At 47.4% G+C, this 144,179-nt stretch overlaps 1 protein-coding gene across 1 annotated transcript; it reads left to right on the forward strand.

The window, feature by feature from the left end:
• Positions 1-19,853: 19,853 nt before the first annotated feature.
• On the forward strand, positions 19,854-87,009 carry ALX1 (ALX homeobox 1). Its single transcript, XM_078597248.1, has 6 exons — positions 19,854-20,073; positions 39,843-39,925; positions 40,118-40,342; positions 51,560-51,688; positions 86,569-86,796; positions 86,911-87,009. Exons 1-6 carry the CDS (start codon positions 19,854-19,856, stop codon positions 87,007-87,009), a joined length of 984 nt encoding a protein of 327 aa, XP_078453374.1.
• Positions 87,010-144,179: the final 57,170 nt, after the last annotated feature.

The raw sequence follows: 144,179 nt of genomic DNA on the forward strand, positions 1-144,179 counted from the left end.
CAGCCACAGAGTCAACCGCTCACCCAGCCACAGAGTCACCCACTCACCCAGCCACAGAGTCGACCACTCACCCAGCCACAGAGTCGACCACTCACCCAGCCACAGAGTCACCCACTCACCCAGCCACAGAGTTAACCACTCACCCAGCCACAGAGTCGACCAGTCACCCAGCCACAGAGTCACCCACTCACTCAACCACAGAGTCAACCACTCACCCAGCCACAGAGTAAACTACTCACCCAGCCACAGAGTCAACCACTCACCCAGCCAAAGCGTCAACCACTCACCCAGCCACAGAGTCAACCACTCACCCAGCCACAGAGTCAACCACTCACCCAGCCACAGAGTCAACCACTCACCCAGCCACAGAGTCAACCACTCACCCAGCCACAGAGTCAACCACTCACCCAGCCACAGAGTCAACCACTCACCCAGCCAAAGCGTCAACCACTCACCCAGCCACAGAGTCAACCGCTCACCCAGCCACAGATTCACCCACTCACCCAGCCACAGAGTCAACCACTCACCCAGCCACAGAGTCAACCACTCACCCAGCCACAGAGTCAACCACTCACCCAGCCACAGAGTCAACCACTCACCCAGCCACATAGTCAACCACTCACCCAGCCACAGAGTCGACCACTCACCCAGCCACAGAGTCAACCACTCACCCAGCCACAGAGTCAACCACTCACCCAGCCACATAGTCAACCACTCACCCAGCCACAGAGTCGACCACTCACCCAGCCACAGAGTCACCCACTCACCCAGCCACAGAGTCAACCACTCACCCAGCCAAAGAGTCACCCACTCACCCAGCCAAAGCGTCAACCGCTCACCCAGCCACAGAGTCAACCACTCACCCAGCCAAAGAGTCACCCACTCACCCAGCCACAGAGTCACCCACTCACCCAGCCACAGAGTCAACCACTCACCCAGCCAAAGAGTCACCCACTCACCCAGCCACAGAGTCAACCACTCACCCAGCCACAGAGTCAACCACTCACCCAGCCAAAGAGTCACCCACTCACCCAGCCACAGAGTCAACCACTCACCTTCCAAAGCGTCAACCACTCACCCAGCCAAAGAGTCACCCACTCACCCAGCCACAGAGTCACCCACTCACCCAGCCACAGAGTCAACCACTCACCCAGCCAAAGCGTCAACCACTCACCCAGCCACAGAGTCAACCACTCACCCAGCCACAGAGTCAACCACTCACCCAGCCAAAGAGTCACCCACTCACCCAGCCAAAGCGTCAACCGCTCACCCAGCCACAGAGTCAACCACTCACCCAGCCACAGAGTCAACCACTCACCCAGCCACAGAGTCAACCAGTCACCCAGCCACAGAGTCGACCAGTCACCCAGCCACAGAGTCGACCACTCACCCAGACACAGAGTCAACCAGTCACCCAGCCACAGAGTCGACCAGTCACCCAGCCACAGAGTCAACCACTCACCCAGCCACAGAGTCAACCAGTCACCCAGCCACAGAGTCACCCACTCACCCAGCCACAGAGTCGACCACTCACCCAGCCACAGAGTCAACCACTCACCCAGCCACAGAGTCAACCAGTCACCCAGCCACAGAGTCACCCACTCACCCAGCCAAAGCGTCAATCGCTCACCCAGCCACAGAGTCAACCACTCACCCAGCCACAGAGTCAACCAGTCACCCAGCCACAGAGTCGACCAGTCACCCAGCCACAGAGTCGACCACTCACCCAGACACAGAGTCAACCAGTCACCCAGCCACATAGTCACCCACTCACCCAGCCATAGAGTCACCCACTCACCCAGCCACAGAGTCACCCACTCACCCAGCCAAAGAGTCAACCGCTCACCCAGCCACAGAGTCGACCAGTCACCCAGACACAGAGTCGACCAGTCACCCAGACACAGAGTGCGTGTGAGTGTCGTGTGTGTCGGTGGATGAATGTTTTCCTACTTGAGTTCGATCCCTGGCCACAACATAGTGCATCAGTGGTATCTACACATTTCTTGTGACCCTCCTCTAAGTAGACTCAGCCTTGAAAAGAAAATAATTCCTGGCGTAGTGTGTAAGCATCAGCACTGCAGGGACAAAGGCGGCTAGGCAATGTTCTGATTAGTGCCGACTCTTACCTTCCTGCGTTATTCGTCGGTCTTATTAGTCGGAGTCCGCGAACACCACATACCCCTGTGGTACAAATATATCGATACTCTACTGTGTTTGTAAAATATGTTGATGGATAATTTCACAGTCATCACCGGATAGAACGTGGATCATCGTCCCCAGCACCTTCAATTCACACGGTTGTCTACGTACGGTGCGAAAGAAGTACACCGTACATACGGAGAGACCATACGTAGGCTAATTACACGTTTAAAGGAAAGCACGTGTGCTTGGGCATCACACCTCATGGCTGGAAGGGATAATAATAATCATGACGACGGGGGCAGGTGGCCGATGGTTAATTATGTTAACGTCGTTGCAGCCAGAGAACGTAACACGTACGAGAGCACGTCCACCGGGGAGATGGAGCGATTAGATCGACTCGTGTGTGCAGGTGGCGAGGTGGATCGTTACACGTCGCAGGATCGTGAGAAGCGGTGCCTTGGGGAGGCTCTTCATACAGCAGTGGCTGATGATGATGATGTGGCCCCCACGAGTTGCGATGCACTGGCTCCGTCATCGTCATAATCATCATCTTGTCGTCATCGACGTCCCAAGTCGTTCACATTGACCTGGAACAACTCTTTGCCTCCCTCACTCGCCTCCCTCACTCGCCTCCCTCACTCGCCTCCCTCACTCGCCTCCCTCACTCGCCTCCCTCACTCGCCTCCCTCACTCGCCTCCCTCACTCGCCTCCCTCACTCGCCTCCCTCACTCGCCTCCCTCACTCGCCTCCCTCACTCGCCTCCCTCACTCGCCTCCCTCACTCGCATGACCGCCGAGAAGAAATAACACGATACATGAGCACATTCTACACCTCCACGTGGATAATAAAACATATTTCCTCCGCGACCCAAAGGCCTCCCCGACTTCTCTGGAAGGGCATCATCTCAGCAGCATCGATTCAAGTGCAAGAAAACCCCGGGGCCGGCTTTGACGCGCAAATGTCTCATCAGCAGCAGGGATCGGCCTTGGTCTGAATCAGTGGCCGGTGAACTGTGCCGATCCTATTGGCAAGGGCCAAACGACAAATTACATAACTCGGCACAATATCGAGCGTCGCAGTGGGCAATATGCTTCTCCGCAAGTGATGAATGATCTTACTGGGGGAACGTGCGGATGGCATTGGGGACCACGTCTAGTGAGTGTGGGGTCCCCCCCCCCATTAATGCCTTTTATTTTCCTCCGTATGCATCTGCATGTATGAATGTTGAACTTATTTCGCACTCTACGTTGTCAAACGTGCTCATCGGAGGTGCGGGGGGAAGGACAATAAACCAAACACAGAAAGTCAGTTCTAGAGAAATGAGTTTTCAATCTAGATGATTTAAAAGCGCATTGCTCCAGTGGCTTCTCAATGTCGCAAATGAAGAGCGTTCCAGACGGCCGCAGAAGCGCATCGTGTTCGATGGCAAAGCCAAAAACCGCCGCTGCTGCTGCGAAGATTGCCAGAGTTGACGATATCGCGTGGACAAGGATGACCTGAATCAAAAAATTACTCACGACAGTGGCAGAGTGGAGTTATCGCTGTGAGCGTCGGGTAAATGTTGCTTGGTCAGAAAACCACCTTGAAAAACGTAAACACGAGAATCCGCGTTTTGTTACTATTCCTATGCAGGCCACAGGCATTGAGGCTGTCACCCTTGATGGTAAAGATGGAATCGTTGCTTTTGAAATCTGCGTAAGTCAAAATATTGTTTGTATGTGAACATCAAATTTTGTTGGTAAACAAAAGTGACACTCATCTTCTTGGTTCTTTCGGTAAAGTCACGTAGAAGGGAAATTATAAAATAATAAAAAGAAACATAATAAAATAATTCTCCCGACGTTTCGGCCACAACGCAAGCAGCCGTCCTCAGGTGAAGAACAGGTCTGTCGAGAAGACAGCGTCTGAATGAAACACCCCAGGCTGTCTTCCCGACAGACCTGTTCTTCACCTGAGGACGGCTGCTTGCGTTGTGGCCGAAACGTCGTGATAATTATTTTAGTATGTTTCATTTTTATTATTTTATTATTTCCCTTCTACGTGACTTTACCGAAAGAACCAAGAAGACGAATCCCTGCAGTCACGAAAGCTTTAAATCGAAATGTGGCACTGTACAGTTATTACTATTTCATTGCTCACACACACTGGTTTCATGAACGTTTGATTTTTGTACTTTGCGATATGCGAATTGTATGTTGCCTAGACATGTTCGCTTTGTTTAAATGAGGAAACACCCCCTCCCTCCTCCTTTGCCCGAAACGTCGCCCATTATATGTTGCTGATTTAGAGGCCACGCTGTTATTGCCGAATGTTGTTGTTTTTTAATGTTGCTAAATGTTCTTGTTGTTCTTGTTGTTTTTGAATCTCGTTGAATTTTGTTTTTTTATTATTGTTGAATGTTTTTGTTATGTTAATTCTGTTGAATGTTGTTGTTTTTGAATGTCGTCGAATGTTGTCTGTGTTTGTGCACCACGCAAAGCACCGCACTGTTGCCTCGCTGCTCTTCCTTCTGTCCGACTCATTTGTTTAGCCCCTCTCCTTTGCGTTGTTTCTCGATTTGTTGTTGTTGTTGTCCAATTCGCTCAATGAACCTCCGTTGCACGTTATGCAGCAGCAGCGCGTGTGTTTTTCGCACATACTTTGCAATGAATTGCTCATGAACCGATTCGCACGCGCGCGTTTCTATGCTAAATAATCGATATTAATCGATACATCGATGGACTTTTACATGAGTATTGTTCATCATACACGTGTTATTGATTGTGTGTGTGTGGAGCGGTGGTGTAGCGGTTAGCGCGCTGCGCTAGGAACCCCAGTTCGATTCCCGCTCGCGGCCAACCCCACAGTGACGATTATCTAAACCGGTCCGGGCCTCCCCTAGGTCGACTCGGACTCAAACGAGTACCCGGTGTGGTGTGTAAACATCGCAGTATCGGTACGCGTTCAAACACGGTGCGATAACCGCTGCCCCACCACTCCTCCCAGTATTTATAATTGTGATATCCACTAACAAACAGTCGTATATGAAATCCCATTTTCTCATACTGTGCAAAACAACATTTTCCCATTCAACGTTAGTAATACTTTCGTTACAAATTACGATCACAGCACGGGTTATCATGACTGTATTGCTGTTATTTAAAATATGTTAAGATTTGTGCAGGTACCGTAAGTATATATGTATTCATGTGACTATGTCTGTACATGTATCGTGTTTATGTGTATCGGGCTATAGATGGATAGTGGGGAGCGGCAGCGCAGTGGTTAGTGCACTGCGCTACGAACTCGGCGACCCGAGTTCGATTCCCGCTCCACGCGACGACGATGATTCGTCCCTCACATATCTGGACCGGTTCCTGAGCTTCCCCAACGTCAACCGAGCATCGTCGCGGTGTGTAAACATGAACATTGGGGAGACAAAGGCGACAGGGCGTGGTTTTTACCCCCTCGTGTACCGCTCTGGTCTTCGTAGGTGATCGCTAACAGCACTTGCCCCAAGAACGGTGGCTCTTTATATTTGCGCATAAATGCAGTGTACAGCTCACCTAATTTTGTGGGTATCACAATACAATTTGAAAACAGAATCTCCACCAAAGAGGAGTGTATGTGGATCATAAACATCGCTATTCATTAACAACAACAACAACAAAACTAATACTTGCGAAATGGAGAGATGCACGCTTGGAATGACATCGTTTAAGTGGAACGCACGGATTAGAAAACGTACCCATGCCCATAACATCACTCAAACTGTTAAGTAAGTCCATGATAGATGTTTTTTGTGTTAGATCATATAAATATAGATGGGTCGTGTAATGTATTTTAGATCGAAACAGGAGGATTTCTCCATAAATCTGGCTGTCGCCTGAGGATGCTCGTGGCAATTACTGGCGAAACGTCGTACTCGATTTTTAAATCTTGTGGGTTTACTCTCCAACACACCGGTGTGCTGTACTGGTAACGAATTGGCCACGTTCTGTTCACGTGACAAACCTTTACTAAGCGACCGCGTCGGGTGGTGGCGTCGGTTCTCACGACACATTTACACATTTACGAGATCACGGATGACACTGGTCGCGGAAGCCCCACGTGTTAAGCCGTGACGGTTGTGCGAGTGCCGCTTGGAGAGAAGGCGGCGTCGTCGCTGGATCTGGATGCCCGCCGATGGTGAACGATATCGGCGGAGTGGCAGCCGACGAGTCGAAAGGCGTCCGAGACGTTCGCCCCATCGACACAGAGGGAGCCATGAAATCAGCCCGCGCTGGATCATTACCTAGCGGGATCGATGGCAGGATCGATTTACGCAGCGTCACATTGCAGGACCGTGAGAGATGGGGGGGACGGCTTGGGGAGGCCCTTCATGCAGCAGTGAATTGAACATGGCTGATGATGATAATGACTGCGGTACGCGGGCACTGCGCTCATCCAGCAGTGAATTGAACATGGCTGATGATGATGAGGATGGTCTCTGCAGTACGTAAGCACTGTGCGTGTAGCTTGCTCTACAATACGACATGTGCATGAGTGTTCGCATGTTGAACTTCTTTCGCACCGTACGTATCCAACCGTGTTAATCGCAGGTGGCGGGCGAAGGATAGCAAACTAAACAATAAAAAAATAAGAGCAGCGTTGTCACGCGCTTCGCGTGGGCGGAACGGGCTGCGGTGTCCGTGACATCGTGGCAATGTTTGCGATGCTGTCGGCGTGTGGTGTGCCGACTTGGGCAGCGGCAGGTTCTGGGCACGGTCTTCGTGGCTTTGCGGGCAATGAACCTGAGCGTACACGCATGCCCCCCCCCACCCGTGACTGACCGAGAGGTCAACACTGCTGGAAAGAAAAGTGGTCCGTGAGAGTGGAGGAAACATTTTTGATTTAAAATTTTCGTGACTGCATTGAATTCGTATTCTTTGGTGCTTTCGGTAAAGTCACGTAGATAGAATTTTTTTAAATTAATGAAATAAAAAAACACGACGTTTCAATCACAACACGAGCGATCCAAAAACGTTGATTATGAATTATATTCTATACCTACGTGACTTTACCGAAAGAACCAACGAGCAGTGGTGACGACACTTGCGAGCTTCGTTTGTGTTTGAAACGTTGGACAGTTTGCGGCGCGCTCGATCGCGGATGATTCGACTTAAGCCCGACTTTGCCGCCTTCTGCGCGAAGTTGTTCAACCGTTTTCTGCAAGTCGATCGAATCCCTCGGCTGCCGGTTTGCAGTCAGCGAAATCGAGATCACGAAATACGTACCATCGCTTGACATTTATGTTTTTGCCTACATTCCAGTGATCTAATGCGGAGCAGAGGGTGTGCAGAGTGATTTCAGACGAGTGAACTGGACAACAACGGAGAGCGGTCGAGCAGGACAGTTTTAGAATCAGTGCAAGATTGCCCGACGTGCCGTACGGAGATCATCGACGCTGACACTGATAAGTAACAGAAATAACAACTGGAGCGCGCCCAAGAATCACTTTCATGCAAAGCAGGCACGGCACGTCGATATAACGTAAGATGGTATGGTCGATGGACGAGACTGGTGACGGAGTGACAGCCAAAGGAAGATGAAGCGATGGGATCAGGCCACGTGCAGGGGCACCACGGTGGCTAGGAGATATTAACTGGCTCGCCTCGTGATCCATGAGGGTCGCGGGGTTTGATCCCGACCCTGACGCCTGTTGTACATCTGGGGTTTGCGCGTCTCTCTCTCTCTCTCCCAGTTCGCCGCGTCGATTCTTCTCGGGGTCCCTCTGGGGTTTTTTTCCCCACCGCATTTAGAATCGCGCGTTTAAGAGTATTTTTGGAATGCTTTACGAATCCACGTGATGAACCATTTCGTTGAGCTATCGTTTGTGGCCAGGTCGTTTCTGACAAAGAGAGAGCTCAGTGCGCTTTACCTGGTAAAAATAATATAAAAAAAAAGTAGGAGTACGATGGATCGTGGGATCACGAGGTGGAAACGGCGGCGTGGGGTCGTCGTCATCCAGCAGTGGACGGACCATGTCCGATAGCTCAACGAAATGGTTCATCACCACAAGACGCTCACATTCGCTGTACGCGCGCGGATCTGTTCCGTGTTACGAACGCATGTTGACACCGGTTGTCGCGGGTTTTTATTTATTTATTTGAGAGTCCGCTGAGACCGTGCGTGTGTCCCTCTTGCGAAGTAGACCTGGGAAAAGTAGACGGGAATAACGAGTCGCGATCACGGTCCTTGTGATGGTATTGTTGTGGACAGGGCCACCATGCTGCGATATCGTCGGACACAACACGTGGTGACTGTTGCCGTGACCTTCACGCGACGATTCCTCCACCCACGTTGAGGCCTCCGTGTTCACAGACTCACACTTGCGTCTCATCCACCACACGGTGTGCAGCCACCACCATCACCACACTGCAGGTCACAACAACACTCACCACCCATACATCCACTCACTCATCCACCCAATAACTTACTCACCACTCACTCGTTACACTGCAAGTCACAACAGCACTCACCCAACCATACATCCACTCACTTATCCACCAAATAACTTACTCACCACTCACTCGTTACACTGCAGGTCACAACAGCACTCACCCACCCATGCATCCACTCACTCATCCACCAAATAACTTACTCACCACTCACTCATTGCACTGCAGGTCACAACAACACGCTCACCCAACCATACACGTAGCCACCCACCCACTCACTCACTCATCCACCCACTCACTCATTCACCACACTGCAGGTCACAGCAATACACTCACCCACTCACTCACCCACCCAGTCACCCAATCACTCAACGACTCACTCACGCACTCACTCACCCACTCACTCACTCACTCACCCACTCACCCACTCACCCACTCACTCACTCACCCACTCACTCACTCACTGACGCACCCACCCACTCGCTCACCCACTAACTCACTCACGCACTCACGCACTCACCCACCCACTCACACTATCACCCACTCACACAATCACCCACTCACTCACTCACACAATCACCCACTCACTCACCCACTGACGCACTCACCCACTCACACAATCATCCACTCACACAATCACCCACTCACCCAACCACTCACCCAACCACTCACCCACCCACTCACACAATCACCCACTCGCTCACCACACTGCTCCTTCCCTCGTCGCGCTGCTCGAGCTTGGACTTCCATCCCCTTCGTGGTCACTTTCGCAAGTTCTCAGAGCCAGCCTCGCTCCCATTCAAGAAGCGTGTGAACTGTTGCATAGTTTGTTAAGAGATTGTTGCAGCTGTAACCGTGCTGTTTGTTACAACTTGTCGCTCGGCGTTTGGACGCAGGAAAGTTTTGGCGCTGCACTCGGCAACCGTGGTTTTTGTATTTAGTTTTACAAGAACACGCATTTTAACAGCGGCGTGCCAACAACTAATGAACCACGTAGCGCTGATCTTTATTTTCACCTGCATAGCGTAAACTCGCGTGCACTGCGTTTGTTTGTAGAGATGATGCAGCACCCGCGATCACAGCACGGCTGGCTGCGTGGTGTGCGAAATAAGTGCGGCATGCTGACAACGATCGTGAAACACAGCGCGAATAGAAGCGGCAAACTGGAATCGTTATTTTTTTAAAGGATTTGTTATTGGTGTCCGCATCATCACCATCATCACCACCACCACCACCAAGATCATTCCACTGCTGGATAGAACCGTCCCCAAGATACCGATGACTCTCACGACCCTGCGAAGCAGCGAGATTTCGCATTCGTGAGCTTAGATGTTTTTTTTTAAACCTGCCATTCACGTCTGCCAAATGGTGACTTACTCTGAGAACCCTAAATCCAATTGCGGAGGCAGAAGCAATAAAGGGGACGATGATTCGACAGTTCTGAGCGTCATGAAACTAAAGTGTATCACTATCACATCAACTCAATTCGCCATAGTCTCAAACGCCCTCCGACCCCTTCCATCTCGCGCAACCCGATCTAACGCTTCACGCTAGATCCGTGCAATGGATGGAAAATCCGTACGAGAGGACACATTTGCTCTTTTTTTTCCTGGATGTTTCTGTTGCCTGTAGTCACTTTAAGATGTTTTCTTGTTCATGTTTTTTTTTGTTTGCGGTTGCGCCCGAGTCCAGAGCCGCATGGCTCACAGGGTTATTACCTAATAAATGCAACTGAAATGAAACTGAAACCGTCAACCGAGAGAAAATGGAGCGGCTCGTGTGCGTCTGGCGGCGTGGATTGTTGTTCAGCATCGTCGTGAGATGTGGCGACGGCTTGGAGGGGGGGGGAGGCTGCTGATGAGTGTCCGTGAGTGTTGGGCGGGTAGCGCGCTTCGCTATGAACCCGGCGACCCGAGTTCGATTCCCCGCTTACGGCCAACACCCAGTAACGATTATCTGAACCGGTCCGGGGCCTCCCCTAGGTCGACTCAGCCTGAAATGAGTACCTGGTGCGGTGTGTAAACATCGCCACTGGGGAGATACAGGCGGTCGGGCGTGGTGCTGGCCACCCACCCCCTCGTGTGCCGTGCCGGCCTTCATAGGTGCTCGCTAACAGCACTTGACCCTACAGTCTGTTAAGGCTACACGGGGGATCTTTGTCTTTGTGTTGGGGAGAGGTGGTGCAGCGGGTAGCGCGCTGCAAACCCGGCGACCCCGAGTTCGTTCCCGCTCACGGCCAACACCAGTGACGATTATCCTAACCGGTCATGGGCCTCCCCTAAGTTGACTCAGCCTCAAATGAGTACCTGGTGTGGTGTGTAAACGTCACCACTGGGGAGATAAAGGCGGCTGGGCGTGGTGTTAGCCACCCACCCCCTCGTGTGCCGTGCCGGCCTTCATATGTGCTCGCAAACAGCACTTGCCCCAACAGTCTGGTCAGGCTATACGGGGGATCTTTGTTGGGGAGAGGTGGTGCAGCGGTTAGCGCGCTGGGCTGCGAACCCGGCCATCCCACTCCAAATCCCGCTCACGGCCAACACCAGTGACGATTGTTTAAATCGGTCCTTGGTCTTCCCTAGGTCGACTCAGCCTCAAAATAAGCACCTTGGTGTTATGTGTAAACATTGCCACTAGGGAGACAAAGGCGGCCGGGCGTGGTGCTAGTCACTCACCCCCTCCCATTCCATGCCGGCCTTAATAGGTGCTCGCTAACAGCACTTCTCACCTACAGTCTATAAACCCGACTCAGTCTGAGTGCATGTGATTATTCGTTGCTGTATGCAGAATTATGTTTTTATAACTACCCTATTCCCCAGATTATAAGACGCTCCGGATAGTAAGACGCACGCCAAAATGTGATGCCCGATGTCAATAAAGTGTTACAAATTCAGTCTTACACACACACACACACACCGGAATTTAAGACGCACCCATCCCACGTTGGCTTTAACATCGAGGGGGTCAAAAAGTGCGTCTGAAAATCTGGTAAATACGGTAGGCCAAAACATATTTGTTAACATCACGCCGAATATGATGCACCTCATAGCAAATAGTGATAACATAAAATAGTCAATATGCTTAGTGATTCTAAATGCGCTCTTAAACTTATTTTCACGATACAGTGCGCGGTTATCATCATTTTAGAGGCTGCCCGAAGTAGCGGAACTCGCGACAGCTGTGTGCGTAACGTTCGCACGTGTCGCTCACGTGGGTTGTTTGACCATACTTCCCCACCCTGGTTCGTGCAGATCCGTGAATTAGGGTGGGGGGTTCACTATCACTCGCCACTGGTGTGGGCCACGGCGTAGCCCGCAAACCACTCTGCCACCGCTCTCTCCCGGTCACGAATTATCGTTACTATCCACTTATACTATACGCTGTACAGATTGCCATCTTCAAAATCATGAAACGTGTAAAGCGTCGATGACATCGAACGTATTAGCACAAATATTACGAACATTGTCGCGACTTTCCAATACTGTTCGTCACGTGCAGCGGGCCGCCAATCAACATCACAAGAAGAGACGCGTGTTTTTACTTCTTCTTAGAATTCGGTATGAATATAAAAAAACCGTCGACATTTCAAGAGGCGCGAACGAGGTCCTCGAAGAAGCCGCACGCGGCTCCCCCTGTTCATATGGATATACTGGCATCCATGGCCCCGACATAGGAATGTGGAATTCCTCACTGCTCGCTTGCGTAGCCAATGCAGAAGGTCGAGCAGCTGCGGTTGACTGCCGGTTGCGAGAAGAAGTCCAACGTGCAGACGTCGCGCAACAGACACGCTCGTTTTGACTTGCAGTGTCGAACCCGGCGACAGCATCATCCTCAGGGGGTTCGGACACAGAACCGCGCGCTACGTGTGTATGTTGAACTTCCTTCGCACCGTACGTTGCCAAACATCCTAATCGGATGTGCGGGGGGAAGGACAGCAAACGAAACACAAAAAAATGAGTTTTCAATCGGTGCATGATCTCAGCTGGAGCTGTCCTCCAGAACGTGGTTTCGCCACCCAGCTACACATCCATATACGGTGGTACGATAATATGTGCTGATTGGTATTGTTGTATTCTAGTGGTAGTGCCTTACGCCTAGAATCTCTATGCTCCAAGTCCAGCCTAGGAGGCAGCGTTCCGCCAAAATATCGAGTGAGAAATTAAGTCCTCTCTATACATTTACCAATCGTTATCGATGCTTTAAGATTCATATAAATGTACAATCAACATAATAGAATTAATGTCTTTCCTTCGGTTAATAAAGTAATACAAGCATTGATTACCCCTTCGTCTGAGACACGTTCTCACATCCCTTCCCATTCACAGTCACTAACCAATATTGTATATAGAATACTTTGTGTAAGTATATATATAAATATAAAGAATGAACGATCAGCGAACCCGAGCCAGTTACACAGTCACCGCCACTCTGTGCCTCCCGTTACTCTGAGCAGAATCCGCTCCGTCACGGGGCCATGCGAATTAAAATAATGCGCACGTCAACTAAAGCGAGGACAAAGCTCCACGTCTCATCAGAAACAACGCACGTGGATGTTGAACTTCTTTCGCGCCGTACGAATCGGGAGGAGCGGGCGTAGGAGGCGATGCTTACCTCGGCGCACTGCTCCGAACCGGTTCGTGGACATTCCACATTCCCATGACGGTCCCCAGTCACGCCGGAGTGACAAACGACGACTCCGTGGGCTTCACACAAATGGGACACCCCCCCCCCCGTTTTATCCTCCTCAAAAGGGATCGAGGGACCTGCTCGCGATTTGGAATCGTAAACGTCCGATTCTAATTATGATCGCACGGCGCTATCACCACTGGGGTCATGCTCAGTCCACTGCTGGGTGAAGGTCTCCCCAACGCAGCGTCGGTCGTGAGGGTTGCTTGGTCATACCTCACCGCGCTGGTCCACTCGCGCTGGTGCAGAGGCCGCACCAGCGCCAGTGTGGCAATCGCTCCACCCACACCGAAATTAGCCGTCGCTGGGGATCGAACTCAGGGTGGCTTTGGGTTCATCGCGCAGTGCACTAACCACTGCGCCACCACTTCAACTCATAGCGCTGAGATACCACGCTCACGGTCGCAGCCACGCAATCTCTGACGGGGCCCAGCTCGGTGTAAGATCGTGTGAGAGACGTTGTCGCTCCTGCTGTTGTGGTGGTCTGTGGCTGTACTCACAATGCACATTGATAACGCAAAACACACAACGAGAGGAGCTTCGCATTAGCAAGATGCACGCACCGACATACTCATCTCTTCGACAACCTCGGGCACTGACCAGCTTGGTGAAGTATGGCGAAATGACTCACCCCCCCCCCCGCCCCCGAAGCCTTCATCCAGCAGTGGCTTTGATAAAAGGGCAGGCCACGTGCATTCAAGGCCGACTGGCGTGCCGGTGCAGCGCACGTGTGGCCGTGATGCGTGGCTTGTCGAGCGGTGGACACTGCGTAGAAGTCGGCTTCCGCAGCATCGGAATGCTGATTTAGACTGGAGGTGGAATCCGATGAGCCATGAAGCTCTTTTATTCCACAAATGTCCAGTAGGGGCACGGAGTCAGAAAGTTCGGACAACGAACAGTCGAAAAAAAAACCGAAAGGAGTGCAACGTGTAGGAAAGCTAAGCAAGGCACAATTAATGAAAATAAATAAATAAAAGTATCGTATAGAAGTACAAATTGCGTAAGTACATAAAATCCCGTCGATTTTTCCAACACTAAATACAAGCGATGGCAAAGCAGCAAAAGAACAAGTCGCAGACCACAGCAAGACAACACACAGCACCTCCATAAAACTGCACATTCAAATAGAACTATCGTTACACAGGGTAAGGATCAAAGTTACGAATCACATTTGCAAATGTGGTTGTATCCAGCACTCACGCTTGAGAAGCCTTTCCAGCTCACTACTGTGTACATGACTCGTTATTACCAGCGTTGCAATGCACACACACATATATATTTATCTGTGTTTGATTTTATTTGGTACATATATGTTGAGAGCAAATACATTTGTAAACAAAAAATAAGAATACATCTTAATATTGCCTGAAAAGAACAATTATATAATAGGCGACGTTTCGGGTAATGGCCCTTCTTCATAGCACCATTGGGCTACCGATATCACTCACATTTCACGGATATTTAAGACCAGAGTGTTCTTGACGAATGTTGTTGGGTGTTCGTTGTGTCTGCGTGCAACAACGCCAACCCAGCGCTACCACCAAATAAGTTGTGAAAACGTTGACCGCTAAGCCGACCGTGAGTGTCTGAGTTGTAAACGAAGGCTAGACACACAGTCCTTCGTCTAGACATCGTCTTTGTATAACCCTGGCGACGTAACGAGTGCTCCACGGCACTGTAAGCGAACACATATTAATGCCTGCGCGTGGCACGAGAAAGGGGTGTGATCAACACCACGCCCGGCCGCCTTTGTCTCCCTAGTGGCGATATTCACATCTCACCAGGTACTCATTTGAGGCTGAAACGACTTAGGGGAGGCCCGGGACCGGTTCAGAAAATTGTCACTGGGCGTTGGTCGTGAGCGCGAATCGAACCCGGGTGGCCAGGTCCATAGCGCAGCGCACAGACCGCTGTACTACCGCGAAATCAGTTTCAAGTACATAGATAAACACACATACATGCACACAATCATACACGTGTGCCAAAAACACAATAACAAGCACACACATATATATATAGAAAAACAAAAATCCCCAGTATAGCCATAACAGACTGTTGGGGCAAGTGTTGTTAGCGAGCACCTATGAAGGCCGGCACGGCGCACAAGGGGGTGGGTGGCCAACACCACGCCCGGCCGCCTTTGTCTCCCTAGTGGCGATGTTTACACATCACACCAAAGTGCTCAAATTGAGGCTGAGGTTCATAGAGCAGCGCGCTAAGCGCTCCACTACCGCTCCCCATATACATATACACGCAAGCACATACACACGGACATTATAGTGACATGCACATGGGGCTACGAACACATTCCCACAATAGTTATGGAAACGTGCACGCACATACGTAGATTAGCACGTACAAAGACAAATACATCCCGTATAGCCTCCGTAAACTGTTGGGGCCAAGTGCTGTTAGCGAACCCCTGTGAAGGCTCATATATAGAGGCATACGCCCAGACAAAGATGTCCCGTATATCCTCGATACAATGTCCAGGTCAAGTGATGTTAGTGAGCACCTATGAAGGCCAACGCAGTACAGATGGGCGTGAGTGGTGTTTCGAGAACCACGTCCGGCCGTCTTTGTGTCACCAGTGCTGATGTTGATTATACACTCGCACTAAAGTTGCACCCATTTAAGGCTGAGTCGACCGAGACGAGGTCCAGTACCAGTTAGAATAGTCGCCGCTATACATGTAGAGAAAGGACAAATACACACACATTGTTACACATCCGCTAACATCAAATGTTGTATTACCATTAAAATAATGACATGATACGATGATTATATCGGAAGTGTTACGAATGAATCTATCGTGGATAGAATAAAATGTTTATTTCGTCCAAGTGTATGTGTACAAATGTCTATTGACATCCCTAATGTACACAAAGATCCCCCGTGTAGCCTTAACAGACTGTTGGGGCAAGTGCCGTTAGCAAGCACCTATGAAGGCCGGAATGGCACACGAGGGGGTGGGTGGCCAACACCACGCCCGGCCGCCTTTGTCTCCCCAGTGGCGATGTCTACACACCGCACTAGGTACTAATTTGAGGCTGAGTCGACCTAGGGGAGGGCCCATGACTGGTTCGGATAATCGTCCCCGTTGTTGGCCGTGAGCGGAAATCGAACTCGGATTGACGTAATACAAGTGCACGCCTTTCAAAGCAATGGACATAGATCGAGACTTGCAACGTACTCGTCTCAATTAATTAACACAAAATGAAACGAAGTCGATGTATTTAATTTATAATTACATTCATGTTTATGTACACACGCGTGTAAATTGCAGTGTACATAACACACAACGCAATTCACAAACGCATTTAAATTCTCTATTCATTGCATAATGACAATTGTTTTCGGGCACCTGGCTGTGAACGGTACCGCTCCCGGCCGCCTTTGTCTCCCCGGGGCTAATGTTCACGCGGCTTGCACAAGGACAACTATGTAATGCCGAGTAGAGCTATGGGAGACGCGAGCGCAGATTCGGGTATCAATGGGTAGTGGTGAAATCATGGACCATCATGCGGTTGTGTAAACAAAGATCCCCCGTGTAGCCTGAACAGACTGTTGGGGCAAGTCCTGTTTGCGAGCACCTATGAAGGTCGACACAACACACGAAGGGGTGGGTTGGCCAGCACCACGCCCGGCCGCCTTTGTCTCCCTAGTGGCGATATTTATACAGGTACTCATTTGAGGCTGAGTCGACCTAGGGGAGGCCCATGACCGGTTCAGATAATCGCCACTGGTGTTTGCCGTGAGCGGGGATCGAACTAGGGTCGCCGGGTTCGTAGCGCTGCGCGATAACCACTACACCACCGCTCCCCGCACGAGCACATACACACGTACATACATACATACACGTACGCACACGCATAACTTATGATACATTACATTCATATACAAAGACAAAGATCCCCGTGTAGCCTTAACAGACTGTTGGGGCAAGTGCTGTGAACGAGCACCTAGGAAGGGCGGCACGGCACACCACGGGGGTGGGTGCCCAGCAGCACGCCCGGCCGCCTTTGTCTCTCTAGCGGCGATGTTTACACACCGCACCAGGTACCCATTCGCGGCTGAGTCGACCTAGACACAGACGCACACACTCGCACGCCATCGCACACGCGTACGAGGTACGTAATACAAGTATCACATGCAAATATTACAATCATTCACGGAGACACACACGCACGGCGAGCCATAGCTTCACACGGATGCGCCAATTGGTGTTGATGCTGCTGCGTTGGGGCGTAGTGCACAAGCACCGTTAACAAACTTTAAAACTGCGTGGACTTCAACGGGAAAAAAAATATATATATATGGGCAATCGCGCTTGTTTATAACAACATTAAAGGAGAGACCGGAACGATAGAGAGCCCGGTGAGAATTATTGTTGAAAAAAAAATATCTCTTTTTTAAAGTTGCTCATTGCAAAAACACGTTTTAAACATGTAATTATCGCATAATCGCTGTGGCCTTCTCTATTGATGTGCTATGATGAAGGGACACTGCCGGAAAACGTCGCCTATTAGATATTGTTTTCCTTGAAGACCACACGATAGTGTTATTCAGAAGTGCCCTGCGTTTATTACACAGCGCTTGTACACCCCTTGGAATGTAATTACACGCGCGCAAACATGTACAATCCGTGCATAATGCGCGCATGTTACATGCAGACATTACGTGCATACACAGACGAACATACATGTGTCTACGTGCACGCACACACTCATGTTGGCGATCACAAAACAAAGATCCCCCATGTAGCCTTCAAAACAAGTACTGTTAGCGAGCACCCAGAGGGTGGGTGTACAACGCCTCGGCCGGCAGCCTTTGTTTTCGCTGATGTTGGATGCAGCGTGCCAGGCACTCATTTAAGGCTGGGTCGACTTAGGCGAGACCCGGGGACCGGTTCAAGGATTTGCTGTCACCGTTTGTTGGTCGCGAGCGGGAGTTGAACTCGACGCTTCTGTGCGCGCGAGTGCCCAAGACACGCGCGCACGCACCAAGACAAAGACAAAGATCCCCCGTGTAGCCTCAGAAGACTGTTGGGGCAAGCGCCGTTAGCGACCGCCTATGGATGGCGTGCGCGGCACACGAGGTTGTGGGTGGCCATCGTAACAACACCGCGACAAAGACGACCTGTTCAGACAATCGTCTCTGGTGGTGGCCGCGAACGGAAATCGAACTCGGGTCACCGGGTTCGTGGTGCAGTGCGCTCGCCACTGAACTCGCGCTGCTCGACACGCTCGCATAGACGCACGGGTCGACGGCGAGGTACCGTACGTAGATCGCAGATCTTCCCTTTGCCACCACCAGCAACCCGAGACAAAGATCACCCGTATAGCCTCAGCAGATTATAGGGCAAGTGCTGTTAGCGAGCATCTGTGAAGGCCGGCGCGGCACACGATGCGATGTTTACACGTCGCACCAGGTACTCATTTGAGGCTGAGTCGACCTAGGGGAGGCCCAGTACCGGTTCAGATAATCGTCACTGACGTTGGCCGTAGGCGGGAATCGAACTCGGGTCGCCAGGTTCGCAGCGCAGTGCGCTAACTACTGCACTCCCGCTCCCCACCAGCACTAGCAAAACAAAAGATCCCCCCTATAGCCTTAACAGACTGTTGGGCAAGTGCTGTTAGCGAGCACCTATAAAGACCGGCACGGCACACGAGGGGGTGGGTGGCCAACAACACGCCCGGCCGCCTTTATCTCCCCAGTGGCGATGTTTACACATCGCACCATGTACTCATTTGAGGCTGAGTCGACCTAGGGGAGGCCCAGTACCGGTTCAGATAATCGTCACTGGGTGTTGGTAGCCGTGAGCGAGAATCGAACCCGGGTCGCCAGGTTCGTAGCGCAGTGCGCTAACCGCAACGCCACCGCTCCCCACACACATACATACACATACATACACACATACACACACACACATCTATTCATTGCCTTCGGAAATGATCTCGCTCTAACGGACCAAGTCACAGAGCAACTCATGCCCCTCCCTCTCCACCCCCCCTCCTCTCCCACCACCCCCTCCCTCCTCTCCTCCCCTCTCCTTCCAGATCGTCTCGCTCTAACTCACAGTGCCCTTCATGCCCCCCCTCCCTCCTATCCATTCCTCTCTCCTCCCCTATCTCCTTTCTCCTCCTCTCCTCCCAGCTCCGCCTCTCGTAGGCCCCCCACCACCCTCTTCCCTGCATCTCCCCACTCGCGACATCCCGCTGCTCGGGTCAGTGTGGAACCCCCCGTTATTTAGGAGGCGAGGGTTTCCTCGGCACTCGACTGGCGCGCACACACACACACACTTACTCGCGAACACATACACGCACACGCACATTATAACCCCGTACAGTCCTTCACCAACAGACTGTTGGGATGCAAGCACTGTTAGCGAGCATCTGTTAAGAGCCGGCACTGCGCAACGCGGAGGTGGTAGTGATTAGCAGCACACACGCGCATCTTACACATAGACCCCCGTACGTCCATAGGCGTACACAGCGGCCAGCGCGCATTTTACACACACAGACAGGCACGCGTGCTATTGCAAGCGCTGTATGTAGCAGTGGTGGTAGTTTCTGGTGGTAGCAGTGGCGCATTGGAACATGCCGACCATGGAAGGCACAGAGTTTGGATTTTCTCTCCAGGGGCGTCGCGCCCCAGCCACGCGCGAATGCTGCTTCCCCGAGGGTCTCTACGCGAAACTCACCGTTCCTGTGGCCGGGAGAACGTACGTTGAGGACATGCTGCCCGGCTACCCGGCTCTACAGCAGCCAAGCTACGCGCCAATCCCTGAGCCCAACTGCAGCAACAACGGCGGCGGAGGGGGTGGAGGTAGCGGAGGTGCAGAGGACAATTGCAAGCAACAGCAGCAGCAGCAGCAACAACAACAACAGCAGCAGCAGCAAGGCAGCTGTGCTTACGGTTCTGGACTGCATTGTGACAGGAGCCGGGAACAGAAGCCTGGGTTGTCCGTGTTGGACGGTGAGTGGGTGGGTGAGTGAGTGAGCGAGTAGGTGAGCGAGTGGATGGGTAAGTAGGTAGGTGAGTGAGCGGATAAATAAGTGGGTGGGCGATGGGATTGCTTGTGTGAGTAAACAAGTGAGTGTGTGGGTGGGAGAATGAATGGGTGAGTGAGTGAGCGAGTGGATGATTGAACGGGTGCGTAAAAAAGTGAGTGCGTAGAGTAGGATAGTGAGTGGATAAATGGATGAATGGGCGAGCGAGTGGGTGCTTGAATTGCCGAGTAGTAAAGTAAGTCGGTGAGTGGGTGAACACATGAGTGAGTGTTGCTGTATGTCGATGAGCGACAGAGAGGGTGAGTGAGGGGGATGCGTGGGTGAGTGAGTGGGTGAGTGGATACGTGAGTGGGTGAGTGAGTGGTGGGTGAGTGAGTGGTGGGTGAGTGGATACGTTGGGTGGGTGGGTGAGTGAGCAGATGAATAAGCGGGCTGGCGAGTGGATGATTGAATGAGTGCGGACAAAAGGTGAGTGCATGAGTGGTGGGGTCGGGAGTGTGTGAATTGGTAAACGGGTGGGTGACTGAATAGTCGAGGAGACGTGTAAATCGGTGAGTGGGTGACCGAGTGAGTGTTTCAGTATGTAGATGAGACAATGGGTGGGTGACTGTAAGTATTGATGGCGCTGTATTGCATATTTTCGGCAAATTAGTAATGGTTTTATCGGGCCTGAATGGATGATAGGCTAAGAATTCAACAATTTCTGTTTTTTAACATAGCTGAGAAATTATATTTCAGAATACCTGCTGGTACTTGTTATTAACCCCGATTAAAACCAACAATATTCCTCGCCCAATCTACCATCACCGACCAGCAAATCCGACTCACCGTTCCTAGTATATAATACTTAATACCTCTACACATCTGTGGTTCCTGAAGAAGGCCAGTCGGCCGAAACGTTGATTTCTTCCTTTATTCCTTGTGACAGTCAAGCGAACCTACGTAATAATTTAACTCCTTAACCATAATGTTTAAACAATATTGCATAACTTAAATTGTATCAGTTAACAAAACGCTATCTGTGGCTGCGTGGCCGAACCGTCTAGTTTATATATTCCCCATTTTGTGAGATAATTACGTTACTTTACTGTGTTATGTATATACATATGTGTGCGTGCGTCCAGCGTGTGCGTGTTTAGAGATGTTGAAATTTTTCGCACCGTACACAGTCAACTGTGCTAATCGGACGTGTGTTTTACGTTTCGAGGGTATGTGCTGCATTATTAAAATAAATTAGATCATTAATAAGCCCTATCCAACACGCTTTTTGAGTAGCTATCACGCTGGCTGTAATTATATCTACACGATGGAAATTTTCATGAAAAATTTCATGAAAATTTTCATGAAAAATTTCATGAAAATTAGCCTGAAATTGTGATGCTGTTTGTACGCGAATATCCATTACGTGTTTCTAAAATTGCCCTCTGTGCTGTAGCTATACAGTCTATATATACTGCACTGATGCGTGCACGTTAACAGGTCTCCGTTATCAAATAGCAGAATTTACTCCAGGTATTCGAAACGTGTATTTGTGTTGTGTTTTTACTCGAATAAGTTTTGTCACTTAGTTTAAAGATGTGTTTCTGTAGCGGTCCACTTGCGGCGTCATGTGCTGCGATTTACACTTTGTTTTATGATGTGCCATGAAGAAGGGTCTTCTCCCGAAACGTCACCGATTATATATATAATTTTTTGCTTGTTGTATTTTGTGCTTGTGCACCATTGTCAATGCAGTATCATAAAATTAGTTGTTATATATGTAAAAATAAATAACAAATAATTTATAAAGATAAGTTCTGCTTTATGCACACGAAACACGCGTGTGTTGATTTTTTATTGTATTTAATTTAATTTAATCTGTGACGTGTATGTCATTCGTAATCTATTTTAGACAAATTTCTTTAAACGCATATTTAAATCAGACACACACAGACGCATAATTCATCGACATCAGAATTCTTACAATCACTATCAATGTATTTATTTCACTGGAAACCCTTCAATGGCTTACGGGTTCCCCCGGATAATAAGACGCGCTCTGGGAAATAAGACGCACCTCAATAAATAAAGTTATACAATCTGGTCACGGACACTCACAATCACACACGCCTACCGGATTATAAGACGCACGTGAGCTTTTGCTTTTAAACACAAAGCGCGTCTTATAATCCGGATGATATTATATATCATGATATTATATATCATCCGGATTATAAGACGCGTCCGCCTTTGTCTCCCTAGTGGCGATGTTGTTACACATCGCACCAGGTACTCGTTTGAGGCTGAGCCGACCTAGAGGACGAGGTCCAGGACCGGTTCAGATAATCGTCACTGGTGTTGACCGTGAGCAGGAATTGAACTCGGGTCGCCGGGTTCGTAGCGCAGCGCGCTAACCACTACACTACCGCTCCCCAAACACACACACATATATATGCACATATAATACATGTGTATTGCTATAAAATTACGCGTGCAAGCTTTCTATGTTCAAATAGCACAGATTCAACTGCGATGACTTTAAACAGACTGGAGCAGTGAGTGCTGTTCGTGAGCACCTATTTAATATGTTGTTGCATACTGCACATTTGTACGCACACTGCATCTACGTGTATATATAATACACGTACATTCTATTGCCTATATATGTGTATGCACATCTACACGCTACGTGGCTGTCGATATATATTAGTATTTGTTTACAAGTGTGGTTACTACACTCCAGTCGACCAACTTTATCTTGACTCCTACTCGTTACGAATCCCAATAGAATGCCAATCGGTTAAATAAAGGACATTTATTGCAAAGGGCGTATACATATACACAGGTATATATGCCAGAATATAGAAACCTATGTATACAAATATATATATATAAATGGGCAGAAATAAAATAACAGCTAAAGAGTAATTACCACGATGACATAATACACAGCAAAACAAGATAAATAATATATGCAGCTCATCATCTCTACAGGGTCGCTAAAATAATTACCATATTTTTTCCGCGGGGGGTGGGGGGGAGAGAAAATGCAGTGGCCACATGGAGATAATGTCCCACGCGCCGCCCCAACTGCTCGCTCAAGCCTCGACTGCTTGAAGCGCGATCCATTTAAAGACACCCCACCAAACGAACGGCTGTTACATTGTACGGAGACAACAACGCGCTGCGTGTGTGTGCGCGTATCTTGCAATCAACGCCTTCCACGCGCGCGTTGACCCACGCCGATCTTCGCGGACGGAGTCCAGCGACGCAGCGCTCGTCTCTCCGGCAGAGTCGATGGACCTAAAGCGCCTCCAACTCCAAGTCGGTGGTGGAGCGGTGGGGTATCTGTGAACGGATCGCGCTGCACAATTGCAACGTGCTCAACTAGACGCGCGCGCGAGAGAGAGACTTTGACTTTGAAACAACTTTTATTGCCGCCAGCAGCAACAGCACTGGAGGCGATTCCGATATGAAATACACAAAGTCACCAGCAAACTAATAATCGCTATAAATCCACGCGCTGTGGCGCTAAATGCAGCGCGCACAACACGAAAGGAAAGTCACATGGTGGTGGTGGCGGCGGTCATCGCGCACGCCACGGTGACGAGCGAGCGCCTTCGTAGGTGAACCGAGAGAGAGAGAGGTGGTGATGTTGTAGAAGGTTCACACGCGACGGCATTTAGACCTTCTACAACAACGCCATGGTTTCGTGGTGGAAGGCGGATTTCAGCGTGAATAACGAGATAACAACAACAGCAGCAGCGGCAGCAGCGGCGAGACAAATAGGCAGCAGCAATTGTACACGCCCGAAAGTAAGACGTCCCAACGTACGGGGAGACGGAGCGATTCTCGGTGAGAGATCGTGACGGCTTGGGGGGAGGCCTTCATCCAGCAGTGGAATTATCGTGGCGGATGATGATTATTGTCGTAGGGTCACACATCCATGAATTTATTTTATTTCGCCAGTTAACAAACACGGATGAATGCTGTTACAACTGACCACATATATGCCATGTGCAGTTATTCGATACGGGTGTTTACATGAGGATTGTATAAAAAGTAACCTTTATACTTAAGTTGTGGTAAAATGTAAAATTTGCATTTTTTTTTATAGGACAAACATGAGGATAATGCATGTACCATTTCCGAGTGCAAAATACACGGTAAAGTGTGTCTCTCCGTGTCTGTGTGTCTGTATTCGTGTCTGTGTGTTCATGTGTCTTTGTGTGTGTGTCTCTGTGTCTGTGTGTCTTTGTGTGTGTCTCTGTGGCTGTATTCGTGTCTGTGTGTCCGTGTGTGTCTCTGTGTTGGTGTGTCTCCGTGTCTCTGTGTCTCCCAGTTGTCTGTTCATTCTGACCTGGTGCCGTGGCGGCTTTTATAGGTGCTCGCTAACAGCACTTGCCCCAGTAATCGTTTAAGGATATACGGTGGATCTTTGGCTATGTGTCTGTACATGACAGCATATGTACACACATATGCAATGTACAGAATAAGTATATATAGGCACAGGACTTCATTTATCACTCGCTATGTTGCGGGACGCTGCTTGACTGGCTTGGATTTGGGCTTTTTTAGCGTAAGGCACTTCCACTAGAGTACGGCTATCCATCATAATTCTACATCATTGTGCCCGATAGTGCTACAATACTATGCCACACCGTAGTGTCGTGGGAGTAGAGTGAGGCGAGATGGATGTGATGTGTTAAAATAATAGCTTCCGACTGAAATTAAGCATCGTTGTGTGTAAACACAGCACCAGGCCATGGGAAGTTGTCAAACAAAAGTTGCGCTGATTGTGGATCGCGAGTGCGAAATCACGTCTTCCGATACTGTTATGCGTACAACAATTTAAACTATGTTTTTTTTTATTTTACCAGGTAAGGCCCACTGAGCTATATAGCTCGTATTCAGAAGCGACCTGGCCACAAATGATAGCTCAACGAAGTGGGTTATCATGCGGATTTTTTTTTATAGCAGCCAAATACTTTCAATAACGCGTGTTTCTAAATGTGGAGGGGGGAAAAAAAACCGGGAGACCCGGAGAAAAATCCACGCGACCACCGGAGGAGAGACATACAAACTCCAAATATACAGCAGCAGGCGTCAGGGTCGGGATCGAATCCACAACCTCCTGTATACCAGGCGAGGTAGTTAACATCTGTGGCGCCCTATCTCCCTGCCTGACACTCCGATGAATACAACACATTCGTCACGTAATCTCCATGTAATGTTAGTATAATATTCATCGCAATCGTTAATTGTGTGCATGTAGGCTGCAGTTAGCGCTGCGCTCTATGCGAGTTCGATTTCCGATCACGGCTTTAACATCGTTAGTGGCGAGCGATAACTCAACCGGTTGTGATTCGGTACGACAGGGTGTCGGGTGGACATTTAAGACTGAGCTGACCAAGGAAGGTCCAGGGGTAGGTTCAGATATAACTTGAAACGAATGTTCGTCCGTGGCCGTGCAGAAATCGAACCCAAGTTTGCCAGGATCGTAGCAGGTTACGAACCACCGTTCCACGACTCCAACAGACGAAGACAAAGATGCTCCCGTTTAGACGTTACAAACATTTTGGGCAGGCACTGTTAGCGAGCACCTATGAAGAGACAGAGATTCCCCCATGTAGCCTTAACATACTTTCGGAGTAAGTGCTGTTAGCGAGCACCTGTGAAGACCGGTACGAGCACACACACACACACACGCACTCACATTTGCACAGACGTACACAACCACACGTATACTGGAGGCCCAGGACGGGTTCATTTATCACTTGTAAAAGATGTTCGTCATGGGAATCGAACTCAGGTGGCCTGGTTTGTAGCGTAATGCGTTAACTACTTAATCACTACTTTCCATACGTAGATATACGTACATTACAAACAAACGCAAACACATACATACACAAACAAACACCGATCATTAATCAACTATTCCCGCATACACTGGTAACAATAGATGCGGCTACAGTGTAGATTGCTCATTGCTAAAATCAGTGCTTACTTTCATCCTGAATACTGCTGAACGCTGTCACGGGAAATGCTTGTGGCATCCAATAACATCAATCTCGCCTCATTTGTCAATCAATCCATCTAAAACATGTTTTCAACCAATTTATAGGATTACAGGAATATAGGTTACGATTTGTATGATCATTATGGATAGCCTGCGCTTGTACTCTCGTGCAAGTACCTTCCGCCGACAACCCCTGCTGCAATCAGCCCTTCCGGAAAAATATGTATGGGGAAAGCCTCATCGGAGTATCAAGATTAATGTTCAGAGGATGGTCCTTGCGTCGGCAAGTGTGGACACTCAATTCTCCGAGTGTTTTGGCAATGTAAGCAGATCGAATCCACGCTTCAGAAACGGCCCCAAAATACCTCGCTCACCGCCCCTGCAGAGGGCCCCCTCGTGATCGCGTGGGGAGCGGTGGCGCAGCGATTAGGGCACTGCGCTACTGCTCCATGCGACCCGCCCGAGTTCGATACCGGCTCACGGCCAACATCGGTGAAGGATATCTGAACGGGTGATGGGCTGACTGTGGTGTTGGCCTACATCGCCTCCGTCGTGCGCCATTTCGGCCTTCATAGATGCTCATAACAGCACTTGTCCCCAACAGTCTGTTAAGTCAACACGGGGGATTTGTGTGCTGAGTGAAAGATGGAAGGGGGGGGGCAGGAGATGCGGGGTAGGCGACCTTCGTTACGAATGAGCCCGAGCAGCCAGGCACCGACGACGCAACTCTCCCCGTCAGTAACTCAGCCTCCGATATGTCAACCAACACTCACGCCTTGTGTACAACGATGACTCATCTCAGCGCATTCGTCAATAACGCTGTGGACTTAAAGTGAAAAACAAATAGGCGACGTTTCGGGCAATGGTCTTTCTACAGGAAATGGGCCTTCTTCGACAAATAATTTGTACAATGTTGTTTGCGTCTTTCGGTAAAGTCATGTAGATAGGTTCAAATTAATTAAAATAAGATAAACAAAACTGTAGAAGTGCAGGGATAATGGAAACACGAAAACATTCATAGCTCGGGTCAAGCGTAGCAACGTGCGTTTTTATGCATTCATTTTAATTTGTGATAATTGTAACAGCTCTCGTCTTGGCGCTACACGCCATGGGCTGTGCGTTCCAAGCTAAAGAACGCGACTATGGCCAGATGTTAACTCGCTCGCCTGGTATGCAGGTGGTCGTGGGTCCGATCCCGACCCTGATGCCTGCGTATTTGGAGTTTGCGTCTCTCTCTCTCCCCGTGGTTTTTCCCTCCACGTTTACAAATAACGCGCGTTCACAGCATTTGGCTTCTCGACGTTCCCGCGTGACAAGTCACTTCGCGGGGCTATCATCGTGATGGCTGTGAGGTCGCTCCTGAAAGAAGAGCTATTAAGCTCAAGTGGACCTTACCCGGTAAAAATAAATATATATAGAGTTTAGTTTTAAATAGTTTCGCTTTTTTGGAAGCGTGCGAGTTGACGCTCAATGTGGTGATGCTGCTCCTGCGTCGGCAGTGGTGCAGAAGCACATTTAACACGACAATCTCTATACGAACTTTCGCACGATGGTCCATTTATGCGCTTTAAATCAGGGTCATTGTCTTAAACGTCGCCTATATATATTTTATTCTTTGGGTCTTTCGGTAAAGCCACGTAGATAGAAAAAGAAAAAAATATCATGAAATTTCGATCGCAAAATCGTCATCAGATGAAACAAATATATATATGTTTTTACTTTCAAAGCCACAGCGATATTGATAAATGTAAGTCCACTGTATTCATCCGCCGTCAGGTGAAGCCACACAGCCAGACGCTTCAATGTAGGGCCCATCACGACAACGCAGAGCTATCGAGGCGTGCTTGACCGTGACTTCAGCGTCTTCCTTCTGCTTCTCGTGATTGACGCTTTACACTTGTCACAGAACCCGGGACACGGCGCCTTGGTGCCGAGTCTACACAATACGGCCTGCGTGTTCATTGAGTTGCATCTTCCCTTGAGCTTAACGATCGGGGGGTGGGGGGGGTCCACCGATGTCAACAGAATGAGGAAGGTCCGCGGACAAAAACGTGATGCGTACATGTTCGTCTGCGTTCAACAGCGTGAGCTGTTTGTCCAGGAAAGCGTCGATGAATCTCGAGGCTTTTCTGCCGACTGGTGCTGATGTTGTGACGCTGTTTGGCGAAGCTTCTTTACATTCAAGGCGAATTAATGCTTCGTGGGGGAGGAAATTGCAGTACCCGCAGAACACCCACCCACACTCGTGGGCGTGCGATGGTGTATATGGGTGTGTTGAACTTCTTTCGCACCCTACGTCGCCAACCGCGCTAATCGAAGGTGCGGGCAAGGGCAACAAACTAAACACCAGAAGCAGTTCTAAAGAAATTGGTTTTCAGTCTCGATTTAAATGTCCATATCTCTCCGGTGGCTTTCTGATGTGGGAAGGAAGAGCGCGTTCCAGACGGCTGCGGAAGCGCATTTGAAAGCGCGCGATGCGGTGGCCGTCTTTGTTCGATGGCCAGCCAAAGTGTTCTGGGGGGGGGGGGGCTGAAAAGGTTCAATAATCCCCAAGTGATCCACCAACCCTGGTCTCCAGAGGCCCCGAGCCGCAGGCGCGCGCTGCTTCTGAGCCGCGTGGGAGTTTGCCGGCCACTCGCCCAGTGTCTGCCAAATCACGACGTGGGTCTCCGTAGAAGCTGTCGTGTTTGTGAATCTGTAGAATTCCACGATCTCTGTTTATATCCGACACGATACCGCGAGGTACGATCCTCCAACTATATATATACACAATCAGTATCTCTTGCGCTGAAAGAGGCCCATTGCCTGAAACGTTAGCGGCCTATGATATGTGTGTTATGTATTGCAACGCAGTGTTCATCTTCTTGGTTCTTTCGGTAAAGTCACGTAGAAGGGAAATAATAAAATAATAAAAATTAAACATAATAAAATACAATTCTCACGACGTTTCGGCCACAACGCAAGCAGCCGTCCTCAGGTGAAGCAGGTCTGTCTTTCCGACAGACCTGCTTGCGTTGTGGCCGAAACGTCGTGAGAATTGTATTATTATGTTTCATTTTTATTATTTTATTATTTCCCTTCTACGTGACTTTACCGAAAGAACCAAGAAGATGAATCCCTGCAGTCACGAAAGCTTTAAATCGAAATTCAACGCAGTGTTGTTGATGAAGGGTGGATGTTGTTATGATTGTACACCATTGCCGATGCAAGGTTATTCATATTAAATTATTATTGTTATTTTTGCAAGCGAAGTAGACTTCGTGACAATAATTGTAATGACCAAAAATGTTGATACTACCTAGACTGGCAAGACGCAAAGCTTGTTATAAGGACCTTATGCATAGCAACTTAGCCGATCATTCCTCAAAGTTAGACAAAACTAGTTCATATTTGTGGTAAATCGGCAGTTGTCTTCTTATATTGCGACGCGATAGGAATGCGGAATTTCCACCACTGGCTCGGCCTCAGTGCCAGTCGAGCATGTTGCGTGCATATATATATTTGACAATTATTTTCCAGTGTGTGTTTACAAGTGTGATAAAGGATTAAGAACAGGCTTGTTCAAATCACGCATAAATGTGTGTGTATGTGTGGAGCGGTCGTGTCGCCGTTAGCGCGCAGCGCCACGAAACCAGCAACCCTGGTTCGATTCCCGCTGAGGGCCAACACCAGTGACGATGACGTGAATTGTTCCTGGGTCTCCCCTAGGAAGACAAAGGTGGCCGGGCGTGGTGCTGGTCACCCACTCCCTCGTGTGCAGTACCATAGCAGCACTTGCCCGAAAAGTCGGCTCAGGCTATACGGGGAATCTTTGTCTTTATATATTCGTACACGGCATGACTAATGTGTTGTTATTACGAGTATTATTCTCTATGGAGACGCGTTCACATTTTCAGAAGTCACAGCGGCTATAGAGCAATACGCGTATTGCCCGTGCAGACGAATGCACGCGTAAAGTTGGTCATCATAGACCGGGGACACGTTAACCTATGTATATGTCGATTTTGTGCGTGCATTCTGATCAAATTAATTTCTTTGGACGACACGAAGCGAAAGCGATTAACAGCGTTTAGAGAACACGCTGCGAATACTGTTTGTGCCCCTTTACAATTTAAGATGCGATACGCATTTAACGTCTTAATTAGCGAACACTATTCGCTGCACGTTGCTCTTCGTGTGGCTGCTGTAGACGTGACGGTCGGGTCAGAAGATTGCATCGGGAGTAGCGGGGTGGAGTGAATCGCTGTGGTGGTGCTGGTGGTGATCATAACGATGCCTCCTCCTCCCTCGTGTTTGTGAATCGGGCATTGAAGTCTCCGCAAATTAATCAAATTAAACGCTCCGTGATTCTCTTTCTGGGTAACCGCAGTCTCGTCGCACGTTGGCCGCAGCGTTTTCAACGTTTAATATCTACATCGATTAACTCTATTAAGCGCTAGAATAGAGAGGGTTTAATTTCAGCACGGCACACCGCATCCAGTGATACATCTCTGGCTATGGACGTGGAGACTTGTCACGTGCTTAATCCGGTCTAACAGCGAGCAGGAAAAAATATGAAGTGAGAAACGAAGTGCTGCTATGTTGACTAGTCAAATTAGATCAATCGTAAAAAATAATACAATCGATACGCAGACAATATCTGTCTCTCCACATGAAAATATAAAGTAGATGTTTTTTTTTAACACAACGAGCCCCACAGCCTACTGGGAGTGCATCATTTCAGCAGCATTGATTCAGGACAAGCAAACTCGGGACCGGTTTTGACGTTCTGCGTCTCATCAGCAGAGCAATGCCTTGCTTTCAACAATGCTGGTAAACTGCCCTGCGGTATAGGCAAGATCTCTCAGGAAGATACAGGTACAAGTTCAGCGCAGAGTGATCTAACACATACCAACAAGGCAAATGACGGATTGTAAAATGTAACACAGTCCGTTTAATTTGAACATTACATGCATTATAAAAGCGTAAATATTGCCAAGGCATTGTACATCTCAATAAAACATTTTATAGCCATTGCAAATTAGTATTTTATATAGCGGAATATGCCATAGCATTTACAGCACAGATAGAACACGCGTGGGTCTAGCTCTGTGAAAGTTCACGGTTCAGTCCTCTGACTTCCATCGCCGCATCGGCTCCAAGCCGGGCAAATATTCCATTCCACACCGTATTACAAGATAAACGCAGCGTACAACTTCAAACACATAATTTAATGTAGTTATATTTTTGAGTCGCGTTTAATTCACACCGGGAGCTGTACTACACTGGTCTTGCGATCCAGAGGTCGACGGGTCCATTCGATCTCCTGGCGTGGCAGTAAAAACAATGACGCAAGCTTGCATGCGAATCCGGATTCATGGATTTAATATAAATTATGTTACACGAGTCCGCGCAACGATTGCCGCACTATGTATATATTACACAAAGACAAAGATCCCCCGTATAGCCCTTATAGACTGTTGGGGCAAGTGCTGATTGCGAGCACCGATGAAGGCCGGGAAGGCACACGAGGGGGTTGGTGGGCCGGCACCACCACACGCCCGGCCGCCTTTGTCTCGCGAGTGGCGATCGCGCTTAGCACCGTTGGCTACGTACGGTGCGGAAGAAGTTCATCGCACGCACACGTTTACACGTCGCAGCGGGTACTCATTTCAAACTATTTCCACGCGCACCGAATCGCGAGAATCCATGCGTGCCGCGTTACTGAATGTCCCATAACGCCAACGCGAATGCTATCGGGAGGTCTGCTTGTTTGGCTTTATTCCAAGCCGCTGGGATGAGCCGTTGAACACTAATTAATTCGCTTAAGCAATTTAGCTATCGCTTGGCCACAGAGATCACAAGTTGCCGAATTAAGTAGCTACGACGTTACGACCGGTGCTTCATTTCGGCCGGAATAGTGCGGAACGCTGCTGCGGGAATTATGTCGGAAGCCATCCAGGATCCACCACATCCATCTCGCTCGATGTTGTTCTGGTGGCAAAAAAAAAAAACTTTCATAAACATTATGGATAAACATTATACCTTGTATCCTAGTGGGAGTGCCTTATGCCGATAATGTCTTACTCCAAACGAGCCTAGCAGCGTTCCGAAAAAAATGGAGTGGGAAATTAAGACCTGGATATGCGGATTATGTTATACGAGTCGACAAAACCATTGCTTGTCTACGCCATATTTGCAATTACACAAAGACAAAGATCCCCTGTATAGCCTTAATGGACTGTTGGGGCAAGTGGTGTTCGTGAGGACCATTGAAGGCCGGCACGGCACACGAGGAGGTCGATGGCCAGCATCACGCCCGGCCGCCTTTGTTTCCCCAGTGGCGATGTTTACGCATCGCACCAGGTACTCATTTGAGGCTGAGTTGACCTAGGGGAGTCCCAGGTCCGATTCAGATAATCGTCGCTGGTGTTGGCCGTGAGTGGGAATCGAAACTCGGGTCGCCGGGTTCGTAGCGCAGCGCGCTTACCGCAGCACTACCGCTCACTCACACGTACACACACATGCACACACACACATACACACACACTTACACATACATGCACACGCACGTACACACAAACGCACACATGCACGTACACACACGTACACACACGTATACACGCACGTACACCCACACGTACACACACACGTACACACATGCACACATGCACGTACACACACACGCACGTACACACACGTACACACGCACGCACACACACATGCACACAATTCGTTGCAAAGAAATATGGCACTGACGTCAGTAGAGTGGAATGAAAATCTCAAATGACGAGCGATATATAAATATATCTCAATATATATATCTCGAGATTGTTATGGTGGCATGCAGGGATAAACGAGTTACGTATCTGTGTACCGACAAGATTAGATACTGCATATGGATATATTAATTAATCAAAACAAACTAAAAAAAATCGTCAATAACTGCATAAAAATAAAACATAATCATCGCCGTTTTTGGCAATGACCCTTCTTCATGGCACACAAAGACACTGGAGAGATAAAGTGAGCAAGTGTTGGCGATTGCACTGATGATAATAAAAATGTAGAAATGTTTTCTAATCATCAGTTTTGAAACACGCGTATGAATAGCTTAGCTTATAATTATCTAGTGGGTAACGGATACACCATTCAATCATGAAAGCGGATTACTCACTTTTATTGAAAAGAAAATTATAAAATGTTGTTGGCACATTGCATTCAAAATTTGTTAAATAGAGAAAAATATGTTTGGTTATGTAAACGTTGAATTCACGTCTGTGTGAAATGTATTCGTAATCCGTATCGAATCGCTTTCTATCGGCTGAAGATTCACACGTAACGTTAGGAAACTTACTACAGTATTGGTTTACCGATGAAGGCGATCGTAAATATGAAATTAAATAAGCGAGCAGATAATGCGTCTGGTATCCGTCTCTTCACATAAAATTATCAAATATTGTTTTACACAAACCATCAGCTGCACGGCCTTCTGGGAATGCAACATGTCAGCAACATTGTGTCAAGACGAACAAACTCTGGACCAGTTTCGACACACAGTGTCTCATCAGCAGCGTCGGGCTTGCTTGAATCAACGCTATACTCTTTGGTTCTTTCGGTAAAGTCACGTATTTCTACCGACGTGACTTTACCGAAAGAACCAAAGACTATGGATTCCTGCAGTCACGAAAGCTTCAAATCAAGATTGAATCAACGCTGTTGGACAGCCGATCTTCCAGGAAAGCACCACGATTTAGTGTCTATGTTCGGCACACAATTATACAGCGATACACTCAGGATATCAACACAAATGAGCAGACACTATCTAATTGTTATATCCTTCTTTCCACGTAACAAAAAATAGAATTATTACATTTAGAAGAAGCGCTTGGCTCCATAATGAAATACGCGTAGAACTGTGGGCTGTCCCTGCCTGCCCTGTGAGTGAAACCAATACACATCCAGGGTTTTCATATTATTATCGTAACAAGCATAGACTCCACTCAATTAGTCTCAGATGTCAGCAGCGTTCTAGGAGCACTTCTAGAACACCGAACTTAGGACTCGGCTTCAGTCACTCGCGATCAAACGGGTCGGAACACGACCTCATGCACACAGTGTGTCTCGCATGCACGCGCTCCGCATTACACAATTCTGACCGTGGCGAACTTGATCAAATTCCACATTACCATGACGGGGGTGGGGGCAGTCTGTCCACAGGACTACCACCGGGCAATTGCACAATTATTATAGCGCAATCAGCGAGCTATATGCCCTGCTACAGACTGCCAGTGAGAACCCAGTGTTGTATGGGTATTCATTGTGATTGTATTTTTCGATTTAAAGCTTTCGTGACTGCAGGGATTCATCTTCTTGGTTCTTTCGGTAAAGTCACGTAGAAGGGAAATAATAAAATAAAACATAATAAAATAATTCTCACGACGTTTCGGCCACAACGCAAGCAGCTGTCCTCAGGTGAAGAACAGGTCTGTCGAGAAGACAGAGTCTGAATGACCGAAAGAACCAAGAAGAGACACATTGTGATTGTGTTGTCACGAGCAAGTGATCCGATGTACACGCCCGCAGATAATCTTCCATGCATGTGCAAGGCTCGTGCTGGCAACTCAGAACTATACACCCCCAGGCTTGGGATTCGGAGGTGACACGCCAGGGCTGGCAGATCGGGGGAGGGGGGGGGGACTAAGTCAGGACGATCTGAGACCGTCCACCCCACGGAACCAATCAGCGTTTTGTCGGATTTCGTGTTTATTTTTACGTTTTTGCCTGACAGTGGTAATGCACCGCACTAGCCTCGAAATAGGAAATAGTCGACTCAATAAATATATATAAGCAATGCGTTGGGGTTAACGAGACTCTGGCCTAAGAAGAAAACAGCATGTATATATATAGTAGGTGACGTTTTGGGAAATTCCCCTTCTTCATAACACGTGAACTCTTGAGGCCAGAGAGGTGGAGTTTATAAGGGTTGGAGAGTGCACTTACCGCCTGATGATAATTAACTTGAAAAACTTATTTTGTGCTGGCCAGTTTTTAAATAGGCAGATGAATAGTTGCACCATTATCTACACTATACTCGACAAACACTTCAACAATCAAAAGGTATTCCAATGCAATATTAATTAATTTATATCAAAAGCTAACATGCTGTCCGCGAATTTAGTATACAGTATATTTTTTTGTTCTTTGAAGGCGACGGTGTTGTTGACGCACGTTTTGAGCTGTGTTGTTATCGGTGCTTGTGCACCACTGCCGATGCAGCAGCGGTGGCGAGATGTTAACAACCTCGCCTGGTATACCGGAGGTCGTGGGTTCGACCCTGACCCAGATGCCTGCTGCTCTATATTTGGAGTTTACGCGTCTCGCTTCCTCGTGGTCGCATGGATTTATCTCCGGGCCTTCCGTTGTTTCACCTCCACATTTAGAATCGACATGAATTTACAGTATTTCGATGCTACACATTTCCACACGATGAGTAATTGCATCGGGCTATCATTTGTGGCCAGGTCGCTTCTGAAAAAGAGCAATGATGTACAATTCAGCGGGCCTTACCTGGTGAAATAAAAATAGTAGTTTCAAATAAGTCAAGTCAAGCAACAGTTAACGTATCTCGTGTATGCATGCAGCACGAAGTTAGACTAAACTAAAACGAAACTAAGTTAATGTCGACCTGTTTCCCCGCTCTAACGAGCATATGAAGCGACTGACATCTCCGTTGGTAGCCTCCAACTCGCGGTGACAATTCCACATTCTCATGGCGGGTGCCGGTACTTACATATGATTACCCGTAAAGTGGTACTTGTTTTATCGAACCCAGAAGGATTACGGGCTGCCTGCTGACCCGACTCTCCACCGGGGGTTGAACTTATAACTTTCTGCACATTTGTGAGCCAAGTCCTCTAAGCGCGGCGGCACGCGGTTTTACAAAAACCAAACGGTGCTCGTGAAACGCGTACGAGAGAGACACTCCACGCGGGGAGACGGAGCGATGGACATCAGCTCGTGTGCGAGTGCCGGGCGGATCGTTAGCTACATCGCAGGTTCGTGAGACGAGGGCAGCCTGCGGAGGCCTCCATGCACGTGGTGATGGTGGTGATGGTGATGACTATGACAGGGTTATTTGTGATTTTAATGACGGCGTTTTGATGGCCGAATATAGTAAGGCAGGGCTCACACTCGCTGTGAATGTATGTTGAACTTATTTCGCACCGTAAATAGCCAAACGTGCTAATCGGAGATGCGGGAGGGGAGGGGGGGGGGACATCAAACTAAATTCAAAAATCATTTCTAAAGATATTAGTTATCAAATGAAAACGCGAATGTCGCGCGGTGTCTGGTTAATGTAGCGGGGAACCCACCACCCTCTCGCCTACAAGCGCCGTATCCCATAATGCATTGCGTGGGTTACATAGCGTACATATATAAATGTGTCGTTAACGCCACCTCCACCCGACACAGCCAATGAGTAATGTTTGTCATGTGAACACAAACGTGCCAATTAGTTGCTACTTGAGCACACCGCTTGTGTGTTGGAGAGCAAACCGACGTGATTGCGCAGTTTGAGTTAACGACGTTTCGCTGGTGATTGCAACCAGCTTCATCAGGCGACGTGCCGGAATTGTGTAGAAGTTGTCCTGCAGCTGTATCCCAGCTGCAAGCTTGTTTGACTGCTATAGATTTAGATTCGAGCTTGCCAGTTTCTAAGCATTTGTTGCTAATACGTTGATGATTATGCATGCAATTTTTCACCTTTGCTGTTATTCAATTGACGTTTCATATTTTTCCCATACACCTTTTTAGTCGTATTCTTGGTTCTTTCGGTAAAGTCACGTAGAAAGGAAATAAAAAAATACATTTATTACTTAATTACTTCCCTTCTACGTGACTTTACCGAAGGGAAATAAAAACATATATTTTTTTAGATTTAATTATTTCCCTTCTACGTGACTTTACCGAAAGAACCAATAATATGAATCCCAGCAGTCACGAAAGCTTTAAATCAAAATTTTAAACCTTTTTAGTCGTTGATACGGGATATTTGTAGTCAGGATATAATGCTATCGCATCTATTATGCAGTACATTTACAAATCCAAGGAGAATACCTTCAACCCTTATTGTGGGATGATAATGCAGACCCCTTTTGGAGTGGAACGTCGCTTGTGCAGCAATTGAGGAATATTGTTTTAGAAGGAAGGAGGCGATGGCGTGGCTAATAATGGCTACGTTGAGGAGGTGAAGCGGCAAGGCTAATGATGGCTTTCTCCCAAATGTTGGCGAAGGTAACAACAATAAACACACAACACGTCCATGACTCCCGCGAGAGGCGCCGTGATTATTATGTTTGCGTTGCAATTACGTGCCCAACCACTCGAATGACAGCTCGTTAATATTCCTTAATCGACGACCGTTCGAGAGTATATAGGTGCAGTTGGTATTACCAAATAGGCATTTAATAACTGAAATATCTTCTCTGGAATAATCCCTCGAGATGGAACATGTGGTTTTCAAAGGCTGTTCAAGATATTCCATGCACAACGTTAAATGTATCAAACACACATCTTTTGGGGTCCATTGCCCTTGCTTCCATGGTCGGGTGCTTTAAACACTCATCCTCTGACGAGGTTTCGCCTTGACAATGAACACTTCACATGCCCTGCGTACGATTGCACCACACGCATGGGTGTTACATCGTACGTAATGTACAATGCTTGCTCACATATACAGTCGAGATATATATGTATAGGTGTATTATACACAATAGTAGTGATTTCACTGTGAGACGGTTTTTGCCGGTATCAATATGATAGCGGGATAAAGGGTCCCATAGATGTACCGTGTCTGCTCAAACCCGAGTTTTGCATGCCTCGATATGTGCATAGTCGTGGAACTGCTGAGGCAGCTCATATTTCTCCGGCCTCAGCAGTTCGCCTGCTGCATTTTTTCACCCGAAGACGATTTTTTTTTAAATTTCTATCTACGTGAAACTTTACCGAAAGACCCAAAGAGTATGAATTCATCTTCTTGCTTGAATTCCTGCAGTCACGAAAGCTTCAAGTCAAGATGTACCCTCGTTTCCCCCCCCCCATCCTCCTCAGCTATATAAACCCTTGTCAAAGCCATCTCTCTGGCATACCTCAGCAACTGTTGTCGCTGTGGTGGTCCCCACCTGATGGAGGGCGCTTGTGTTGCGCCCGAAACGTCGTGATTTAATTTAGTTGTTTTCACTTTTTATTCTATTATTATTTTCACCTACGTGACTTTACCGAAAGAACCAAAGAGTATGGATCCTTGCAGTCACGAAAACTTCACATCTAGAATGTGCCTAGTCCTTGTGCTGTCCGCTTTTTTGGCGTTGTTCTCTGGACTAACACTGTTGAGACAAGGCCATGAAAGAAGCCCTCTGGTGTCGGCCAATGAGCTCCGAGGACAATGCGTACATGAGTATACCAGCCCGTTTGTTCGCATGTTTTGCCGCACGTATTGCGTGTGGCTCATGCGGACTTGCTGATGCCCTCCAATGGGTGTGTCCAGGGCCTGGATTAAGGCACGGGGACCTCCCCCACCTGGAGGGCCTTCCAGAGATGAAGTGAAAAGTTATTTCATTCGTGAACGCTGAATTTCGATTTGTTGTGAGCCTTGGAAAAATAAATTTATTTTTTTCTTTAACTTTGTTTTCCTTTTGAAAACATTACTGGTGGCCTCACAGTACATGTAGCCCAGCGGCCTACACAATCTGAATCCGGCCCTCTGTGTGTGTCTATTTGGAGTGATTTCGCTTCCGCGCAAATGGGGTTGGCTAGACCACACTTCACCACGCTGGTGAGTGCGTGTTGGTGAGGGTGGAGGATGACCTTGGATCGGTTCAGATACCACGCGACACTGATGTCAGTGCCGTGGGTTGGGAACCCAACTTGAATCACCGGTCTTGCAACTCACCATGGCTTTCCCGGATAAAAATACAGGGTTAGTTCTAAGTGGACTCGACATATGATGAGAATCTTACGATTTTTAGAGTCAGTCGAGGGCTAACTCAGCCCATCAGTCTTCTACGGGCGACACAATAATAACCACCTCATGGGAAGTCAACACCATTGACCGACTCGCCCTCGGTATAGGAACGTGGAATTGCCGCCACTGTCTCAGTAACCTTCGGCTGAAATTAGTACCTTGTGGTTGCGATCATCGCTATGAATGGTTGTGTTTGGAAACGACTCCGATTGTGAGAGAGCACGATGATCATTTACATCTTCCTGTGCTTCCGTGATTTGTGTTACAATTCTGACTCCAACGTCTCCCCGTCTCTCCTCGTCTCCCGTCGACTATCTGTCACCCTGGTCTCCATCCTCCGTCCGTCTCACCTGCCTTCATGTGCCCCCTGGTTGTCTCTCATTGCTGCATCTCCCTTCACGTTCCATCCTCCACGCCTCCGTGTCTCCCTCTGATGTTTCTCTTTCCCCGTCCGTCCGCGTCTCCATCCTCGCCAATCCGCCGTCTCGTATCCGTTGCTCCATCATCATCATCATCATCGTCGTCTCTCTGTCTCCCTCCTCGTTCCCTGCGCTCGGCACCCACCACCCTCCCCGACCAGACGGCAGCTCTCCGCTGAGTGCGCTCCGCTACTGCATGCCGGCTCTCAAGATGGAACACTACCTCAGCCTCAAGCAGGCGGCCGTGTCGTCCCTACGGGACCACGACTCGTCCGAACCTCCTCCTCCTCCTCATCACCATCACCACCACCATCACCACCACCAACACCACAACCACCAAAACCAGCACCATCACCACCAGCAGCAGCAGCAGCAACAGCAGCAGCAGCACGGCAGCAACAAGGGCGAGGGTAGCCCCGACTCGGTGGACATCAAGGCCGGAGCTGGTGGAGAGATCGGCGGTGGAGGAGCAGGGGGAGGAGGAGGAGGAGCGGGGGGAGGAGGAGGAGGAGGGAAGGGCAAGAAGAGACGGAACCGCACCACCTTCACGAGCTTCCAGCTGGAGGAGCTGGAGAAGATCTTCCAGAAGACGCACTACCCCGACGTGTACGCGCGCGAGCAGCTCGCCCTGCGCACGGAGCTCACCGAGGCGCGAGTGCAGGCGAGTGCGTGACTGTGCACGTGACTGTGTGCGTGACTGTGTGTGTGTGACTGTGTGTGTGTGACTGTGTGTGTGTGACTGTGTGTGTGTGTGTGACTGTGTGTGTGTGTGACTGTGTGTGTGTGACTGTGTGTGTGTGTGACTGTGTGTGACTGTGTGTGTGTGTGACTGTGCACGTGTGTGTGTGACTGTGTGTGTGTGACTGTGTGTGTGACTGTGTGTGTGACTGTGTGTGTGACTGTGTGTGTGTGAGAGTAACTGTATGCGTGACTGTGTGTGTGTGACTGTGCACGTGTGTGTGATTGTGTGTGTGTGACTGTGTATGTGTGTGACTGTGTGTGTGACTGGCACAAGCGTCGTGGTGACGTCACCGCCACTTAGTGGCGAATGGCGGTTGTTGTTGTTGTTGTTGTGTGACTGTGTGTGTGTGACTGTCTGTGTGACTGTGTGTGTGACTGTATGTGTGACTGTGTGTGTGATTGTGTGTGTGTGTGTGTGACTGTGTGTGTGACTGTGTGTGTGACTGTATGTGTGACTGTGTGTGTGATTGTGTGTGTGTGTGTGTGACTGTGTGTGTGTGTGACTGTGTGTGTGACTGTATGTGTGACTGTGTGTGTGATTGTGTGTGTGTGTGTGACTGTGTGTGTGTGTGTCTGTGTATGGGGAGCGGTAGTGTAGCGGTTAGCGCGCTGCGCTATGAACCCAGAGACACGGGTTCGATTCCCGCTCACGGCCAACACCAGTGACGATTATCTGAACCGGTCCTGGGCCTCTCCTAGGTCGACTCAGCCTGAAATGAGTACCTGGTGCGGTGTGTAAACATCGCCACTGGGGAGACAAAGGCGGTCGGGCGTGGTGCTGGCCACCCACCCCTTCGTGTACTGTTCCGGCCTTCATAGGTGCTCGCTAACAGCACTTGCCCCTACAGTCTGTTAAGGCTATACGGGGGATCTTTATCTTTGTGTGACTGTGTGTGTGACTGTGTGTGTGACTGTGTGTGTGACTGTGTGTGTGACTGTGTGTGCGCCTGCCTGTGTGTGCGCCTGCCTGTGTGTGTGTGTGACTGTGCGTGTGTGTGACTGTGCGTGTGTGTGACTGTGCGTGTGACTGTGCGTGTGACTGTGCGTGTGACTGTGCGTGTGACTGTGCGTGCGTGACTGTGCGTGCGTGACTGTGTGCGTGCGTGACTGTGTGCGTGCGTGACTGTGTGCGTGCGTGACTGTGCGTGTGTGTGACTGTGCGTGTGTGTGACTGTGCGTGTGTGTGACTGCGTGTGTGTGTGACTGCGTGTGTGTGTGACTGCGTGTGTGTGTGACTGCGTGTGTGTGTGACTGCGTGTGTGTGTGACTGCGTGTGTGTGTGACTGCGTGTGTGTGTGACTGCGTGTGTGTGTGACTGCGTGTGTGTGACTGCGTGTGTGTGACTGCGTGTGTGTGACTGCGTGTGTGTGACTGCGTGTGCGTGACTGCGCGTGCGTGACTGTGCGTGCGTGACTGTGCGTGTGTGACTGTGGGTGTGTGTGTGTGTGCGTGACTGTGAGTGGCTGTGCGAGTCACTGTGCGTGTGTATTTGTGCGTGGGGAGCGGTGGCGCAGTGGTTAGCGCGCCGCGCTACGAACCCGGCGATCAGAGTTCGATTCCCGCTCACGGCCAGCACCAGTGACGATTATCTCAACTGGTCATGGCCCCTCTCTTAGGTAGACTCAGCCTCAAATGAGTACCCAGTGAGGTGTGTGTAAAAATAGTCATCACTGGGGGAGACAAAATTCGGTCGGGCGTGGTGCTGGCCACCCACACCCCCTCGCGTATCGTTCCGGCCTTCAGCACTTGCGAGTCGCCCCTCCACTCGCCGGCATCTCCGTAGCCCCCCCCCCCTCGTTGCGTCTTCTTCGTCTCTTCTCACGACCAAACGACCGAGCGCTCCCCTCCCCTTGTCTGCTCGCCCACGTGAGTCACTCAGCATCTCGCCACCGTTTTCCCCTTCGAGGTGTTCAATGCAGTCCACCATCGCGTTCTCATCATCTCTGCCCTTCGAATCGCCCACCCTTCGAAACGGTCGCGCATCTTCATTGTGCATGCGTCACCAAAGTCACCGGTAACGTAACGAAGGTAACAGGCACCGCTCGACTGATGGGACTTAGGAAGTCAATAACCGGTCCAGAATTTACCCGGGCAGCATTGGTCCGGAATTCCGACAGGGTTACGGAGTAAAACACATACTCTGAATGCAGAGTGAAGGACGACAGTTTAGCCTGTTTATTAGGGACCGTCCATAAATGACGTCACGCACCTAGTGGGGGGGGGGGGTCAGACATTTGTGACGATGTGTGACGAGGGGGGGGGGGGTGAGAAATGTGACGTCACATCAAAGTGCACAACTTTAAATCAATATAGACAACACGTTCTACTTAATTAAATAGGCTGTTTAATAAATGTGTTCTCCTACAACATCAGAGTGCAGCGCCACATTAAATACGCACTACAGTGACAATTGTTTAAAGCGATTTGAAGCATGTTTTATTTTTTGGGGGGGGGCAGAGCTTTGTGACGTCATATTTGAGGGGGGGTCTGACTTTTTGTGACGCCGTGGGGCGAGGGGGGGGGGGGTAAAAAATTGTCCAAATTCGCGTGACGTCATTTATACATATTATCCAATATGTATATATATGCATATTCATACAATGTATACGCGTACAGAAATCGCACTACCATTTATAGCTGAGCCATATTACAGGCAAGCATTTAAGTCTGATTGATTAGCTTGAGGGCAATTGTCTACTGTGTTAACGAGTGCGTTATATTTAATGTGCTAACAGTGTCACACACCTGCGTGTGTGCCCATGAACATCGGTGCGCGTCCGATGCTGAAGCCCGTTTGACTGCACGCCCATTCTCAAAGCGGTTCATCAGCCGTCCCGCCTCTGAACACTGTTAGGAAAATACATTTGAACGCCATTCATTCCGCTCACGTATCATCAGCAGCAGCTTCGCGTATTTTTTCTGTTGCTGTTAAAACAATCACTACGGTTTGTGTTTTAAATAAAGTATGACAAGATTTGCATGGAACCCGCCCATGCACCGTGGAATCATCGCCTGAATAATAGGTGCTCGCAAACACACATTCCCACTGACGAATGAATGGCCCGTGATTTGAAGCAGCAGTATTGAAAAGCGGGGTGCATTCCGTTAAAAGTGAATTGGAAAGTTGAGCGAGTACTCACAGGAATCTTACTCTACATGCAAACAGAATACGCAGATCTCTGTGGTTAATTCGCGTCTCATGAGTGCCTATTTATGACGCAGCGAACGTGTTTGGAATAGAAATAGGGAATAGGAGAAATGGGGGAAATAAATAGGAAATATTGACATTAGGACTAGAATGAGCGTATCGGAGACATACCTATATAGCAAAAGGAAAAATGTGGAATATGACAAAATAGTGAATAGACATGGGGAATATGAGAAACGGGGAATAGAAATTTGGGATTTGATCATTAGGCTGCAGGTGGTGCTGCTGCTGGCTTCGATGGACAATGAGTTCGCGACTGTAAGTCTCGACCCACCGCGACTGCTCGTGAACAACAATGAGCTTGTTTGAATTACAAGGAGACTCGGCTAATAAGAAGAAGAAGAGAGATGGGTCACGGCTCGCACTGCCGAATGGAAACGCCGTTGTTGGTAACGGTGTTAGAAAATGTGACAGTAACTCGTGCCCGCGTTTGTTTGAATCGGTCGAGAGAAACTTGCGCTGAGTAAACATGCAACGTCAGGTCTCAACGAATTCTCCATTGGGCAGTCCGAGAAATTACTCATCCTGCCTGCTGCAGTCAAATTGACTCAACGTTGCGTGTTTTACTGGGTGCGTCCATCTCTAAACGCTTCAGTATATTCGTAAACAAACAAGAAAGCAATTATGTCCTTTGTATCTTGAGGAATACATAGCATTTAGGACGTCATAATTCAAATCTGTAAATTATGGGAGATGATCCATCACGTTCGTAACATTAGTTGGAGGTCACACTTTGCCAACTCGTTATTTGAGTTGGTCGTCTAAATTTGAAAGTGGCAAATGTCCGCATATGCAGTTCTGTTGAGTTGGTGGTTTGCACAAGGCTGGGAGCTTTTGCACACGCAATGCACATCCTTGTGTGCTGGTAAATCTACTCAGGACGCAGTTATATTTATTGTTTGTGTTTTTTCTTATAACATTCTAGTAAGGGTTAAGGCTCATTTAATTTTACGTTTTAAAATCACACACATATCAGCGAAATATGTATTTATTTTGTTGAGGTGGTTTAAAACCGTGTTTATATATATGTAGTGGTGGTATTGACGTGCGCCGACTGTGACAGTGATGGATCACGGGGCGGCGCGGAGTGAGTGGTGAGGCACGATGAGATGTGGGAAAAGAGGATCGTAGCCAGCACCCGGCGATTGGTCGAATAAGTGGGTGCTCGCAGCGACGTCCGCAGGTGGGGTATAAAGGGGGACGCGCGAGAGCACTCGGGGAGAGTTACCCAGTTGAAGACCCGAAGACGGAGCTGAAGACCTAGTGAAGCCGAGTAGCTCAGTGGCGTTAGTCGCCGAGTAGCTAAGTGGATGTTGGTCATCCGAGTAGCTCAGTGGCGTTAGTCGCCGAGTAGCTAAGTGGATGTTGGTCATCCGAGTAGCTCAGTGGGCGTTAGTCGCCAAGTAGCTAAGTGGGTGTTTGTCACCCGAGTACTAAGTGGATGTTGGTCATCCGAGTAACTCAGTGGGCGTTAGTCGCCAAGTAGCGAAGTGGGTGTTTGTCACCCGAGATACAAAGTAGGTGTTAGTCACCTGTAACCAAGTTTGATAAAATAAAGAGTGTGTTACCCGTGAAGTCGTCTCCCGTGGAGTTACTACATTACATATATACAGTATTAGAGTATCGGACGGTAACACAAACGTTGCTCCGAGTACGTAAATATTATTGAAAATAATACATGGCAATGGGAATAAATAAGAGTTTTCACTGTAAATCCAATGAACTGACTGTCAGCTTTTCTTGGTTCTTTCGGTAAAGTCACGTAGAAGGGAAATAATAAAATAATAAAAATGAACATAATTTAATAAAATTCTCACGACGTTTCGGCCACAACACAAGCAGCCGTCCTCAGGTGTAGAAACAGAGCTGTCAGAAAGACCGCGCTCCAATGTCTTTCCGACAGCTCTGTTTCTTCACCTGAGGACGGCTGCTTGTGTTGTGGCCGAAATGTCGTGAGAATTTTATTGTTTTATATTTGTATTATTGTATTATTTCCCTTCTACGTGACTTTACTGAAAGAACCAAGAATATGAATCCCTGCAGTCACGAAAGCTTTAAATCGAAATTTGATTGTAAGCTCTCCACTCGCGACACATTTGAGTTAGCACTGTCACACTGGCAGGGTCTCATGTTTGAGCACTTACCCGTCAACTATACAATTACACTTTTTCATTCATGCTGAATGGATAATTATTGAAATACGGTGATAATAAATAACTATATATAAAGTAATATTGAAATACGGTATATGTTTTAAATATCGTACAGCGTTTTAGAATAATATCTGCCATTGACAATTGACACAGAATAGCGTACAAAGCGTGTAATCCTTGTTGTCATCAACACCCATGACGTTATCCAATTCTGGATGAATGCCTCCTCATGCCATCGCCAATGCTCACGGCCCTGCGATGCCACAATGCTTCTCGCTCCTTCCGTGGAGATCGCTTCCGAGTCATGCTTTTTGTCTGCTCATTCTGTCACCAGTCTCACACATCTTGCCCAAGTTGACTCACCTTCCTTAACAGTCAACAACTCTCCATCGACATGAGCTCAAGCCTCCAGCGCACCACGTGACTTCTGTGTGATCATCCCCCTCTTCTAGATTTGAAGCTTTCGTGACTGCAAGGATTCATATTCTTAGGTTCTTTCGGTAAAGTCACGTAGGTAAAAAATGTAATTAATGAAAGTAAAATAAAACAAAATAAAAAATCACGACGTTTCGGAAGCAACACAAGCCTCCGTCTTCAGGTGGAACCGTCACAGCCACGACAGCTGTATCAAGTACAGCTGTATTTTTATTTTATTTTACTTTTATTAATTTACATTTTTTACCTACGTGACTTTACCGAAAAAACATAAGAATATCATCCCCCTCGCTCCGAATTCCTATTTACCTCCCCGCCCGATGTGGGGACAGGCACGTTGCTCCACTGTGCAGCAGCAACAGCAGCAGCAGCAGCGGCTATGCCCTGGCAGAGGTGTGGACTCGAGTCATGTGACTTGGACTCGAGTCAGACTCGAGTCATGAATTTGATGACTTGCGACTCGACTTGGACTTGCATAACAATGACTTTGTCCCACCTATGAGATGTGGACTCGAGTCATGTGACTTGGACTCGAGTCAGACTCGAGTCATGAATTTGATGACTTGCGACTCGACTTGGACTTGCATAACAATGACTTTGTCCCACCTCTGTGCCCTGGTGTAGCAATCTCCTCCCTGACCTCTTCTATCCTGGGCATTTCCTCACGTGTCTCCATTCCTTGTCCATCCTTGTTCCCCTATTCCCCGTTTTTTTATCTTCTCTCTTCCGTTTTGACTTGAAACTTTCGCGACTGCAGGGATTCAGATTCTGGGTTCTTTCGGTAAATTCACGTAGGTAGAAAATAGAAAATAAAAAAATAGAAATAATTAATAGAAAATGTGCTAATAAAAGCTAAAACCCCCACGGTCTTCATCAGGCGCCTACTGAAGACCGCTTGTGTTGCGATCGAAACGTCGTGGGATTTTTGCTTTTATTATTTTCAAATTATTCTTTTCCAATTATTATTTTTTATTTCTAAATTTATTTTATTATTTCTAGTTTCTTTCGGCGTGACTTTACCGAAAGAACCAAGAATACGTACTTCTCTCTTCCCTTTGCATTTTTTTCTCCCGGTGCATCACCTTCTTGACTCTGCTCCCCCTTCCCACTGTGCCGTCACGGCTACTACAACAGGTGCCAGTGCTTTCCATAATTTGTCTGATTGTTTCCGGATACGCGCCTTCATCTTCCGCCGTTCGGTGTCATTGCCAGCGTGCATCTCTCCATCCTCCTCCGCGCACGTTTCATCTTTTGTTCCACTGTCTTCATGTCAATGCGCTCTGATTGTCATCGGCTTTCTTCTTTCGGCTCAGTGTTGCTTTTCACGTGCAAATGCAGTTTTCCTAAAAGCACTCCATGCTGCCCCTGAGCGTACGAGTTCACCGGGTGGTGGTGGATTCGTACGGTGCCTATAATCCAGCACGGTGGAGGCAGCCGAGGGTTGCTGGATCATCGCACAGATGTCGTGAATCTCCCTTCCCCGTGGGCGTCGAGGTATCATAGCCTGGGCTTGCCTAGGAGAAGGCGTTGCAGCCAATGGCGACTCCATCGGAAGGAGTGTAGCCCCTTTGCATAGAGGATCGCAGAGCTTGGACAATTGTTGGTGCCGGCTCGCCGCCTGGCCGCCGCATTCCTGTTCGTGCGTGGCCCCTCCTCACTCCTCTCCGTCATTCTCTCTCTCTCTTCTCTCTCTTCGAGAGTGGATGAAGACTGTGCCACAACGTACCCACTTTAACACGGTTGGCTACGTACGGTGCGAAAGAAGTGCATCGTACGTACATACACATTTAAAAAATACCGATTATAATCTGTCGTGGTTTCCAGTGGCGTCCCTCTGACTGTTTTCATTGTTTGGCATTGTATATTATGCATGTACTGCGTATCGATACATGCAATCTATTTCGTGCAACATATTTAAGCAATATCGTCTGGCTAAATAAAGTCAATCAAGCCATTATTAAAATTACAATTTAACATCTTTCGTTGAATTTGTTTGAATGTAGAATGCATATGCATGGTTATGATTCTTTTAAAGATTATTTTATATGATCATAACTATGTTTATGCACAGTTGGCATAAATAAACAAGTTCAACATAACATACATCAAATATCACCCCCGTGTAGCCTGAACAGACCGTCGGAGCAAGTGCTGTTAGCGAGCACCAATGGGTGGGTGGCCTGCACCACGCCCGGCCACCTTTGTCTCCCCGGTGGCGATGCTTACAAATTGCACCAGCCACTCATTTGAGTATTTAAGGTTCCTGTGTTGTGTTACTCCTAGCTGTAGACAAGCATTACTAATGCAGCACGACTGTGAGCTTCACTTTGTGTTGCACAATGCATTTATATTTCACCCTTCTCATATTTTTGTCAACGTCGCAATTTATTAAATGTAGTGCACGTTACTTAACATCAACTGAAGGTACACACTTGAAACGAGTCACATCTAAGCTTTGTTGTGTGTGTGTATGATTAGCAATTGCAGAATGGGTCACGAAACTGCCATACACCCCTGCCAATCCACAAGTGTTATCCAAACCGGTAGCGGGTCTCTCCCTCTCCTATATCGACTCTGCCAGCCGTTAATGAGCAGCTGGTGCAGTGTGTAAACACCAGAGACAAAATGTGGATGGGCTTGGGTGCCGGCCACACCATCCCCTCGTGTGTTCCATGCCGATCTTTATGAGCCCCTCCTCGCCTAACAGCACCCCCCCCCCCCAACACCAGTCTGATCTGGCTAAATAGGAGCCCTTCGTGCGTAAGTACCCTTGCGAGATTATAGATAGCGCTGTGTGTACATGCTGGCTCGCACTGCTGTTGATATTCATATTCATTAAGGACGGGACGATGGCTTCTTTAACGGCAGTCGCCGTCCGGCGGGTATCCGTTTCAGCACCAGTTGAACGACAACTCCCCGCAGCGTGTGGCCTCGACGTGGCAGGGAGTACACCTTGTCCCCGCGTAGGTCTGTAGGTCTCAGTCTCTCGAGTGCGATGTTAAGAAGTTCATGAGCGCGTGGCGTTTCGCTCATTAATTGCCCGGGAATATGAGGCAGCGAGCGGGAGGCTCCTTTGAATGATGCAAAATCATTGGTGGGAATTTTGCCCCAAGAAAGCCGAGCAATGAGACCGCGCTGTTGTGCCTCATATCGATGTTATCTTATATCGATTTTATATCGCGCCTTAGCCCAAGGCGCTTTGCACTCAACATAAAACAGTGCGTTAGATGACAGTGGTTGAAGTCCAGAGTGGGGTTATTAAAAGTGCTGGTGTAGTTAGGGTGGCAGCTCTCTGGCGAATCGCCTGACGAGGCAGGTTGTCATCGCCAGCGAAACGTCGCGGTACTCAAATTGCTCATGTCGTGGGTTTACTCTCCAACACACCGGCGTGCTCAAGTGGTAACTAATTGGCATGTTTCATTTCCATGAACAATCTTACTAATTGGCTGTGTCGGCTGGTAGTGGGTTAACGACACATTTATATTTACCAGATCTAACTCCCCCCCCCAAAAAATAAAAAACACGTTATTGTGGATAATATTGGTCGCGAAATGCTGCGTGTTAAACTCATGGTGACGGTCTGCATGGGTGAGAGTCATATCCCATTTAGTACTTTACGGAACAGTCCAACTTCGCACACGCAGCTGGCTTGGTGAGCGAGGCGTAGGCGGGTTTGTGAAAAGGTCGGATATGCGAACGTCTACAGACGTTGGCAGTGGTGCACCGTTCACAAATGCAGTTCTGGGTGTGGGCGGCTATTTCGTCTGGGTGGATACACGCAACGGTCTGACATGCTACGTTGTACCGTCCACATTTATCTATTTATGCAACGCAACATTCGCCTGAATAGCCAGGGTGGAGGAGATGAGATCACTCACTCGCTACTCTACTATCACTCAGTCACGCACTCAGTCACTTACCTGCTCACCCGCTTGCTCTTCGTACACACACAAGTGAATGGGAGTGGATATCAGTCGGCTGTTGGGACAAGTGCTGTTGGTGAGATGGCTATTCAGGTCGGCTCGGTACGAATGTCGTTTTGCAATCGGTTCATTGAAGTCCAAGTGTAAGACTCTTCGGATAAGCGATTAAGTGAGCCACTCACACATACGCATACATTGCGAGGAAGACCGTTTAGGAATATTATACCTGGCCTGGTGACTTCACCACTTACTTTCATGCAAAACCGATTTGGAAAAAAACATCTCTCTCACCCGATGTGGCATCGGGTTGCACCCCGTGTTGTCCAGCACTAATTCCGACGTTTCGCTCCACGTGCTGGGAGCTTCTTCAGGAACTGAATGCACAACCCAGCACAACCGCGCAATCCTACCCCGGCATGCGTAGACTTTCTTCACTCTGTAGGCAGACACTGATGGCAAGTGTGTGATACGCGCAGTGCTTCATTTCAGTCGGAGCTGACCTCCGGAAAGCTGCTCTGCGAATGATCTCGGCACCCAGCCACATCCATAGTACTCGCAGTACCACGGTGGTGTGTGTGGCTTGTGCGGGTGGTTGTGTGTACGGTGCGGGAACGGTAGTGTAGTGGTTAACGCGCTGTGCGACGAACCTGGCGACCCAGGTTTGAGTCCCACTCACGGCCAACACCAGTGACGATTGTTTGAACTGGTCCTGGGCCTCCTCTAGGTCGACTCAGCCTCAAATGAGTACCTAGTGTGGTGTGTGAACATTACCACTAGGGAGACAAAGGCGGCCAGGTATGGTGCTGGCCACCCACCCCCTCGTATTCCATGCCGGCCTTCAAAGCAGCACTTGCCCCACAAGTCGGTAAAGGCCATAGGGGGGATCTTTGTCTTTGGTGATGTGAGTAGTGGTGCGCACAGTGGTGGCACACAAACACACGTGTGTGTGTGAATATTACTGACGGTTAAACGATGCCCTGAAGGAGAGTACTGGGATAATACAAATAGGAACAACAGTTCCACAATGCCCACCAGGGATTATTTGTCTGTCGTGCATAAGCCCCGCCCAAACATGTAGTACGCTCCCGGATTGGTTGAAGTGCGTCACGTGACCGCGAGCTGTCTGTCGTGCACAAATGCTCTGTCCAACCAAGTTCCTACCTGCCCACTTCGAAGGAACGTGTTTATCGATAGGTGCACTTTGTAATCAATTGTTGGTGCCTCATGGCAATAATTCCTAATGAAAGTCTTCCAAGCAAGGTTGCAAGAAAATATCTCGAGAGAGAGAGACGCATACCTGGGTGCATGGAATACGAATGTGAATTTGAAGCAAATTGTTGCATCATCACCAATAGCAGCCATGTTCAATCTGGATGAATGCTCAGTTGTTTTTCTTCCCCGTGTGTTGGTGGACACAGGTGTGGTTCCAGAACAGGCGAGCCAAGTGGCGCAAGCGGGAGAGGTTCGGGCAGATGCAGCAGGTGAGGAGCCACCTGGCGGCCGCCTGCGCCTTGCCACTGCTTCCCCAGCCCGACACCTACCCACAGGTGTGTACACGACAGCTACAGGTGTGTGTGCACCCACAGGTGTGTGTGCTCAGCAACTACACCTGTGTATGTACACCCACAGTGTGTACACACAGCACCCACGGTGTGTACACACAGCATGCACAGTGTGTGTACACCCACAGGTGTGTACACGACAGCTACAGGTGTGTGTGCACCCACAGGTGTGTGTACACCCACAAGTGTGTACACACAGCACGCACAGTGTGTACACACAGCACGTCAAGGTGTGTGCACCCACAGGTGTGTACACACAGCACCCAGGGTGTGTACACACAGCAGGTACAGGTGTGTGTGCACCCACAGTGTGTACACACAGCATGCACAGTGTGTGTACACCCACAGGTGTGTACACACAGCACCCACAGTGTGTACACACAGCACGCACAGGTGTGTGTACACCCACGGTGTGTACACACAGCACGCACAGGTGTGTGTGCACCCACAGTGTGTACACACAGCATGCACAGGTGTGTGTACACCCACAAGTGTGCACCCAGTACCCAGCAGCCACAGGTGCGTGCACTCAGCCTGTATGCGTGTAAGCTTCTTATACACACACATGCAGACAATGATGTGCACTATCTCAACGTTATCGTCAACTTTGGTCCACACACTGCTGGGTAGTGGCCTGCTGACACCGCTGTATTATTTCACCGTTTTGCCATCCCACAATTCTCCTCGCTCCCTGCACGTGAGCGGAGATCATCGCTCCGTCTCCGCAGTGGTCGCCCTGTCGGGATTGTCGTCTCCTACGGGTTACCGCGCCGTTAACAATCCGTCCGTCACCAGTCTCGTCCAGCGACAAACGTCCCTTTCTTGCGACGTGTTCTGCCCCAGGTCCACTTCCTTTCCTTTGACGTCGTTGTGATGTCTCTGTGTTTCTTCTCCGATCCACTCGCTTGCCTCTCTTTCTCTCCGTGTAAGTCTGCATTGAGAGAGGTGCACAAGCACAATAAAGGAAAATGAAATACGAAGCATCTGTTATTTTGCGTGCTGTAAAGAAGGGCCATTACCCAACACGTAGGGTGTTCTAAATGTTCCCGCTAAGGCCACGGTGTTATCGAGGAATGTGTTGAGTTGCACTTATTTATTTTATTTACGCAACATATGTTTACGTATAAAGTGCAGCGTTCCAAGGCGCAGGGGCACTTGAAGGATTCTCAGAAGTAGCTCTGCAACATCTCCTTCCGTGGGCCATTCTCGCGAACACGTGGTTGGCGCGCCGCTGTGCGAGAGTTGCGAACGGACTCTTCGTCTCGCAGCTGGAATCAAATTGAACAACAACAACAACAAAACCGACTTGTGACAAGCGAGATTTAGCAAAGGGATGGAGAGCGATGTTCAGGAGGGCTGGCATCAATAGCCTGGTCGCTTGGCTCGTGTTGCCTCACAGCAATAAGCTCTTGGGTTCGATTCCCTCTCTTTGTGTGGAGTTTGTACGATGTCCTGCCCCTGTTCTACACGGATTTCCTCCGGGTTCTTCGGTTTCCTCCCGACGTTAAACAAAATAAAAACCCACCCATATGATGTACCTGGCATTGGCCAAACCATCCCAATGCCAAAAAATTACTTGCAAACTACTCAGTTGGGATTACACAGCAGCAGCAGCAACATCATCCACCATTGTACAAACTTGACGTGACCCTCCTGAAAAAGAGCCTAGAGACTCATTGAGCCCCTTTCTGGGTAAATAAGCAAAATTAAACACAACAATTGACCGCGATCGATGACCTCACCACTGTGAACATTCACAAACAATACCCCCCCCTCCCCACACTACCAAATATCTCTGCAGCACGCTGATGATGCTGCAGAGCGCAGAGGCAGCGGGTTTTAATTGCGCTGATTTGAAAGCGCCCGGTCGCGTGTACTTTGGTAAGTGCATTACGAGTAGAGCGCAGCTTCAGGATGTGTTGCATTTGCTGCCAACGGGAGGCACCACGGGAGGGTTCCGAAATATCCCCGCGCTGACGATGCGCGCGGTGGCAGGCGGACGCGGCGGTGATAATTGACGAAAATTATATTTTTGAAGCGCCATAGAATCTGCACCGAGAGCGATAAAACGATACGGTGCGGGGGAGGGGGTGCTCGAGAGACACGGAGCCCCCCCCCACACCCCCTCACCCCATCCTCGTGTGTAATTATCCTGTGGGAGGGTTGCGCATTCAATTATATCCGTAATACGTGAGGCCGCTTGGCGAGGCTGAACGCAAACGGCCATCGCGCCGACGTGAGCGCGAGCATCGGCCGACGGCTAATTGTGTCCGAGCGCGTGTAACGCGACGGGCACATCGAGTCGACGAAGAGGCAAAAGGTCACCCACGCGTTCTGCGCCAGGGGTGATGTCAGCAAGCGCCTGTTGGAACCCGGCACGGCACGTAAGGTGGGTGGAGGTGTGTGGCCAGCACCACGTCTGGATGTCTTGGTCTCAGCTGGGGCTGAACGATTAATCGATTTCAAATCGAAATCGCAATTTGAAACAATGCTGTTTAGCAAATCGCAAAGGCTCTGATTTTTTGCGGGTTGAAAATGCCTATTGCTTTCTTATTGGAATTGTTTTATTTTTTAATATTATTATAATAACTTTATTTATTGAACTTAACAATTTTTCTATGTTTGATTGTTCTATTGTCATTCTTGCATTAGAATATTTAGAGCAGTTCATATTTTGATGGTATCATGTGGTAATGCTCCATCACATGTTTTAAATATATTATATAGTGAATATTGAACTGAAGCTTGACTTAAAAAATGTAATCGCAAATCAAATCGCAATCTCTGTCAGAAAAATCGCAACTAGATATTTTCCCCAAATCGTTCAGCCCTAGTCTCAGAAGTGCTGATGTTTAGGTACTATTCAATTTATGCTGAGTCAAACTAGGGGAAGCCCAGGACCAGTTCTGATGTTGATCTTTTATGTTAGCCGAGAGCACGAATGGAAGGAACTACGGTCACCAGATTCGTAGCGAAGTGTATTAACCGCTGCACTACCGCTACCCACAAAAAATACAAAACCCCACCATGTAGCCTTTACAGACTGTTGGGGCAAGTGCTGTTAGCAAGCACCTATGAAGGCCGGCACGGCACACGAGGGGCTGGGTAGCCAGCACCACACCCGGCAGCCTTTGTCTCCCCAGTGTAAATATTTACACATTGCACCAGGTACTCATTTCAGGCTAAGTCGACCTCGGCGAAACCCAGGACCGATTCAGATATTAGGCGCTGGTGTTGGCCGCGAGCAGGCGTCGAACTCGGCTCACTGAGATCATCGGCATGGCGCGCTAAACGCTAGTCGACCACTCCCCACACACATACATATACACACACACACACGAACATACACCCACGTACACACATGCACATCACGCGCCGAGTTCGCTGACATTTTGCGCTGACGTGAGCACCGCGTCCTTTGTTTTTATAAATCTATCCCCTCGTTTAAAAGCCCTGGCGACAGACCTACATTTGTGGTCAGGCAATTAAGCGTTTTCAGTTCAATGCAGCCCCCCTGCTGCCGAACGGCGAGGGACGCATTACGGGTCTTGAGTTACACGGGTGTGGACACTGGGAATGTGTCGGTGTCGCATGCTCGGCGTGGATGGAAAGCCTCGTCGTTAGTTGCCTTTGCGATTCCAAATGGAGTAGAATGTTTCCCGAGCCAGGTGAGAGACTTTGACTTTTAAACAACTTTTATTGCCGCCAGCAGCAACAGCACTGGAGGCGATTTCGATATGAAATACACAAAGTCACCAGTAAACAAATGAAAATGAACGCTACAAATCCACGCGCTGTGGCGCTAAAAAGCACCGCGCACAACACGAAAGCAAAGTCACGTGGTTGTGGTGGTCATCGCGCACGCCACGGTGACGAGCGAGCGCTTCAGAAGGTGAACACGAGGGTGCCGTCCACGTTGGTACAGAGGGCAGGTGAGAGCGAGCGAGCGAGTGTGTTGCGACAATCAGGGAGACCTGTGTGTGTGGAAGGAGCGATGCAGGCGCGCCGTACTTGTGCATGTGGAACTTCTTTCGCACCGCGCGAGCCAACCGCGCTAATCGGAGGTGCGGAGGAAGGACAACAATCTAAACACACAAAAAGCAGTGCTAAATAAATTAGTTGTGAAAATACATTTGAAAGTGCAAAGCTCCAGGGGCTGCCTGATATCCTGATATCGGAAGGGAGAGCGTTCCAGACGGCTCGACAAAAGCCACTGCGCACAGCCGTTCCGAGCGTGAACGAATGCTGTCAGTATCTGCGGCGTCATATTGCACAGTGCAGATCATAGTGCGGTCAATGAATATGAGAATAGGTTTTCCCTTTTTTCTGGCAGCAAAACAGCTGTGTTAAGATGTTAAAACACCAAACCTTTACCAAGTAATCATGTCTGCATTAACCACAACGCTTGTGGTCAGAATTCAAACAAAAAACACTGATAATATATGCATTGTATTTTAAACGGATTGGTCCACACCAGAGACAGCTTTCTTTTGAGCCTCGTCTCAAACGGTGTTAGACCAGAAGACGCCTTCAGTTTGGTGTTTTAACATCTTAACACCCGTGTTGTTGCCTATTATCATAGTTTAGTACTGGCAAAGGAGGTCCAATGAGGTAAGTTAATAGTTGAGTTCGTTCATACGTAGTGTACAATATCATTGTGGTACGTATGAAGTGCATAATACAATGCGACCACATCTCAAGATGCTGTGCAGGAACGGTCGACATGATTCTTATATGGGGAGAGGTGTCATAGGCCAAGTGCCGGAATATCCAAGTAGCAAAAGTAGCTACATATGCTACGGGCCTTGCACTTTCAAGGGCCCCGCGCTAAATAATTTCAAGCTATCAATTCCGGTTCAGTGATTCTGCACTTGCTCTATTACTATAGTGCTATACTGCCTTCAACTTTTATGAACGACTCGGTGTTTAAGATTAGCGATTTGTCGTATTATCTGGCTGTATAGCAAATGAAAAGATACAATTACTTTACTATGCAAGTAAAAAAATAATGTTTTAATATGTATGTTTTTTTATTTAGGGCCCCTTCATAACATATCCTACAGGCCCCGCACTCGCTTCATCCGGCACCGCATAGGCAGGCGACAAGGGCAAAGGTGTTGAGCCGGCACTTGTGCAGGGATAGGGAGTCAACAGCGCAAACGGCTGGGGGAAGGGGAGTTCCAGACATTTGGGGCAGCAGAGGAGAATGGACGACCTCCCACTGAGAGAAGAAGGTTAACGGGGGACTTGATAGAAAACCTTGGTTGCTGGAGCAGCGTGTGTGTGGAGAGGAGTAGAGAGGTAGGATAGTGCGTGGTGGGGAGTAAAGTAGATGAGAGGGGAGAGGCAGGAGAGTGCGTGGTGGGGAGTAGAGTGAGATGGATGAGAGGGGAGAGGTAGGAGAGTGCGTGGAGGGAAGTAGAGTGAGATGAGAGGGGAGAGGTAGGAGGGGAGTGGAGTGAGATGAGAGGGGAGAGGTAGGAGAGTGCGTGGAGAGGAGTAGAGTGAGATGAGAGGGGAGAGTTAGGAGAGTGCGTGGTGGGGAGTAGAGTGAAATGAGAGGGGAGAGGTAGGAGAGTGCGTGGAGAGGAGTAGAGTGAGATGAGAGGGGAGAGTTAGGAGAGTGCGTGGTGGGGAGTAGAGTGAAATGAGAGGGGAGAGGTAGGAGAGTGCGTGGAGGGGAGTGGAGTGAGATGAGAGGGGAGAGGTAGGAGAGTGCGTGGAGGGGAGTGAGATGAGATGGGAGAGGTAGGAGAGTGCGTGGAGGGGAGTGAGATGAGATGGGAGAGGTAGGAGAGTGCGTGGAGGGGAGTGGAGTGAGATGAGAGAGGAGAGGTAGGAGAGTGCGTGGAGGGGAGTAGGGTGAGATGAGGGGGGAGAGGTAGGAGAGTGCGTGGAGGGGAGTAGAGTGAGATGAGAGGGGAGAGTTGGTAGGGGCAAGTCCATGGAAAATATTGAAGATGGTGAGTGTTGTTTTGAAATTGATTGGGGAACGATACATTTATCAAAATAAGTGGTTTAATCATTAGCTATTGCTGAGATGGTTAAACGTTGAATCATGTGTAATGTTACAATACTGTATTACTGAATTGTACAGTCAGTACTCTTTGTAAAATTGGCAAGAATATTGGCATGCTTATTGTAAATAATAGCTCTTACGTGTATTCTAAAGTATGCATTGAATGAGGAGTTCTAATGTATCGGTAAAGAAAGACAAACTTTTTAAACAACAGCTGCTAACATTTGCAAATAATTTCCTTGTTTAGTATATCATTGAGGAACGTAATTAATTTTTGAGAAAAACACCACGATAATATGCAGCTGTAAGCAAAGGGTATTTGAGTGGATATGATGTACAGGCAAACCTTGCCGAACACGGGAGTTACATTCCTGGGAAATACCGCGTTGGGCAAAAACCACGTTCGACGAATAACAGGCCTTATTTTCATGAGTCTGAAATGATCACCACCTGCCTCTTTGTTTCACTAATTCTACACAATGTCCACTCTTGTTATTGCCGCTCTCCATTGCTTGTGTATGCGTGTGTCCGCTCGTTATTTTTTTATTTCACCTCGACACAAACCCCCGTCTCCATTTCATCTTCCCTCACCGCTGCACTCACGCACAACGCTCTCCCCTGACACTGTCACTTGAACGTGAATGTTTGGCCATCTCGGCGTCCGCGTGACTAATGTCCTCAATAAGTGTGAGTGGTGAGTGCGTTAGATTATCACACAAAAGCTTCTGCGAAAAAACACACGCGTGGGTAAATGTGTCCAAATGAATCGTTGTCACGGTCGATTCATTCACACCTTCCAACAGATGCAGCCCTCTCACGACGCTACTTTTGGATGTGGAGATGAGAGTCTGAACAGCGTCAAACCGTGTACAGCCGAAACATCACTCCCGTGGTCCGGATAACAGACCTCATTCGGTAAAACGTGTGTAGCCAAAACACGCGATTTGATAAAGCAGCGTTGAGCAAGGTTTTCCTGTACACATATCGTTTAATATATTCGTTTAATACCACAATGCAATGCGACCAGATGGTGATGTGGTTAGAGCCCTCAACTCACAGTCAGAAATGCGTGAGTTTAAATCTCAGCTCGATTGAATGAGTAGGATTGTGTAGGAAGTCAATAGTCTTCGTCTTACGGAAAGACAGGACCTTGTAGGAGGAACTTGTCATTCCCAGCCAGTGCTTACAAAATCCCACACTGCTTGCCAGGAAGATCATAAATCTCACAAACATTCCACCTGGTTTAACAAAGAGCCCTGGATTGAATCGGTTCACATGGGCGAAAAAAAAACAACATCGACCAAACGTTCTCAGAACCACTCCATTTCTCCGGCTGATCATTAAGAGACCTGCGAACATTCCCATTACGACGCATCTGGGTCTCATGGCAGCACATGACACGACGCAGACAAGAGCCTCGCGCTGCCAAAACTGCGATGCCGCGCGCATCACTGCGTGGCTACCGCTTGCGAGAACAGCCACGGGCAGTGCGCGCGATCAAGACGAGGGGTGTCGTGGGCCGACGGGCCCCACGGTGTTTACTCGCCGAACGTATTCGCAGAAGGCCCTCACCGCCTGGTACACACGCACACATATATATATATCTACATACGTCACCCACGTAATAAATCGCTTCGCATTTCTCCGAACGAGCTTTCCGCGAGCGCCTGTCCGCCCGCCCGCCCGCCCGCCCAGCGGAGGCGTTCCCCCCGCGGGAGGAGCTCGAAAAAGATCTGCGCTCCGTCACGAGCGGCGGAGGATTCATTTCGCGGGGCCACGAAGCCGCCTGACGCCTGGGGTGCAATTAAGCGAGTTTAAATTATCTCCTCCGCAACGACAGCCGGGCGCCCGTGAACTGCAAACATGAAGCGCTTTTAATTTGTGCGGCAGCTCGGCTACACGTTGTTGTTGGCGGCGGTGCTCGGGGTGAGCAGGGAATGCCGGGCGGCGATGGTGATCGAGAAAGGGTAACGATGCTGCAAGGTCAACGCCCCACGCCATTTTTGCGTCATCTCCTTTGTGGTAAATGGGCAGCATCGTGAGTAGGGGTCAAACGGGCAACATCGTGAGTAGGGGTCAAATGGGCAACATCGTGAGTAGGGGTCAAACGGGCAACATCGTGAGTAGGGGTCAAATGGTCAACATCGTGAGTAGGGGTCAAACAGGCAACATCGTGAGTAGGGGTCAAATGGGCAACATCGTGAGTAGGGGTCAAATGGTCAACATTGTGAGTAGGGGTCAAACGGGCAACATTGTGAGTAGGGGTCAAATGGGCAACATCGTGAGTAGGGGTCAAACGGGCAACATCGTGAGTAGGGGTCAAATGGTCAACATCGTGAGTAGGGGTCAAACAGGCAACATCGTGAGTAGGGGTCAAATGGGCAACATCGTGAGTAGGGGTCAAATGGTCAACATTGTGAGTAGGGGTCAAACGGGCAACATTGTGAGTAGGGGTCAAATGGGCAACATCGTGAGTAGGGGTCAAATGGGCAACATCGTGAGTAGGGGTCAAATGGGCAACATCGTTAGTAGGGGTCAAATGGGCAACATCGTGAGTAGGGGTCAAATGGGCAACATCGTGAGTAGGGGTCAAATGGGCAACATCGTGAGTAGGGGTCAAATGGGCAACATCGTGAGTAGGGGTCAAATGGGCAACATCGTGAGTAGGGGTCAAATGGGCAACATTGTGAGTAGGGGTCAAATGGGCAACATCGTGAGTAGGGGTCAAATGGGCAACATTGTGAGTAGGGGTCAAATGGGCAACATCGTGAGTAGGGGTCAAATGGGCAACATCGTGCGTAGGGGTCAAATGGGCAACATCGTGAGTAGGGGTCAATTGGGCTGCATTGTAACTTGGGGTGAAACGGGCTGCATTGTAAGTAGGGGTCAAATGGGAGTGGCAACAGTGACCGAGATGGTCTCTTGACCTTCGCAGGGGATGGTGCCCCTTTCAAATAATGCACTCCTCGTGAGATGACGGAAGAGGTGACAAACAAAGTGTGTACAAGAGAGAGACATTTAGTGAGATGGGAGAAATCTGGACAAAGGATGTTATATTTACTGAACAGGGATAAGATAGACGCACATCAGGATAGAAATGAGAGATTAATTGGCTTTCTTCATGTTTGTCGGTATTTCACCCCAAAACAAATATATATATTCACGAATCCAGGGCCTCTTCAGTTTCTTCAAACTTGTGGAGCTGTTCCACCGTGGCTGTGACGTCTTGGCAGGAGTGTAAGCATGGGCGACATTAGGCCACGCTACATGTGATGATCGATGGTTAAATTGCCACTAAACTGCCTGGGAACTTGAATTACCCAAGCCTGCCAACCGTTATATACTGGACAACAATATTGATAATAATTATCGTAACATAAAACAGGTTAAAGTGTCACTTCTCTATAACAGTTGTATTTTACGTGATGTCCCTGTGTTAGTAATTACACAATGCGCACTTTTATGAAAACAGTTTAAATGCAAAATTTAAGAGCTGCTACTGTTGTATTCATACGGCTGTGCTAATTTTTACATGCGTTGTTACTTCTGTGCTTGATTGATGCTGCGAGTTACTTACTGCCAAAGTCCTATGTCCAATGAAACATTGACTCTGACTTATTAGTTGGCTATGCAATGACGATTGTGGCATTTCTAACCTCCAAGAACAGCCCTGAGTCAGCAGTGGAAATTCCACATCCGCGTATCGAGTGCGAGGTCCTCTATGTGTTAACCACAGCCGACTTCCCACAAAATGGAACTTATTCAATCAACTCCAAAAATATGATCAGTCTACACATTACGTTTTCGTTTTATATCGCGCCATTCATGCAAATTGCATCTCATAATTACTGAGGAACCTTCTTCTTCTTCTTGTTCGTCCATCAAAGTTGATGATGACCATGGCACGTTTGTCATTTTGTTGGGTTTTGATGAGTGCGCAGATGGCTGAAGAGGCCAATCCGAGCCCGGAATTCCCTGTGGCACACTGGACAGGTCAGGGAGGATGTAGAGCTCTGAGGTGCAGCCACACGTCCTTCCTTGGTAGATTTGCGCTGCTGCCTCTTCAAGATAGCACAGGAGCGTCTCCTACTCTCACAGAGGACTGCACCGTCCTGTACTTTTCTTCTCCAGGCAGGTCGGTCCTGTGCTAGGGATTCCCCACGTACAAGCGGAAAGGCAGCCCAGGCAGTGAGCTGGTGCCAATAATTGCTCAAGCTCTGCAGTCCTCTATATATGAAGACGTTTTCAGACAAATAACAAGGGGTTATACACCTGGGAGAAAAGCGGAATGACCGGAGAAAAACCCACGTGTGCGAGGGGGAAACACTCTATTTCATACACAAGGGACAGATGGTATTTGTCCACACTCTGTTGTACCGCTTTCTCAAGGCAAGCCAGTGAATGGCATCTCCTCGACGTGCATGAGAAGGGACTAGAACTGTGGACCTCTGCGAGGATTAGTGAAGGCTAGCGCTGCATCACTTCGCTGTTCTATGTACGGGTTGTGCTCTCTAGCTCTCTGGGGCGTTTTCAGGCTGTGCCTGTCAGAGGCTCGCAGCGAAATATCGGACATCGTGACGAACAATTCCTTCCCACAACGCTGAGAAATGACACCGCGGGTTGCTCGATTGGGACATAAACTTAGCGGCATCGCGCTCGTCGTGTGAACACTTGACAGGGCCCTCCTGCAATAGTGTCTTGAGCCTCAGTGAGGCGATTCCAGGTATGCAATCTTAATCAAAATTATTCATAATAGTTTTTTTTGGGTTCGATTGCTTAAGTATAAATGTGGCGTTAACCCGCCACTACTCGAAGCAGCCAATGAATAAGGTTTGTCACGTAAACAAAACGTGCCAAGTATTTACTACCTCAGCCCACCGGTGTGTGTTGGAGAGTAAATACACAACATTTACAGTTCGAGTTAACGACGTTTCGCTGGTAATTACATCCAGCATCATCGGGTGATTTGACCGGAATTGTCAACGACACATTTCCACTCACGCGATCTAACCCAAAACACATTTATTATGAATAATATTGGTCGTGAAAGCTTCTCGTGTCAAACGGAATCCTAATTTATGAATGCAACACCTTTTTTTCGATTTAAAGCTTTCGTGACTGCAGGGATTCATCTTCTTGGTTCTTTCGGTAAAGTCACGTAGAAGGGAAATAATAAAATAATTAATAAAAACATCATAAAATACAATTCTCAATTCAGAATTCCAATAAAATGCAACACCTGTTACAATCCCCAAAACACTTCAGACAGCATTAATATCAGTAGGTGCTTTATATTTGTTTGTTTAACGACAGCACGCGAAAAGATGCGCATTTCACGTATTAAAACCTCTCAAGGCGTACGCATTACGCAAAGCCACCGGTTCAGAAGAACTGCCATGTGGTAATACAAACATATCTGTTGTCTCCTGGCCTGCGCTCATTTTGCTGCTGCTGCTGATTATTATGATTAATACGTTTGCCGTTGTTGCAAAAGGGCGTCATGGCCCATTCTCACGAAAGCGTTGGGCTCCCCCTGATTCCACCAAGCGTGCGCATCGAGAGGGCTTCCGACAATCCACCCCCGCCCCCCCCGCAGGAAACCGGACCCCTTGACGAGGAACTCTTCTGCGCATGCGCGAGGCGGCAGGCGGAGGCCGCGACGTGAAACCGATCGCGAGTCTTTTACCTCCTCGCAATCAAACTGGAAACAAATAGCCCCAGAGGGCGCCGCGCGTGCGACTGAGAGAGGGAGATTGCCAAACGCCGTGGCCGGCCACGTGGGCACGGCAACCGCCCTCGCCATTATGAAGTAAACGTCGATCCCAATAACGCCCACACACCCATTCCCTCCCCCACGGTGCAGGTAACGCGTTCCAAGCTGAGTCAACACGGGGCGCAAGGGGACGTACATAAATGACGTCACGCACCTGGTGGGGGGGGGGCGTCAGACATTTGTGACGATGTGTGACGAGGGGGGGGGGGGTTGACGTCACGTAAAAATAAATGTTTTCTCCTACAACATCAGAGTGCAGCTCCACATTAAATACGCACGACAATGACAATAGTTTAAAGCGACTTGAAGCATGTTTTATTTGGGGGGGGGGGGGGCAGAGCTTTGTGACGTCATATTTGAGGGGGGGTCTGATTTTTTGTGACGCCGTGTGACGAAGGGGGGGGGGGGGTCAAAAATCGTCAAAAATCGTGTGACATCATTTATGGACGGCCACCAATGTTTTTGCGACGTCTTGCGATCAATGCAACTCACGACTTTTCCCCGCACCTCCGATCAGCACGGTTGGCTACGTACGGTGCAAAAGAAGTTCAACATACAGAAATTAAAACTAAACTATTTTTTTTATCTTACCAGGGAAGACCCACGAAGTTATGGCGCTCTTATGTCAGAAGCGACCTGCCACAAGTGATCGCACAACGAAGTGGCTCGTTGCGTGATCATTTACGGTCTCGAAACGCTCTAAATGCGTGTTGATTCAAAATGTGGAGGGAAGAAACCGGAGGACCCGGAGAAAATTTCCCACGGCCACGGGCAGAGAGAGACATCTAAACTCCAAATATACAGGCATCAGAGTCGGGATCGAACACCACGACATCCTGTATACGAGGCGAGCTAGTTAACATCACACATGGTGGCTGTGAATATGTGATTTCCCTGGGCAACATTTGCCCCACTGATTGTCAACGCAAGTTGGTGTCTTGACTCACGCCAAGCAAAAAATAAGTAATATTTTTAAAAACACGCTTTAATGAAATGTACCGTACGAGTAATGGCAGAACCCCACGACTCCAGAAAGTGGCCCCGAAGCTTGCCATAACGTAAGGGGGCCGTGGTGATTTACAGCCAACGTTAGTTGAGCGTGGACAATTAGACCCAACATATAAAAAGGCAATGTAAAAACATATTTGTATTTATTTATGATAGAATATAGTATTGTCATCAGTATGACATACGTATACGAAATTTGCAGTCGATACCACATTGGGAAGTGGGTTAAAATTGAGTTACAAGATTTGAGGATACCACAACAACAACAACGACAACAACAATAGAGTGAGTTAAATATAAAATCGTGTAAAAAATGGAAGAAAACAATACGAGTAGGTCAACAGACCCTCTGGCCTCCTATTTCACGTGTCGGGGTATCTTCTGAGACTGCCTAGCTCGCTCAAGGACATCGTTGTCCTCAGTGGCAGCTGAGGACTTCGGGGAAGGACGCGACAGGAGATGAGTGCGGTGACAGTAAACGGCGTTCGCCACGGTGGCCTCCTGCTGCCTTTCGACATTGTCGGTCTCCACATATTCCTCGTAAACGTGGATCATTGTGTGTATTAACGTTCAACGTCGTTCGCACCCTACGTACGTATCCAGCCGCTCTAACGTTGGGCCAACGTTATGGCGACCTTTAACTCACAACGGTTCCAAACGACGTTTCACCATTGACCTGTGCTACGATGCTGGATGATGGAGCGGCGTTGGAGTGTGGCTGTTGAAGGCACCACGACGACCGGGGTGGACACACAGGCGGAGCTGGGTGGGAATGGGGGAGGGGTGGGCGAACGGTCGAGGTGTTGATGCGTCGTGGCCGTCGATGCCCGCACGCCCCCTGCTGCTCGCAAGGGGCGCCTCTGATTGTGCCGCCGATTCCCTTGGCAATCCCCGGGGCACGCTGAGCAGTGGGCGATGCGCGGTGGGGGATGGGGGCGGCGGTGGGGGTCTGTGTTTGCATGACCCCGAGTATCGGGTTTTGCAGAAGTCCGTTAGGCAGAGCGGTGCGCCGAGACAAACGCAATCAACACGGAATCAGTGCGCTCCACCGGTGCATGCGAGTCGATGTACGGCGTGGTTTTTTTAAAATTGGATATTAGCATAGAATCTTTATGAGCGAAATTAATGTTGCCTTAGTCTGGCTCTATGAAGCCAGGCCATTGAAGAGAAACATAAACTATCCTACAGAATGCACAGTGTGCCTCTGTCAACCCGAGGAATTGACATTAACCCTTCGCCTACCCTCTGATCCTCAGGCATTACCACTGAAGCCCGAGAATTCCAGACAAGCCTTAGTAGTCTGGGTTTGTGAGCCAAAACAACTACAAATGCCCCATAGTCAACAACCAAATTACTCGAAATGTGTCAGGGCTCGTCGGATTTCAGAAGCTAAGCAGAGTTACAAACCTGGTTAGTACACGGATGGGTGACCGCTTGGGTTTTCCAGGGTGTTGCGGGTGTGGCTCTGTGAAGTGGCCAAACGTTGGTCGTGGTGAATGTGTGGGATGTTATTAAGTGAAGTATCTGGTTTCCTCCACAACGCAACCACTTTTCCACAAAGTGGTCCAGATATTTCTTTTTTGAACCACTGAGCGGTGGCGGCACCAGGTTTCAGCAAACCAAGCCAAAGCTCAGGGCCCGAAGCAGACCCCAGACTCACGAAAGAATAATAATTTGGGTGCATCAAATATGAGCCCAATTTTAAATCCTTATAAACATCAAGAGCTGAGAAACACGCAATGATAATTCATCTCTCATCTCTGCATTTTCTGCATCTCTACGATCTCACCTCACTACATGCATTGTGGCTGTCTATGTATTCGTATTGCCCACTCACATCGAAATCTCTCACAGTCTGAACTGTGATTTTGTAAATTGCAAAGTGGGGGACCCCCAAATAGGATTTCTTCTCAGGGCCCTCCCAAAGGTGCCAGCCACCACCACCACCACAGCCACGGAGTATTGGAACTCGCGAAAGACGGCCACAGCATCGCGCGCTTTCAGATGTGCTGCTGCGGTCGTCTGGAACGCTCTTTCCCGTTAAATATGAGGAAGCCACTGGAGCTGTGCACTTTCAAATCTAAGACTGAAAACGAATTTCTTTAGGACTGCTTTTTGTGAGTAGGCTTCGGAGCTGGTGGGTTGTGTAATTTGTTTTTCATGTCATCACGTGAACAGACAGATGTATGAAGGGGGCATCCTGTCTGTTTATCTATTTTAGATGATAAGTGTGTGTCTGTTTTTTGCTGTCGTACACAGTTGCATTTTACCTGGTCTTATACCCTCATAGCAGATTGTATTTCACAGCAATGAAGTTAATATGAATCTCAAACGGAAAGTATTATGAATGAATGAATGTGTGTGCACGCTGGTTTATTCATTTGGACCACCCAACCTCAGTGACCACCCAGTAGAATACTAGAATCTGGCCTTTAATTCATTTGGAAGCTATCGCAACATTCACAATCCCCTCTGTTTAGTGTGGGTGTGTGTGCATGTGTCTTGTGTGTCAGGGAGTAGTGGCGCAGCGGTTAGCATGCTGCGCTTCGAACCCAGCAACACAAGTTCCATTCCTGCTCATGGCCTCCACCTGTGACAGTTATTAGAACCGGTCCTAGGCCTCCCCTAGGTCAACTCGGTCTCAAATGAGTTTGTGGTGCGATGTGTGAACATCGCCACTGGGGAGACAAAGGCGGCCGTGCGTGGTGCTGGCCACCTACTCCCGTGTGTACCGTGCCGGCTTTCATAGGTGCTCGCTAAACGCACTTGCCTCAACAATCTGTTGAGGCTATATGGTGGATGTTTGCCTTTGTGCGTCAGTGAGGGAGTGTGAGTGTAGTGGCAAGCGCACTGCACGGGGTGCGTGAGAACCAAACCTCGATTCTCGATCATTCGCAACATCAGTGGCGAATAGCTTCACCAGTCTAGGGCCTCCACTAGGTCGACTCAGCCTTGATTTGGTACCTGACCCAGTATATAAACATCAACGCTGATGTTTACATACTGGATCAGAGGCAGCCAGGAGTGGTGCTGGCCACCCCGACACCATGTCCGCTTTGTCGGCATTCATAGGTGCTTGCTGACAAGCACTTGCCCCAACAGCCTGAAAGGGCTATGCGAGGATCTTTGCCTTTGTATGTCGGGCATCTATAAAATAAATAATGCATAGCCATGTGTAAATCCACTGCTGGATGAAGCTCTTCCCACGCCATGATTCGTTGAACTGAACTTCACCATGATCAGTGTGAGATGGTGAAAGGGCAGAAGCAAGGACCGGTCCACGTGTCGCTCGGCACTGATGTTAGTCGTGGCAGGGAATCGAACTCAGCTCAGCAGATGAATCGTGCAGTTTGACTCCTGGCCATGGTTAAATCAATGTGGCATCTTCACCGGCCCCGCACTAACCCGTGTGGTAAAGTACGTTCAGACACCCCCCATGTCCAAGGCGGCATGTGGAGGCCTTCGTCCAGCGGTGGATCAATACAGGGCTGTAGACGATTACGTTGCAAATAGCGACGAGGTGGGGCAGATTTGCGTTGTTCAATCTTTGGAGAGGGCCCACCAACAAACGGACCGTCAATTGCCGTTCACGGATTGCATTGAGCACCCAGGGCGGACAAATCACGCTTGGCCGATGGTCCGACATCTGACTTGGCTCCTCGGGGATTGAAGGCCTTTTGCGGAGAACCCCGGTGGACACAGAGGGCAGAGAAAACTTGCCGAGATGTCAGAGATGAGCAAGGCCCTGGCCATCTGCTGACTCCCTCCTGGCATTGGCTGCAGCCTCTGCACATTTGCCAAGCCGTGCGACCTCTGAAACGGGCCAATGAAACCTCACTCCACCTCCCTGACGTGTCTGTGCGCTGCGAATAAAACATCGCCTATTACGTACGCCGTCTCTTCTCGAGGCAGTGATAACGGTGAACGGTGTTGAGTTGTTGTTTATTTCAGTCTTCCAATTAAGTCTCGTTATTGGGTGTAAGCGAAAAACGCACCTCGCAGACTGTGTGATCCATGACACGCTCGGTGACCCGTGGTTCTGTGACCTTGCGAGTAGATACATGAAGATAACATGACATTTGCCCGTGATCACCACTTGAACTTCTTTGCTGCGCGACATCCTGGGTGTTTGCGGCGACAGCAAGGGCTTCTGGCAGCAGGCCGTAGTTGGCACGTGAGCTCACGTAGCTGCGCGGACGTACGTGCAACGTTGCGTCCAGGTCTTCGGCAATCAGCATTGCGTCAGCACTTGTCCAGTAGCGACCGGTGAAGATAGAGAACACATGCTGCCGCTCTGTGTCAGGGCACTCATCTCTGGGTTTCGGTGAAAACCAGGATGATCAGTGAAACGGTTAAACAGAGGGGTTTACAAGCAGTTGAAGTTCGTGGCTTAAATACTGCACTCGTGCACCTGCCCGAGAGGGTTATAAATCCACCCTGGATTCAACTGCGCAGCGAATACTTTTCACCACGGGCGATTGAATTTTATTTGAATATTTCGGAAATTTCTGACACAGGGAATGGATGCCATTCATCCCGTGTTAAAACGTGTACATTTGAACTGCATCAAAAGCACTGTTATAACAGAGTTCACTGGAGCGATCCCACGGTGCGATGCAAATTCTTCACCATCTGCATGAGCAGGCGAGGCACCGACAGACACCGAACATGGGGATTGCATCGGTGGAGACGATGATGATGATCACGGTGAAGATGGAATTAGTTTCTCTACAGCAGTGTTCTTCAGAGGGGGACCACTTTCGCCGGCACGACATCATCATTGCGAGGGCCACCACACCGCCCGCAAGGAGTGTTTTTCACATGTTGTGTATTCATCTCCTTGGTTCTTTCGGTAAAGTCACGTAGAAGGGAAATAATAAAGTAATAAAAATAAAACATTATAAAATAATTTTCACAACGTTTCGGCCACAACGCAAGCAGCCGTCCTCAGGTGAAGAACAGGCCAAGCCTGGTGGTGCCCATTCAGACGCTGTCTTTCCGATAATTATTTAATCATGTTTTCTTTTTTAATTATTTTATTATTTCCCTCCTACGTGACTTTACCGAAAGAACCAAGAAGATGAATCCCTGCAGTCACGAAAGCTTTACATCGAAATGTTGTGTATTGTTTGGCACGTGGGCTGATTACATTTGTGTTTGTTCGGGGCGGCGCACGTCAAGGGCCGCGCTAAAGGCCACTAGGGGGCCGCCAGTGGCCAGCGTGCCTTGCAATGAAGAACACCGTTCGACAGGATCCAAACCATTTCGATTTAAAGCTTTCGTGACTGCAGGGATTCATCTTCTTGGTTCTTTCGGTAAAGTCACGTAGAAGGGAAGTAATAAAATAATAAAAATAAAACATAATGTATAAGGTATAGGGTGGTTTATAGCAATACAGTATATAATTTAATGTTGGGTTTATCTATGGCAGTATATAGTACGGTATATGCTCGTGTGATGTAAGAGAATAAAGTTTAGATGGATGCATATTATATAATTTTTACGACGTAGAATTGTAATGTATTACTTGCTGTTAGTAACTCAGCTTATTGTAGAGTATAGTAAGTATACTGATGGTGCTATGCAGTTTATACTTTTTTTTATGTAGTTTATACTTTAGTTTTCTACGTGGTTGTTTAGTAACTGCAGCTACATATCATTAACATTCCTATGCTTTGTTAATGCTACTCCCTGCACCCCCCCTTGGTGCTGCTGATCCTGCATAATGCATGGGCATAATATGACTTTGAAACCCCCCCGCCCACCTCCTACGCATTTTGCATGAATATGCTAAATTCCTCTTCATATGCACATTCTTTTTGTTAAGGCGCTCTTCCACCTCCAACCCAGCTTATATATAAGCTCCTAGCTTGGTAGTGTCTCATTCTTCACCTGAAGACGGCTGCTTGCGTTGTAGCCGAAACGTCGTGAGAATTATTTTATTTTATTATGTTTTATTTTTATTATTGTATTACTTCCCTTCTACGTGACTTTACCGATAGAACCAAGAAGAATTATTTTATTATGTTTTATTTTTATTATTTTATTATTTCCATTCTACGTGACTTTACCGAAAGAACCAAGAAGAAGAATCCAAACCACGTTTGTCCAGAGGGATCCATGCGCCTTGGCTAAGCCTTTTGCGGACTCGGACCCCTTGGATGTCTTCTTGCTGCTAGGGGTCCAGGCCACATGTTTACTCCTCTCAGGGGGTCCAGGCCCCATTGTTCTGTTCCTCTTGGGGACCCAGACCCCTTGGATGTTTCCACTGCTCGCTCGCGGACGCGTGCCCCTTGGATTCGCAGCCCCGTGACCGCCTCTCTGTCTCTAGCAGTGCCCACGTGCGCGCACTTTCAGTATATTTACAATAATTTCCAAAAGCGCAATTATACCGTAAGAACGAACACACTGTGTTTGGAAATTATTCACTCTCGCTCATATTGAACACCGTCTATTACAAAGGATGACTTCTATTGACTTCTCACAATGTGGTATTTATTGAATCATTTCTTTGGAACGGATTTTTGTGTTTAGTTTGTTGTCCTTCCCCGCGCCTCCGATGAGCACGTTTGGCTACGTACGGTGCGAGCGAAGTTCAGCATACATGCGTACTTGATGGGCTACCAAATCGAAGCGCTCTCTAAATCAGAGTGCCACCCAGCCGGACAGCAGTCACCCTGCGACAGGACTGGGGCCCCCCACAGTGGCAATGGGAAATTTCCATCAGCGACTCCGAGCTTGCAGATCGGAGTTGAGTGCCGCTCGCAGTCCTCGTCTGATTTGGCCGTGTCGCAGTCACGTGCGTTCGCACTTCACGCTGTTGCTTTATGAATGGTTCCCAGTTGGTCTCACCCCTCCCCCCGCCCCTTTTCTTTTTCCACTGCTCATGGGTGGCTCTTCAGAGCTGGGAGAGACCCAGGTCCAGTGGATTCATGTGGACAGGGGCTTTTTTCGGTGTAACAACTTCGGCAAAAATATACTTCCGAGCCAAGACTAACACGCGAGGGCTCTCGTGCCGAATTCGTTTCTCTCTGTTGTTCAATCTACATGTGTGCATGAACAGTGTAGAGTCCATGTTAAACTGCCTCCCTTTTTCAAAACGAACAAATGAGTGGTTCTCATCTCCACTGGTGTCCCTGAACCAGCGGTGGAAATTCCACATTATCACGGCACGGGTCAACTTATCTGCAATGTGACCACTGCTGAAAATTCCGAAATAGCGGCATCTTGTTTTATCGGCCCTGGATTGATGATAGGTTAAGTCGGCCCCCAACTGGGACTTGAACTCACGCGCTTTGAGTCGTGTGTCTAGGTGCTCTAACCATTGATAGAGAGAGCTTCTTAGTTCAATGGGCCTCACCCGAAATAAACTAACTGCTGTAACCACGGCACCACCCAGCTGGAGATATACTCAACGCTCACTCAGCCCTGTGCCGTTCCTTCTGTGAAAACATTTTCAAAGGCTTCGCTAATTGGAAACCACTTGAATTACATCCACAAGTGCAGCATGGCACTATAACAACGAATTACTTTTGATGACTGTTCAGCCGACAGTTCGTGGGGAAATTCAGGCATACTCACCGCAAATTCTCACTTGTATTTATACAGGTAGCAAAAACAATTGATGAGGACTCTTGATCTTATTGAAGAGGGTCCAATGGTTTGTATCCAGTAAAAGTGCAGTCTTGCAATTGCTTGCTCATGACACTTCCGGCAGAAGGGCCCCCACTAGAGGGAGCTGTAGAGTGCCCCGCAAGAGGCTATTTGGCCGATTCAATGCTGGCGAGACGTCTCAGGAAGAGGTGAGAGGACCCACACTCACTTTGTCCCATCACACATGACCTGCCGATCGATTGTGGCGACTGTTATAAAGTTGGCCTTTGTTTCAGCTTCCGCGCCGAGAGATTTAAACCATCGCACCACGGAAGCTTCTCCTGTTTGTTTTATGGCTTAAACTGAGAGAGAAATTGTCATAAAATTTGAACTGTAGATGTTAGATTATTTTAGACTGTGGAGCATAAACCATCACGCAAACTCCGGTCACCCTCGCAGCGGCTTTTGGCTGGCCATGGGACAAAGACGGTCACCGCATCGCGCGCTTTCAAATGCCGTCTGGAATGTTCTTCCTTCCGATATTAGGAAGCCACTGGAGCTATGCACTTTTAAATATAGTTTGAAAACTCATTTGTTTAGAACTGCTTTTTGTATTTAGTTTGTTGTCCATCCCCCGCACCTCCGAATAGCACAGATGGCTGCTTACGGTGCGAAAGAAGTTCAACATACATACATACATAACAGAAGACGACGTGCATTGTGCAGAGATTGATGGGAACACAGAACCACGCAGCCGGACAATCTTAATATTATTATTTTCTTATTAAACAAAGTCATCACGATCGCTAAAAGTTAACCGTCGACTCCACCGCAAGCAACGCGACGCGTCGTCGCGAAAGTAAATTCACATCTTGCCATCGCCCGCTGTTGGCTAAAACGAACCGGAATGCTTTAAACAAAATAAAACACACACACAAAAAAAAAAACTTTAATAAAATATAAAATAGGCAGCTGCAGGTGTGTGTGTGTGTGCCTGCCGCTCGCTCGCTCGCTCGCTCGGGAAAATCAAACCTCGAGTAACGAGACCTGACTTCACCGGCGCGGGCCCTAATCACAGCGGAATGAGCCGACAGCTGTTATGCGCTTGCTTGCCATGGTCCGCTGCTGATTCTCCCCTCTCTCGCCTCGCTCGCCGCGAGCGGCAAGCGCTTTGCTTTCTTTCGTGACAACACACGGCAGGCGGAGGAGAGAGGCAGGACCACCAATGAAAGAAAGACTGTCGCTTCCAAACGCCCCCTTCCACCCCTGAACAAATACGGGGCGGGCGCGCGGTGCGGTAACTGTTGTGCATGCATGAGGGCCTTGAACGGTGCCTATAACCAGTGGGGTGACCCTGAGCAGACATGAGCCACGCTCCACCCACTCCATCTCCTCTCTCTTTGTCTGCTTTAGTTTTGTAGAGTGCTCGTGATATGACGGAAGAAGAGATATTGGCAAGAGATAGGAGACGGGGCGAGATACGGCAGATGTAGACGTGATGAGGCAAATGTAGATGTGATATGACGATGAAAGAGAGATGCAAACGTGATAGAGGTGAGATAGATTAACCGCCTCTATTTTAATTAATTGTGGAAATTTTATTTAAGCTCACATTTGATGTGAAACCCAGAAATGCATTTTGGTTTTCATGAATCTGAGAACCCCTTGAGCTACTTGGGGCCCGACGGGTTTGCTTCATTTACTGATCCTGAGCGCCGCCTCTTCGTGTGTGAGGACAAAACCACGAACAGAACAAAGAGGGGTGAATTCAACGTTTGCGGTCTCACAAAGAATGATAACAAGGTGTTATATTTCATTGTCGTTCCCTTAAGGTGCAAAGCGCTTCGTCCATCGTGCTTTCAAAGTTTGAGTCTCTCCAAGGAAGAACGTTTTTTCTCATCTCGTTCACAACCACTCATCGATTTACTGGCCAATAAAACAATCACACTCCCCGGATGTGGAAGTCACGAGGAGCCACGTTTAGATGTCAATACACACACCAAATTATTTCAAATTATCTGTAAATAAACTAAGGGGTTCCTTTATTGCAATGAAAACTATTAAGCCATTCTGAAAGTCTGCTACCTTAATATTATTTGGGCCTTTCGGTAAAGTCACGTAGATAGGTTAAAAGTTAACAAAAAAATAAACAAAAAACCACGACGTTTCGATCAAAACACAAGCGATCGTTTTCAGGTGGAAAAAACGGGGGAAAACTCCCAAAGGCAAGCTGTTTTTAAAGGTTTAAGATGGGCGTAGCCCAAGTGTCAACTTGCAGCGTACCCAACGAAGTGGGCGGGACACAAGGGCCCTGGGGCCAGCACAAGTGGAGATGGTTATGTTAATGTGGGAAATTAACTACTTTTTGTACTTGTAGTAGTATGCCCAACTTCAAGCGGAGATGGTTATGTTAATGATCAAGAGAAGGGTAGGCGCAGGAGCTCTGGAGAAATTAGTAAAATAAAATGAAACTAGCATCGGAAGGTGACAAGATGGAAACATCACAGCCAATTATGACTAAAACTGGTTGATGACGAAGACGTTTACTTTAAGTGCTTGTTTATTTATATTCTTTGGTTCTTTCGGTAAAGTCATGTAGATAGAAAAATAATAATAAAAATAAAGTGAATAAACAAACACTAATGTAGACTATAGCCAAGTTCTTAATCGGATTGAGTGTACTTGCAATCTCTGATGTGGACTGTAGCCTGGTTATTACGTTTGGTGAGTGTACTGGCAGTCTATAATGTAGACTATATCAATGGTTATTAAGCTGGGTGAGTGTTCTGGCAATCTATAATGTAGACTGTAGCAATGGTTATTAAACTGAGTGAGTGTACTGGCAATCTATATTGTAGACTGTAGCAATGGTTATTAAACTGAGTGAGTGTACTGGCAGTCTATAATGCAGACTGTAGCCTGCTTCTTAACCAGAGTGAGCACACTAGCAATCTATAATGTAGATTTGTTCTGGTTCTTTCAGTAATCAAAATAAAAATAAAACAAACAAAAAAACCACGACGTTTCTATCGCAACAAAAGCGGTCGTCATCAGGAAAAGGGGGGTTAGCCTCTAAAGGCAAACTGTTTATAAAGGTTTAGAGATTGTCGTAGCCTAAGTGTGTCAGCAGCATGGGCGGGGCAGTTGATGTTAATGTAGGGGAAAACCCCGACACCGGCAGTAGGTCTACACAATCAGAAGGCCACCAGGCAATCATTGCACCTAGCTCCATACACCCACACTGCTGACGGTGGAGGTTGACAAGAAAACACAAATCAAGTCATGACCCAAAGTGGTTGATGACATCTTTTCAATGATTGCGGAGCTTATAACCATCATCTCGGTTGAAATGGTGTCTGTATATATGAATGGCTTCTTGAACAAATCTTTATTTATAGCCAGTAGGCTTGCAAAGTACCATCATCTTAGAGAAATCAATTTCGCGTGAGCCAGCCACATTAAAATAATGATCAGCCACGGCAGAAGTATTGGTCCTACCGTGTTTCAAATCTACCTTATGCTCTCAAACACGGTCCAAGACATGTGGCTTAGGTTCCCCAATGTAACTCCTGCCGCAGATAGAGCTTTGTTTTGTAGATGCCGGTATATTGCATGTCAGGAATCGTGTACTTCACAGTTGGGATTAGATCACGAAGTTTATGTACTGTGTTAAATGATTTTGGAAATCTTTTTGGTTACCCCTGCTATGTATGGCAAGGTGATGGTTTTGATTGGATCCTAAGATGGCTCCTTCCTCACAGTTGGGGTGATGGTTTTGCGGATTGTGTAGTCAGAGTATCCATTTGCCTTGAGAGCTTGTGTTTGAGTTCACTGGTTAGGTGTTCATGGTCGGAGATACATTGAGCTCTATGGTGTAGAGTTTTGATGAGGGAATTCTTCTGGGATGGATGGTGGTGGGAATCATGTTTTAGGTAGGTGTCAGTATGATTTACTTTCCTGTAGACAGAATGGCTCATTGAGCCATCAGGTCTCTTTTTGATTAGGACATCCAAGAAAGGTAGCATGCCATCTTTTTCCACCTCCATGGTGAATTTAATGGCTGGGTGTATGGATTTCATGTGGTTGAGGAATTGGGTCAGAGCTAGTCGGCCATGTGGTCAGATAACGAATGTGTCATCTACGCACCTCTTCCACAAGGACGGGCATAGAGTGGATGCCTGGATGGCGTCTGTCTCAAATGTATCCATGAAAATATTAGCTGCAACCGGAGATAAGGGAGAACCCATTGGGGTGAGATTAGGTTGTTTCTAGAATGTTCCATTCCAGGTGAAGTATGTATTGGTGAGGCAGTGTCTCACCAGAGCCGTTGCATCAGCATTCAATACTTGTTGGACCGAATATTCAAGGATTGCAATGGTATCGGGCACAGGAACTTTGGTGAACAAAGAAACGACATCGAAACTAACGAGCAAATAATCGTGGGACAGTGAGATGTTTTTAATTGACAATACCAGGTGAACTGAGTTAAGTACAGAAGAGGTGGTCTTACCAGTGAATAACTGAAAGGTCTCAGACAGATATCGGGCCAGTTTGTCGGTGGGTGAGCCAATGGTGGAGACGGTGGGGAGAAGGGGTGTACCTTCTTCATGGATTTTTGGTAAGCCGTATTATCTGGGTGGTCTAGCAGCAGAAGATTTTAAGGAAACCGTTTGGTCTGTTCAATTAATGAAGCTGAATCAGTAATTATACTGTTCGTTTTTGTAACGAGGCTGTTGGAGGGACCTCTTTCATATTTAGTTGTTAACAATGCAGGCTGCACTGTGCATGTACCATAATTCACCAAGCTTTTATTTTTTTACATGCCTCAAATGAATGCAGAAAAAAAGGATAAACGCCTAACAAAATTGGTCTGAGTTCAACACAAACAGAGACTCGCTGTGATATGAGAATGATGAGGCCATGCTCGCAGTTTGGGGAATTCTTTGGGCTATGAAGAGTTATTGGTCAGAGATATTAGCACCGATATCATTTATTTTGGTTGGTTTGGTCTCTTTTAATGACGGCAACAAAACACTTTATATATTCCGTGGCCAAAGAAAAAAGATGCCTTCAGCAAAGGCCAGAACCCAGGTTTTTTATTGGGTGGCTGGGTCGCTCATGGAGCCAGCTCCCTCATCAGAACACTGAACCCTGAGCCATCAACGGCGAGATTCTGAGTTTGGCTCCCAGAGTTCAGTGGCAAAAAGACATTCGATTTAACGACAAGTCTTTCAAAATTTTATGGGTTCGTAGTAAAATGAAAGCATTATTTCAGATAAACGTTCAGTAGCATTTATGAGGAATATCTCAGCATTGGACGGAGGCTTAATGTGCATTGTACATGATTACACTTGCTGTGACATTCTAAGTATGTCACGATGATAAAGTAACACAATTTTTGTTCCTGGGTAGTAAGTGTTATTTCGTAATTGCTTATGCCTAAAAAGTATAGAAAATGGCTATTATTCCTCACAAACTTTGCTTTTGTGGCCAGGACAGTGGTATTTTAAAATGTACCTATTTTCAATGGAAAAACAGGCGAATCTGTGTTTTGTCGTTCACATAAAGTCAGAAAAAAAATACATATGAATAAACATTAACATGTAATTATACTAAAGTAATACAAAAATTACTACAAAAGATTTAGAAGTGAGTAGCTTTTCTAGATTTATGATTACTGTGAATCACTTTCATGAATCAGTCCCCAAATGTAGTCTCCCATCACGTTCTCTTTAAGCTGTCTTTGGTAACAGCGTTCAAAGTCCAGTATATTCTGGTCGAAGCGCTCGCCTTGCTCCTCCGAGTATGCTCTCATGTTCTCCTTGAATTTATCAAGATGATCGTCAAGGATTTGGACTTTGAGGGACATCCTACAGCCCATTGTGCCATAGTTCTTCACCAGAGTCTCAACCAGCTCCACATAGTTTTCTACCTTGTGATTGCCCAGGAATCCACGAACCACTGTGACAAAGCTGTTCCAAGCCGCTTTCTGCTTACTAGTGAGCTTCTTTGGGAATTCATTGCACTCCGGGATCTTCTTTATCTGTGGTCCGACAAAGACACCGGCTTTGACCTTTGCCTCAGACAGCTTAGGGAAGAAGTTTTGAAGGTACTTGAAGGCTGCCGATTCCTTATCTACAGCTCTGACAAATTGTTTCATAAGGCCCAATTTGATGTGCAGTGGTGGCATCAGCACCTTCCAGAGGTCCACCAGTGGCTCCCACTTGACGTTGTTCCTCCCCACAGAGAACTCGGTCCACTGTGGCCAGTCCCGCCTGTGGTAGTGCGCCTTGGTGTCCCTGCTGTCCCAAAGGCAAAGATAGCAGAGAAACTTGGTTAAACCGCCTTGGAGACCCATTAGGAATGCCACCATTTTGAAGTCTCCGATGACCTCTCAGCCATACTCATTATACTTCAAGGCGTCCAGCAAGGTCTTGATGCTGTTGTAATCCTCTTTGAGGTACACCGAGTGAGCCAGGGGAAGAGACGGGTACTTGTTACCATTATGCAGCAGCACGGCTTTGAGGCTCCTGGATGAGCTGTCAATGAAGAGGCGCCGCTCATTTTGGTTACAGGCGATTCCGATTGCCTCGAACAGACTGGTCGCCTTGTGGCAGAAGCAGAGGCCATCTTGACAGGTGAAGAAGCTGAAAAAAGGTTGGTGACACTTCCTCTGATCTGCGACTTGCACACTTTCATCGAACAAGTTCCACTGCTTTGAGGCTAGACGTCAAAGCTCGGCATGGGACTTGGTGAGACCAAGATCTCTGATCAAGTCGTTGAGGTTTTTTTGGTTGGCGTAGTATGGGTTTCTCTCCTCAGCTCCACCTCTGAAATTGTCATCTGGATCTACAACGTTTTCCTCACTCTCTGACTTGCTACTGTCTTCTAAAGACGGCTGCTCTCTCTCCGGAAGAGTGGGTACGGGGAGCTTATGTGACTAATGTGTAAGAGATTCTCGCAACTTTGAAAATTGTAAAAATTAGAAAATGTAAAACAAATTTTATAACATAAAATTCCGAGCAACAATTGTCCATCTTACCTTCCAGAGTTGTTTTGCATTGCTCGCAGGTGAAATGAGGTGCCCAGGGTTTGTCTTGATCCCCGACTGGCATGCCAAAATATGCCTTGTAGGCCTCACACATCTTAGCAGATGCTTCCACAGAGAACTTTTCTCTCTTTTCTTGATAAATTGTCCGCCGACGTAGCATAATGCTTCTGCCGGATGCTTGCAGCTTCTTGATGCCATCTCAGGAAAATGCAGAAATGTATCCACTTAGGCAGCTGGAACTAAACTGAACTGGTCGGCTTAAGGCCCCTGTATTTTTACTACTATTTATATTACTAGGAAACTTCTAGAATGTTCTAGCAGTTACTCCAAGTTTACTCTGCACTGAATGTATCTGTAATGTTCTGGGAAATAGGGAAATTTCAAAATGTCACTGTCCTGGTCACAAAAGCAAAGTTTTGTGGGGAATAATAGCTATTTTCTGTACTTTTGAGGCATAAGCAATTAGGAAATAACACTTACTACCCAGAACAGAAAAAATATGTTAACAGTGTAGTAATAATAATACGTTATGTTTAAATAAATATGGATCTAATTCCGTCCTGGATTTGATCTCATGACATTCTGATTTTGAGTTGAAAACCGATCCTGCCATCTGGCTGAATAGACACAGGCACCCATGCCTGGATATGTACTCCATTGGAACCTCCTTTGCCATTAAAAAATATGATAATTGGTTTTTTACCCTTCTATCTGGCAACAAAACTGACACCTTTTTTACAAGGAGTCATGTTTACATAGACCACAATACCTGCAGTCATCTGGTCCAACCCATGTAAGACTAGGCTCTAAGGAAAGCTGTCTCGGGTGTGGACCAATCAACTTCAAGGACAGTGCATACATTCTCAGAGTTATGTTTTTTGTTTGGATTATGACTGCAGGTATTGTGGTCTATGCAAACATGACTCCTTGTAAAAAAGGTGTCAGTTTTGTTGCCAGATAGAAGGGTAAAAAACCATGGATATGTACTGTAAAGACAAAGATCCTTCAACCGATCCTGTATCTCTGGTTTTGAGGTAAGAATGAATTCAATGCAATGGTCAGAAAATCAACAAGGAAAACAACGTTTCACTTTCAGATATCTTGTCCCTCCGTATACAATGATAATAATAACAGCATTTTTACACATCCAAAAGTAAGCTACATGGCCTTTTCACAGTGCATCATTTGAGCAAAATTAGTTCAACACGAACAAGCTCTGGGCCGGTCTCTAACATTCAGTGTCTCGTCATCAGCTCGCCTTGCTTGAAACAATGCTGGCAAGCGGATTGTTCACGGGCAATGACCCTGCCTGTTAGAAGCTGGCTCCTAGTTCGACGCGAAACCATACAATGCATGACCACAAAACAAGCGTTCTCGAGGTTGCGGAGCGAGTCGGTAGCAAAACGAGTGGACAAGTGGTGGCGGCGTTGGTGTCCACACGCAGCCCACGGGCTCACTCGAGGAGGGAGCCCAGGTGTTGCGAGCGTTTGCCTGGCTCCGGGCAGCAGCTCTGCCACGTGACTCTTGCAAGCCTCGCCGTGAGCCCCTTGACACGACGCCGCCGCCGCTGCCGGCCTAAAACAACCCACCCCATCGACCCACCCACTCCCCTCCGTCCAGGCCTCCTTAATCTGGCAAAATGAAGAAAGGGGGGGGGGAAGACACCACCAAACATCCACGATTTCGATCAGCGGAGAAATTATGAGCTCATGTGGAAATTTTTTGTGGGTGTTTGTCTTGGGTCCAGCGAGACGGCGATTGTGCCCAGCGCGGCTCAAGATCGCGGTGCTCGGACACGGTCGGGGTTTTTCTTTTTGCTTGTGTTGCGTGACCGTTGCAGCCTAGCAGCCATCGGGCGTGTTCGTCTTCGCGAGCCGCTGTCCGCATCGACGGCCCCGGGGTGTTCGCATCCGCCCACACAAACCCACGTGCTCCATGCACGCCGGCAGCGCAAACATCGTTTAGAGCTGGGCGTCCACAACGCTGCTGCGCTCTTTTCCCTTCGAGGATGGGGGGGGAGGGTACACACGTGCGTTGGACTTCTTTCGCACCGTATATAACCAACCGTGATCATCGGTTAGAGCGGTCAGAGCTGCGCTCAGCTTGCGCTCAGAAAACCTTTAAAGCGAGTACCACATTGTGGGAAGGTAACAGTGGTTGTGCTATGTGGAGGGTGAATTCTGCTATTGAAATGTGGATTTTCCACCATTGGCTAAGGGTTGCCAACAAGAGAGAAATGGGCACAGGAAAACAATGCATTTGGTGATGCTGCTAATACTGTGGTAGCAGTGGTACACAAGCACAGATAAAACAAAATGCAACGCATTTGTCACCTTTAAAGGAAGACGATGTAATAGGATGTTTCGGACACCACACGGGAAGGAGATGACAAACACACAAAAAGTCATGGGTTACTTGAGCTAGGAGAGAGACACTTTGAATGTATCATGTACCACAGGAATTGCATAATGTGTGATGGCATAATCAATGACTGACTGCTTTATCATATTAATTGCAGTCAACACACTCTGTAGGTTAACATTAAAAGGTCATCATGGCTAATGTTGTTTATGCCACCAGACCTATTTACTACTGCACGTCACCACACCCAGCGAGGTCACAACACCCAGTGAGGTCACCACACCCAGTGACGTCACCACACCCAGCAAGGTCACCACACCCAGTGACGTCACCGCACCCAGTGACGTCACCACACCCAGTGACGTCACCACACCCAGCGAGGTCACCGCACCAAGTGACGTCACCACACCCAGTGACGTCACCACACCCAGCGAGGTCACCACACCCAGTGACGTCACCACACCCAGCGAGGTCACCACACCCAGTGACGTCACCACACCCAGTGACGTCACCGCACCCAGTGAGGTCACTGCACCCAGTGAGGTCACTGCACCCAGTGACGTCACCACACCCAGCGAGCTCACCACACCCAGTGACGTCACCACACCCAGTGACGTCACCGCACCCAGTGAGGTCATCACACCCAGCGAGGTCACCACACTCAGTGACGTCACCACACCCAGCGAGGTTACCACACCCAGTGACGTCACTGCACCCAGTGACGTGCACCCAGTGACGTCACCGCACCCAGTGAGGTCACCACACCCAGCAACGTCACCACATCCACCTTCAACGAAAAACCTGGATTTGGTCTTAGCTAGGTCACCAATAATTTAACATCCCCCCCCACCATCCCTCATCAATAGATTTCGTTTTACACTTCATGAGTAAAATGTATCGGTTTGTTGAAATGGGAATTGTTGCAATTTGAACCGATTAATTTTTTATTTACTTAAAGGCCGCCACGGTGGCGAGATGTCATCTTCCTCGCCTGCTATGCTGGAGGTCGTGGGTTCGATCCCAACCCTGATGGCTGCTGTATATTTGGAATTTGCATGTTCTCCCTGTGGTCATGTGGATCTTTTTTCGGGTCCTCCCATTGTTCCCTCCACATGGAGAAACATGCGTTTATATATTTTTTATTATTATTACCTGCTATACATTTCCACATAAGCCACTTGAGCTATTATTTATGACCAGGTCGCTTCTGATAGAGAAGCGAATAGCTCAGTTGTGGGCTTCACCTGGTAAAATTAAACTATTGTAGTTTGTTTTTCTGGGGTTTGCTTATATTTCATATAATTTACACTTTCTTTTTTTATATGTTGTTGTAACTTTCTGACCTGCCCCAACTGGACATTTGTGAAAACGAGCAGCCATAGCTCATCGGATTTATTCAGCATAAATAAATATTCTGATTCTGATATAAAACGGGTGTGATATCCAATGTGTGATCCAGCAGTGGAGTGACCATGGCCAATGATGACGACGATGAGTGTGAGTAAGGAGGTCTATTGCAGTGACTTTGTAATTATCAACGTGGCATCATCTCCCCAGCGCTGTTCCACGACAAGGTGACGGCAAGGCCATCCAGAGAAAGTTCCGAATGAGATTTGTTGCATCAAGTTACATTACATTGATCCTGGTATAAATAAACTATCAACTATTTTTTTTATTTAAAGCTTTCGTGACTGCAGGGATTCATATTCTTGGTTCTTTCGGTAAAGTCACGTAGAAGGGAAACAATAAAATAATACAAATATAAAATAATACAATTCTCACGACTTTTTAACGTTAAGAAAAAACCGCCACTTTTTTCAAATTTTCTTGCTGTGGTTTTCACACCTGATGATGATTGCTTGTGTTGCAGTCGAAACGTCGTGAGAATTTTATTGTTTTATATTTTGCCGTGAACCGCAGGCACTTTTCCGTGCGCGAGAGCGCCTTTGCCCGTCCTCTCTGCTGTTGGCAGTTCGTGGGGGGATGGGGGGAGGGGTGAACGCAGAACGGACAAAATGATTTCCAGACCTCTGAGCGCGCATGCCGCCAAAAAAATGCATTCCCACTGTGTGTGTTGTTTATATGTTTTTACAGCCAAATTTTTGCTCAAATAAATCCCAGGCTTTGCATAAAGCACCTCAGTGTTGATTACACGGTTAAGCCAAACGTCAGAGCGTGCGTGCAAAAAGGCTTTTGTCCTGTGCTCGTTACTCGAGTGATATTTCTCATGCTATTCAAATAGATTTCCGCAAGAGTTTCGTTCTTTTCCAGTAAACTCTGTTATTATTATTCCAATTTGTCGCAATGTATTTTTCCCCCAAATACAAAATTGAATTAAAATCCATGTAGGGATATTGTTCACGCTCGTAACATTACTCCGGCTGCGGCGTTACTGTGCGTGACTTTCGAGCGGAAAGGTTACGAGTTCAAACCCCCTTTGGGGGGATTTGTGACTCGGCACATTTCCCCTCTGCGATCAACCGAATGAGTGTCACTTTGATTTTACTCGACGGAAAACAGCCCTCGCCATGCGAGTGTGGAATTTCCCGACCCCCCCCCCAAAAAATGGCTCGGAGCCACGGAGGTGAGCACCGCTGTACACTTGTTGGAATGAGTCGAAGTTAAGTCAAAGAAACTCCGGCTTAAAGTTTGACTTGACCGTAGCTTCTGGAACACGGTGAAGGAGCAGCGCTGCAATTTCTTGCTCATGCCACTACCGGCGGAAAGGCATCCACCAGAGGAAGCCCCCTCTGAAGAGGTATTTGGCCTTCTCTTCCACGTCGTGGAAGAGGTGGGAGCACGTTACACACTTTGCTCACCACGCACTGCCTGCACCCGTTGGTACCACGCCACAGAGAAAATAGCAACGGCGTCAATGCGAGTAATAATAATATTATGGGTGCGTGCGCGTGTGTGCGTGCGTGTTGCCCGTTGGCCAACAGTCTGTTAAGGCTTTACTGGGGGATCTTTGTGTTGCCCGTCAAGGGAGCGATGGGAAAAATAACGATGCCAGTGGTGAACCAGTTTATACTGCTGGGTGGGTGGACAGAAATGCGGGGAAATCTCAGACAATTGCTCATTGTTTGGACTTCTGTGCCGGGAGATCAAACCGGTGGGCATGCGGATTGCAAGTCCAGTGTGCAGACAATTGTACCAAGGCAGCACTCCCTCAGCTTACCAACTATAAAACTAAAACACTTTTTTTATTTTACTAGGTAAAGCCGTTGAGCTATATAGCTCTTTTTCAGAAGCAACCTCGCCATAAATGACAATTCAACGAAGTGGCTTATCATGTGGACATTTATAGTAGCCAAATGCTCTAAACGCACGTTTAGTCTAAATGCGGAGGGAAAAACTGTATGACCTGGAGAAAAATCCATGTGATCATGGGCAGAAATACACGAAAACCCCCAATATGAAGGCGTCCGGGTCGGGATCAAACCCACGGCCTCCTGCACACCAGGCGAGGGAGTTAGCATCTCTCCGCGAGTGAACAAACAACTCAATGTTCAGGTGGCACTCATCGCCTCTTGTGGCCCTGGGCTAGTGGTCAAAATTCCTAATGGCCGGTCTCTCCATGGGATGTCCACTATTGACATTCCACAAAGCAGTGCTCACTCTATTAATCCCTGAAGGATGATTGGCTGTGGTTCCCCAACCGTGATTTGAACTTGCAACCTTCTGATTGGCAATTATTCACTCCAAGCGCAGTTTCAAGCGGGAAAAAATGTAATATGCAAAGCATAATGTAGGGCAACATGAACTTCACGCACATTATGCAGACTGTGTAAATAAAGGCTATTCTAGTGTCTGGCCAGATGGCATCGTGGATGGCTTGCTTTAATTGCCATCATAAACGTTGGAAGTTTAACTTCCCATTAGAAGTCAACAAAGCCCATCATTTCGATTTAAAGCTTTCGTGACTGCAGGGATTCATCTTGGTTCTTTCGGTAAAGTCACGTATAAGGGAAGTAATAAAATAATAAAAATAAAACATAATAAAATAATTCTCACGACGTTTCGGCCACAATGCAAGCAGCCGTCCTCAGATGAAAACCAGGTCTGTCGAGGCGACAGCGTCTGAATGAAACAGCACACGAGCTTGGTTTTCACCTGAGGACGGCTGCTTGCGTTGTGGCCGAAACGTCGTGAGAATTATTTTATTATGTTTTATTTTTATTATTGCATTACTTCCCTTCTACGTGACTTTACCGAAAGAACCAAGAAGATGAAAGCCCATCATCTCATCAGGGTCTGAAAAATTTGTACCACATAATGAGAATCCAACCGTGCTCATGCAATCCTCTTTATTTCCCTTTTACGTTCGTGAGTAAAAAAAAATTGTCCACCCACATTTATTTATTTGAGCGTTTGTTGTTTCATTTTCTTCCATTGTTCACAGTTTTACACGCATGTTTTGATGAAACAATGTTTTTGGTGATGCTATTGCTGCTGCGTTGGCATTGGCACACAATTTAGAGAGAAAAAACTCACTTTGGTCAATAACACTGTGGCCTTACACGGAATTAGTTTTTATATAAATAATAGGCAAGGCCCTTTCATTGCCCACAACTGTTATGTTTGTCCTTTCACATCAGTGTTATTGTTGACGAATGTGTTGAGTATTTCTGGCAAGATCGTTGCTTTGTTTATTTGTTCAACGCGTTTGTTTGCTTGTTTATTTGATCAGTTCTTGCTTCTTCATTGTGTGGTTGTTTCATCAGTCGTTTACATTTTTCACTCGTATTTCTATGATTAAATGTTTGTTCCTGCATTGTTCAACACTACTGCTTTATTGTTCACTCAATTGATTGATTGGTCATTTGTACATTTTTACAATGTAATATTTGCTCACCGCTCATTCACACTTTCCTTTCTTTTCGATCGTTCGGCCATTCGCTCGGTCCACCGTTCGGCCACGCCAATCGCTCTTTTGACGTCTCACCGATCCGCTCGATTGTCTATCCGACCGTTCAATGGCTCGCCCCCCACCCCGTCCCCATTCACCAATCGCCCGGTCGTCTCTCCCAAACGCTCCATCCGACCCCCTCCGTCCGCAGCTGCAGAACGCGTCCTGGGTGGGCGGCAGCAGCGCCGGCGGCTCGCCGGTCTCCAGCTGCATGATGTCCCCGCACGACGCCCTCCCGCCGTCCTGCATGTCGCGCCACGCGCACGCCCACGCCCACGCCTTCGTGGGCATGCCCTCGCCGGGACCGTGCCTCTCCCCGCCGGGAATCGGCAGCCTCTTCAACGGCGTGGGGCTCGGCGCGGGCGGAGGAGGAGGGACCGTTCCGTCCGGGGCGTCGGGCGGCGGAGGGGGGATCTCGAATGCGGCGGCAGCCGCCGCGGCTGCGGCCGCCGCTGCCGCTGCCGCCGCTGCCGCCGGGGTCAACGGCCACGAGTTCACGCTGAGCGTGGAGTGCGAGCGCAAGAGCACGAGCATCGCCGCGCTGCGCATGAAGGCGAAAGAGCACAGCGCCTCCATCTCGTGGGCCACGTAGCCGCGATGGGTCGCGCAGCAGCAGCAAACTGCAGTCAGCTGCAGCCAACATTCGCTGGGAGGTCGTGTGGCGAAGTGACACCCACCACCCCCTCCAAACCCACCTCGCCCCTTGCCGCCCCCCAACCCACCCTACTTCGTCCCCCTTTGAAACCACCATCAGTGCCGCCACTCAAGCTGCGATCGATGCAGCCTCAACTCAACTTTGCCCTGGGTCACAGAGCTCTGGCGTGGTTGGCGAGCAGCGAAGTACGTCCCACGGCCAGTAGTGGAGTTCAGAGCCAGCGGGTGCCTTCATGCATTGAGCATTTGAATTTTTTCATGTAGAACGAGTTCCTGCCGCAGTACTGACTCTTTTCAATGCCCTGCGCTCGGGTTTATGGCAGAGTCGTGGTGTTAATGAATGTCAAAGTGTCCTCTTGATGAAATGAACGTGGGGCATTGCTCACTGCCGTTGGCAGCCCTGACCTAATGGTGTCAATTCCATAATCCTATGGCAAGGTTCGTTACCTCGAGATGATGACCGCTGTTCCCACCAGCTTTTTATTGACCCTGGGGGGATGATAATAATGGGCAAAAATCGACCAACCAAAACACGGATTTGAACTTCAGACCTTCCGGACTATACGTCAAGTGCTCTCATCATAACGCCACTCCACCAAATTATAATAATAACGATACAAATAAGACTTCACTCAGATTCTCCATTTCAGGAAGGTCACTCTTGAGATGCTTGTTTAAACCTAAGGATCAGAAAAATGAGATAAATCCAGCATCCTTTTTATTTCGAGTCCTGTACCATCATACTAAAGGTCAAGAGGTCATCAAGGCCAATACAGTTGATGCCGTCATACCTTGCCATAGTAAAACAATTTACTTTTTATTTTACTCTGTAATGCCCACTGAGCTATGTAGCTCTTTTTCAGGAGTGACCTGGCCACAAATGATATCTCAACGACGTGGCTTATCATGTGGAAACGTATAGCATCCAAATACTATAAACGCACGTTTCTAAATCTGGAGGAAAGAAGTGGATGACCCAGAGAAAAATCCACGCGACCACGGGGGGGGGGGTCGGGATTGAACCCACGACCTGCGGCCTACCAGGCGAGGGGGGTAACATGTCGCCACCACGGCGCCCAGTTTCATGTCCTCCCCTCGGTCGCTGATCTCTGGGAGCTGTCGACGCTGCCGGTCTCGGTCGCCCATCGTCTTCCTCCAGCTCACGCCCCTCCCCAACCCCTTCCCCCCCGCGACGTCATTGCAGCCTCCTCCTGCTGCTCCGTCTACTGTAACGTGGACGTTAAAGACCCAGTGATACCCGCTTGTAATGAGAGTGGGCGATTGCGTGCCAATTTAGTGCGGAATCCAGATGCCAAATTTGCAACATCACTTGCTGTTTGAATGCGAAAATAATTAATAAGCATGGGCCTGTAGATTTGCTTTGCTTTGCAAGCAAAATACGCAGTGACTCTCAATATGGCCTCAAGTGTTTAGATAAAGGACAATGAGCTGATATCTACCCAAGTTACTAGGTAAAAAAAATCAAATTTCAGATATGTGGTCATAGAGATGATATTTGTTATAAATGGTGTGTCCGAGTGGTCCGACGGTTCGATCGCTTGACCCAACACACGTAAGTTTGCAAGTTCAAATCCCCATTGGTCGTCAACTCTGCCCATCATCCCTCCAGCGTCTATAAAGTGAGTCACCACTTTGTGAGGAATACATCTGCGACTGTTGTACGGATAGAATGGCCCCCACCATGAAAGTGTGGAATTGTTCAGCACTGGCTGAGTGACAGCTAACGAGCCTTGGAGCGCTTCTCTGTCGCTCATCCAAACAGGAAGTAGGCACTTTGACTTTTCAAAGAGGAAATGCGTGGCAACAGCATTAACGGACGGACTTGCCAACTCGACAATGGCATTCGAATGCATAGTGCGGGCTACGTACGTGCACACACACACACACACGCGCGCGTGTGCACGTGTGCAGAACTCAAGCAAGACAGCTGCACAGGTGGCAAGTCTCTCTTTGAGTAATGAAGCACCTGGCTCTCTGAAGAAATGCTCCTCGGGCGGTCGACGCTTGTGGCTGCTGCTGCTGCTGTTGCTGCTGCTGCAGCAGCCAGAAGAACAATGTTGGGGCTGTAGGGGGCAAAGAGTGGAGATGAAAAAAGAACGATCCAGCCTTCCAGACACTGACAAAAAGAATCTACGACTTCAATCTGACATTTTGAGAAGTCCAAGTCCCATGGATTGGGGAATTAGGCGAAAAAATATTTAGTGATGTGATGTGTTTGCATTTGGGAGCGATGGAAGGTTTAAGTTTAAAGGTTTCCGTTTTATTTTTAGATTCTTTGGCTTGGCAAGGATGTGGGTTTTTTTTTTCTTACTCTCGTACTAACACAGTGTTGGTGGCGTATGTCCAGTATATATATAAAAAAAATTCCGAAGTTAAATTCGTATTTTTTTTTAACATGAGACACGTTCGCCACGCATGCAGTGCTTTGGGTGTGCGGAAAGTTGTTATATGCAAATGTGCCCCCCTCCTTATTTTTTCACGGTCTGACGAGTAAGAACCGCGCCGCTTTAAATATTTCGCGGAAAAAAAAAACATATTTTAAGTGCTTAACTCGAAACCTCGTTGTCCGCGCTTTGTGCTATAAAAGTAGACGCAGGGGATGCGTACAGGAATTTTTAAGTTTAATAAAATACAAAAAGTGGTTGTCCAATTATTTGCTGTAAGTATGTAAAAAAATATGTTTTGCCATTTTTTTCTCGTGTTGTCGCTGGGTACCGTGGGTGAGGTGAGCAGAAACCGTCGTGTTTCTTTTGTTTTCGTTTTAAATCGTTTCGCAACCATGGCGAAACGATTTAAAACGAAAATCCAAGCAGGTCGTGGCCCTGCTTGGATTTTACAGAGGCGCCTTCGAACGGCCACGGGTCCTCTGGGAGGCGACGCGAATTCGAACGCGCGCTCGCCGCGGAACTCAACCCGCCGTTGGGTTTGTCCGTGCGCTATTTTAAGTTCGGCCCTACCATCGCGGCCGAAGAACGTCCAACCCCCCATTTACAAAATCAATTAGGGCAATTCGCCGGCGCCGATAATTACCGGGGCTCGCGAAAGGTTCCGAAGAAACCCCACGGGAAGCGTGCAGTTAAAATAACTGGGCGGGCAGAAACGCATTTGCTAAAGTGCTGCACCTTTTTTTGTGGAGGGCATGGTAATGCATTTTCCTTGTTTATACAAAGCGGTTCAAGGTGGCTCTATTCATTTATAATTGCTTTGTTTCCCCTTGAATGCGGCATACGTGGCGCTTCAAAAACAAATAGGTCCCGAAAAGTCATGCCACTGCTATCAGCTGATGCCGCTCCAGCCTTGAGAATGCTGCTCGTGACAAATGCATCGACCTGTTGCTGTTAATGCCCTGAATTACCAAAGGCATGTAAACACGAGACATGAAGGGTGCACCCTGGTATAGTGGAGAATTTTTAATTGATGTACAAATTGCCCCCGTCGTTGAAGCCAAAAACCCAAGTTCACGCCGTTTCTCCGTTCAAACGTTTGCCGGGAACTTCCCGTCTCTGTTGGTCGCCCGGAGCCAGCGGTGGAAATTCCACATTTCTACGGTGAAGGGAAAAATGTTTATAACCCAGGCAGTGTTGATTCCGCACAGAAGTGATCATTCTATGGGCAACAGAGGGGACGACGGGCTGAGCCAATCCCCACTTCACATCTAAATGTTCACCTTCTGATTCGACACTACCCGTGGACAGCAAAGCAAACAGCGATCCATGGTTGTACCGTACTATGCTCCCGTGTCTGATGCTATCTGCTTTCACCGGGACTCACTGACCAACACATCTACGCCACTATATAAGGAGCGAAACAGTAAGACTTCAACACAAATCTGGCTGTCACCTGATGAAGCTAGTTGTAATTACTGGCGAAACGTCGTTACTCAGTTTGTAAATGTTGTGGCTTGGTTCTCCAACACACCGGTTAGTGCTGTACTAGTGACGAATTGGCCACGTTCTGTTTACGTGACAAACCTTACTAGTTGGCTGTGTCGGGTGGTGGCGGGTTTTAACGACACATTTATATATTTACGCGATCTAACCCAAAAAAACCTCTATTACGGTGAAGATTGGTTAAATAACCCCCCACCCCTACAGTGCGAGCCTCACCACCTCTCATCCAGCTGTGGATTGACGAAAGGAGCTGCTTGTGCACGTTCACTTACGCCCCATAATCACAGCGCCACTCTGCTCGTTGTAGCTGTTCGAGTCACTGCGCGGATGGAGCTGCAATCCTTCTGTGTGCGGTGATTTACACTGCTCACCTCTCTGTGTGTGTCAGGAGCTAGAGCCATGGGGAGGAGGGCAGGTGTTTGTGGTGAAAGCGCAGACCTCTGCGTGTGTGCGTGACCGTTTATTGACATGGCACACGTTTTCGCTCTCAGTCACCATTCAGAATCCGCTGCGTCAACAAACGCAAAGCCTACTTCCACGTTCGTAGTGAAAATAAATAAAATGGTAAAGTTGTCAGGAACACTTAGAAAATAATTAATCTAAAATTTTATGGAAGTGAATCACCGTATCGCTGAAAGACACGTTTGCAGTTTAAGGACTGAGAACGAATGCTCTTTACTTTTTCAAAGTGCAAATTTGTGTCGTCGTCAGGCTAATATATTTTCAAACGTCCCATACCACGTTTTCTCATCTAAACCGAACGATACATTTTTTTCCGTGTGTCTGTAAAACGACGTAATCTGTACACATAAAGTGCTTGCCACAAATTAACCACGATGATACCTTTCTGATATCGTCAATGAGCATATACCGTCACACAAACTCTGGTCATCCTCGCAGAGGCTTTTGACAGACCATCAAACAATGACGGTCATTGCCTTGCGCGCTTTCAGATGCGCTTCTGCGGCCATCTGGAACGCTCTTCCGATATTAAGAAGCCACTGGAGCTATGCACTTTTAAATCTAGATTGAAAACGTATTTCTTTAGAACTGCTTTTTGTGTTTAGTTTGTTGTACCTTCCCCCACACCTTCGATCAGCACGGTTGGCTACGTACGGTGCGAAAGAAGCTCAACCTACATGCACATACAAAAACAAAACCACCACTGATGCGTGTGTATGTATAGCAAGTTAATTCCTAACAGCGAAATATATCAATAGAGTGTGGAAATTAGGTAGAATTTGTGGTACACAGTAATATAAGTACTAGACATACAACGTTTAATCCCTCCTTGGGATTCGATGAATTGTCAAAGTTCAATGTCAACATGTATTTCGAGTTTATTTTTTCTTACATCATCATCAATGTAGTGCCTCTAGTGGCTGCAGGGTTCATAGTAAACATACCACGTGACATACAATATAGAGGATCCAAAGATAATGGATTCTCAAATTCGCAAATCGATACATGTGTCGTGTGCATAAGAAACAATTTGTATTGATCAATCCATGCATCTGCAATTAACCAGAGGTCATTATATGTATAGTCTGGCTCTGGCCATGGGAATGTGTAATTGTCACTGGTCGTCCGAAACATACAATCGAGTTGAGCAGCGCCCTGGGATATATATATTTTTTTTATTTGAACAGCACTTGCTCCAAAAGTCATCGTACGTTATAATGGGTTTGTAAAATTGTCAAACAATACACTTTGTCTCGGAATACATCGCCGTAGTGATGTGGCTAATGTAGCTCTCTGGTGCGTGTTTTTGGATCAAAGCCGTCCCCGCGTGTGGTTCGAATCCAGCAGCCACCCTGATTAATACTGCGGGGTGCCAAGTTTTAAAATGACATCGCAAATTATTGTAATCTATCGGGATTGTACGGAGCGATCAATGGACTCCTCTGGCAGAATAATAACGGCTATCTGCAGGCACGGTGCCGAGTCACATTGTGTCCAAAGAGACAGCTGCCACTGGGGGGTGCCCTATCAAAAGTTTGAGATGAGACAACCTAGCGAATTTCAAGGGCGCTCTTGTCAAAAAAACAAATAGTTCACGTTTGACCGCGAGTGTCGTTCAGCCGGAAGCCACATCCAAGAGGGCTATGCAGCACAGCTGCGCAAACATATTTCGTGGTGATTTCGCATGCTTCATGAAATTGGCATTCTTATAATCGGTGTCTTACAGGCGCGCGTATACTTGCAATATTGTGAGACCACTTTTGACAGTGCCAATTACATTTGATGACACGCGGTGTATGATGAGAGTGGGGATTCCATGGGCAGTCAGGTCCTTGCTTGCCAGCCACGGTAGAGAAGAACCTCTGAGTGCAGTTCGACAGGTTTTGTGGATCCGGCTCTATGTCCTGATGTCCATCATTAGGAGTAGCTCTACTACAACCACTTCCCATTTCACCAGCCTCAATTCATACACAAACATTGACCAATCAGAAAGAGGTTACGCCAACAGAAAATCATTGTAAGCAACGAGCAACTGGTACCTCCACAGATGTAACGTCCCATCGGTTCAATAGACAAATCCTTTCTTGCCAAGGGATTGTGGGCAGAGAATATGACCCACGACATATGTGTGTGTATGTGTGCTTACACTGGCTGTCCAATGGGGAGACTGACTGCTCCCATAGGAATGTGGAGTTTCCACCACTGGCTCAGGGCTGCCAACAAGAGACCAGTAACACCCACGCTTGTGTGAGCAGGGAGACGTGGACTTTTAGGCTTGTGTATATTGTATGTATGTATATATAGACAAATACAAAGATCCCCCAAATAATGTTCGCGAGCACCTATTAAGGCACGCACAGCACCCGAGGGGGTGGGTGGCCAGCACCACGCCCGGCCGCCTTTGTCTCCCCAGTGGCGATGTTTACACACTGCACTAGATGCTCATTTGAGGCTGAATCGACCTAGGAGAGTCCCGGGACCCGTTTAGATAATCGCCACTGTTATTGGCCGAGAGTGGAAATCGAACATGGGTCACCGGGTTCAAAGCGCAGCGCACTAACCGCTACACTCCCGCTCCCACTATGTATATATACACTATATATACACACACACACATATGCTACATTCATCCGGTGCCTGTTGCCAGGGATTATATGGGTAAATTTAATTTAGCTCTAGGGCAACTGTAATGTAATATGTATCGAGCACACTTCATTATGCTAATACAGCTCTATTGGACTTACTATAAAAAAAAGAAGTCAATTGGCAGTGAACTTGACAGTTAACTGTAAAAATAAGCAAGGCCAGCAGTGACATTATTTTCCTAAAATCAGAGAAGAAAAATAATTTGCAAAAGCCGCAACCAAAAAAGGAGAACATTTGAAGGTTATTTTTTTGTTTTATAAAAATAAAGACGATTTGTTATTGAAATAAAAGTTATTTGTGCACATGTCTTGAGGCCGGTCTGCCTTGTTCAGTCTCCGAGACACCGAGAGAGAGTGAGAGAGTGTGAGAGTGTTATTGTAAGGGTTTGACGACTCCACGAGAAGGTCACCATCGGAGAAAACCCTCACGTGTTTCGAAATCCGGCGGAGCGGTGTCCATCGCAGTGGTGCCCCAAGAGTCCGGCGACCCGAGTTCGACTCCCGGTCTGGGCCCCCTCCCCCCTTCACCCATGCGCACTGACTGACGTGGTGAAGTATGTTCAAACTACCCCCCGGGACTGACGCGGTAGGCACGTGGAGGCCTTCATCCAGTAGTGGACTGACAAAGGGCTGAACACTGTTTAAATCTGCTGGCGCCGTAGATAGAGCGCTTGACTCACAGGTGTATGGAAGTATGCGTCCTTTATTCAACCAGGAGATGAAATGAACCAATGTTGAGGCATGAAACGGCATCGGCTCGCATTGGCAAGGGCGACGCGGAATCAGACGAATGTAGAACTTCCACTTCTGGTTGAGGGCCTCAAAAAGAGATGAGCAATGTGCAACTCGGCAAGTGAAGATTCGCACCCCCACTCGCACTCAAGGAGCCACACAAGAATGTATAATCCTTGGTCTAATTGTTACCTTCTCATTCCTCGAGTTTTGTTTGCTCCCGTGAGCTGAAATGTAAAATGAGGCAATCATCACACCTCACTTCGCAGACGCCCCTGCACAAAAACACAAATCGCAGTGCCGTTTAGGTTTTGTATAACAATGTTGTTTCGTGGTTGATACGCCCAACATATGTTTGCGTATCATAGAAGGTAAAGGTGCAGCCCTGCAATTGCTTGCTAACACCACTGCTGGTAGAAGGGGCCAACAATCAAGCGAGCTATAGATCGCCCTTCTCGAGGTTATTTGGCCTACTCCTCTACACTGGGCAGATCATTTGGAGGAGTTAATAGGAGTACCCACATTTTATCCCACCGCTCGTCACCTGCCGATTGGGCAAGGCGTTGTTGTCATCCCAATACAAACTGCCCCCTTTTTCAGCCGCTCTGCAACTCGGGAGTAATGTTTGTCACATTGCAATCCAACCAAAATCTATGTTTTTACTTTAATTCCCAGAGCAAGAATTCAGCCAAAAATCATCGCATGCATGTGAGCACATTGCCAACACGCTCAACAGCCCATTGATTCAACGATAAGTGAAGTTTAATTTATTTATTTACCAGGTAAGGCTCACTGTGGTATATTGCTTTTTTTGGAGAAGCGACTTGGCCACAAATGTGTAGCAGCCAAATACTTCAAACACATGTTTCTAAATGTGAATTGGAAAACCCGGAGGACCCGGAGAAAAACCCACGCGACCACGGGGAGAACATGCAAACTCCAAATATACATCAGGCGTCAGTGTCAGGATCGAACCCACGAGCTCCTGCATACCAAGCGAGGTAGTTAACATCTCGTCACTGTGGCGCCCTATCTGAAAAGGAAATGGTAACAATCCCCACTAAGAGTGAGAGTCAAGTCCAAGCGTGTCCGTGAACTGGGCTCACCACAGGATGGCCGCTGTTGACGTCCCATATTTTATTGACTCCGTAGGGATTCATGGGCTCAGTTGACCCCCGAACGAAACTGCAGAAACGCGCGGTCGGATTATATGTAGCAGCACAGCGCACAATGCAGCCGTCCGGCCAGTTGTGAGCAAGTAATTCATTTTTACAATGTTGTTTTAGGGATTATGACGCTGAAATTGGGTATAACTATAGTTGAGTGTGTGACTCTGGTTGTTGTCAGCCTCTAACTTCCCAATGCTGGGCCAAGGCTTTTCCCGTTTTCTTCCGTTCCTGACCTTCGTTGTTCTTGCCCAGCCAAGTGACTACAAATCTCACAAACCATTTGAAAAAAAAATTGACTGCCTAAAAACTGAGAGAAAAACGTTTCACTTTGTCATTCCTAACCCAGGTGTATTAATGTTCTTATCTGGAAATTCTGAAGGATGATCAATCTAAATGTGACACCGGGTTTTAAAAGCCCTGACCCTAACCTTGTGGGTTTTGGACCCGCCCATAATTTTGGCGGAAAACGTAAAAACAAATGTACAGCCTGTCTCTGTGAGCATTTCCACGTGCATATTTTGTAGGGCAATGAATGAAAACATTTCTAATTTGTGTCCCCACATTGTGGGGAGGGATGATGGGGGGGGGGGGGGGTGCAGGCGTTTATGTAAAGCTTTGTTGTTTTTAAAATACTATGGATATGAACGTTGGCCCCACATCGGGATTCAAAGGTGCTGAGCCCAAATGTTACGTTTTCAATCCGGCGAACGAATGCGTCACGCGTTGCCAATGGAGCATTATGGGTAAGGGGAAATACAGCAGAACTCTGTTTTGTGTCTCCACACACAGGACTGTTTCTATATAAACATATTTGTTCGCCCTTCAGCCCAATTGGCTTTCCACCCAAATATTACCGAGCAGCATTAGTTTAAGCGTGGAAACTCTGGACTGGTTTTGACCCTTCTGGGTCGCATCAGCAGAGTCAGGCTTGTTAAAAAAATGTTGCTGGGCTGCCAGACGCTACTGGCAAGAGCACTGCATCTAAAGTAACCTATTCATTTGGGTCAAGTCGGCACCTCCGATTAGCACGGTTGGCTACGTATGGCGCGAAAGAAGAAGTTCAACGTACATACGTTAACGCGCTGGGTGGCACCGCGGTTTGAGCTCAAATCCCTATTGGCGGTTGAATCAGCCCATCATCTCACCAGTAGCAATAAAATAGCCATTGCTTTGTGGGAAGCCAGCAGTTGTTGTTCTATGGATAAGATAACCTCCACCGCAGGAATGTGTACATCCAACTGCTGGCTTAGGACCAGCAGCAGAGATGAGAACAGGCACCGAAGTTAACTTTGAGCAGGGGGCCACTTTCACTTGTCTTTGCGTTGTTACTTATTCGTATAAGAAGCTGGAAGACGTGACGAGATTTGGGATTTTTTCGAGTTAATGCCAAAGCGCTCCCCGCTTTCTCATCATTACCTAGGGCGCCACCCCCCCCCCCCCCCCACAGGATCGCCCCCAGGAGAAGAGGATGATTGTTTAAGTACTTCTCGATGACGGATGGTTTCCAACTGCTCCAAGCACCCTCGGTCAGAAGGGGCAAGTTGGCCTTCTCGATGTATTATTATTATTTTTTCGTTTGCCCTTCCCCCTCCTCCCCCTCCTCCTCCTCCCTCTCCTCCTCCACCCCCTCCTCCTACTTTTCTCCCTTTCGCTGTCCCGCACCGCACCACCGCTCCCTCCCTTCTTCCCTCCTCGCCTACCAAGCCACCCGCCCGCACGCCCGGGCCGCTGACAAGCGCAGTATCTCCGCCACGGGCGCCGTCGTGTCACGTGTCTGGGCCGCGCGTGAGCGATCCGTCGGCCCTTTCGCCCCATCGCTTATCACGCCACTTGAACCTAAGGTCGTCGGTCAGCGTGCCTGGTGGGGGGGGGGGGGGGTTGTGGGGGGGGGGGGTCCCGTGCAGACAAATCGCTCGAGGAACAGACGCACTGAGGGGCGCGGACCAGGCTGGGGGCACGAATGCGCTAGCGGAGGATGTCACCAACGACCAGTGCCGGATTATCCCGGTAGCAAAAGTAGCGACAAATGCTACGGGCCCCGCACTTTCAAAGGCCCCGCGCTAAATGCTTTCAAGCTATCAATTCCGGTTCAGTGAATCTGCACTTGCTTTATTACTATAGTACTATACTGCCTTCAACTTATATGAACCACTGGGTGTTTAAGGTGTGCGATTTGTCATATTATCTGGCTGTATAGCAAATGAAAAAAAATACAACTACTTTACTGTGCAAGTTTAAAATTTGTGTTTTAAAATTTACGTGTTTTTTTATATTCAGGGCCCCTTTATAACGTGTGCTACAGGCCCCGCACCTCGCATCGTCCGGCACTGCCAATGACGTTCCGAGTCTTTGTGACGTCCGTTCGAAGACGGCCACGACAGACGTTTGGGCCGAGTGAAATTGCGGCAAGAGCGCACCGGTCGGGCAATCGGAGGGTCGTGTGTGCGAATGCTGCTTGAATTGTTCGGAGGTGGAGGGGGTGTCAATGGAGCCCATCGTTGGATAAAATGGGTGCTTCTTTGTGGAAAGTCAACAGTGCTTCGTCCTGTAGGTAAGCTGGCCCATAGATCGCAGCAATGCGGGATATTGGGCTGTCATCAGAGAGGAGCGCTGGCCCCCATCCATGTGAGCGTGGAGACACTGGCACGCGAATATAAACGTCACGTGAAAAGTTTAAGATATAAATCCATGACAGGAAGCAGGGAGGAGGGTTCAAGCCGTGGTGTGAGTTGCAATTCAGAGGTCGCCAGTTTTGTTCAATTTTCCAGCTGCGTGGCCGTTGCATAAGTGGGGCTCGTTTCTTACATCCATCTCTGTGCAGCCAGAAGTATACCTTGGTTACGCCCACAGTCGATCTGTAGTGAGCGTGCGGTGGGGTAAAGTGTGGGTACTCCCCATTGTTCCAAGACTCCCGGCGTTCGGACGTTCGAAGTGGACTAGGGCTGAACGATTTGGGGAAAATATCTCATTGCGATGTTTCTGACAGATATTGCGATTTTATTTGTGATAATTTTTTTAAAGTCACGCTTCAGTTTAATATTCACTGCGTAACAGATTTAAAACATGTGATGGAGCATTACCACATGATACCATCAAAATATGATTTGCTTTATATATTCCAATGCAAGGATGAGAACTTAAAATATATGAATTGCTTCCAACATGTATTTATTCAAATGTTTTTTTATTGAAATAGAACAATCAAACATGAAACAATTGTTAAGCTAAATAAATAAAGTTGTAATAATGAAAAATAAAACAATTCCAATCAGAAAGTAATAGGACATTTCAAATCGCAAGTAATCGCAGCCTTTGCGATTTGCTCATCGCATTTTTCAAATTGCCATTTGAAATCGATTCATCGTTCAGCCCTTAAGTGGACTGCATCCCCACCCCCAAAGGAACGGCGCCACCTCCGTGCCCCCCGTGATCCGTGGATTAAACAAACCACCGGACACGTCGGTGCGGCAGCAACAGCGGTGTGCGTGAATTCTGTCGCAAGAGGTCACACGCTTGGCGCACATCGGTCCGTCGCTAGCTTTGCGTGACGAACGAAAGAATGGCCAACGTGGAAGAGAAGGCCAAAATGCTCTCCTTCGAAGCAGATCTCTGGAGCTCTCCTCGAGTGGAGGCGCTTCTGCAAGCAGTGGTGCGGTGCAAGAGATTGCAGGGCTGCGTTTTCCCCGCGGTAATTCACGCGCACGGCATCTCGTGTGCACAACAATCCATCCCCACGCATGCGGAGCACATGGCCGGGCCACTATTGCGAATGGGTCTATTCATTATACAGCTGCCCCCCGCCCTCCAACTCCTCATCCTCATCCTCCTGCCGCCATAAATTACCGCAACCTCCCCAATCTCCCAACAGGCTGGCGGACGTACACGTCACAGCCATATGGGTCCTCCCCACCGCTCAATGTGCGCTCGATGTATTGCTCCCTGAGTCTACGTGGCTTCGAGTGGACTTTGGGATGCAGCGGTCGCGGCGCGATTGCCATTTCAAAATAAATAAGCAAGAAGTGGCCACGTGGCTGGCACTTGCAACGCAAGCCCGTCGCGATGGTTGCGTACGGGCACAAAGCAAACGAGCCAGGAAGTGGCCACGTGGCTGGCACTTGCAACGCAGGCCCGTCGCGATGGTTGCGTACGGGCACAAAGCAAACGAGCCAGCGATATCCAGATCTTTTCGCGGACAGCATTGAAACTGCCTCGTAGCGGAACAAATGTGTCGGGGAGCATGCGCTTTTTTAGTCAATGGCTTCCTCTGCAGGGCAAGAGATATGGGACAAAGGGAATGCGCTTTGAATCCACTCGGAGCTTGAGAATACATTTTAAAATGGGAAGCCTTGAGAGCCATAACATCGGAGAGTATTGTTCTTGCTCAGAGAGTTAGGTCGGAGTCAAAGGTTAAAATCCAAGTCCAGGGCAGACTCATGTCGCCATCACCTTCAGGCGCAATAAAGTGAGCAGCAGCACCACTCTGTCAAAATCAGCGGTGATTGTCGTGTGGAGAGATTGGCACAATCATGGGAATGCCGCATTTGCGTCACTCTATGGAGACTCCTGCCTGAGATTAGCACTCCTCAGGCTTCTTGCCTAAACATGAGAACACTTTTGTTCCAGTCAAGGTTCTCTGGTGGACACGTCGCGCATGTTAGAGCGGAGCGGATGAACGATCAGAACGAGCAATGTGGTTCAGAATTACAGGGCAGTTGATTGACATGGGACAAGCTCCGTTTCCTCCCCACCCCCATCCTAATTGTATCCCGATTGTGCGATCAGCGTGATTTTACGTGACAAATAATCATTCAGATCTCTCATAAAGCAATGCAACTTTTGTTGTCATGGATGTGGGATCTATATGGCTATAAAAATGAAATTATCAATTTCTAACAGAAAGGTTGCTAGCCTTAAAAGATCGTACACTTCATCAGCATTCGTTTATGCAAGCCTCAACGCTGCTGCTGAGACACTGAACCTCAACACCGGTCCAGACTTTGCTTGTATTAAACCAATGTTGCTGAGAAGATGCACTCCCAGAAGGCTGTGCGGCCAATGGGATGTTGAGGGACAAATATTGCTGATGTATTTTGTTGCTGGCACTCTCCACAATGACGCTCATTGATTATTACGTGATCTGCACTCCCGTGACTAAATTCACAGGACCCTTAATACCCATTATATGTTTACAGCATATCATGCGGGAACCACATCAATCACCGGGCAGTTTTGGCTCAAGTCAATGTTGAGTGGGCTGATCACCGGGCTGTACATCCACCCCGCGGGAACTGACCAACTTGCTGTAACCAGGGCAGCCAGATTGTTTGCGGGTAAATAGTGGCCATAACACTGCAGAGAAGAGTGCAGCACAGATAAGATGATAAATTCTTGAAAAATAGATTTTTTTGGAAAATTTCATGACGGATTAAATAATTACCCAACTGTGCACAGCCGACCATAACACGTAGTGAGTATCAGTATTATGGGTGGCAGGTTGGCGCAATGGTGTCACTCATGCCTCACGGCACGAAGTCCCTGGGTTCGATTCCCAACTTGGGTGTATTTCTGCGTGCGGAAATTGTGTGTTCTCCTCCTGTTCAGCGTGGATCTCCTCCGGGTTCACCGCTTTCTTCCCATAGCCAACATCACGCATGCAATCTCACTGTTCTGACCAACCGTAATAATCACAATAATTGTTTTGGCAATACATCAATTGAGATCACACACAGCAACAGCATCGCCCTCTACTACGAAGTATTGGCAGGGCCTTCGTGCAACAACAACAACAACAACAAAAAAGTCCCGAGACTCGGGGAGACTTCCCTAGGTAAACGAGCGTCATAATTAATAACAACAATCATAATAATCTGAAGAAAATGAGAGGGTTATTGAAGCGCGGCAACCTCGAGTGCAGCGAACAGATTTCACGGACGTTAAGCGGAACGCCATCAATCGCCGCGCACACAGAACGCGCGGGGCTCACCTGAAGGCTGGCGAATCCACTGCGGAAGCGGAGCAACTGGTTCGCTCGTTTATTTTTGTTCCCCCGAAACACCGCAGGGTCTCAATTGAACTCCGTTAAGCTGCGACTCGAACGGCGCGAGAAAAAAATTAAATTGCAGATCCCAGCAGAGCACAGCGGAGTCGGCGCGAATTACAGCGAAACTGCATTCAACTGGGAGCGACAGCCACAGTCATAAAGTCATAACCACAGCTAGCGCGGAGGCGAATGACAAAACGTGTTGTCATTTTGAGGTGTTTATGTTCTCGCGGGGGAATGCCCGGTTCAGAGGTTGTCACCGTAATCTCTGCGACTCCGTTGCGCGAGCCGAAAGCCTGCGGGAGCGTATTTAATAGCCCGCACGGCCCACTGCACGTGCTTGCAGGAGTTCTGGAGATCGCGGTGTTGTGCTCTCCAAATTAAATCCCATGCTAGTGCCAGGAATATTCTTAATTCTGGTTTGGCTGGTGCTGCGCCAGAGCATTTGAACTTGCCATTGGAAGCGCTTGATCAAATCCCATTGGGGTGTCGACTCCGCCCATCAGCATGTCTCTCTGGGTTAATGAAATGAGGACCATTCTTTGGGAGGTCTTCGATGGTAGTAGAATGAAAGATGCGAATGGGAATAAGTGGCATCTGTGATCAATGGAGCGGAGAAACCCATGCAAAGCGGTGTACATTTTCAATTCCCGTGAGAGGTCATTTTCTCCATAGGATAACCACTGCGGTCTTCCCAGAAAGTCATTGAGCAGCCCTGCCATGACTTGCTCACACCACTGCGGGCATAAGGGCCTTCAACAGAGTGAGCTGGAGAGAGCTCCTGTCGATTGTATGTGGGTCTATTCTTACATGCCAGCCATACGTTATGCAAGAGGTGATCATCCCCACATTTAATCCCTACTGTGGTGTGCCCATTTAATACAGCTGGGTGGACAGGGATTGGGGGGGGGAGCAGGTGGAGTAAGAACATTATCCAACGTTTCAAGTGTCGTACTAACGTTGACAGAATGAACCGGTAACCTCTGGATTACTCGCGAGGATCTCCATTACACCAGGCAAGCATCACTCACAAACGGGTAAACATTTTATCGACCTTGAATGGGATGATGGGTTGCAGATTTCACACACGCAAGTTTCATATTCTGTATGGTGTTGACTTATATTGCGACATTATTTTGCCGTCACAGAAAAGCCCGTGGGATTTGCACGGGAAATTCAAATTACAAAGGCATTCGAAAGCGCGAACAATTCCCCGCTGCACGCTCAACACCTTCAAAAAGAAGCAATTCGCGCCTGCGATGCGTGCGGAAAATTCTAATGAATCAACGCACGGAATTTCGCAGGAATGCCTTTTGGGGGGGGGGGGGGGGGAATTCGGCAGTGGCCGTTGTCGTCAATTGCTCCTCGGTGCGAAACGATCCGGCGTGCGATTGAACGATGGCGCCGCTTCGCAGACAGATGCTGTCAGATTCACAGCGACAACAGAACAATCCGTCACAAAGTGAATATTTCCAGCCGGCTCGCATCAGCGGCTCCGATATTCGTGACGGCGTGTTATTAACCGCCGGGAATTGCTACATCCACAAGTTTGAAGGCGGCGGTAATTTAATAATAATTTTCACGGCTGTCTCGATTTCAAAATTCATCCGTGAAAGGTTCCCGAAGCAACAAGGCGCAACAGACGTTCATAACGTGTTTAAAAACACGAGCATACTTTGTAAATTACAAAAGAAAATCTAGAGCTTGATTTTTTTTTGTTCTATTGAAGCCAGGATAACAAACATTATTGTGTAAAGATGTGACCTCAATTCCCATTTTTTCTAGTCCGGTCACGCAGTGTAATTCACAATCAAGCCTAAGTGGCTCTTGTCTCAAATGAGCAGTACCATATTGCTGCTTGTCTGCATTAGCGGCCCTGAGCCAACGATTTTAATTCTGCCCGGATAAATCTCATCATCATCATCATCTGTTTTTATTATTTATACTATACCTCCCATGAAGTACATTACGGAGTGCCACTACAAAGGGGAATTCAAGATAATTACTCAGCAAGGCAGTGATTGCAGACAACATACACAATGCGGTGTAGTCGTACGAACAGCAAATGAAAATACATTGAAATCGAAACTTGTGCTTGAGATTGCGCTCTTTTTCGTCCACTTCATTTCAGTTAGTCGTACTTTTTGTGAAAAAAAATCAAATTGTGTCTTAGTCTTAGGTTGTTTCGGTAAAGTCACGTAGGTAAAACATTAAAATTAATAAAAGTAAAATAAAATAATTATTAATTTTAATGTTTTACCTACGTGACTTTACCGAAACAACCAAAGAATATGAATCCTTGCAGTCACGAAAGCTTCAAATCTAGAATCAAATTGTGTCTCTCCATCGGGTGGCTACTGGTGCCTCCACTGAAAATAAATTGGTGCTCATTTGTTATTTGTGCTGATTATGAGCCATGCCCTTCAACCACCGTGTCACCCACTCGGGCATATCGTGGGGGGCGCCACGGTGGCCAGATGTTGTCTCCCTCGCCTGGTCTACAGGAGGTTCTGTGTTAGACGTCGACCCTGACGCCTGCTGTATATTTCGAGTTTGCATGTTATCCCCGTGGTCGCGTGGATTTTTCGCAGGGTCATCCGGTTTTTCCCTCCACATTTAGACAGACGCGTTTGGAGTATATGGCTGCTCTAAATTTTCACGTGATAAGCCACTTTCTTTAGTTATTATTTGTGGCCAGGTGGCTTCTGAAGAAGAGGTAATAGCTCAGTCGGCTTTATCTGGTAAAAATGTAAATAGTTTATAGTTTAAAATAGTTCAACTGGTCACTCTCACATTTTCCGATCAATCCCTACATGTGAGAATATTGCACTGTCTATGTTGCCCATCCTAGTGATGGGATGGTCTTCTCATTCCTCCCAATTATTTCTTATGACCGCTCTCCAATGCGTTTTCAAATCAGACCGAGTCCGACGTTTCGCTCCCAAGGAACTGAATTTGGTTCATCAATAAGCGAAATGTCGGACATCATGCCGATCAACAGAGGACAACTTTCATGGTGAAGGCCGGTCTCCTGCCAGCGAATCGTGGAAATTCCACCGCACCTTTCTCATAAAGAACGAGCCCTTCACTGCTGTGGCAACGGCCAGCCCTGGGAAGTGCACTGCTCGCGCAAGGGGAGCATAAATCAGCAAGGCTATCGTGGCAGGGCCCGAGGAGGGCTTGCGAGCAGCAGCAGCAGCTGCTTGTGTGGAGATTTACTCACTGCCGCACCGTATGTTATCCCGCTCCGAGAGGGCATTGGGGTTCCTCTCGCAATGAATGACTTCCTCGCCCGACGTAACTCACCCAGCGTAACTCATCTGGCATAACGCACCCGGCGAAACTCACCGGGTTTAACTCACCCGGTGAAACTGACCCAGCGAAACTCACCTGGTGAAATTCACCCAGCGTAACTCACCTGGTGAAACTCACCTGGATAATCTCACCCGGCGTAACTCTCCCGGTGAAACTCACCTGGCTAAACTCACCTGGTTCAACTGACCTCGCAAAACTCACCTGGCGAAACTCACCCGGTTTAAATCACCCGGAGAAGCTCACCCGGCGAAACTCACCCGGCGAAACTCACCCGGTTTAAATCACCCGGAGAAACTCACCCGGCAAAACTCACCTGGCGAAACTCACCCGGCGAAACTCACCTCTCATCACCTCTCGGTGTGACACCTGGCCACGCCCGCCAGGTTGCAGCGCTGGCAGTAGAGGCGCAATGACGAATCGACTTCATCGATGAACGTACAGTCCGGATTATCAGACGCACGTCACTAAGAACCTGGCGACACGAGTTTGATTTCCCGCTCACGGCCAACATCGGTAACAAATATCTAAACCGGTCCTGCGCCTCTCCTAGGTCAGCTTGGCCTTAAATGAGTACCTGATGTGGTGTCAAAACATTCAGCACTGGGGAGACAAAGGATTTTCCAGGCGTGGTGTTGGCCCCGTCGTGTGCCGTGTCAGCCTTCGTAGGTGCTCGCTAATGGCACTTGCCCCTAACATCATATGCCACGGGGCAGTGGTCAGCATCGTGGACTTGCAATGATGTTTCAGGTGCAGTCCTTGAAACGATGGTGCAAGTTTATTCAATTCCCCCCACCTGTCCACGAATCAGTATAGATGGATTTATAACGGGTAGCCGATTGATAGGTCACCAGTTTGTTGAAGTGTGGCTACCTCCTAGCTCTTCCAAGATGTTGGGCCAGTGTGGAAGAGGAGGCCAAATACTATCGAGAGAGAGAGCTCTGCGAAAACTTCCTCTAGTTGAGGCCCATCCACCAGTCGTGGTGTGAGCAAGGAATTGCAGGGCTACACCTCTTTCTTTTAGAGCAGCGCGCAATCTCCGTGTACATTCATGAGTTTCCCAAATGTTTAGTGAAAAATGGCCAAGGCTCAAAGAAGCAAAAACAACGCACATCGAAGATCCCCGTGGTTCAGTGGAAAGGTACACAGCTCAAGGAGACAAAGAGATTCTACGTAGTTTTTTTTTAATGTGCAAAAGCTTGAAGAAAAAAGTAGAAGTCGATTTATAAGGGTTTTCTTACTTTTCGTTTTACAGGGATTCTGAGAAAATACCCCAAACAAATGAAATCTCAAGCGAACTATCAGTGAAATAATCCTGAGCTGGTCTATGCTGCTGTTAATTTCTTGGCTCAATTGAAACAAAAAAAAAATAGTTGCAACGTGAAAGTGACCAATGAAGTGATCATGTATGTTATGTAATTAAGGGAAATAATTGTGCTAAGCAAGGTATGGAGAGATATTACGTTTTAAAAAAATACAAAGTAAGCATATGGCCATTTAAACGAAAACAATATAGGTAAAATAGGCCAAAATTAGTGTCAGTGACAAGCCAATGTTTTTTTGTGTGTGTTCAATTACCAGTGGCTGTGTTGAGACAACCACCTCTTTTGACTGGAGGTTCCAGTTTGATCATGGGCGGCTGACACCAAACCTGGATTCAAACCCAGGGTCTCTAACATCTCGGCTTGTGCTCTAGGTACCCCGCCACTTCAAGCTAAGACGCGATTTGCCCAAAGCTCCCAGCCTCGGACCACCTGAAGGCCGCATCAAGGCGGCTCTCCCGTGGTGTCCGAGGCATCCCCACTAAGCCTCACCACACATCCCCAAGCCTTAAATAAAGCAAACAAATACTCGGCCACGATCTCGCATTCAAAACAAAATACTGTACTCTGCGAGAGAGCTGCCTAAACATCGCAACCCAAGTGGCCCTCCTCCTTCGGCTCGGGCTCGAGACTGTAAATAACGACGCTTTTCATTCCGGTGAAAACGATCCCAAAAGACGCATTTTAAATCACTTTCAGCAGCGACCACCAAGTCAGCCGGCGCCGTGCTCAGCACACTGAAATTGGCTCGTCCTGCGAGATCCACTTCGCTGGAAGTCATCAACCAGTGATTGTCCCATGCAAGAGACTGGTCATCGCCATGGGAATGTGGAATTTCCACCACTGGGCTCAGAGACGCCAGTGGAAACGAGCGGCAAGTTTGTTTGACACATCTAACGACACATTTCAATGTTTACGCGATTTAACCCCGAAGAACCCGTATTATGGACGTGTGTTGGAGCTGGGGAGACGTTTAGACTCTTCGCCGTTGCCATTACGAAAGCGCCGTGACGTGGATTTAAAAAAACCCGGCTGCGGAGACCTTCCCGATATCGTTCTCGGGGCTGGTGCCCGACGTTTTGCTCCACGTTCAAGAAATCGGTTTCCGAAGAAGCCCCCGGCACAAGGGGGGAGGACGGCAAAGAGACGGACATTGCCGAATAACACGCGGGGCCGACCCGAATGTATTCACAGCGCAACCGCGAACACCTACGCAACGGTAGTAGCCGTACCTTGTCACGTTCTTCGCAACAACAACAATAACATAGGCTATTGTCTGCGTGGAGTGTTATAACCTTAATCTTAATTGAGACACTTTCCTCGCAAGCAAATTGTGAGTCTACTGTATATTTAAAAAAATGTAATCTGCACGTCTCATAAACGTCTAAAGTACTTCCAGAGAAGGTAGAAAGCTGAAATGTGGTACACATGTAATTTTTAGGACAAACCCAACAGGTAAAATCTGAAAATCCGAGATTTTTCATTTTAAGGCCCCCAAATCTCGATTTTGAGTGCCCCATGAAATAGTTTGTGGTTTGTGCGTGTCATTCAAAAACCGTTCAAAATATAAGATTGCGGGTTTTAAACAAAGCATTAAACAGCAAATAAAATTTAAGTGAAAACCATTGCAGTTTTTCATATTTCGGATTAAAGCGGTTTCGAACGAAAAAATACGCATTTAATAGTGTTAAAATCGTAATAATTGGAAAACAGTAAAAGATCGAAGCTTCCCCTCAAAAAGTATTAAGTTCATTAATTTCTGTTATTTCTGATCAACAAAAAATAACGGAATATTTAAATTGAGCGGTTTACGATAGCATGTATTTAAATATAAGAAGCTGAATCAAGTGTCTGATCATAAGTAAAGATTGTAAGACAATCATATCAGATTAATTATTATACATTAAAAACGTTTGCCTGGCGAAAACAGACTTTATGAACGAGTATAATATAAACGGTCCCTATGCGACGGTGCTTGCATACAACTCCGCAGCAAAGATTGAAAAACGAATCGACCTACATCTGGTCTCCCGCACTGGTGAAACGAGGCGCGTGAAAGCTCTAATTGCTTGCCTTGGATGTCACCACTGGATTTGGAGCGCACGAAACAAAAGCCTGACTAACGCCGCAGGAGCGATGTGAAATTCTCAAAGCTTCCTACGATGACGGCGACGACGACTACCACGAGTATGCATCTGTCAGCTCTGGGCTCATCAGCAGAATGTCTGTTCGGGGGGGGGGGGTTAGCGGTGGGGGGACATGTGGCTGGCACCTGTGTAAACACAATTCCTCCCCTCCACAGCCACCAAAACCTCCCGCCGCCGCTGCTCTGCCGCACCCCCTGTGCATCAAGGGAGACGCTGGGACTGCTCTGAGATTGAAGTCTTCCCCCAACGACAGGCGATCGTAAGAGCAATGCTGGGACGCCGACTAAAACTGGCCGACACTCGTAAATTACTCGCTAAGAGCACTCCCCGCCGCGAAAATGTCTAGCCGCGTTGAAATATTCACATTCAATTGCTGTGCTGCGTTGCATACGTGTGCTGTGTGTGTGTGTGCGAGCGCGCGTGTGTGTGCGCAGGCAGGTATTGTAGCTGTGGGTAGATAGATCGGAGAATAGGTAGGTGAGTAGGCTGATAGGTGATGTTGGTGGTAGTAGTACTTAATTATAATGATGCAATTTATAATGCGTACAGTGCAATGTTTCACAGACGCAAATGAGCCTGACTCTGAGGCACGTAGCCAGACTCTGCGTCAATTGAAAGCCACGCGAAAGTGGTGGGGCCTTCACGTGTCTCTTACACGTCGGTGTAGATTGCATGTTCTGAATAGACTGAGTTTGTGGATAGGTAGGTGGCAGAATAGGCCATATGTCGATAGGTAAATATGAACATTGGTAAGTTACTCTTTGGTTCTTTCGGTAAAGTCACGTATAAAGATAAAGGAATACATTAAATAATAGCATACTTTATAATAATAAATTAAATAATAAATACATTAAATTATAAATTAAATAATAGCATATTTTATCTTTATACGTGACTTTACCGAAAGAACCAAAGAGTAATCCCTGCAGTCACGAAAGCTCCAAATTAAGATTGGTAAGTTATTTTGTTGATGTCTAGGTAGGTTGATAGAGAGGTTATGTTGATAGGTAGGTGGGTTGATAGGGAGATTATTACGTTTGATAGGTGGCCAGGATAAGAAATAGAAGGTGGGCAATAATTCACCCTTCTAGCAAGGTGATTAAATATCACAATCGTGGTGCTCGATTAAATGTAAGAATCAAATCACTTTCATACATTCATGTTTGTTTTGTTTCTCGTTTCTCCTGTCTAATTTGTAATTCCGTTTGCTCCATTACCATAATTGTAACGTTGTCATGTCAATGGCGCATAACTTAAAAAAACACGTTAACAATATTCTCATTTGCATCATGTGATGTGCATGTATTGTGGGTGTAAGAGTTGGCCGCAATCGATGAATAAATGCATCCCTTTTATTATTATTTTTGATTCACTTTATTTTCATATTATTTTTATTATTTGATTGTTATTATTTTTTTCTATCTACGTGACTCTACCGAAAAAACCATCGAAAAATGCATCCCTACTTGCTGGGTACATTGGTGAATACGTGGGTAAGAAAGTATATCGGTAGGTAGCTGGGTAGGTAAGAAGTTGAGCAGATGAGGGTGTGGGTGGGTTTTCAAATTGAAAGATACGTCTCAAAGTAGGTAGGTGCATAGCCAGGTAGGTCGGTGAGTAAATAGGATGATGAGTAGGTAGCTACGTGAGAAGTGAGTAGGAGAGTCGGTAGGTGGATGTAGAATTGTAAGCATATAAGTATGTAGATATTAGAGTAGGTTGGTGGGTAGGTTTGTATTTAGTAGATAAGTAGGTGAGTAGGTAGGTAGATATATATGTAGGGATAGTAAGTAGTTGGGTAACAAGGTATCAAAGTAGGTAGGTGGGTTTGTCGGTATGAAGATAGGTAGATGAGAAGGTATCAGAGTAGGTAGACAGCTAGATAGGTAGGCGAGCAGGTAGTTACATGAGTAGGTATGAAGGTAGGTAGATGAGTAGACGGGTCGGTATTCTTAAACCATGTAGCATGTGGTCACTGGGACACGTCTTGCGACGGAGACTTGGCAGAAGTGCGAGGAACAATAGCGGAGCCATGTAGTTGGTGTGACTTCTGTATAAAAAATCTTCTTAAACTCAACCATGTGCAGCAGTGTACAATGTGTAAATACGGCGTGTAGATTTATACTTGTTTTTGAATGCATAAATCATGCACGATATATAACCCACGACGTTACATTTTGCAGGGGTAATATAGCAGACTGTAAAAAAACAACACGATGAAAAATGCATTCATTGTTATTAAATATGACAAGAATGTGGGTAGGAGACGGTATTCTTCTCCTGGTGGACCCACCTGTCATGTCTTTCGTATTTTTGTGTCACCTTCTACACAACTACTACAGTTGACGTCGTTAATTTGAACCCAGATGTCGATCGGTAAAGCTAAAGGTGAAAGAAAAGGCCCTTCTCATGGGCAGACACCAATCAGGCGAGACCTTCGAGTGGACCAACGAAACATTGAGGCACTCTCAACACCTAAATGTGACTTCCTGGCCAGAAACCTGAGGCGGAAACGACACGGACATCACCGCCTCGCAGGAGGCGCTCCTTGTGGAGAGCGAGGGAATGGCGAGTTCTGTTGCTCCCGTCTATCCTCCCCGAAACATTGCCTACTCACACCACCTTCAGCAGGCAAGGCCTAAAGGCCCACGCCGCTCTCAAGTCCACCGCCACAAGTGACGGCACATCGACAATACCCGCCACAGTTGGTCACTTGACGGTCATCAATGTACATGAGTCCCGAATCGGGAATGGCCATCACCACCTCTGCCATCAGCCACTCAGCCGGCGATAGATGTGGGTGACTTCAATATCCACTTCTAGATTTGAAGCTTTCGTGACTGCAAGGATTCATATTCTTTGGTTGTTTCGGTAAAGTCACGTAGGTAAAAAATTAAAATTAAAATGTATCGAAAAAACCTAAGAATATTCAATAGCCACCACACACAGTGGGCCTACTCTGCTCTTTGTGTTTAGTCCGATTAGCACGGTTGGCTACGTATGGTACGAAAGAAGTTCAACATTTGTATTGATGAAGTCCTACGAACTGCCACCCTCTCACTAATGTACTCAGGAGCAGAATGTTGCGCTCCAGTCCGGTCCAAGAGCTCGTACACAAAACTGCAAGATGCACAATTAAATTAACCCACAGCGCATCACAACCGGAACACGGCACCAATTTCCCGACCCCCAGTTCTGGTGAACATTCAGCCACCAAATGTATGCCGAGAGATGCAAACTGCAAGGAAGTTTATGCGTTTTCTTGCCATTGACAACCATCAACCCATCACCAATGCCTCACGAATGTTTTGCACCAAGGACTGATGTCCAAACGCACTGTCACTACCATAACATCTCGCCGAGATCAGGAAGAAAGCTGACAAAGAGCAAGGAACAACGCGGAGGTCGATAAAAAAAAACACCTATTTCAAGATCCAAACATCGCACCTCCTGGCAATTATATTCCCCAAAGAAGTGGAGCTGTCAACTACATCAGAACATCAACAGGCCGATGATTGCATCTCCTCTATTAATGGTAAATTAAAGACACAAGCCACAGCAGTGCAAATGTTGCCATGCGACCAAAACTATGGACCACATAGTAAAGGCCACATCCCTCTCCTGAAGCTTTCGCGTTGTGTCAAGCAGACCTAAACATTGGCATTTAGCTCCTATACATATTGCCAGATGCACGAATACAATAGAACAAAAATGTATGCTGTAATAATTGAACAAAAATCTGTAGCATAATGATTATTATGTGTTATTAATCTGTGTAAATATAAAAAAAAACACAAGAGATTTGCTTTTTATGTTATATTTGATCGTAAACATACAATACCAATTCATTTAACCACAATTGCGTGAAGGAGTGATGCAAATTGTAATAAAGTTCTTAAGAGGGCTCGGAGATTAATTGCAAGCCAGAGCTTGCCGGTTCGACCCGCTGACGTAGAAACAGTACATCAGCACACCACAGTTAGTCGACCCGCAGATCTCCTGTGGTGGGGTAAAGTATGGGCACTTCCACCTCTTCCAAGACGTCTGAGAAGTGTGAAAGAGTAGGCCAAATACACTTGAATCGTTCACTAGAGCTCCCTCTCTTGGAGGCCCTTCAGCCAGCAGTGGCACGATCAAGCAATTGCAGGCGTCACCTTTTCCTCGACCTCAAAAGAACGGCTTGAGAGCCAACATCTTTCACAAACATAATTAAGTGTCTGAGTGTGACTCGCAAAATACAAACATCAACATTTTAGAATATGGGTCCTCGATATGCCACGCCTCAACTTTTTTTTCACATTTTTCATGCGAGCATACACAATTTGACATTTACACATACTGTATTGAAAGGTGATGAATACAATTCCATAACCAGATTTTGAATTCCATAAACCAGCATACGTGCCCCGCAAACTTTTGAATAGTTTTTAAATTTTATTTAGCAATACAGTTATTGTGCACACAGGTTGTTTTTTTTATTTTGGATCCAAATGTGAAATACGATTTTCGATAGCAGAATTTGTTTATGGTGATCTTGTAAAGAGTGTGTTACTAAAGTCGGTGGAATGTGAGCAAATGTCACTGTCGGTTACCCGTGTACATTGGGGGTGTTTCTACTTATCAGCTTAATCATAAGAATGTCAAAACTCATCATTTAGTTTTGTCTGTTTAATACCTGTCGACCCCTTATCAGTGCCTACCTTATTACAGACCAATTCAGATCTTATTGGTCACCCGGGCCCTTGTAAATCTCAACGTTCATCCTACAGAGTCCATTCACAACAGAGAAACACAAATAGACCAAAAAAATCTGCCCGTGTTGAAACGGCTGTCCGCCGTGTGGACCTGAAAACTAAGTTTCCCTGCACAAGAATACCGGTAAACCGTGTGGGTTTACATGCTTTGCTGTTTGTTAAAATGTATCCGAAATTAAGACGCCACGGGAAATGACGTCACATGAAATAAATTAACAATTATGACGTCACTTGCATGCTTTTCCACCAAAACTCAACAGCCATCTGATGACGTTACATTTGTCAGCACGGAAACGATTTAAATTATTACACTATGTAAAGGTGCAAACATTGGAAAAGAAAATCAGAAATTTTCCTGGAATATCTGAAATACAATTTTAGTTTTTGTCTGAAACAATCCCCTATTGTGTGAGCATATATATAAGACAAAGACCCCCGTATAGCCTTCACAGATTGTTGGGGCAAGTGCAGTTAGCGAACACCTATTAAAGCCGTCACAGCACACAGGGGGGTGGGAGGCCAGCACCACGCCCGGCCGCCTTTGTCTCCCTAGTGGCAATGTTTACACACGACATCAGGTACTCATGTGAGGCTGAGTCGACCTAGGGTATGCCCATGATCGCTTCACACAACAACAATGCAGCACACACGCGCACACATGAAGCACACTTTTAAAGTATAGCCCAGCATCTTCCGCACACAATGAATTGAGTACCACTTTGCCGTAAGTCAACAAGAGAAACAACCCCCCCACCACCACCGTACCCCTGACCACCATAGAAATGTGGAATTTCCACCACTGGCTCAGGCCCAAGAGAGGAGATGAGCACCGCCTAACATTCGTCAGAGCGTGGAGACACTTTGGCTCTTATTTTAATAAATAAAATACTTGTTGCGCATATATAAATTCCAGAGGTCTAGCCGTGTTCTTAAGTGAAGCCTTATAGCATTTTATGATGCTGCGCTCGTGTGAGCCAAACTATAAATTACCAGCTCCGGCCCATGGCTCTGCGCGGATTCCCTGCGCTGCTTGTCAGAGCCATCATTTATTCTGGCCCTCCAGATGCTGGGAGCTGGTACCCAGAGGGACAGTAATATTCAGACAGTAATAATCAAACACCCAAGCCGTACTCCCATTGGCTTTTGCGGGGCTAAAGAAACAAGTTTTATAAAGGCAACACACACACACACACATATTGGCACGCACACTCACGCACGCTCACACGCACACATTTACATTCGCACACGAAAAAAGTGTGCACTTACATACATGACTTTACACACATGCGTGGTACGTACATACACGAAGATGTGTGCAAACATGAACATATTCACACATGCATACACACATAACAACTGCCATTCACCACTAAGTGGCGGTGACGTCACCGCGACGCTTGTGCCAGGCTATGTGCACCTTGAGGCCACGTGAAGTGTCGAATTCCCGTTGGCAGGAGGTCACTGGGCAGATCCAGGTGCCAGGGGTCGACTTACTGAGATGACTGGCTGATGCACCACCTGTGCCCCCTATTGTGCCAACTTGCTGTGCTTTAGCCACCCGGCGCTCCGCTCGTTGTTGTGAACGTCGCTCCTCCGCCCTCCATTGCTTTTGGAGGGCGACTGCCTTCAACTGCCCAGTAGCGTCCTTCACGAACCTCCTCCACAGAGGCCAATCTTGACACCGCTGGTACCAGTCATCGGCAAGTCCACTCAGCTCCACATCCTCCTGGACCACATCACTCCATTTCTTCTCTAGCCCATGCCGGCCGAACAAAAGCTGTTTAGGCATGCCGTGGCTGGGCATGCGGGCTACATTACCCAGCCAACGCAGCCTTGCCTGACGGAGGAGCTCACCGATGGGACTTTGTCCAGATCTTTCAATCTCCACAAATGCCCTATCACGAATTGGGAGTTGTGGGGGTGGAGTTTCCGATGGTACAAAATAACCAGGCAGGTGCTTAGTTTTGTTGGGGCTGCAGGTTCAGCAGCAGCGCCTCCAACTCTTCATCTGATCATCGGCATACATAACATGGTTGAGCAATAGGGAGCCATCCCTTGACCGCACCCGGGCATCGATCAGCCTCCAGATAGAAATTCTTCCTGTACAGCCACTGGCGGAGCCAGTGGGGGGGGGGGGGGGGGGGGGGTTTGGGGGGGTGTGGCACGTGCCCCCCCAATGATAATGTGATGTATGTGCCATGTGCAAGCAGAACTGATGAAACAATGTAGTGTCGTGACATCGACAGTGATGTTAATGTCCATTGTATCTAGCTAGAAATCGAACCTCGGTGACCGGGATGTTGGAGTCATACGTGGCTGGACAGGCACAACCGACACATGCACACGCAAGCAAAGGACCCACGGACAAACAAACACACAGATCCCCCATATAGCCTTAACAGACTGTGCTGTTAGCGTGCACGTGAGGCAGTGGGTGGCCACAGCACCATGCCCGGCCGCCTTTGTCTCCCTAGTGGCGATTATTACACACCGCACCAGATCATCACTTGAGGCTGAGTCGACCTAGCGGTGGCCCAGGACCATTTTAGATATTCGACACTGATGTTGGCCGTGAGCACGAATCGAACTCGGGTCGCTGGGTTCGTAGTGCAGCCCACTGGCCGTTACACTCCCCACAGACACACAGACACACAGACACACGGACAAAGATCCCCTGTTATAGACTTAACAGACTGTAGGGGCAAGTGCTGTTAGCGAGCACCTATGAAGGCCGGCACGGCACACGAGGGGGTGGGTGGCCAACACCACGCCCGACCGTCTTTGTCTCCCTAGTGGCGATGTTTATATTTCGCATTATGTACTAATTTGAGGCTGAGTCGACCTAGGGGATGCTCAGGACCGGTTTAGAAAATCGTCACCGTTGTTGGCCGTGAGCGGGAATCGAACCCGGATTGCCAGTTTCGTAGCGCAGCGCACTAACCGCTAAACCACCGCTCCCTACACACACACAGACATACATAGAGACACGCATACTCATCTCAATTGCTTCTCCCATCGAATTCTCTGTCCTTTGTGAACTTCTTTTTTATTTTGCCGTCAAGTGTAACCGAAACCTTCTTCCACAAAAAGCATGTTCTCGGTAAAGTCGGATTTATTGCCTCAGAAAGTTGAGCAGAACCGCAAAGCTTGAGGAATTGTTAACCTCTCAATGGGAGAGGTTACCTCGCGTCACTGGCTGCTCGTGAGAGCGCTCGCGGAGCCGTTGAAATGACGACAACGAGTCAGGGCAGAACGCCAAAGTGTCTCACTCCGTTCAACGACGCGATTTGGGGGAGAGCGTACTATCTTCTACACCGGCGTTTGTTGCTCATGCCAGAGATGGAAACTCCGCATTCACATGTCGGGGGCCAGTCCATCCAATCGCGGTTGCTTTTACCGCAAAGCGGTGATTATTATAATGATGCGGGACAAACGACAGGATGAGCGGACCGCAGGCGCGGATTTGATCTTGCAAATTTGTGATCGCGATTCACAAAGTATGATCACAGTGCCAAAAGTCATTGTCATGGAGATAAAAGTAAAAGTAACGCATTTTTTGTATTTCTTCTTGCACCTTGGGGATCAGTTACAATTGCAATATCGCAATCAGAATGTTATTTAGACCGGAGGAAGCAATTCACAATTATTTGCAATTTCAGTGGCATTGGCAATTGTAATCGCAGTCAACAATGTATGCATGTTGAACTTCTTTCGCACAGTACGTAGCCAACCATGCTAATCGGAAGTGTGATTATTATTGAACCAAAGCACCACGATTCATATAATTTATACATCATGGGACCTCCTTTTCCAGTACCAAAATATGCGAATCGGTTTTCCCCTTTTTTCTATCAACAAAACAGGTGTGAAGATTTTAAAACACCAAACTAAAACCTTTTACAAGGAATCATGTCTTTTGGCGTCCTTTGGTCTAACACCGTTTTGAGACGAGGCTCAAAAAAAAGCTGTCTCTGGTGTGGAGACATCAGTTTCAAAGACAATGCATATATTATCAGAGTATGTTTTTTGTTTGCATTCTGACCACAAGCATTGTAGTAAACGCAGACATGATTCCTTGTGAAAGGTTTCAGTTTGGTGTTTTAGCATCTTAGGGGCCGTCCATAAATGACGTCACGCACCTGGGGGGGGGGGATCAGGCATTTGTGACGATGTGTGACGAGGGGGGGTTGGGATTTGAGAAATGTGACGTCACATTAAAATGCGCACCTTTAAATAAATATAGACAACACGTTCTACTTAATAAAATATACTTTTTAATACATGTTTTCTCCTACAACATCAGATTGCAGCGCCTCATTAAATACGCACGGCAATGACAATAGTTCAAAGCGATTTGAAGCATGTTTAATTTTTTGTTGGGTGGGGTCCAAGCTTTGTGACGTCATATTTGAGGGGGGTTTGACTTTTTGTGACGTCGTGTGACGACGGGGGGGGGGGGTCAAAATCGTCCAAAATCGCGTGACGTCATTTATGGACGGCCCCTTAACACCTGTTTTGATGCCTGAAAAAAGGAGAAAACCTATTCTCATTCATATAGTTTATGAAAGCCTACATGTCAAACTGGACCCCATGCCCATTCTTTGCTGTATCATGGAGATGACGATGCTACTTTTCCTGCTATCGCTGCTGCTGCTATCGCTGCTGCTGATGATGAATGCAGCAATAGTGATCATTATGATGAAAAAGTGATAGAAATGCGTTTGACATTTGAAACAAAAAAATGCCATGTTTCCCACCCATTTTATTTCTTCGGAAAATGGGTCCCAACCGTAACTCCGGCAGCCACATCTCTTGGGGTTCTCCTGGAATTTTCCCACAGTCTGGAAAAAAAACGAAACCTGACAAATCGTAATTCTCATCCGACAGCCGAACGCTGCGGACACAATAACAACATGGAAATATGATTTGAACAACATAAAGAAAAAAAATAAAGCATGGTCACTGAGCCATTTATCCGTACTCTCAAATCTGGCCAAAATGTAGCGCGGCTCGTTCACAGCATCTCACGTGAGCTTCCTCTCACCTGAATCCCTATTAGCCGATACTCACACCACCCACAACCCCCATTCAATGAATTCCACCTATTTTGCACAACTATTCACGGATAAAGGATTCCGCGGGGGTGTAATGCTCACGCTGGACTCGCAATCCAGAGGTCGCCAGTCCGATTCCATCTCCCAGCGCGGCGGTTGAAGAAACGGCGCTGGTTGCTTGAATCCCCCACGCCTCTGTCCACACAGGATTCTGAGTGGGTAGCCCCACCGTTAGGCGATTGGCATGTCACGTGTGGTGGGGTAAAGTGTGGGTACTCCCACTGTTTCCAAGAGGCCAGCGTGGAAGTGAAGACTGAATACCTTCTGTAGGGCATCATGCTATCGTGCTTTTGTGACATTCTTACCCGCCCCGACTGAACATCTTTGAAAAAGAGCTTGATAGCTCATCGGATTCGTCCAGTGTAAATCATGATTTTGATTCCGATTCGTACAACTCCTTCTTGTGGACGGCTTCTGCCAGCAGTGGCGCGAGCAAGCAGTTGCGGGGCTGCGCCTTTATCTTCAACACTAAAGGGGTGAACAAGAGGCGTCACCTGGAAGTCGTGGTACATTCAGGCACAAGTCAACCTCGCAGTCGTGACCCGGTGGCCCGAGAATCATCCCGTTATTCGAGCCTTCACGTGGGCTTGCCCAGAAGTGATGACCGCGTCATCCGAATATCATCCCGGTGCTCATGCACACTTTGCTACACTCACAATAGGAGCGTTCCCATTGACCCCCAACGTGACATCGGATAAGAGGACTTTCGCTTTTACATACATAAGTACATACTCCCTAACGTGGGAATTATGACACGAAGCGTCATTGAGACTGGTCACACAAAATGAATGTCAGCTTTCTGGATACCTTTACAGCTTCGGGCGAAATGTTCAGCCAATGTATGCACACCGAAGGCAAAGACAAAGATCCCCTGTGTAGCCTAAACCGAATTTTGGGGGCAAGTACTGTTACCAAGCACCCATTTAGGCTGGCACAGCACACGAGGGAGTGGCTGGCCACAACCACATCTAGCCGCCTTTGTCTCTCCAGTGTAGATGTGTGCACACCGCACCGAGTACTCATTTCAGGCTTAGTCGACCTAGAGGAGGCCCAGGACCGGCTCAGATAGTCGTCACTGGTGTTGGCCGTGAGCGGGAATCGAACCCGGGTCGCCGGGTTCATAGCGCAGTGCGCTAACATATACACTACCGTACACACGCACACGTGCACATACACACTCACAGACACTCCACATGCTAGGATGCGCTTCAAGAACTGAATTCAGCGCTGGGAGCAAAACGTCGGACATCGCGCCGAACAACGCGCGGTTCAACCTGCGCAGATAACACATCGGAGCGATAGAGACACTTTTACTCTAGCAGCAAACGGTTTCCGCTCTCTCACATCCACCAAGCCGGAAGATGCAACCCACCCAGAAGGTGGAATTCAATTCCTTGAGACACGGAGCGACAACGCTGGACCAACGCGCGCGCCACGCATCGGCGAGCCAAAGCAGATCGTTTGTCCGAAACATTGGCAGAGCCGCTGTGTTTCCTCCCCCTCCTCCTTCTTATTCCCCCCACCACCGCCCTCCGACTCGGCACATCATCCCACTGCGCGGCGCATTCTCGATGATTAACGCCGCATAGGAATCCCCCAAAGAAGGAGCTTCCAGCATCCGCGGTGAGCGCGGCCTCGCTTGCGTGTGCAAGTGGAGGGGAGCGGGTGGTGGTGGTGGGAGGGAGTGGGGGGGGGTCTGAGTATCGTGAAGAGCGCCTTACAATGCCCGCTGCGCCGAGAGGCCCACGAATGCGTGCACCCGTCGGGGATTGTAAATCACACGGCGGAAAAGAAAATAAAAAAGGAGAGAGATGATGTTGTTGTTATATAACCCTGGCTGGATTTCAGAAGCGCGCGGCAGATTTGGAATCGCCGGCAGCCGACGAGGATGCAACGCGATTCGCGGATGCGTGCGGCCGTTTCGTCAATCCACTGCTGGATGAGAACCTCCCCCGCGCCGCGTGTTTCTTGGGGGGTTATCTGACCATGCTCACTATTGTTACTTGTGTATGTTTATTTGACCAGGTTAGGACCACTGAGCTAGACAGTTATTTTTCAGTAGCGACCTCACCGCCAAGCATAGCTCAACAAAGTGGCTCATCGTGTGGAAATGTACAGCAGCCAAATGCTCTTACCGCATGTTTCTAAATGTGGCGAGAAAAACCGGACGACCTGGAGGAAAAATGCACGCGACCAGAGGGAAAACACGCAGACTCCAAACATCCAGCAGGCGTCAGGGTCCTGATCGAACACACGCCCTCCTGTATTTTACAGGCGAGGTCGTTGACAGGGAGTGAAACTTCACCCCACGCTCGCCTGTGCGGATTGGTGAAAGTACTGAGCATCGACGGTGGGTACATAGAAGTATAGTGCAACAATATGTGTTTCTGCACAGCCAAACTTTACCCACAACCCCACAGCCGATAACACCTGGTATGTATGGCAGTTTCCCACTGGCAGGACTCGACCCCAGTTATCTCCAGAGTCGTGGCGAGATTGGGTGCATGCTGGTCTTTTTGTCATAGGTTGGTACAAAGCATTGTGGATTTTAAAATGAAACATTTCAAAATAATCAAAAGTCCTCGTTATTCAAGTGCATCGGGCAGTGCTCGTATCTATTGTTGACTCAGTCAGCCGTGGAAATTCCACATTTGCACGGCCGATCTCTCCCCAGACTACGCTACGTGCAAACACATCTCGTAACAGTGAAAACCATGTCTAACATACAAGAGGAAATAACACAGTTGTCTGGTATTAATCATTGCACGACATGGAAACTACTCGGCAACGAACTGTGGTATTTCAATTGATGGGTTGAGAATTGCAGAATGTCATCTGACAACCACTTCTGGCTGCCACTGCGTTGCTCGTTTCATCAACCCTCACGTTAATGCCGAAGGGGCGTTCTAAGCATTACGTCGAGATGGGGTGCCCGTTCAGAACTCTCACAGAGCACTGCGGCGCTCAATGTTAAAGCAGAGCACGTGCGAGAAGACGTCCGTGTGGGTCTGCTCTGACCGCTGTGCCACGTGGGTGAGTTGCAGTGGACACGGTCTAAGGCTCAATCAAAAGGGGCTAAGCAAGTCAACAGTGGTTGAGTTGATAATTGGTTTTTAACCCTTTAATCTGGCAACAAAACTGACATCTTTTTTACGAGGAGTCATGTTTGCATAGACCACAATACGTCATCTGGTCCAACACCATGTGAGACTAGGCTTTAAGGAAAGTTGTCTCGGGTGTGGACCAATCAACTTCAAGGACAGTGCATACATTATCAGAGTTATGTTTTTTGTTTGCATTATGACTGCAGGTATTGTGGTCTATGCAAACATGACTTCTCGTAAAAAAAGGTGTCAGTTTTGTTGCCAGATAAAAGGGTAAAAAAACTATTATCATATTTTTCTACTGGCAAATGAGGTTCCAATGGAGTGGTTGAGTTATGGAGAGATTCACGTGCCCCCCTCTCCGCCCCCCGCCCCCGACCATATCAATGTGGAATTTACACCACTGACGGAGGGTTGCGAATAGGGCATGAGCGACTCATCTTGCTAATCTGTGTAAGGAAACCACTTTGACTTCAAATTTGTCAAGTTCCCAAAATATCCGCAAAAGTAGCTCAATTGGGATTTCTCGTAGCAATCATCGCCACCCCACCCACCCACCCACCTCCCCATTTCTAGGCAAGGTGCTGAGTCACCCAGCGCCCACAGGGTCAGCTGCCATTGGGAGGTGTCGTTACAAATGTGTTGAGATGACATGCAATACAAATCATTCTGAGACTTCCTCGGTATAGGACGCTTATTCAAACACAAATCATTACAGTCATTATTATTATTACCAGATTTTTAAAACACTCTTCCTCTTTCCTTGTGACATAACACTTTGGTAATTAATGACCTACGTGATTTGAAGGCGAAACGACCCGTGGATTGTGATTACCTAAGAACAGCACAGGAATGCTTTGTAACGTGATGGGGTGTTCATGACAAATGTAGGTGGCGTACGATTTCCAGGACTTGCTGATTGGAGCAAAGGACACACGACAAGTCAGGCTTTCTTTTCCACAGACCATGCCAAAAAAAATCGTTTTCAAAGTGGCAAAATATAATAAACAGTGGCGTGCATTTGCCGCCAGAAATCGCATTCGAAGTGCTTATTTTACGTCTGTGGTAATGTTAACAGTTAAAAACAAAACAAAAAAGAAATAACACATTGCATTTACATTACGATTACCCAAGTGCATTAGCGTGTCAGCCAAGTCGTTGTGTAGAAATTCAATGTTTCCAACTCGTAAACAATAACTATTTCTGCTGCAGATCCCCCGTCTAGCCTAAGCAGACGGTTGGAGCACGTCCTGTTAGCGAGCACCCATGCTGATGTTTAAACACTGCACCAGGCACCCATTTAAGGCTGAGTGAACCAGGGAGAGGCCGAGGTCCGGTTCAGATATTCGTCACCAATGTTGGCCATGAGCTGGAATAAAAGTGGGGTCACCAGGTTTTTTGTGCAATGCGCTAACCACAACACTACCGCTCCCTATGCAGTGTGGATACACAGACACACAGACACACAGATAGACACACAAACGCCTAAAATGATCAACAACAGCCAAATCAGAGGAGCTGAGAATGTGAGTAGAACAGAGCGTATATAAATATGTAAAACTAATTTCTGAGTGATACTGCCTTGGCAAAAGGTGCACAAATAACAAAACAAAAACATTCGAGATTAGTTTCCTAAACAGGAAAACAAAATCTATAAAAGGCGACGTTTCAGGAAATGGCCCTACATTCGAACACTTTCTTCACAGCGCATACCGTTTTCCTTTTAAGGCAACGTTATCGACGAACGTGCCTTAGTTTTCCTTGTTGTTGCACGGACGTATTTAAAATGTCAGCCTTTTCCCGAACTTTTTCCCCAATCCCACCACCGTTGCCTAAAAGCGTGGCCGTGCCTCTGCCCCGTCCCCCAGGAGGTCTCCGCGTGATCACGGGGCAGACGGCACGGCGTGCACTTGTCTGCGCTGCGCCCCGCGCCGCTGGTGATGGTGCCAAGGCAGAGACCAAATGGCCCCGAAGGTCAGGAGGTCACAGTCTGGGCCACCGCCGCCCCTTAAACCACTGCTCTATTCATTTCTGTGGGGGGGGGGGAGGGGGGTTTTCTGTGGGTGGGTGAAAGTGTGTGTGTGTCTGTGTCTCTGTGTGTGTGTGTGTGCGTGGTGGGGAGCGGTAGTGTAGCGGTGAGCGCGCTGCGCTATAAACCCGACGTCCCGGGTTCGATTTCCGCTCACGGTCAACAACGGTGACGATTATCTGAACCGGTCCCGGGCCTCCCCTAGCTCGACTCAGCCTCAAAATGAGTACCTGGTGCAGTGTGTAAACATCGCCACTAGGGAGACAAAGGCGGCCGGGCGTGGTGCTGGTCACTCACCCCTTCCTGTGCCGTGTCGGCCTTCATAGGTGCTCGCTAACAGCACTTGCCCCAACAGTCTGTTAAGGCTATACGGGGGAGGGGGTTCTTTGTCTTTGCCTTGTGTAGGCGGTGGCCCAGCGGTTATCTCGCTGCGATACGAGCCCAGTGACCCGATTAAGATTCACACTCACGGCCAACACCAGAGACGATTATCTAAAACCTGTCCCGGGCCTCTCCTAGGTCGACTCAGCCTCAAAATGAGTACCTGGTGCGGTGTGTAAACATCGCCACTGGGGAGACAAAGGCGGCCGGGCGTGGTGTTGGCCACCCACCCCCTCGTGTGCCATGCCAGAATTAATAGGTTTTCGCTGACATCACTTGCCCCTTCACATTTTTTAAGAGGGATCTGATTTGTAGGGAGTGGGGTGCAGTGGTGCTGTGGCTTGTGCACTGTGCTTTAAAACTGATCATATGAGTTCGATTCTCACGCACGGCCAACTTCAGTCACATATATGTATGTTGAACTTCTTTCTCACCGTGCATAGCCCACCCTTTTTGGGCCTCTCTCCTAGGTCTTCTCAACCTCAAATGGGCGCCTGATTAATTGTTGTTAACGCGAGCAGTCGGGGAGGTAAATGTGACCAAGCGAAGGGATACCCCCACCCCCCCCCCCCCCCAAGCTCTTTGCCGGTATTTACTCGGTTCTCGCAAACAACACGTGCCCCGGCTTGGTGTGCCATCGCCATGCCACTGCTGCCCCGCGCGTGGCAAAGGACGGAGACGACGTTCCGCCGTGTAGCCTTTGCCAGACTGTGAGGGCAAGTGCTGTCGAGCGAGCACCCTAGCGCACGCGAGGGGGTAGGTGTTGCAGCGCCACACGCGGTCGCCTTTGTCTGCCCCCCAGTGCTGACGTTTACAGAATCGGAATATTGACTTACACGGGAGGGATCCCGATGAGCTGTAATAGATCCTTTGTCCATTAGGCTCGCGTGAGAACAACGAATAGTACACAAACCCGATATAAGTGCAAAGTATAGGAAAGGTTAACAAATCACTGACAAATATATAGCGATAAATCTAAATATTGTATATACTATATATTGTTTTTATCTTAGCAGGTAAAGCCCACTGAGCTATTAGCTTCTAATAGTTATTAGCTGATAATAGTTCAGTGGGCTCAAAGAAGTGGTTTGTCATGTGGAAATTTATGTTTACGTCTGTGTGCACCCACGCACAAAGGATTTGTTGGGGCAAGTGCCGTTGGCAGCGCTTACGACCGGCGCTGCGCACGAGGGGGTAGGCGGCTGGTCACCACGCCCGGTCGCCTTCGTCTCCGCGACGCATCGGGTCCTCATCTGAGGCTGAGTCGACCCGACGCACTCACGCACGCGCAACATATAAAACATTCGTCTAATTTGAGCCGGGCCATAAGCGTCACATCCAAGGGCACTGCCACTGCGGGTGGCCACCGCTTAATGGGAGCGGAGCTGGAGGTTGAACAAAGTGGAGCCCTCTTTGTACAAGGAGCCGGGTGATGGAGCTGAGCGCCAAGCCGACGTGATTACCGCATCCCCAACGGCAGACTCCGCGAAGCCGCGACGCACGTGCTACCCATCATCGTCCAAGGCATTCCATCTTCGTAGGAGCCATTCAGCAATTAGCCTGGACGCCCCCAACCTCGCGCCAGTTGTCGTCAAAGGGCCCACGCCGCCGTGGGGTTCGGCAGTTGTTGCACCCCCCCGCCACCCCGTCCCGCCTCCACCCCCTACCTCTTCTCCCGCATTTGTCGCCGGATAGGGTCCCACAGCTCATTGGCAACCACGGGTAATGTTCTTAGGTTTTTTTCGGTAAAGCCACGTAGGCGAAAAATTAAAATTAATAAAAGTAAAATAAATATAAAATAAAAATCACGACGTTTCGGATGCAACACACCACCTGAAGACGGAAGCTTGTGTTGCCTCCGAAACGTCGTGATTTTTATTTTATATTTATTTGACTTTCATAAATTTTAATTTTTCACCTACGTGACTTTACCGAAAAAAACCTAAGAATATGAATCCTTGCAGTCACGAAAGCTTCAAATCTAGAACCACGGGTAATGTTGACGGCGTGGCCGCGGTGAGCTTCGTTTCAGATGACAAGCCACCTGGGAGCGTGCCCGCTCCAGTGGAATTCATGGAATGAGATGGAGGAGATCTCGGAAGCCAGTTGGCTTGCACCTCTCTGCGTGCGTTCGTGCCTCTGATGAAATCAATCGAATTAGCTCTTTCATCTCTGTTAGTGCTGCATTCTTAACAAAATGTGACGTCGTGCGAACTTGTTGTGGCGTTGCTGCCAACTGCGGTGTGATAGTCGGCGCACTGGACTTGCTATCCGGAGGTCGCTGCTTCAATCTCCCGGTGCGGGGGTTGAAAGAACGGGGCAATGATAATTGTTTTTTTTATTACCCTTCTATCTGGCAACAAAACTGACACCTTTTACAAGGAGTCATGTTTGCATAAACCACAATACCTGCAGTCATAATGCAAACAAAAAGCATAACTCTGATAATGTGTGCACTGTCCTTGAAGTTGATTGGTCCACACCCGAGACAGCTTTCCTTAGAGCCTAGTCTCACATGGGTTGGACCAGATGACGCCAAAAGGCGCACAACTCAAAGACAACGCACCATCAGAGTATGAGAGCTCGGGGTAAGCATTTACACCATTGGAACCTCATTTGCCAGTATGTTATGTTTTTTGTTTGCATTATGACTGCAGGTATTGTGGTCTATGCAAACATGACTCCTTGTATAAAGGTGTCAGTTTTGTTGCCAGATAGAAGGGTAAAAAAACAATTATCATATTTTTACTGGCAAATGAGGTTCCAATGGTGTAAAGAACGGGGCAAGTTTTGTTCAACCCCCCCCCCTCGCCGTCCATCTGTCCACCCAGCGATGTAAACAGGTGCGCCGCAGAAGTTAGTCGATGGGTAGTTCGTGTGTGGTGAGGTCAAGTGTGGGTACTCCCAACTCTTCAAAGACATCAGGCCAGTGTGGAAAAGTTTGTGCAAAAATACCCGATCGAGGCGCTCTCGAGAGCTCCCTTAAGTGCAGAGTTTTTCACGGTGCAGTGGCGTCAACAAGAAGTTGCAGTGCTGCACCGTTGCCTTCCAAATTGTAATCTGGTTAGGGCAGCACTCTTGCATAGCGCTCAACTCACAATCTGGAGATTTGTGAGTCAAAGTGTCAGCCGGAAGTTGACTCAATCAATCATTCTCCTGGGACACCTTGACTTGATATTTACCGATTTAAAGCTTTCATGACTGCAGGGTTCTTTCGGTAAAGTCACGTAGAAGGGAAGTAATAAAATAATAAAAATTATTTTATTCTGTTTTATTTTGATTATTTTATTACTTCTCTTCTACGTGACTTCACCGAAAGAACCAAGAAGATGGTTGATATTTACCGGTGTAAAAAACATCTTCGCTGTTTAAATTGTAATATTTATTTGCCTTCCACGTTATTGAATTGTATTGTATTACATTCAGTGAATGTTTGGTAATTTTTTTTTTTTCCTCATTACATTTCACTTCCGGTTTTCCTTGCAAAAACACTTTCATTTCTTAAGTTGACAGCTACATTGTCCATCATTTTCCATCATTGTATATATAAATACTAAAGACTATTGTCTATTGTAGACGTTAAAGATCCTTTAAGATAATTTGCAAGCACAATGCCACGGTGCGCTTAACGGTATTTGAAATTATAATAGCACATATCAAACTTGCATATAAAATAGTATAAAAAATGTACTGTAAGTGCAACTTTCAATACGTGTAGTAAATTGTAAAAAAAAACTAGAAAATAATGTAAATGTGTACATATGTCAAAATCCACCATTCATCTCAACGGCATGGCTTAATAAGAGTGCAGTTATTTTCTTGCAAATTGGTCTCTAGCACGCATTGTTTTGATCATGTAGAATTTTGGAAAAGAATTGCTTCATAAATTACATGTAATCATCGGAACATTTTGTTACAATCATCGCTGTAAGCCTAACCTGATGTTACCAAAAAGTAAATTGTAATATTTCACTGGGGCAAAATAGTTTTTTTTTTTATAATATGACAAAAATAACACTGGAACCACATTTATTGGCTTAATAATTATATTCCTACACAATCCTCCACCACAACGATCACAATTCATCAACTCTTCCCTACCTCTAAACTCCCTCAAACACCTACGCGGGGCACATAAAAGCTATCGTTGCATTTTAACAACGCGCCTGCTTAATATAATATCGCAAAAAAGATTCATCGTCGCATTTATTTTCATCAAAGACAGCAGCGTTTTGTTTATCAAAGGGCTTTTTTTCCCCACGAAGATGACTGATGTGCATGTGGCTGTATTTTAAAACGATCTAAATCCTATTTTGCCGAATTATTTCACAATTTAGGGCCTTTTTTTGACCGAGTGCCACTTTTGAGGTGCAGCCATGCGATGTAGGCCATTCTCTTCGATCTAAGTAGAACGTTTTGTGTGAAAAGGTGAGAGCAGAGCAAGAGGTCAAATGGGTGCAATTGTTCATCTCGCTCCTCGTGGGCTAGAGGGACCTCGCTAATGATTTGGTACCAGGACTCAAATTTCCTTCGGCTGCCTCTGTACTTCGAAGGGAACCACCTGGGCCTGCGAAAACCAGGAGCCCCTTTGACTAATCTATATAGAGGAGAGAAAAAAAAACAGACGCACACGCACACACAAGGAAACCGCACAGACATGCCTGGGAGATTTCTCCCCCTCCTTAGGAATTCTCAAAAGAGTAGCCTTAGTTTGGCTCCGACTATTGGGTGCTGCTGCCGAATCCAAAACATCCCAAAGATGAATCAAGACCAGGAAGTCACAATGGCCACAATCGTTTATGCCAACTCAATAAAGTATCGCTACTAAAAATATGAATGTAAAAATAATATAAACACCGTTCAAATAAGCATCTGAAAAGATGATGTACTCATCCAGCCGAGAGTTACATTGGTTCAACTCATAGTTTGTTCACAGTCTATTTAAATATTGACTACTTTGTGGGAATGCAACAGTAGTTGCCATATGGAGCGACGCACACCCCTCCACAGGAATGTGGAGTTTCCACCACTAGTTCGGCTCAGGGCTGCCAATGGAGATGAGCATTAGCTATGCTCACTTGAGGGTGCAGATACTTTTCCATTTATTACTCAAGGCGAAGTTACACCTTAGTCTCGCTGAATGATCATGATTACAGTCTAATTCTCATTATTTATCATTCATTAGATTGTGAAAAAATATACATTATAATGCATAGCCGTAGCGTCTATAAAATTATCCTGATTGAACCAATTCCATTTACGAAAACGGAGCTGAAGCCTTCTCCATACAAAGTAAATCACAAAAACAGTTGAAGGGGAACCTGGAGGTTAGGAACGCGTGATCCAGCTCCACGAACTCAATCACAAACTCCCACGGCTCGGAGCTGAACTGAGTCAAATTGAAGGAATCCTCGAATCTCATTGGAAACACCCGAATCTCACAGCCACACTGAGCCCACCCTATTACTAGGAATATTTCCCCTCCCCTTTGTCAAAGCGACAGAATTCTTCTACAGAGCGTCCTTCGTGGGTGTCCCCCATCTACAACAGGTTAAGTCGTTCAGGTTAATTGCAGGGTTTTTTTCCCCCCTCTCATATCACGTTGGGTGGTAGTCATCACTGTAGGCAGGCCCAAGCCGCTGTCTGAAGTTCCACGTTTCCACCACGACGGTTGTCGGTGTAGAGCACGAATGCTGTCGACTTAAAACACACACACATTCATTTCTATTACACATTAAAGGATTGCAAGCTTTTGATCATAGGTCAACTTTCAATTCACCGTCATTATTTCCCGTTGTTTTGGTTTGCTTTGTAATAAAAACCGATTTTTAATCCGCATTAACAACCTCGATTAAAATAATATATATTGACAGCTTCAGCAGTAGGATAAGAATTGTCTTTCGCGGCATACAAGCGGGCCCTAAAATGTAACGGAATCAATTGAGAAAAGCCGAATGAATCTGGAGAAAACTCAGATCCACCCAAAGTGGCTCCCAGTGCCTTTCACATGTTTACAAAGAGTTCTAGAATTGCCCTTAGGTAAAGGACAACATTACACCACACAGGCACAATGGTGGCGTGTGCTGTGGACAAGGAAATGAGCAACAGAGCAAAGAGGTTTTACGGGTGGGGGGTTAAAATCCTTGGCATATTGCCAATGATGATAATGATGATGATTAAGATGTTGATGATGAAGATGTTGGGCCCAATTGCATTCCACTTCAAAGGGAACCACGTGGAGATGTAACACATTTCCGTCTCAGCCACTCGGTGCTTTCGAAGTTTGGCCACGGACTTCTTAATCACGCCACCGCCACCTTGTTATTCTTATGGCAGGAAAGCCTATTATTATTATTATTTTAAGTGCGCGAGGCTCAGCCAGAGCTCTTGATCCTGAACTGGACTAAATTTAAGTGACGTGCTCAATACATAAAGTGTATATGGACTTATCCAACGTCGTAAAACTCAAGAAGCCTCGCTTCTCTTCAAGCTACCAGTCCCATAAAGAAAATCACAATAATTGCTGCTCAGTAGCCTAATTGTTTACAGCTGATTGCTAACGCAATAAAGGTCCTCCCACACCCATAAACCACGTGTAATACGTGGCTTCTCTAATAAACCGTTTCGAGTGTGTTCGTACACAAACCATCGCTGCAGGTGAAACATCAGTTCATAACATCTGTAAAAAGAGCTTCATAGCTCATCGGATTTCTTCAGTCTAAATAAAGATTCTGATTTTGATATTGGCTCCTACACAGTAAAATTATAGTTTCACACACACACACACATATCAAATCGATTAAAGAGCGATTTCCTCTTTTGGCGTGGAAGATTATTGGAACAACGTTCGTTAGTGAGCACCTATTGAGGCCAAGTAATATCTCACAAGGACAGCAATGTGAGGGCAGCACCACGCCTGGCCACCTTTGACCCTTTGGTGCTCTTAACCAAGACGAGGTTTGTCCGTGTCAACCCAGGTGAGGGCCAGAGCAAGTCCAGCAAGCCATGAGTGTGCGGGACCAGGGCACTCAACTCAGACCACTGGGATTGTAGGCAGTGGTGGTTTTAGCCAAATGGGGCCCCTGAGCAGAAGATATTTTGGAGGCCCTCCTTTTCAGTTTATACACTTTTAGTGAGGTGACACAAGGTTTAGAGAGGAAATATAGATGCAGTCAGATTAGAGAAGAAAAAATACAGATGAGGTGTAGTGAAATGAGAGTTATAGACTAGAGACAAACGTTATTATCATTATGATTCTTTATCTAGGAGAGCCTCATGACTCATTTTTAGGAGGCTCCTGCCAAGTTCTTTTTCAGCAGAGGGCGGTGATTGCTGCGTATAATCCCAGTTGAGTAAATTGCAGGTGATTCTCGAAATTGGAAAATTTATACCGTGGCACACGAAGGCCTACATTTGTGAATTAATGTCATGGGATCTTTAATGTCCACCGTGAAGCAGACGGCGTGTATGATTACGGTCAATACACAGCCGCAGTGATAACCAGGGCGGCTGATGGATTCGAACCGTGAACCTCGGCAACAAACGTTGAACACGGCACCGCTGGGCCGCGTCACTGCTCAAGTTGGAATTGATGAGATGAGAGAGAGGATGCAGACGCGATGTGCGTGTGACTTGGAGAGTAATTAGCTCGTCGTGTTTATTATGAGTTGAATCTGAGCTAATATTTGATGCAAACTGATTTTTTTTCATGAATCTGAACCTTCGTGAGCTGCACGGAGCCCTACGCAATCGCTTTGTTTGCTGATGCCTCGCCCCCCGATTGCAGGAGAGAGTAAACTATCACGCAGTCCCTCAACGTACAAGCACATAAAAGAAGCATTCTCTTTCATATAGCTGATTCATGAATGGCCGTCATTTTTAAGAATGCCATAATAATAATTTACAGTCCTTTGTTAATCAGCAAAGGAACCTAAAACTAAAAAAAATGTTTTAGCAGGTTAAGCCCGCTGAGCTATATGGCTCTTTTTCAGAATAGAGCTGGCCACAAATCATAGCGCAACTTAGTGGCTATTCACGTGGAAATGCATTTCAACCAAATACTCTAAACGCATGTTTCTAAATGCGGAGGGGGAAATCGGAAGTGTCGGAGAAAAATCTACGCAACGACGGGGAGAGAGACATGCACACTCCAAATATGGGATCGAACCCACGACCTCCTGCATACCAAGCGACGGGGATAACATCTCGCAACCGTGGCACATGGGGTTGAAGGCCTCCCTATCCTTTGTCAGCGAGGGGGTTGTATGACTATACCCACGCCGGTCAGTTTGGGATGATGCAGCAGGAGGCCCGGGATTGGCTCAGATATCGCTCACCGTTGAGCTGGTAAGGAATCAAACTCACGTTGCTGTATTCATCACAAACCGCGCTAACCACCACGCTTCCACCAAATTCAATACTCTTTTTAAAAACGTAAACTCCTCTTTGTTCAATGATAGAGATAGTCCCTTTTTTGTGAGAACAATCTGGAACTGAGAGCCAAGACTATCTGCATGAGAGTCCTACTTTGGGATGCTGCCATTGGAGTAATGGTCATCAGCACTCGGCTTGCGATGCACAGGTCATCGGTTCCTGGTGCAGCAGATGAAACAATGGCACGGGATTCTTAAATCCCTCCCGCCTCTGTCCACTCGGCCGCATAAAGACAGTAATTCCACGACGGTCAGTAGACATCCAGGTCGCGTGTGGTGGGGTAAAATGTGGGTATGTATGTTTGTACGTTGAACTTATTTTGCACCTTAGGTAGCCAACCGGGTATGCCCGCTTCTTTCTTCCAAGATGTCTGGCCATCGTCGAAGAGTGGACCCACAATGCCCTCGAGAGGGGCTCTCCAGAACTCCCTCCAGCGGAGGCCCTTCCACCAAAACCAGTGCGAGAAAACGCAATTGCAGGGCTGCACCTTTACCTTCGCCTGCGGGGGCTTTATTGGGAGGATCCCGCGATGGAACTGTGAAAGTTCCTGCTCTGGCTCAAGAATAGCTCGGGCAAGGGCAGCCTCAAGCGCCAGTTAATGTGCCGCGCATGTGTTGTTTATCTAAGCTTTCCAAAATAACAGCCAAACAAAATCCGGCAAAGCGGTACAAAAAAAAATAAACCGCGCACACTTCACGTATTTATTGTATGTTTCTGCAGCGCTCGTTTATTGTTTCCTCCCTTTCGAAACCGACAACCACGCCGCGCGCTGTGAAAGCGACCGCGCGAGCCTCCGCAGCCACTGCGCAGGCTCGCCGGAAGAACCCGCAAAGCGGGGCCGACGATACGACCTGAAAGCCACCAAACCTCGAGCCGCACGAAATAAGTAAATAAATAAACTTAAATGACACAAAAAAATTTTATATAAAAAAAAAACCTGGAGCCGCACGAAATAAATAACTAAATAACATTAACACAACTTTTTTTTTATAAAAAAAAAAAACCTGGAGCCACACGAAATAAATAAACAGAATAGACGAAATAAAAAAAAAACTCGAGCCGCACGAAATAAAGAAATAGAATAGACAATTAAAAAATATTTTTAAAAACTCGAGCCGCACGAAATAAATGAATAGAATAGACACAATTTAAAAAAAAAAACGATAAACCTCGAGCCGCACGAATATCCCCTCCGTAGGCGTCGCTTGCAGGTGGCTCGCCGTGCTTCCGTACCTCCAGGACCCGTTAGGACAATTCCTCCCGTGCGGCTACTGGCATGTGGCTTACATGTGCTGTCACATCCACGGCCATCGAGATAATGACATGACGCCCCCCCCCTCCCCCCACAGCAACCGCCGCCCCCGTTTTTGTTGTGTGTGTGTCTCACAACCAGGGCAGAAGGGGGGGTGAGCGCTTCCACCCAAGTAATGCAATCCCCGCGGTTTAGGAGCCCGCAGAGTTATTAAAATGTTACAGCAGATTTTCGGCACTCCCACCAGGAGTCTGGTTCCCGTGGCGCAGGAGCTGACCCACGAGTTTACTGCCCCAGTCGGGAGCGTTATCTTAAGCGGAGCGGCGGGCAGAGCAGGGCAGCAACAAAAAAAAAATACCACGGCCTTTATTGGCTTCTAAACTGAAGAACCCATAAAATTGGCTTCCTTCGGCTTTAATTTCAACTTGTGTTGCCGTTACGTACAAAGACCGTTTACAATTTTTTTTTAAAGTACATCCCGCATCCATAAACGTCGGCCCTTACGCCCCGATTTACGATAATTGCCGCGCTTTGTGCTCAGCCGGTGTAAATAGATAAGTGTGGCGCGGACGGGCGCTTGGGTACGAGAGAGAGAGCGGGGGGGGGGTAAAGGCACCTGCAGTGGGCGTCAAACGAGCAAGCGCAGCCCAACGGGAAACGCGAAGAGGTGGAAGCAGCAGCAGCAGCGTGCGCGCGCCTCCCCCACCTACAAGTTGACGGGGGCGCGGAAATCTCTGGGGCAAGTAGGATTTTAACCGGGCTTTTCTGTAGCGCAGAGCGTTGCCGCGTTCTCACCTGTATATTGTACACGGGGCACGCTGACTTCCTCCCGTGGGCAACTAAAGCGACAACATCGTGGGAGGAATCCCCCCTCTTTCCTGAAGTAGTCAAAAGACTCAAGCGGTGTCTTTCCCGTGTAAGTAGAAACTCATTGAAAGGTCCATCAATGTGGCGGCTCCATGTTCAAACAAGCAATGTGGTCGCACTCATCTCATGTGAGCCACTGGTGGAAATTACACATTACCGTGGTATGGGCCACTATATACATCAAACAACGACTGGTGACTTCCCAGAATGTCTATTATCTGGCGATTGCTGAAAATTCCGAAACGGTCGGTAGAATGAGTATGATACACATTGTGGTAGAGCTTACTTACTCGAGGACAGTCTTTGGCTCAGTATGAACTGTTTTTAATCAAATGTTAATTATTGTTCTATCTGTCATTTTTGTGATGAATGCAATTTAACACGGGTGGCTTTTGTGTATTCTTTTCGACCAGGCTGAGACCATAATTTGTTACACTTCATCATCATCATCACAAAACGAACCATTTCAAATAACTATGAAAATGTAAAAAGGACGAACAAACTGATGGACGCAGTTTAATCACAGGGTCGCTTAACTCAATTCAATCCCAGGATCTCAGCGAAGCTGGCACAACGCTCTGTATGAATGTCGAACTTCTTTCGCACCGTACGTCACCAACCGTGCGAATCGGAAGTCCCCTGATCCATGCAGCCACCTCTATACATATACACAACTACCAGGCTTTCGAATGCAGCATCGCAATGCCTGCGTTGTTAATTATACGTGCAATCATGACCCAGAGGAGGATATGAACTCACTGGGTAATTGGAGGCTGAACCCAGATTCAATCCCAGGATTTCAATGGTGTGCTTGCTTATAGCAACAATCCACGTAGCCCCTGAACGTGAGATGAATGTATTGCTCCAAGGGAGCAAATACTCAAGAGTGGTAAAAATTAAGCGTGCATAGGGATGCCTCTTTGGAATTAAACTGTGAGACGAAAACAGAAATATGTTGATAACGGACAAACCGAAATTAGAGACATCATGATAATTGTTTTTTTACCCTTCTATCTGGCAACAAAACTGACACCTTTTTACAAGGAGTCATGTTTGCATAGACCGCAATACCTGCAGTCATAATACAAACAAAAGAGAGTTATGTTCTTTTGTTTGTATTATGACTGCAGGTATTGCGGTCTATGCAAACATGACTCCTTGTAAAAAGGTGTCAGTTTTGTTGCCAGATAGAAGGGTAAAAAACCAATTATCATATTTTTACTGGCAAATGAGGTTCCCATAGTGTAGATGCTTGCCCCGAGCTCTCATACTCTGATGGTGCATTGTCTTTGAGTTGTGCGCCTTTGGCGTCATCTGGTCCAACACCATGTGAGACTAGGCTCTAAGGAAAACTGTCTCGGGTGTGGACCAATCAACTTCAAGGACAGTGCATATCCATTATCAGAGTTGTGTTTTTTGTTTGCATTATGACTGCAGGTATTGCGGTCTATGCAAACATGACTCCTTGTAAAAAGGTGTCAGTTTTGTTGCCAGATAGAAGGGTAAAAAACCAATTATCATATTTTTACTGGCAAATGAGGTTCCCATAGTGTAGAGACATCATACTGATAGTTAGGAGAAGTAAATTGCCTTGGGAAGGACACATCACGAGGCAGAATCATGGTTGATGGACAAGACTGGTGATGGAATTGCAGCCAAAGGAGGAACAACGTGGAGATGGAGCGGTGGGCCAAGTTCATGTGCGGGAGTGGATGGATGGTAAGCAGCACTCGTCTGAGCGGCGGTGACGGCATGCGGTGGCCTTCATCCAGCAGTGGAGAGACAATGGCTGCTGATGATGAGGATGCTAATAACAGCGGCGTCTAATGACGTTCATTGTTTACACAGTACGGGGTCTTAAAAAGTCAAAGGGGAAAGCAAATGTTTGTTCCATTAGCGGCCCCCTAACTAGCAGCGGGCGAGGAGAAGCCCAGTGAAGACGTTTGTTTACAGAGATGGCTGCTTCCATCATCATTACCGCCCCGTTTTATTTCCATCACGCTCGTTTCACGGCATTTTACAAAGCGTGTCCGTGTAATGACGACATCGATCAATACGCAGCCTAAAAAAAAAACTAACACCGCTACTACTTAACGTTGGGTCAAAACAACGGATGCCAGATCTTCTAAGCTCATAGTTGGATTTTAAAACAACAAAACATTATCTTGCTCATATTCTTGGTTCTTTCGGTAAATTCACGTAGAAGGGAAATAATAAAATAATAAAAATACAACAACAAAATTATTGTTTTATTTTAAAATGTATTTTTTATTTTATTTGTTTAATTTTTGTATTTCCCTTCTTCGTGACTTTACTGAAAGAAACAAGAACATGAATCCCTGCAGTCACGAAAGCTTTAAATCGAAATTTATCTTGCTCAGATTTTCATTTTGCGACACTCGTCGTCTCCTGTTACGCAACGTTGAGTCAATTGTGGAAATTCCACATTCCAATGGCAGGAATGGGCATATCCATCAGACAACCACTGGTGACTTCTCAGAAAGTGGTACTCAATTTATGAAGCCCAAATTGATGGTGGGCTGAGTGAATCCACGAACAAAGTGTGATCTTGCAAATAAAATGTGTACTCTGGCCAAAGAGTGAAATCTCTTTACGTATGAGGAATGGGAGAGTAATTTACATATCTGAAGGTATCATCTGACTATCGAAGGAAGTATTGTTATTCTAGATTTGAAGTTTTCGTGACTGCAAGGGCCCATACTCTTTGGTTCTTTCGGTAAAGTCACGTAGGTAAAAAATCAAATAAAAATAAATTAAATCACGACGTTTCGGAGGCAACACAAGCTTCCGTCTTCAGGTGGAACCGTCGCAGCAAAATTACTGTATTGTTGTGTTTAGTTTGTTGTCTTTCCCCGCACGGTTGGCTACGTATGGAGCGAAAGAAGTGCAACGTACACACATCATCATCTGTTCAAAATGAGTGGGGACCAAAGCAAAGACATAAGAGCGAAGAGAAGTCGGCATTGGCCAGCTGAGACACAGGACTCAGTTGTACCCTTGATGCCCACATGGCAGAGCACTTTCCTCGCAACGAGTTTGCAAGTTCAAATCCTAACCAGTGTCAAACCACCCCATCGTACTTCTGGTATTGATAGCATACATTGCCGTGAAAAAAAACTGATTCCGCCTTGGGAATATGGAATTTACACAACTGCCTTAGGACCTCCAATGGAAAATAGTAATGCCCATTGCTCTTTTGCAGCATGCAGACTATTTTGCTTGACTTTGGTCTTAATCGAGGAAAGCGTTGATTGGCAGGGTAGCGCTGTGGTAACCACTTGTGGATCACAGAAAGGCACCGGATTTGATTCCTGACATGGGTGCTCTCTGTGTTGAGTTTAAATGTTCTCTCCCTGTTCAGCAGGGGTTTCCTTCAGGGTTGTTTGATTTCTGTCCAAAAAAAACCCCGATTTAACTGGTATTGCCAAAACATCCAAATGCTGAAAAATCGCCTGCAAATTACTCTATTGGGACTACACACAGCAGCAACATCGCCCCGCGGCTACGAATGTTTGGCAGGACCCTCCTGAAAAACATGACTTTCACTCGGTGTAATTTTCTTAGGTAAACAAGCAACGTCTTCGTGAATACGTTGTTTGGCCAATTCCGATCTGGATTCGTCTTTTGCATGCGAAAATAAACTGGAGTACGCTGAGAAACCTGTGCAAAACGCGCAAAGATAGCCTCCCGAACCTACTTTCTGAACTGTTATCTCTTTGAACACCAACGTCTTCGTGAATACGTTGTTTGGCCAATTCCGATCTCGATTCATCTTTTGCATGCGAAAATAAACTGGAGTACGCTGAGAAACCTGTGCAAAACGCGCAAAGATAGCCTCCCGAACCTACTTTCTGAACTGTTATCTCTTTGAACACCAACGTCTTCGTGAATACGTTGTTTGGCCAATTCCGATCTCGATTCATCTTTTGCATGCGAAAATAAACTGGAGTACGCTGAGAAACCTGTGCAAAACGCGCAAAGATAGCCTCCCGAACCTACTTTCTGTACTGTTATCTCTTTGAACACCAACGTCTTCGTGAATACGTTGTTTGGCCAACCCCGATCTGGATTCGTCTTTTGCATGCGAAAATAAACTGGAGTACGCTGAGAAACCTGTGCAAAAACGCGCAAAAATAGCTTCCCGAACCTACTTTCTGTACTGTTATCTCTTTGAACACCACACAGTCTAGCAGTGTTAAGAGTTGTACAACGGAGTGAACTCTGTGTGATTGACCAACCCTTGCCTTCGAATCGCTGTACCAGAGGCGCGCCACCACCCAACCTGGCACAATTGTGACACAATTAGTCGTGGAATTAAAGCCCGTGCACATACTCTCTGGGATGCTGCCGTGGTGTCATTGCTCGCAGCACACCCGACTTGAGATCCAGAGGTCATCGGTTCAGTCTCCCGGCCATACAGTTGAAACAATGGGGGCACGTTTCTTAAATCCATCTCGACTCCTCTGTCCACCCAGTAGCGTAGACGGCACCCGGCACCGTTCGTCGACACTCTGGTCACTTGTGGCAGGGTCAATTCTGATTACTCAGAACCTCTTCCAGAGTGGAAGAGTGGGCCAAAACATGATCTATATGGGGGCACTTTTGAGCTCCCGCGAGTGGGAGAAGTGGTGTGAGCAATGAAATTGCAGGGCAGCGTCTTCACCTTACTCCATACAACGACAACAACAACAACAAATCCCCGAAGCACGGGCAGCAATGACAACTTGGCTCGCTTTCAAACCTGACCCTTCAGAGGCCATTGGGAGCTCGCATCGCAGCACGTGGGCCGGCCATGCGCACCGGGAACGCGTCCTCGTCAGCAGAATCAGAATCAGAAAGGGTTTTATTCGCCATGAAACTTTGCACAGACAAGGAATTTACTATGGCAGGAAGGTGCATACATTCAACATGTAGGAATCTTAAACTTAAATAAGTGGTATACAGTCTAACTATACTAAAATTGCAAAGTACTTAGGGGCTAAAGTATGGAAATTTTTGAAAAAGTATACAATATAAAATGTAAACTAGCCGTAATATACAATCCTAAAATACAAAAATACAAATAGGGTAACATGGTGTAAATATGGCAAGGTGTAATTTTGTAGATAAAATGTTAAAGTAAGTGTAAAAATCATTTTAAGCCCTTGGCCTTGCTGAAGAGGCACATCCGAGGCGACACCAACGTATGGCCCCTGGGGGGGGGGGGGGTGGCTTCGGAATGGATTTGTCCGACTGTAACGCAAGTTCCCTGCAACTCCCCCCTCGAGTCTTCGGCGCATAAATCCTTGTAATGGAAAGCTTAAACTAGTTAAGACTAAGTAAACAGCAAAACCGGTGTGCAGACAATTGAAAACACATTGCCGTCAAAGCACTAATAATAATTTATGGTCCCTTCAGCGGGGGATACGGTTTTCCTTTTGCGTGTAAGCTTCAACATTAATAAATTCCTCGTGAACGCCGGGATGAAAGTGTGATGTTCGCATTTATGGGGAAGCGCCCAGCATGAGGCCAACAATAAAAGGGCCGTGTCAAGGTTTAAGTCGGCTCTCTAATGATGTCATAAAACTCGCTGGCAGGGAAGACTTTAAATACACAACGGTGTTGTGTTTACCCAACGTGTCGCGTCGCCAAAAACACAGCCACCGCGAACTGTCTGTTAAGGAAAATTCGCTTTTTTTTTGCTTTGTTTAAATACTAAAAACGTTGTTCTTCTTTTTAAAATCAACGGTCAGTCGGTGAATTATTGTCCAATAAAATTGTCCATTTGGTGATGGCTCATTACCGCGTCGGGCTGCCCAGTGGCATCCGGCTATGGGGGCCGCAATTTGCTGATAAGACTCAGTGAAGGCGAAACAAATCACAATGACGACTTGTGTAACCAACTCATTGCTACTGGGAAATGCTATCCAGCCACGTGGTGCTGCTGTGGTTAGAGCCATCGAATCACAGTTGCAAGGTTGGGAATCCGAACCAAATGTTGGGAGTCTGAAGAATACTATTACCTCATTCATTCTCACTCCGTGTTTTCTGGAATGCTGCTACTATGCTGCCTTGGAATATAGATTATCGGCGTAAGGGCTAACTACCGATAGAGTTCACGGTACATCTATCATTAATAATCCAATATTATTGTAGCTTACATTCCAATGAATAACATTTTAATGGTGTGAGATTGCTTTCCCACACACTTGTTCGCTGAAGCAGAAATAAAATTGGCACTTTTGTTCACGTGACAACTTTTATTAGTTGGCTATGTCTGGTGTGCTGAGGGTTTACGACGCACATTTCACTCACACGACCTGACTCCCGCCAAAAAAAAGATAATTATGAATCATAATAGTGGTGACGAAATCCTTCGCGTGAAATTTTAATTGTGTGTTCATTGTTACATACTCCAGTGCGTTATACAACGTCATTGGCTGTCTTGGAAAGTTTTTTTTATTTAATGTGATTCTCAGTTCCGCTGTTCTGCTGCTTATGTGCAGCGCTCTGCTAGACTGTGCTCCGTTATTCCATTGGCGCTCCACGACGTGTTAATCTACCTGCGCGAGATGCAATATCGAGTCATAAATGATGACAACGATGACAATGTCTTAGCCTATCATCTCTTCAGGCTCAATGAAATCAGTACGACGTTTTGTTAAAGGAAATCAACAGCAGTCATCATATTAATAAACTGGCCCCTGCCATGAGAATGTGGAATTGTACCATTTATTTATGAAGGCTGCCAACAGTGCTGAATACAGCCCAGTTGCTCGCCCTTGATGAGGAAGACACATTGACCCGAGTTTGTATTTGTCCTGGAGAAATCCGATGAGCAATAAAGCTCTTTTTCACAGATGTCCAGTCACTGGCCTGGGCCACGGAGCTCCCTACGCTCAACAATGCTGTTGTACATCTGGTCAACACCGAGGAATCGCACCTAAGACTCCAGCAGTCATGGGGGCAGTGCTCTCACATAAGCATGGATATTTTTTTTAAAGCCTTGTAAAAATGTAAACTAGACGGTGTCCATAGACACATCTATTAGTAAATAAATATAATGATTATCCGGCAGCATAAACGAGGATACATCTACGCACACACACGCTTGCTCATATAATTATATTATAGTGCGCGTTTCAGCCCTGAAATGAGCTGGATTTAACTACATCAGTGTTGAATGGTAGCTGCTCTACCATCAACATCTGCCGTACGAAAATCCCTCACAATCACCACATCCGTGGTATTGGCTTCACACATCACATCTCGTGAGTGGAGAGAGTCCCAGGTGTTTGCTAACATCTGAGGTGTGGATGTTTCGAATGCGTCTGTTATGTCTGACTGAAGATCAACTCGAGCATTTTAGGATTAAAACTTTTAGTTGGCCAACATTTCAATTACGCAATTCCCAGGCTGTAGAACGACGTCTCCGTTGACATACGAGAAGCGGGTAGTCGCTGCAACATTTAAACGGTTGCTGAAGACACATCTCCTCGGTATGACACAAATCCCTGTGGGTTGCTCTGTCTGTCAAACTCGGCACCACTTTTGATGGTCGGTTCACGGGGCCTGTTTACTCACTCGGGGGAGCGGGCTGAAAATCAGTTTTTTTTTTAAAGTGTAACTGATGTTTTATTGCGTCGTGTTATTTAAATTTGTATTGATGTAATGTTATTTACATTTATAATGTGTCCATCTGTGAAGCGCTCTGTGACAATGTGTTTTATTTTTTATTGTTAATGGCCCTATGTTAAATAATGTTTGATTCACACTGCTGTCTAATTAGGATCCGTCAACAGTGAATGACGCCTCCGTGTTTTTCAATGTGCATATCGATATTGTTCCAGTTTAAAACTATATTAAAGGACATCAAGCGTGCAAAAAGAAGGCATTTAATGCAGTTGGTTCCATAAGAGTGGGAGCATTCCACAGTCTCATGGCAGGGGTCAGTCTCTGTGATCAATGACTGCTGATAACTTCCGACTAAGTGGTGTTCAGTACATGTCAGTGGTTCTTAACCTTTACTGCAGCTTTGCACCCCTTTGGTTTTTAACCGTTAAAAAAACGTTAATAAAATACACATGTTTGATGAAACAAATTAGTTGTACTTACGTGCCCTGCTTAATCGCCGACGATTTACCTTCTAAAATAATCTGGCACGTCCCGGACCGCCAGAAAGGACATCTCGCACCCCCAGGGTGTGCGTGCACCCCAGGTTGAGAAGAACCACTGCTCTAGAGAGATGGTGAGCTAAGTGAAGCCATGAATAGGATTCAAACCCCCAGTTCAAGAGCCCAGACAAAGACATCCCTCTTGCCCGTACCACCTGAAGTGGCATCAATTGTGTTTTGTGGCCAATGACAACGAATGAACGTGACAACAATTTGAAAGAAGTGGATTATTAAATAATTCAGTGTCATTCGCCGTATTATTAAATTGATGCGACTAAAGTTGTGTTAAGGATGACGTTTGACGTTTCGCTCCACGTAGCTGGGAGCTCTTTCAGTTCCTGACATCGTGCCGAAGAGTGCACGGTAAACCCCGAATTGAAAACAAACAAAATCCATCTTAGAGCTACAAAGCACAACCGTGAAAACCTACGCACTAGTTTTATACAGGGTGGCCAAACCGTCAGGACACATAGAGTTTATATATATATATTTTTAAAGTGACTTCCATTGACATCAATGCATTATATTCTTCACAAAGACATCTTTGCAAAGACGGTCAATGCATCGTGCGTTGATGTCAATGGAGGTCACTGCCTCTCGCGCTTTCAGATGCGCTTCTGCGGCCGTCTGGAACGCTCTTCCTTCCAATATTAAGAAGCCACATGAGCCGTGCACTTTTAAATCTAATAAAAAAACGAATTTCTTAAGAACTGCTTTTTTGTGTTCTAGTTTGTTGTCCTTCGCCCGCACCTCCGATGAGCACAGTTGGTTGCGTGCGCTGCCAAATAAGTGCAACATACACTTATGAATTTATCTTTTGCAATTAATTTAGGACGTGAAAAAAGACGAGAGCTGCCTTCCTTAGCATACGTAAAAAAGCGAATTGAACTTGTTATTCTTTAGTCAACTTTCTTTAAATTTGCAAACGTCCTCTGAAAAGAAAGAAGACGACAAATACAGTATTTAAAATAATAGACGAAACATGAACTTAGCGAGTAAACAATGCACATCATGTTAATTGGCAGTATTACATTAAATGAAATAACCCATTTTTGGGCCACCCTCTATACACTACATATATATTAACATTAATCAGTTGAGGCATCATGGGAAATACAAAAACATAGATACCCCGTATAGCCCTTAACAGACTGTTGGGGCAAGTGCTATCAGCGAGCACCTATAGAGGCCGACACGGCACACGACGGGATGGGTGGCCAACACCACGCCCGGCCGCCTTTGTCTCCTCGAGTGGCGATG

Source organism: Lampetra planeri, chromosome 8 (genome assembly GCF_965212315.1).
Source record: "Lampetra planeri chromosome 8, kcLamPlan1.2.h2, whole genome shotgun sequence".
Lineage (NCBI taxonomy): Eukaryota > Metazoa > Chordata > Hyperoartia > Petromyzontiformes > Petromyzontidae > Lampetra > Lampetra planeri.

Excerpts from the sequence above, each read along its gene's own strand:
- ALX1 (XM_078597248.1), top strand. The coding sequence starts at position 19,854 with ATGGAAGGCACAGAGTTTGGATTTTCTCTCCAGGGGCGTCGCGCCCCA. Across the intron at positions 20,074-39,842 it reads CGGCGGCGGAGGGGGTGGAG|ACGGCAGCTCTCCGCTGAGT; the intron begins GTAGCGGAGGTG and ends CTCCCCGACCAG. Across the intron at positions 40,343-51,559 it reads TCACCGAGGCGCGAGTGCAG|GTGTGGTTCCAGAACAGGCG; the intron begins GCGAGTGCGTGA and ends TGGTGGACACAG.